Genomic DNA, 144,179 nt, shown 5'->3' with positions numbered 1-144,179 from the left:
ACAATGGCATTTGTGGAAAATTGTTGCTTATATGATTCCACTGACAGCAATATTGGAAAATGGATTTGATTCTTTCATTTGTGGTAGTGTCTAAATTTACCAAATCAGGAAAGTTCCTCATCACCCAAGTTTCAATTGGACCGAAACTTGGAATCATGCAAGTTGAATAGTATGATGAATGAGAACTTTCAAGCATTGGAAAATCAAGACTAATTACTTGTTCACATGGATGTGTGAGTCAAGTGAAGGACTAAAGGGATCGAGTACACATTCTTGTGCACTGGTCATGTCCACCACAAAGCTAGTTAAGACTATTTGATTTACTAAAGTTTAGTAAATATGGTTATACTTACAAGTTTAAGTATAATTCTGAAACATTGGAAAAGTCTCAATGTATGGCAGAACGAATGGGAAGAATCAAATTAGGCAGAAAGATAAAAGTTTCTCAAATATGAAAAGATGGGAGAGTACTTTAGTATCATGTTTGTGATCATCTTAATGATTTAGAAATCATATCACAATTAGTCCTCTAAAGGTCATCTTAGTGCATTCTTATGACTAAGAAGAGGAGTCATGAATTGTTGAAATGGTTAGATCAGGAAGATGAGTCATACTTCGTTCCAAAACAATTCTTAGAGTCATACTCCAAGATTGTAACTTGAGTGACATATCTTAAATAAAGGTTTAAAACACTTGTCAAATGTAAGAGTAAAAGTGTCTTACTCTTGTACATTTGAAATTGGTAAGTTGTGATGTTTTGGATAAAACAAAGACCAACTAAGGCCAATTGTGTGAAGTGTTTGTCTTGATAAAGAATCCGCACTATCTCTTGAATATTTGGCAAGATAGTCTTATATGTCAAGAGGATAGTGGGAGTCTTAAAGATCCTAAAAAGAATTTCAAGAACTAATCAAGAATAAAACTTGAGGTTCTTCACTAGCACACGACTTGAGGTTTATAACCTATCGTGTTGACATATTCTATGCCCATTCCAGTTAAAGTTGGCTTTGCATAGGAGTTTCGAAAGTTCTCAATTGGTTGCATAACAACTTGGAAGCAATGGCAGGCCCTGTACTGCCTGGTGGCAAGAAGTTAAGATTGCATAAGTTCAGTCCATATGAGTTTGGATTTGTCATTATCCTTGTCTTGTGACTATGGTTTTGACGATTCACATGGATAAGAACACATACACCATAAAATCTAAGGGTCATAAGGTTTCTCTCCGATTCATGAAAATGATGGTGAGGAAACACTTCCACCAAGTAGATTTGAAGCAGATGGCAAAAGGTCTAAACAATTGAGACTATGATTACGACATCCCTTTTCATAGTTCTGAAATTGTTTAGACACACATGCATGCTATCTAAGGAAAGGTGTATGATTTTGATAAAGTTTTATCAAAGCATCTCGTATCAGAAATCTGAACTTTGGTAAGAAAGTTAATAAAGTATTGATTTCTAGAAGTCCAGCTGATTTCTGAGTACATGCCAAAGCTAGTGGGAGCATAAGTGTTATGCTAATAATCATCATGTTAGTGGGAGCATGATAATTATTGTTAGTGTTGCAAGTTAGCAATGTTAATTATAGAAAACAAAAGTTTCAATTCGTGAGGCTGCAGGGATTGAAAAATTTGTTTTGCTATAATTAAGGGAGAGGATATACTTCATTTCAGTTCTAAAGGCTTAGATTGAGTCCTTAATCATCTTTAGTCAAGAATATATATATGAATTTCATGTTGGATTGGTTCAACTTAAGGAAATTCTATATATTGCGTTCTCAAAATTCGATTATGATTACGGCATCCCTCTTCATAGTCAAAATTTGAAAACATGGCAAATAAAAATATTGTAGCAAAAGACTGGTCTAGAATCATGTCTTTATGTGAGACATCATGAATCGTGTACCATTTGCTTTGGGTACAGGATCGATTGCATGTGCTATAATATTTGTCATTTCTAAATTTTTCCAAATGCCCAGAGGCATTAAGAAGGGAAATGGTCTAGAATTGGATATGACTAAAATGATTAAGCAATTATCAAGGACAATCTGAGGTTTACCAAAGATTGGTTGCTCAGGGACAGTTGGAAGTATAGTGCTAATTTTGGAAGGACCATATTGACATATTCTGAAAAGAGGCATCTCTTATTCAGAAGTGATAGTCAAAATGAGAATATGGAGTTGTCTCCATAGGTGGAAGTTATCTGTGTAAGATTAGAAAACTTAATGCAAGAAGCATGTCCAAAGCAATGTACTTTGAATATGAGACTTAGTTTCCGTGGAGTTGATCTCCATTGGAATAGCTTATAATGACTGTTGACAAGTCTTTGTGACTTTGTACATATTCATTACAGGAGGGTCAGTGCATATAAGTTTAAAATCTAAACAGATTTCGATAAATGATTGGAATTTGAATTTCTCACATTTTTTGATAAGGATTTGGGAGTGTGAAATTAGAATCATTGAAATTATGTTCAATTGGTTTATTTCACAAAGTAAGGATCATAGACAAACATAGAGTGAATACTTGGTGTATGGCAAAGCTATTGTTTAAGAAAAACATAGTGTACATGCTTGGAGCATGGGACAACTAGTGTTTTTAATTCAAGTATAAAGTTGATAAAACCGAAACAATGAATAATGAGTAATCAGTATGGTGATAAATAAAAGTGTTTATTTATATTCATAGGGTTTGATACCATATTTGATTCATTTATTCTTGTGTTTCACTTTGCATGTTTTGACTTCCAGAATAACTAAGTCGCTCTTCCTGAAGGATTAAGTTATTCAAACCATCCACAGTCGGTCATATGTTGGAAGTAGATATGAATCAAGGCTGTCATGGGTTGGTTTGTAGAGGTCCAAGTTGGTGGAAAAAGTGGTGCTACAATACTCATGAGTGCTCATAAGTTCTGAGTATTGGATTCAACCCGCGCTCATTTGAATCACTTCATGGATTTTCTCACGAGTGATCATGAGACGATAATATCTTATATTCTTCAAACCTAGAGATATGAGTTGTTACTATGAGTTGGTTATACATTGATTGCACGAAAACGTATTTGGTAACTCGATGTTATAAAACGTGCCTTTGTGTATGATTCAACAAGTAGTAGAACAAGCCATATGAGTCGAAGTTTATCCATTCCTTTTACCTTCGGGATAAAAGCGATATCTGTGGGCCCCTCGATGATTTAGCGATGACACATGTGAGTGCTTGGCCAAGACAGGACTGATTTGATTTGTTCAATCAGTCAGTCATCATAAATCAAAAATCAGGAAACAACAAATGGACAGAGAGAATGATTATAATCCATGTCTCAGTCCATATGATATCTAGAATGGAGGAATATATGATCCCTTATCTAATGGACAAGTCATTGACAAGGTCAGAGTTCGACAGCGGCTTTAAGAGCTACGATTGCCAGTTAGGTTTTGAAGTCATACTCAATAATAGTTTTAGACTTATCCAAGTGGGAGACTGTTGGATTAATGTCTAAGTCCATAACTATATTTGGCATGTACTTGACCCGACCCGGCATGGTCCATTTGGGTTGCACTTCACCGGCACAATTTATATGGATAGTCTTTCGAGAATAGTATATTTATGATTTATATTAATATATTATAAGTTCTAATATATTAATATGGAATCATATTATTTAATTAGTATTGATCAAGAATTAATTTAGAATTAATTAAGTGATCAAAAAGAACTAATTAAATATGGACTCTTATATATATGGAATGGGCCAAGTTCATTTAGGTTGGGCTAAGCTTTCATGGATGGTCCATAGAGCTTTTAACCCATGGATCCTATGTAAATGAAAGGTCATGGGTATTAGGGTTTACATGGATGTAACCCTAATCCTCCATAATATATAAAGGGGTCCTTGGCTCACAAAATTGGTACAAGTGTGTGAAAATAAGAGTGGGCTGATTTTAGTGTGCATACATATTTTCTCAAGTTCTTCCAAGGTGTTTTGGTGATTTGTGATTCCATTTGAGGCTTCCACACTATTGGGGCTAAGCTCTTAAAGCTTGAAGACATCAAGCTACATCAAAAGGTATGTCATCTAACTAGAACTTTGTAGTATAGGTGCTTCATAATATGCTAGTTAGGATGAAACCTTGGAATAGTTAATATTTGCATGTATAATAGAGAAAACATAGATCCAAGGTTTATAGGGTTGCATGTACACCATAGGAGTGTTAGAATTCTCAAAACCCAACAACACGATCCCCTTTTCTGCGCAAAAATGGTCAAGAACCGCATTCTTGAACTCAGTTCCATTGTCAGTACGAAGCGCCTTCACCTGGTTGTTGGTTTGTTTCTCAATCATCACAATGAACTTCTTTATCAGATCAGCAACTCCTGCTTTGTTGGATAAGAGAAGACCCACGTGAAACGAGAGAAATCATCGATCACAACTAGACAGTACGAGCTTCTGTTGATGCTCAGGACGTTGACCGGACCAAATAAGTCCATATGCAATAGTTGGAGCACCTGACTGATTGAGTTGACTTGCTTGGGAAGATGTGGTTTTCTATGATGCTTTCCTTGGGCACAGGACACACACTTCTCAAATGTAATAAAGTCTCTGACAGGTAAGCCTCGGACCATCTCATTCTTAGCAAGGCGATTCAGGTTTTTCGCGTTAGCATGACCAAGTCGTCGGTGCCACAGCATTGTGTTTTGTTCTGAAACTTTTGAAAATAGGCAAGTGACTTGTTCAGGGATGTTGCTGTTCATGTCAATAATGTAAGCATTCCCATCCCGCTTAGATTTAACGAGAATCCACTCTTCCGGGATGACAATGCCTGGCTTGAGAATCATGCATTCTTTATCGGTAAAATGGGTAGAATAGCCTTTGTCGCAAATTTGGGAAACACTCAACAAGCTGTGCTTTAGCTCGGGAGCAAAGTTGACATTCTCAAAGCTTAGCACTCCATTTGTAACAGTTCCTCTTTGAGTGATCTTGCCACCATCTCCGCCCGCGAAGGAAACATAACCCCCATTAAAAGATTGAATGTCGCTCAATTGGGAGATGTCTCCAGTCATATGCCGGGAGCAGCCGCTGTCGACGTACCAGGGACGGACGACATTCCTCCGCAACTGTCCCTGCAAAATGAGCAGGATCATTTAGATTTGGGAACCCAGGTCATCACTGTCCTGGGTTTCCTTTTCGCTTTCTCTGATTTATCTTTTAAAGATTTCAAATTAGGATCCTCGTTCCTAATTACTTCAGAGGATGGAGATGATGGATTGGAAATTGATTTGGGCATCCAATGATATTTAGGTTTTACAACATTCTCAGGTAGATTTGAAATAGGTTTCTTATGAGTTTGCACAGGGCCTCTGGATGTTCTACCCGAAGTGGTTGAAGATCCATAATTGCTTTTTGACGAAACCGATCTTGGCGGAGCCTTGTTCGGTTTTGGCAAACTATTTTGAGCTTTGTTAGTAAAAACCTTTTTATTCTTTTGAAAAACAGCCATTTTTCTGCTTCGATCATCTTTCCAATCATCATTTCGAGAACGAGTTCTTGAGGATTTTCTAATTAAAGACCTTCCTCGAGATTCATTCTCTCCTCTTGGTGACATATAGTTCACAAAGATCCTATTTTGACAATTCCTAGCTATATGACCACCAACACCACAATTAAAACAAATCTGTTTATTATTTGAACTTGTACTACATTTCTCAGATTTATTTTCTTGACAGACACTCTTACTCTTCTCAGAAGAACATGCATGAGAAATAGGTTGTGAGATAAGTGAGGGTGCCTCAGAAGGTGTGACTTGAGGAATTGATGGGTTTTCATGAGAATCACAAGCATCAGAATTACCAAAGAATTCATCAAACATATCAAAGAAATTAAGTTCAACAATAGTAGAAGTAGAAACATCACACGAAACATTATCAGTCTTAACATCAGAAACAAAGACTTTTTCATTTGAAACAGAAATATCAGAATTAGAAACAGAAACAGAATCTCCAGCTTCACGCTTTGCCTGATCTAATGGTTGATATGCAGGGGAAGTAGAAATGTTAGTACTTTCAACATTAATAAATCTGCCTGTAACGAAACCAGCTGGCTTGCCATAAACCATAAACGGTTCATTGGCAATCTCATCCTTGGATATGGGTTGATACTGATATGTATGATTATAAGGCGGAGGTACACTATCATATCCTAAACCCTTTGACTGATTTCGTTTGAACTGCAATTGAGTTTCAAATAAGGACTCGACTGTCTTACTTGACGCTGTATAATTTTTGAAACTAACATCTGTTTTTCCACATTTAATTTTCAAAGCGTCAAGTTCTTCAGTTACAGCATCAAGTTGTCTTTCAATATGATCATACAGTTCACATTTTTCACTATATTCTGTTTGAATTCTCTTAAAGTCCTTTATTTTTGTTTCTAGTTGGGCTTTAAGAGGTTTCTGTCCCTTCCTAAGCTGATAGCCCTCATATCTAAGGTCCTCTACTTATCTACGTAATAATTGAATTTCATCATGAAGAAGTTTGACATATTCATTACAAGCCTGAGAACAAGATGGTAGATTTACCTCACTTTTCCTGGGCTCGGAAGTAGAAGACACCATTAGAGCAAACTGCAGCTCCATCATTTCTGCTTCGGGATCAGCTGCATCATTCTTCAAGGAAGCATCATCAATCTGAGCTACGTGAGCATTTTCTGGCCCTGAGATATTCAAAGCCTGAATGTGGTCCTCCGAGTCAAAGGATTGAGCAACCATAGCAGTTTCACCATTTACCGCAGCACCTGCACGATTATTTCCCACTGCAACCATTGTCCTGTTGTTGTTTATCCTGCAATCTGGCTTTGGACACTCATGAGCAAAATGACCCGGCTCGTGGCAGTTGAAACATCGCAGCATGCCCTTGTTGAATCCCACCTTCTTGTCAGCATTCATGCCCCAGTTGCTCTTCCCTGTCTTCTTAGCAAACTGCTTGGCCCTGAAAACAGCCATAGCAATCTGCCATGTAATGTCCATCTCCTCCACATCTTCAGGATGAATCTGATCCAGGTCGGCAAATGACAGTTAAGGTGGAAGCTCTCCAGCTACAAAGGCATTGTAGCAGTTAACAAGCCTAGTGGCTAGAGCCAGATTTTCATCAGTGTCTTTAGTGTTTGAGGAAGAGGCTACAACATGCACATTTGGAGAGGGAACAACTTGTGGAGTGATAAATGGCTGACTTTGTGGAATGGATGATGCAGCAGCAAAGGTTTGAATCTGAGGTTGTTGAGCAGCAAACACTTGGCCTGAGGAAGTCATGATTGATGAGAGAGCATTGTTGGATGAGATTCCAAGATTCGCAGTAGAGTACGAGTTCACATGGTTTATTTCTCTCTGTTTGTCATCAATATCACAAGCTTTGATCATCGCCATGATTTCAGCAAGAGTGAGGCGATTTAGATCCTTGGTCTTCTTAATCACAACAACATTCATGTCCCATGATCTAGGAAGAGCATTTAGAAGCTTCTTGTTAATCTCTGACTTGTTCAAGAAAATCCCAGATATGTTCATGTCAGTGGTGAGAGTTGTGAACCGCTGCAGCTGAGCCTCAGGAGTCTCTCGTGGAATGTAGTTGAACATATTAAACTTTTGTCTCAACATGTCCTGGCGACTCTCCTTCATATCTTCATTGCCCTCATATACCTCCATTAGGGCTTCCCACAAATCTTTAGCTGAAGTGTACTCTCAGAACCCTTGAGCAATATCAGGAGATAATGCCATGGTTAGAGTGGCTAAAGCCCTTTCCTGCTCTTCAACTTTCTCAAACTCCTCATCAGTGTAGTTTTCAACAGCCTTGTCAATCACTTGGCCTCCGACTGTCATAGTGATTCTAACAGGGCCTCTGAGAATGCTTCTCCAAACTTTGAAATCCTTCATTTTAATGTATTTTTCAATTCTGTACTTCCACTCAGGAAAACCATCTGCAGACATTAATCTTGGAATACGTGTAGTAGTGCCCATGACAGTATCAAGTTCGTGAAAATGATTTTGACTTTGAGATTCCATTTAAAATTAAAGCAGATTGAAGTCACAAAAGAGTTTAAGGTTGATGATGATTACGACCGTAAACTGGGTTTACGGTTGAAGAGTTTACGACCGTAAACTTGGTTTACGGTTTAAGTGATTACGACCATAAATTGGGTTTACGGTTGAGCTGTTTACGACCGTAAACTATGTTTACGGTTGATGAGTTTACGGTTTGTACGTTTACGGTTAATGAAGCTTGGTTTACGGTTTTTGAAGATTCACAGTTTACGGTTGGTGAAGATCTTGAGTTTACAACCGTAAAAAGGGTTTACGGTTGGTAGTGAACTCCCAGAAAGCCTTCAAAAACACGTTTTTGCAGTAGATTCAGTTCCTTTAACCACTAAAACACTAAAACCAATCTTCGAACAACAAGAATATCAGTTTATGCACCCCAAATCTCGATTGAATGAAGCTTTGACACCGGTTTTTGCTCTGATACCAATTGTAAGGTCCTGAAAAAGATCTTTACCAATGATCAAGCAACAAACAATCACAGATAGAAGAATAAGAAGAAAAGAAATCGAGCTTGCACACGTTTATATTCAGAAAAATGTTAGGTACAACTCGATGGAACACTTTGTAAACGCAATGGCATCAAAAACCACACATATACCTATACCTCCGCTATTTATACTAGACAGGACCGCAAACAGGGTTTACGACCGTAAACTGGGTTTACGGCCGTAAACGTGTTTACGGCTGTAAACTCTGTTTACGGTCGTAAACACAATTTCCAACAGTAAACACCTAAACACCTCTCAAAATGAATTACAGACTCATACTGAACTGTTACATTGAAAGCCTAGACCAAACCACATTAACTGGACCTTTCAGAAACCTCATCATCGATTTTCGTTGTAGTTGCGGCTTATATGGTTTTTTCGATAGTTTTAGTTATGTTGCGGTTTTTCTCACCCCTAGAGTTGATAAATTGTACCATCTGATGCATGTGTATATGTATGTATGTGTATGTATTCTGATACATATACAAATATATGGGTTATGACTTAGAACTTAAAGCTTATGCCTTAAAACTTATGGTTTATTATTATGACTTATAACTTTAGGCTTATGTTGTATATTTTAGAGCTAATGAGATATGTTGTACGACTTATTACTTAGTGTTTAATGTTTCTTAGTGTTTAATATTTGTGGCTGAGGGTTTGTGTCTTAAGGCTTATGGCTTATGGAATATAACTTTAGGCTTATGGCTTATGGCTTAAGGATTTTGACATATGGCTTATGCTTAGGACTTTTGGTTTATGACTTATGGTGTGTACGACTAAGGTATTTAAGCTTATGACTTAGGACTTATGGCATAGTGTTTATTTCATATGGCTTTAGGGTTTATGGATTATGTATTATGGTTTATATAGGCTAAGGCTTATAGCTTAGGGCTCAAGGCTTGTGGCTTAAGGCTTAAGTGTCGAGGCTTATGGCTTATGGATTATGGATTAAGGCATAAGGCTTATGGCGTATGGATTTTGGCTTATGACTTATAGATTTTGGCTTATTATACATGGCTTAAGGCTCATAAATTATAGCCTATAACTTATGGATTAATGTTTAGAGTTTATGACTTATGGATTAGATATTAAGGCTTATGGCTTATGGATTATGACTTAATGATTAAATTATGAAGTTAAAAATTCAGTTTTATAACATTGATTGTCTTTAAGTCAATATTCATTATCCTTTATCTAATTATTCAAATGTACTTTATAAGAAAACAGTTATCAGAGTACAATCCCAAAATCATCATAATGCGGAAACATGGGTGGATGCGCTGCGATCAAGCTGGTCCCTTCCCTTTCAAACTGGAAGTACCTGAAAACAGAACCATAAAACTGTAAACATAAAGCTTAGTGAGTTCCCCAAAATATCACATACCATACATACATTTTCCATGGGCTACCCCATGGTCTTTTCCCTGAAATGCCATAGGCTACTCCCATGGTCTGACATCCAAGTTCCATGGGCTACCCCCATGGTCTTTCCTTGAAATGCCATGGGCTGTCCCTATGGTTTGACATCCAAGTGTCATGGGCTACCCCATACCCACAACCAAACCTACATCCCCAACCTACCCTTACACCTACCCAACCCCACTCATCAAGTCACCCTAACACTCACACCCACAACTGCATGCATGACTCTATAAAAACTAATCCTTGATATATAAGCTCTAATCATTAAGCATTATTCCATAAATCTTAATATGCAAGGCCTAAGTCCTTATCTTTATGTCATAAACCCTAAATCCTTATCCTTATGCCTTATTCCTTAAGCCATAAACCTCAATTCATTTGCCTTAAGTCTTAATCTAGTAGCCGTAAGCCCTAATCCATATGCCATTACTTATAAGTCTTAAAACCTAAAGCCTAAACCCTAAGCCATAAGTTATAAGTTGTATTCCCTAAGCCCTTGGCCATAAGCCATAAATCCACAAGCACTAAGCTACCCACTCCATACCCACCCACTCATATACCTAACTCTACCTCACCTGCATGAATACCACCCACATCGCCCTACATCCATGCCCACACTCCCCTGCCCATCCACCATCACCCAATATAACCTATCCCGCTCTTGATCTTACGATTATAATCTTGTAAACCCAAAATGATCGTACATAGGATTCCGATCTTGACAACCGATCCCGATCTTATGATCATGATCTTGCAAACCTAAATATGAGGTATATTTTTATGTGTGAAGTATTAAATATTAGCAAAACATATTTGAAATTGATTTTTAATCCGAACAATAATATATTCTCTACTTAAGTGCCTTGTATATTTAAAAACACATATATATATATATATATATATATATATATATATATATATATAGTTAGTTAGTTTATGGAAAATATATATAATAATATATCGCAAGCATAAACTTTTAGAGTTTGAAAGTTTTAGTTTTTATACAAACTTCCGAAAATTTCATGTTACCGCTCTTATTTTTATTTCCCCCTTCCCAATTTCAATTTCCCCCTTTCTACACCTAATTCAGTTTTGGACCATAGGCTGATACGCTCTTCCTTCTATTCTCGACCATTTATCTTCTCTTTAACCTAATATCCATCGTCGGCCACTCGGCCATACACAATGCCGGTCGAATCACAATTGTCGATCCACTTTCGACAACCTTGCATCTCACACATCTGAGAGTCACTAGCCACTCACCATCGACAACCTTCACAACATATCCCACAAGAATACATGATGGAATATGCTACACCTAACGCCTAATTCCTCCATCTCTCACATCGCCCACCCCTCTGCTACCGATCGCCACCACTTTCACAAACGATTACGATAAGGTCGAAGAGCTTCCAGCAAATCAAATCAGTTGTGTTCGGGAAACAAATCGTCTTCAAAACGAAATTTTCTGTCATCACGCCATTGCCAACAATAGTCTGAACCCTAATGGTTACACTACTTTGAGTTCCAATCTTCTATTAGGTATTATTTTTAAGATATCTTCATTTTTTGGTTTTTGTTATTTGAATTTGGTTTATTTGATTGTTTAGTGTTTGTAAAGTTATTCTCTCGTTCTCTACGTTTATCTCATTTTGTGTGGTCACGACTTCACGATCCTGGTGTTTATATTTATGTGACATTAAATTAAGAAAACAATTAGAGTACCTCAATTTCATGTACAAAGTCTTCATATTTTAGAAAAACATCAAACAATTCAAATTTTTGATTCTTATCTCTCCCATCTTTATCTTTAACTTTTATACTTTCTTTTTGTTATTCTGTGACTAAATCTTTGCCCTAAGCCCTATTTTTGTTATTATGTGAAGTTTTAAGTCTAATTTATGTGCTTTATATATGTTAATATGCAAGTAAATTGAAAGAGAACTTAATCTTATGCGGAAAATAAATAAGAAAACAAAGATCAATTGATGGTTATGAGTCTGATATGGTAATAGTTGTTATTTTAACATGGTTCTCAATTTTAGAAACAATCTGAAAAGCCTATCTTCTTTGAAAAAGCGAGGGATTACCATTTGTTAATGTACTTAACCGAGGGTTTCCAAAAATTAAGAAGAGAAAATTGATGTATATTGGACCTCAATATACGAAGGTCGATTATAGGGAAAGGAGTGGGATTGCATGGATAGAGATTTTGAGCTTATGTCACCATCAGGTGGCTTCAAAATGAACGGTTATGCAAACCCATTAGATATTGATCAACCAATTGATCCAAATGAAACCCAATACTGTGTCTCATCAGGTTATAGGTTCTATTCAACTTTTCCATTCTGTATTTTTCTATTTTCTTTATTATCAATTAAAAATAATTCTCGTAACAGGTTTTTTCCTTTTCCTTTTTCTTCAGGTGTCCTTTGGTGATATGATTGCTTTTGACAATAACAATGTAAGTTGCAGTTATTTTTTATTCTTAATTTGGTCAAACTTGCTTGATTGATTTATCATTACTTAGGTATTGGTCTATTTCCTTTTTTTTTTGTATGAGGTATACAATATAATTAAAACACTCACCTTTAGTTGTTTTTTTTTTGTCTCATTAGTGTTAATTGCAATAATTTTTTATTTTATTTAGCTTGTTTCCTAACTAGAGCTTTCATCTTCATTTCTTCCTAAACAAGAGTTTTTCCATGTATCATTGTCTAGGTTTTGTAGACCAGTTAGCAACCAGAGTTTCTTTTAACAATCAGGTAAGTTTCATTTGTATAATTCTCTCTATTGTCAGTCTTTGTGTCTGTGTCTCAACTTCAACTGATAGAGCTTCAATTACAAGAGTGGGTAACACTAACATGTATCTCTTTTCATGTTTACATTTAATATTCACTATCAATTTAATTATATACTAAAATAGAGGAAAATATGCTATCCCAAAGTTATACTTTTTTGAAGATATTGAAAACAGGGAAGAAAAAGATGGGGAGGATACTAAGAAGAAAAATAAAACTTATACAACGTTAGAGGGCATGAAGCAGACAAGGAGCAAGGTGAATAGAACAAAAATGTTAGAGATGTAATTCTTAGTTTATGTGTAAAGTCTTGTATATATATCTTTTGATTACAAGTTAATGTCTTTAGTATTTGAATTGAAAACTTATGTATTACTTTCTTTTATTAATGTTCATATCTTTTTTTGTTTTAAGTTTTATAATGTTTACTGTTATTTTTATTTTACAAAAAAATGGAAATAGAATGGATAATATGTTCATTTATAACTGTAACTTTACATAAACATTAGTTACACCATATCAAACAAAATTCATGTGACTTTCTATAAATATTAGTCACACCATAATTATAATATTTTATGTGACCTTATATAAATATTAATCACACCATTGTATCTGTAAATCAATTTTTTTAATTGATATTCTATGACGAAATGATATAAAATAGTCATAGTTATAACTTTTTATATGTCTGAATGAAAGCATTGGTCATGATAAGTAATATAAGTATGGTCGTAAGCTAATATTAAGTCCATAATTTCAATAAAATGTGTGTCCTTATAATACTTATGATAATGTTCACTTAATTGTGTCTCTATACAATATGTAATAGTCACAATAAAAGATTGTTTTTGTGACTAAATATTAGCAAATCGTCACTTATGAAATTAATTACATATGGTCATTTAGTGAACATGGTAATGTTCACCATAATTGTATGTCTGCAAAAGATACCCAATAGTTTTAATAAACTTTAAATTGTGTGACAATTTATTAGCAAAACGCCACATGGAAACAACATGTATGTTGCCAATTGGTGATATACAATCACTACAACTACTAAATAAATGTGTCCACCGACGGTTTAACACCACAATATTGGATAAAATGATTGATTCAAGGAACAAAATTCCCTACCCAATTGCCACACTTTTATAATACGGTCACATGTTTTCGTATCATACAGTCACTACATTTTAAAGTGACCATAGGACCCATACGATGACGTCACCTTCCGTCACACTTTCAGTGAAAAAATAAAATATCACTATACGCATATGGTAACACTTTTATGGTGTGTCCGTAGGTCATTTTTGTACTAGTGATAAATTTAAAGCAGAATGAATGAGATTCTTAATCAGGTGTTTGAAATGTTCAATTATAAAATTCATAAACTCGAGAGGTATAAGGTAAAGAAAACTTCTCATGAAATCAATATTAAGTTAATGAAATCTCATTGTAAAGAATGGACGTTTATAACTGTTATGTTAAATGGTCGTTAAAACATTCACTACTACAAAAACTCCCCTTTTACGACATGCAATGCGTGTCGTAAAACGCACAGATGACACGCAAATGCGTGTCAAAGAAGACCCTGTCATAACGAAAGACGACACGCATTTGCGCATCGTCTATTTACAACACACGTTTACGACGCGTAGTTATGATATGCATTTACGACGTTCCTTTATGACACGCAATGCGTATCAAGGAAACCACTGTCACAAAGGAAGACGACACGCCCTTGCGTGTCGTAACCTTACGTCACGCGTTTATGACATGCAATGCGTATCATTAAATCCCCTGTCATAAATGCAGATGACACACATTTGCGTGTCATAAACTTCAGCAACCATTTACGATATGCATATACGACGTGCCTTTACGATACTCACTTATGCATAATACAAAAACATAGAAACAAATATATAGCAAAACAATCAATTTCATCAAATAACATCATGTCAATAAACTGTAATACGTTGATATTAAGGGGGTCTGATTGTACATTGTTATTTAGAGGTTTTCCCTAACTTTATAACCCAATACTACATTGCTATTAAGGGGCACCTTCTTGTTTCATATATCATGTCAAAAAAATCCTCCATATCATTGGTTTTCCACCTGGTGTACTGGGCTGCTGTCCACCAGCCAAGTCCCCTTCTTCCTTGGTGGTGTTTGGTGACTCTGGTGCTTCAACTTGACACGTTTTCTCAAATTCATCTTCTATCCATTGCTCCTCATAGGATCACACCTAAGTAAAGTAATAACAACAATTATAGCATGGATTCAAACAAAAAAATGTACCAAAATATATAAGACGGAAAACAAACAAACCTCCCTTGCTCGCTTTCCTCTTCCATAATTATGTGTGTCCAAGTTCCCAAGCTCACTCTTCCTTTTACCTCCATAGCCAGGTATAACAACTGGTTTTGGGACTTCAAATTCCTTCATAGCTTCACAGAATGATTTTATTTCATCATCTGTTATAAGTCTAGAAGGAAGGGGAGGTGTGAGTTCACCACTTGGCCCCCCTTGTTCTAATACCACCTGTTTCCACAGAGCTTGCACAATTTTACTTATTATTATTAATCAAACTCAACAGACAAATGCAAGATGCCTTTTTTATAGGTTAAAGTAAAATAGATTGAAGAGCATTCAGTGTAAAAAGGGTATACCAGCTCTTATTCCTGCATTTTTTTATCGAGGTACTCAAATACATCAATTTCAGACTCACTGCCATCATCAAAATTACAAGTATGAATAAATACCACAACATATTTAAGATTGAAAATTATGAAAATCAAAGTTACTCAACTATTTAACTAACATCAGTTGGCCATACACAATAAATGGCATTTCCAAAAGTTGTCAATCATAATGGTTTAATAAGAACCGATTTTCATTTGGATGCCTATATTTTGTGAACAGATGAATGCATGCAAAAAGATTTTTACCATAGTTCTCAACAAAGTATAAATTTTACTGTTGGACCATTTAAAAGTAAAAAACTTCAAAGGGGCAACCAAGGGAACCCGCTATTTTAAGATCAGAGATACACGACTTCTTGCACATGCACCTTACTTCTTTTATAACATCTCTATTGCCTCCCACTTTGGCTTTTGGGCGATATGGGAACCGACATATAGCCATCAAAGTCTTTCTTTTCCTCACTCAATACAATCTAATAGTTTCAAAATCAGAACTTCTCTTTGATATCTCTAATAATTTCAAAATCAGAACTCTTTTTCATTGCATAACTTCATATGATAAATTAGTTATCAAGTCTCAGTAGCACATGTACAATCATAACTATTATAAAAAATAACACCTTATAAGTTGAGCGAGAGTATTTTTCTGCATGTTGGCGTTGACCAATAAGTTGAGCGAATCGCTCATCATGAGTAATTACTATCAGCTGAAAATTCTCTTGCCCTTTCATATCTTCCATTATTCTGGACAAAAAAAATATAATATAATCCAATTACATTAGTAAAAAAATTCAAATTTTTTTTTAAAAAATGTACCTTACGAGAGCAGCAACAAGACTTTCGGCATTTGGAACATCTAAATTGGTGGTTGGTTCATCAAGTGCAAGTATTCCACAGTTAAGACCTTGTAGCACCACATTCAACATCTGAATGGATACTAATGTAGTCAATATCCTGCCATTTGTATGTTTTCTTGCCATAGTTCTCTTATAATTTAATTTATTTCTCCATTTTCCTTAAAAGGAGCTGAACATGGAAGCTAACATCAACATGGGTCCTGGAAAAAGTCGTTTTCTTGGAGGTGTTGTAGCAACCTTAGCAAGTGATATCCTATTCATTGATGAAGGGCTTACTGGTAATTTTGGCTGCTGCAGGAGGGAGTGTAGGGTTAGGGGTAACCAAATTATGAATTTCTTTGGGATTTTTTAAGTTGACAACGTTTGAAGAAACATAAGTCATGCCTGCAGCTTGACATAAAACAACATATTATAGTAAGTAATCATCAACTGTCTAGTATTTATTGTTAATGAAAAAAGAAGACATAATTTTGTTCCTATGAAACCATACTATACTTCCAAAATCAAATGAAAAGATGCAAAAATTTGTTTCTTGCCAAAACTTTGTTGTCATAATTACCTATGTGCCCCCTGTCATCATTACAACCTACTAATTTTAAAAAACTTCTGTACACATGATTCCAAAATTTTCACATTGCAAAAGGGCATTCAAGTCATTTAACTAATCAATGGCGAATGGGGCCATGACAATGGTGGCAACAACATGCATGTAAACAACAAACCATTTAATTTGCCGTTGTACGGTGTCTAAAAATCGGGAAATCAAACACCCAAGATTTATTCTGCAGTACGCATGATTGGATTAAGAGTTACCCAACAATGCACACTTATTATTAAATTCATGATCAAAAGGATATAAAGTTAACTTTTCATCCGAAAATATACAATCACATGAAAGTTTTTGACTAAACATGTACACTAGCAATGGCTAGCTAGCTTATAAAATCTATAGTTTCCTGTTTTTATTATTAGTTCATTTAAAACTGGGAAACAAGTTATCAAAGTTTAAAGATCAATGGCGGTTTCGACACAAATTGCAACATGCGTGTCTGAACCATGGCTAGACCTTAGAGGCAAGATTGTGATGGTTACCGGTGCATCCTCAGGTATTGGCCGGGAGTTGTGTATCGACTTAGCCAAAGCTGGTTGCAAGATCATTGCTGCTGCACATCGAATCAACCAACTCAAGGCTCTATGCCATGAAATTAACAACATGGAAATCTCTAATGTACATGAAAACAAAGGTGAAGCCATGGGAAATGATGTCTTGGTGGTGCTGTTGAAATAACATCCATTCCCGCAATAAGTTAGTATTGCGTTCTGGTTTACCGTTTCCTGTAGAAACAATCCATCAGTTTATACTGGGGATTCAAGAAAAGAAAATACTAAAAAACAAACTTTGTGAATTTGTTTATCATTTGTTTTTTCTGACCTATGGGGAAGAATAAGATGGATGAAACACAGTAAAGTATATAAGGAAATATAATATGTTTCATTTATGTATTGAAAGCTATGAAGATTTTTGGGATCGTTTTTTACTATTATTGACTATGTACACATTTTCTTCTGATCGTATGCAAGTACGTAGAGAACAACAAAAGAAGTTGATGTCCAAACAAGCGAATCAAAAGTGAAAAATAAGTTCTTTACAAGAAAAATCTTGAAAGCCCACTAAATCCCAGAGAATAATGGGACAGAGAAATAGACTATGATGATTCCCTAACACCCTAAATCCCAGTTGAACAACTCCTAGATGAAGACAATGACAACCTGGTGGTCGGTGGAGGCGTTGCTTAAGGTGGCGACGGCTTAGGGTGTCCCCCTGAATGGTTTTTTACCGGAGGGAAGGGTTTTTGACCGACTTAAAATAGTCGATGGAAGAGAGCATGAAAACAACTGGAATAAGATGATTTCATGTTTCTTTAATAAATTCCAGCAACCAGAAGAGAAGAATTAGATATGGCCTTTAATCGCTGATGTGAGAGGAAGAAATAGAGACTCATAGTTTTGAGGGCTTGTAAAGATGAGAAGTTGATGTGAGCTCTAAGAATTATGTGAGGTCCGGTTCAAAGCCCTAGTATCTTTATTGATTATCTGAAGATGGGCCATATGCAAAGATAAAAGATGAAGATGGACCATCTCTGAAGAATTTTGGGCGAAGGTATGGTTAGATCTGATTCAAAGCGTATCTACAGATTTCAAAGCGGCCATGGAATTTGCAGAGCTTCATTCATTAGGTTATGGAAAAGAGAAGGGGCTTTTGTCTGGTAGAAGATGAGAATAAGGCGGGGGTTTTAATTTTTTGGGAGTTGATTTCCCCCCTTATCTATTAAAGATGGAGAACGCGTGTTTGATGAAAAATATATAAAACGACATGCTTAGACGACACGCCTTTTATGCTGAGTGCCCTCCATGTTTTTAGTTTTTTTGTTATGACACTAGTTTTAAGGGCACGCAAAAATGAGTGTCCTAAATCCTTCAAATTTTAGAAGAGATGACATTATTTTTAGGACACACACTTTTACGTATCGTAAATCATTGTGTGTCATGGTTCGGGTGTCATTAAAGGCCTATATTCTAGTGGTGATTGATACTTATTCTTTAAGTGAGTTATTTAGCTTGTTGAAATCTCATGAAGATGATGTGTTGGTGTTAATTAAAGAAACATCATTCAGAGTTATGATTGCTTTAGTTTCAAGATGAATCTAGGAAAATCGAAACAATTTGTTGTTTCGAAAGAAATGGATGAAGAAGAAGAAGACGTTGAAGAAAAAAATGAGTGAGATGTTGATGTTGGTGTCTATTCTGACAATCAGGATAAGAAGTTCTATAAAAATTAAAATTCCAGTTTTACAATTTCCAAAGCAACAACAACTATAAGAACTCATCTAGAATTCAAATCTTGAATACCATTTCTACTTCGAAGAATGATAAGGTTTCATGGTCAAAGCAAATTGTAATGTTGTGAAAGCTAATGAAAAGTTGCTTTGTGATTTTAGATACGATTGCAATTATGTTTGGCATATGATGGTATGGTAAAGAAGATGATAGAAAAAGGAAAAGAAAGTGAAGGATGTAGCATATTATCTTCAGAAAATCGAAATTATTGAATCCAAAATTAGAAATGTTTCCCTGGTTGTTACAAGTGATGATGACGAGGGATGTTATCAAGTTTGTTCACATCATTTAGATGATGAAGAAATAAGAAATCACACTCTTGGTACAATGCTTGTTGTACATATACCTGATGGGAACTTAAGGAACTATCTGAAGGGATATACTAGAAAGTGTATGACGACTTCAAGTGGAAAATCAACATCTAAGATAATAATTCTTGAATATGTATCATTCACTTCTTAATTATTTTAATATTAGGTAACATCCCAAAAATACGGATAAAATTTTTGTTTTAATTTCATTCAAATCATAAAACACTAATATCAAAATAATCAAAAGAGTATCATAGTAACATGTTATCAGAGTACAAATTCCCAAAATCACTAAGTGCGAAAAACATAGGGTGATGCGGTGCGATCAGGTCGGACCCTTCCCCTTCGAACTGGAACTACCTGAAACATAAACTGAAAACTATAACCACAAAGCTTAGTGAGTTCCCTCAAAATACCACATACTAAACAAACATACTGTCAAGCATAGTTGGGTGCTTGCCTACCCCTTCGGTCTATTTCAACCGGATACTATCAAACATATATGGTTGCTTGCCTACCCCTTCGATCTATTTCAACCGGATACTATCAAGCATATCTCGGTGCTTGCAATCCACTTCCGTTTATTTCAACCGAATAGCGGGTCTATTTTACCCCCTACTACTACCACATAATATCATAACAGGAATCACATAGTTATCAAGCAAATACAGGCATAACTGACAATTGTCACAAAGACAATCATCACACTACATCATAAACTAGTGGGCCGACATTGGTTCCTTTGACCTACAGATACTACGAAGGAAGACTCACCTCAGACTGAAGATATTAAATCGCACTCGGTGGATGACTCGTGAAATCATCTTCCTAACGTACAAGCATAAGACCCTAATTAGAAATTAGGCCACATTCTAACTCGAAGGTCCAAACCCTAATTCTTGACTTAAGAAAAAAAGGGCTTCTTTACCCTTGCCTCATTGCGCCTCCCTCCCTCTAAGGCCCAAATCCATACAAAGTCCAAAAAAGCATCCAAGCTCAACTATAAGGCCTATAAGGCCTTATATGGTCCAAGAACACCTAACATGCCCTTAGGCCCAAAAATGTCATGTTACAACAGGTGGGCCTGAGGCCCAACCTAAACACGTCCAAAAGCCCAACACTAATCAAGCCCAAAATTCATCTAAGCCCACAGATTGCATACGCGCAACGTACACAGCTCGTAAGCCCAGCATACGTTGATGACCATCCGGAATCGGGGCACTAATCGAGTACGCGCAATGTACTGGTCTGTCAACCAAAAATGCTCCCATGACTTAATCCCTAATGTCCAAAACTTAGATCCAAGCTCAAAATAACGTCTTACGCCATAAAGTTGCAAACTTTATGCTTTTGCATGCCTTGTTGGGGCTCAAACTATGAATTAAGCCCATAAACTCACTTAGTTGGTCACTAACACATGCATGGCTGAGTCTTAGCTTCCAAGATATGATTTTTATGAATCCACACACTTCCAAGAGTCCAAAAGGACAACTCGATTGGCCTGGAGTTTCTCATAATCCAGGAAACCAAGTTATGGGACCAAAAGATGCCATATTCTACCCTAAACCTAGATCTAAGCTTCTAATGATCAAGGTTCAAACTTTATACCTTCAATAGGATAGAAATGGTGCACAAACTCTGGATCTACAAGCTCTTTCTTCTCCTTGCTTTTTCCCAAACCTCCTTCTTCTTCAAAACCACCAAAGAACACCAAAACACTCAAGGTAAGCTCAAAGATGAGCTCAAGAAGGCTAGGGTTCAAGATTGACACTAAAAGGGCAGTGGAGGATGAGAGGGTAAAGGAATTGAGGGACTTAAGGTCTTTAAATAGGGTGTAAACCCAAAAAATTAGGGTTTGCCCCTGGATTGATTACGCACAGTGTACGCCGGGGATCACCCGATGAAGCGCATGCTAGGAGTACGCCGTGCATACAAAATGCATGCCTAACATACTGAAGAGTACCCCACCACCTTTTTACTTAAATTCAAAAAGAATGAATCATTAACTCATACCTGGCGACTCGGGTGCTACATCTCTCCCCCACTTGAATCAGACTTCGTCCCTGAAGTCCGTTATTGGAAATAACTCTGGGTAATACTCCATCATCTTGTCCTCCGGCTCCCATGTCCATTTTGAACCCTTGCGGTGCTTCCACTGCACCTTAACCAAGTCAACATCCTTGTTCCTCAAGGTTTTCGTATTCCAGTCGAGGATCGCTACTAGTGTCTCAATGTAGTTCAGGAGGTCGTCCACCTGAATATCCTCCAATGGAACTACTGCAGAATCATCAACTAAACATATCCACAGCTGTGAGAAATGAAAAGTACTGTGAATCTGACTGAGTTCCTCCTGAAGATGCAACTGAGATGTTACCCTGGCCACCCGCGTTATAACCCTGAAAGGATCGATATACTTGGGGCCCAGCTCACCCCGCTTCCTGAATAGAATGAGACCTTTACAATGTGACACATTCAGGAGAACCATATCCCCAACCTGAAACTCCAAGTCTAATCGGTGCTCGTCGGAGTAGCTCTTCTGCCGACTCTGAGTTGTGTGAAGTCTACTCCGAACCTGCTGAATCAACTCGACAGTCACATTGGCTCGCTGACCGACCTCACCCCAGCATATCAGGGTCCGATATTTCCTCCCATAGAGCATCTCAAAAGGAGGTTGGTCGATGCTGGGGTGATATCTATTTTTATATGAAAATTCTGCTAACAGGAGATACGTATCCCAGCTACCGCCGAAATCCAGAACACACGCCCGCAACATATCCTCCAATGTCTGGATGGTCCACTCGCTCTGACAATCCGGCTGCGGGTGAAAGGCCGCACTGAAATGCAGACGAGTACCCAACTCCTCATGAAACCTCTTCCAAAACTTGGAAGTAAACCTGTCATCCATGTCTGACACCATCGAAATCGGCACCCCATGTCGTGCCACAACCTCCCTGATATAAACGTCAGCCAGCTTCTCTGCAGAGATGCTCTCCTAAATCGGGATAAAGTGTGCAATCTTGGTAAATCGATCCACGATGACCCAAATCCATGTTAATCTCCTCCCATTTCCAAACGGGAATATCCAACGGCTGCATCTTTACGTGAGGTCGCGGATGCTCAGCCTTGACTTTCCTACAAGTCAAGCGCCTCTCCACATACCAAGCTATTGGATTAGGTGTCTAAGCCCATAACTATAATTGGTATATAATTAAATTGATTGTAGCACAGTCCTTTTGGGTTGCCCTCTAGACTAGCAACTAGAGTGGATGATTTTGGAGAAAGAGGTTGATTTATTATTTGATTAATAAATTAGAATAAAGGATTTATTAATATATTATGAAAATAATATATTAATTAGAAATAGTAATATTTAATTAATATTTAATCAGAAATTAATTGGAATTAAATTTGGGATTAAAGGAATTAATCAAAATTCACATTGATCATAACAACTTGATTAGCTTGATCATAACAACTCGAAATGTGGTTGCTCACAGACTCTCCATCCTTCATCTTGTCTGAAATGAGGGACTTTACCACCTCGTATTTTTCTTGACGAGCTCGCTTGTGGTATTTCTCCATAAGGTCCTTGTTCATCTCGTACGGCCAGTAATCCTCATAGCGCCTTTGCAATTCTGGAGTCATTGTCTCCACCATGATGCACACAACCTTTGTGGCATCATTATAGTGTTTTCTGTAGGTGACCATTTCTTCAGGAGTGGCCTTCGTTTCATCGATCTCATCCAAAGGTTTTTCAAGGACGTATTCATTATCTTCGAAGCGAAGGGCCATTTTGATGTTACCCATCCATTCATTGTAGCTGATGCCATCCAATTGCACCTTCGAGTAGATGTTCAGTAGAGAGAATTTGTTGTTGTTGTTGGAGGAGGAGGAACCAGAAGCATCAGTTGCAGTAGACATCTGATAGAGTAGAAAGGATAGTTTTAGTTATATAAGAATAATCCTCAATATAACACCCAAAATGAAATATCAAGGCTAGGATCCAACTAAATAATTTACAACTTAGAAAAGGGTTGCTGTAATCTAAATGTAAATTACATAAAGGTAGGTAAATGACTATTTACCTATTTCACCATCGAAAAAACTAAATTTTAACGAATTTGTTTATAAATGAAATTCCTAGATATTTTTGAGAAACATTGAACTTTTCAATGGCATGTTTAATCTCAATTATGCTCTTCCATTTGTGATAGGGATACCGAGGATCACATACAAGATGTGAATAACCATACAGATTAACTTGGTACTCTCGATGTCATTTATCATCGCATTTTAATGTGCCGGTTAGCCACATACGCTCCATTAATCAATAATAATTGTCGAGACACGCATTACCACTCTTTATTCGTCCCTATTAGTGTGTCGGTTAACCACACTCACTCCACTAACGACTCATAAAGTGCAATGTGTAATTTCATGGGTGAGCATACAAGTTCACATTTTTCCTAAAGTAACTAAGATTGAGAATTTTATAAAAAATCTGTTTAGTTAGTTTATAATTCATTATACTTATTAATGAGGATTAGGTTGTCCTATCAAAACCATTCTGCTAACGACCCTCCACCAATCAAGGAAGCGGTGACTGAGAGTGAATACCCATTCAATCTCCATTTTATAGACAATTTCCTTATACCCCCTTTATAGATCGGATTCGTGAATGAGACATACTAGTGTTCGACTGACTTGTCATATATATATATATATATATATATATATATATATATATATATATATATATATATATATATATATATTAGAATTTTAATGTTATATATAATATAAGGGTGTATTTTTAAAACTTTTCATGTGCCGGTTAGCCACATACGCTCCATTAATCAATGATAATTCTCGAGACATGTATTACCACTCTTTATTCATCCCTATTAGTGTGTCGCTTAACCACACTCACTCCACTAACGACTCATAAAGTGCAATGTGTAATTTCATGGGTGAGCATACAAGTTCACATTTTTCCTAAAGTAACTAAGATTGAGAATTTAATAAAAAATTTGTTTAGTTAGTTTATAATTCATTATACTTATTAATGAGGATTAGGTTGTCCTATCAAAACCATTCTGCTAACGACCCTCCACCAATCAAGGAAGCGGTGGCTGAGAATGGACACCCATTCAATCGCCATTTTATAGACAATTTCCTTATACCCCATTTATAGATCGGATTCGTGAATGAGGCGTACTAGCGGTTCGACTGACTTGTCATATATATATATATATATATATATATATATATATATATATATATATATATATATATATATATATATAGATATATATATTAGACTCTTAATGTTATATATAATATAAGGGTGTATTTTTAAAACTTTTCATGTGCCGGTTAGCCACATACGCTCCATTAATCAATGATAATTCTCGAGACACGCATTACCACTCTTTATTCGTCCCTATTAGTGTGTCGGTTAACCACACTCACTCCACTAACGACTCGTAAAGTGCAATGTGTAATTTCATGGGTGAGCATACAAGTTCACATTTTTCTAAAGTAACTAATATTGAGAATTTTATAAAAAATTTGTTTAGTTAGTTTATAATTCATTATACTTATTAATGAGGATTAGGTTGTCCTAACAAACCCGTTCGGATAACGACCCTCCACCAATCAAGGAAGCGGTGGCTGAGAGTGGACACCCATTCAATCGCCATTTTATAGACAATTTCTTTATACCCCATTTATAGATCGGATTCGTGAATGAAGCATACTAGCGGTTCGACTGACTTGTCATATATATATATATATATATATATATATATATATATATATATATATTAGACTTTTAATGTTATATATAATATAAGGGTGTATTTTTAAAACTTTTCATGTGCCGGTTAGTCAGATACGCTCCATTAATCAATGATATTTCTCGAGGCACGCATTACCACTCTTTATTCGTCCCTATTAGTGTGTCGGTTAACCATACTCACTCCACTAACGACTCATACACCCTGTTCCCGAGTTGAACTTAACGAGAGAAAGGAAAGGAAATGGGTGGAAATGAGAAGAAAATAAAAGAAATTGATGTTCCCGAGTTTCATTAAATGTGGGAAGTGGAGAGAAATGGGAGGATCACTTTCCCTCCTAAATTTCCTTCCGATTTGGGAGGATTTGGAAAGAAAGAACAAAATGATTCATTTTCCTTCCACTTCTCTCCAACTTGGGAACACAAAAGAAAATTTTGTTTTCCTTTCCTTTCTCTTCTTTTCTCTCGTAACATTCTTTTCTTTTCTCTTCTTTTCTTTTGTTAAACTCGGGAACGAGGCGATAAAGTGGAATGTGTAATTTCATGGGTGAGCATACAAGTTCACATTTTTCCTAAAGTAACTAAGATTGAGAATTTTATAAAAAATTTGTTTAGTTAGTTTATATCTCATTATACTTATTAATGAGGATTAGGTTGTCCTAACAAACCCGTTCGGATAACGACCCTCCACCAATCAAGGAAGCGGTGGCTGAGAGTGGACACCCATTTAATCGCCATTTTATAGACAATTTCTTTATACCGCCTTTATAGATCGGATTCGTGAATGAAGCATACTAGCGGTTCGACTGACTTGTCACATATATATATATATATATATATATATATATATATATATATATATATATATATATATATATATATATATATATATATATATATATATATATATATATATATATATATATATATATATTAGACTTTTAATGTTATATATAATATAAGGGTGTATTTTTAAAACTTTTCATGTGCCGGTTAGTCACATACGCTCCATTAATCAATGATATTTCTCGAGGCACACATTACCACTCTTTATTCGTCCCTATTAGTGTGTCGGTTAACCACACTCACTCCACTAACGACTCATACACCTTGTTCCCGAGTTGAAATTAACGAGAGAAAGGAAAGGAAATGGGTGGAAATGAGAAGAAAATAAAATAAATTGATGTTCCCGAGTTTCATTAAATGAGGGAAGTGGAGAGAAATGGGAGGATCACTTTCCCTCCTAACTTTCCTTCCGATTTGGGAGGATTTGGAAAGAAAGAACAAAATGATTCATTTTCCTTCCACTTCTCTCCAACTTGGGAACACAAAAGAAAATTTTGTTTTCCTATCCTTTCTCTTCTTTTCTCTCGTAACTTTCTTTTCTTTTCTCTTCTTTTCTTTTGTTAAACTCGGGAACGAGGCGATAAAGTGGAATGTGTAATTTCATGGGTGAGCATACAAGTTCACATTTTTCCTAAAGTAACTAAGATTGAGAATTTTATAAAAAATTTGTTTAGTTAGTTTATAATTCATTATACTTATTAATGAGGATTAGGTTGTCCTAACAAACCCGTTCGGATAACGACCCTCCACCAATCAAGGAAGCGGTGGCTGAGAGTGGACACCCATTCAATCGCCATTTTATAGACAATTTCCTTATACCCCCTTTATAGATCGTATTCGTGAATGAGGCGTACTAGCGGTTCGACTGACTTGTCATATATATATATATATATATATATATATATATATATATATATATATATATATATATATATATATATATATTAGACTTTTAATGTTATATATAATATAAGAGTGTATTTTTAAAACTTTTCATGTGCCGGTTAGCCACATACGCTCCATTAATCAACGATAATTCTCGAGACACGCATTACCACTCTTTATTCGTCCCTATTAGTGTGTCGGTTAACCACACTCACTCCACTAACGACTCGTAAAGTGCAATGTGTAATTTCATGGGTGAGCATACAAGTTCACATTTTTCCTAAAGTAACTAAGATTGAGAATTTTATAAAAAATTTGTTTAGTTAGTTTATAATTCATTATACTTATTAATGAGGATTAGGTTGTCCTATCAAAACCATTCTGCTAACGACCCTCCACCAATCAAGGAAGCGGTGGCTGAAAGTGGACACCCATTCAATCGCCATTTTATAGACAATTTCCTTATACCCCCTTTATAGATCAGATTCGTGAATGAGGCGTACTAGCGGTTCGACTGACTTGTCATATATATATATATATATATATATATATATATATATATATATATATTAGACTTTTAATGTTATATATAATATAAGGGTGTATTTTTAAAACTTTTCATGTGCCGGTTAGCCACATACGCTCCATTAATCAATGATAATTCTCGAGACACGCATTACCACTCTTTATTTGTCCCTATTAGTGTGTCGATTAACCACACTCACTCCACTAACGACTCGTAAAGTGCAATGTGTAATTTCATGGGTGAGCATACAAGTTCACATTTTTCCTAAAGTAACTAAGATTGAGAATTTTATAAAAAATTTGTTTAGTTAGTTTATAATTCATTATACTTATTAATGAGGATTAGGTTGTCCTATCAAAACCATTCGGCAAACGACCCTCCACCGATCAAGGAAGCGGTGGCTGAGAGTGGACACCCATTCAATCGCCATTTTATAGACAATTTCTTTATACCCGCTTTATAGATCGGATTCGTGAATGAGGCATACTAGCGGTTCGACTGACTTGTCATATATATATATATATATATACATATATATATATATATATATATATATATATATATATATATATATATTAGACTTTTAATGTTATATATAATATAAGGGTAAATTTTTAAAACTTTTCATGTGCCGGTTAGCCACATACGCTCCATTAATCAATGATAATTCTCGAGGCACGCATTACCACTCTTTATTCGTCCCTATTAGTGTGTCGGTTAACCACACTCACTCCACTAACGACTCATACACCCCGTTCCCGAGTTGAACTTAACGAGAGAAAGGAAAGGAAATGGGTGGAAATGAGAAGAAAATAAAAGAAATTGATGTTCCCGACTTTCATTAAATGAGAGAAGTGGAAGGAAGTGGAGAGAAATGGGAGGATCACTTTCCCTCCTAACTTTCCTTCCGATTTGGGAGGATTTGGAAAGAAAGAACAAAATGATTCATTTTCCTTCCACTTCTCTCCAACTTTGGAACACAAAAAATTTTTTTGTTTTCCTTTCCTTTCACTTCTTTTCTCTCGTAACTTTCTTTTCTTTTCTCTTCTTTTCTTTTGTTAAACTCGAAACTCGGGAACGAGGCGATAAAGTGGAATGTGTAATTTCATGGGTGAGCATACAAGTTCACATTTTTCCTAAAGTAACTAAGATTGAGAATTTTATAAAAAATTTGTTTAGTTAGTTTATAATTCATTATACTTATTAATGAGGATTAGGTTGTCCTAACAAACCCGTTCGGATAACGACCCTCACCAATCAAGGAAGCGGTGGCTGAAAGTGGACACCCATTCAATCGCCATTTTATAGACAATTTCTTTATACCCCCTTTATAGATCGGATTCGTGAATGAAGCATACTAGCGGTTCGACTGACTTGTCATATATATATATATATATATATATATATATATATATATATATATATATATATATATATATATATATATATATTAGACTTTTAATGTTATATATAATATAAGGGTGTATTTTTAAAACTTTTTATGTGCCGGTTAGTCACATACGCTCCATTAATCAATGATATTTCTCGAGGCACACATTACCACTCTTTATTCGTCCCTATTAGTGTGTCGGTTAACCACACTCACTCCACTAACGACTCATACACCTTGTTCCCAAGTTGAACTTAACGAGAGAAAGGAAAGGAAATGGGTGGAAATGAGAAGTAAATAAAAGAAATTGATGTTCACGAGTTTCATTAAATGAGGGAAGTGGAGAGAAATGGGAGGATCACTTTCCCTCCTAACTTTCCTTCCGATTTGGGAGGATTTGGAAAGAAAGAACAAAATGATTCATTTTCCTTCCACTTCTCTCCAAATTGGGAACACAAAAGAAAATTTTGTTTTCCTTTCCTTTCTCTTCTTTTCACTCGTAACTTTCTTTTCTTTTCTCTTCTTTTCTTTTGTTAAACTCGGGAACGAGGCGATAAAGTGGAATGTGTAATTTCATGGGTGAGCATACAAGTTCACATTTTTCCTAAAGTAACTAAGATTGAAAATTTTATAAAAAATTTGTTTAGTTAGTTTATAATTCATTATACTTATTAATGAGGATTAGGTTGTCCTAACAAACCCGTTCGGATAACGACCCTCCACCAATCAAGGAAGCGGTGGCTGAGAGTGGACACCCATTCAATCGCCATTTTATAGACAATTTCCTTATACCCCCTTTATAGATCGGATTCGTGAATGAGGCGTACTAGCGGTTCGACTGACTTGTCATATATATATATATATATATATATATATATATATATATATATATATATATATATATATATACATATATATATATATATATATATATATATATATATATATATATATATATTAGACTTTTAATGTTATATATAATATAAGGGTGTATTTTTAAAATTTTTCATGTGCCGGTTAGCCACATACGCTCCATTAATCAACGATAATTCTCGAGACACGCATTACCACTCTTTATTCGTCCCTATTAGTGTCGGTTAACCACACTCACTCCACTAACGACTCGTAAAGTGCAATGTGTAATTTCATGGGTGAGCATACAAGTTCACATTTTTCCTAAAGTAACTAAGATTGAGAATTTAATAAAAAAATTTGTTTAGTTAGTTTATAATTCATTATACTTATTAATGAGGATTAGGTTGTCCTATCAAAACCATTCTGTTAACGACCCTCCACCAATCAAGGAAGCGGTGGCTGAGAGTGCACACCCATTCAATCGCCATTTTATAGACAATTTCCTTATACCCCCTTTATAGATCAGATTCGTGAATGAGGCGTACTAGCGGTTCGACTGACTTGTCATATATATATATATATATATATATATATATATATATATATATATACATATATATATATATATATATATACATATATATATATTATATATATATATATATATATATATATATATATATATATATTAGACTTTTAATGTTATATATAATATAAGGGTGTATTTTTAAAACTTTTCAGGTGCCGGTTAGCCACATACGCTCCATTAATCAATGATAATTCTCGAGACACGCATTACCACTTTTTATTCGTCCCTATTAGTGTGTCGATTAACCACACTCACTCCACTAACGACTCGTAAAGTGCAATGTGTAATTTCATGGGTGAGCATACAAGTTCACATTTTTCCTAAAGTAACTAAGTTTGAGAATTTTATAAAAAATTTGTTTAGTTAGTTTATAATTCATTATACTTATTAATGAGGATTAGGTTGTCCTATCAAAACCATTCGGCAAACGACCCTCCACAAATCAAGGAAGCGGTGGCTGAGAGTGGACACCCATTCAATCGCCATTTTATAGACAATTTCTTTATACCCCCTTTATAGATCGGATTCGTGAATGAGGCATACTAGCGGTTCGACTGACTTGTCATATATATATATATATATATATATATATATATATATTATATATATATATATATATATTACACTTTTAATGTTATATATAATATAAGGGTGGATTTTTAAAACTTTTCATGTGCCGGTTAGCCACATACGCTCCATTAATCAATGATAATTCTCGAGGCACCCATTACCACTCTTTATTCGTCCCTATTAGTGTGTCGGTTAACACACTCACTCCACTGACGACTCATACACCCCGTTCCCGAGTTGAACTTAACGAGAGAAAGGAAAGGAAATGGGTGGAAATGAGAAGAAAATAAAAGAAATTGATGTTCCCGAGTTTCATTAAATGAGGGAAGTGGAGAGAAATGGGAGGATCACTTTCCCTCCTAACTTTCCTTCCGATTTGGGAGGATTTGGAAAGAAAGAACAAAATGATTCATTTTCCTTCCACTTCTCTCCAAATTGGGAACACAAAAGAAAATTTTGTTTTCCTTTCCTTTCTCTTCTTTTCACTCGTAACTTTCTTTTCTTTTCTCTTCTTTTCTTTTGTTAAACTCGGGAACGAGGCGATAAAGTGGAATGTGTAATTTCATGGGTGAGCATACAAGTTCACATTTTTCCTAAAGTAACTAAGATTGAGAATTTTATAAAAAATTTGTTTAGTTAGTTTATAATTCATTATACTTATTAATGAGGATTAGGTTGTCCTAACAAACCCGTTCGGATAACGACCCTCCACCAATCAAGGAAGCGGTGGCTGAGAGTGGACACCCATTCAATCGCCATTTTATAGACAATTTCCTTATACCCCCTTTATAGATCGTATTCGTGAATGAGGCGTACTAGCGGTTCGACTGACTTGTCATATATATATATATATATATATATATATATATATATATATATATATATATATATATTAGACTTTTAATGTTATATATAATATAAGAGTGTATTTTTAAAACTTTTCATGTGCCGGTTAGCCACATACGCTCCATTAATCAACGATAATTCTCGAGACACGCATTACCACTCTTTATTCGTCCCTATTAGTGTGTCGGTTAACCACACTCACTCCACTAACGACTCGTAAAGTGCAATGTGTAATTTCATGGGTGAGCATACAAGTTCACATTTTTCCTAAAGTAACTAAGATTGAGAATTTTATAAAAAATTTGTTTAGTTAGTTTATAATTCATTATACTTATTAATGAGGATTAGGTTGTCCTATCAAAACCATTCTGCTAACGACCCTCCACCAATCAAGGAAGCGGTGGCTGAAAGTGGACACCCATTCAATCGCCATTTTATAGACAATTTCCTTATACCCCCTTTATAGATCAGATTCGTGAATGAGGCGTACTAGCGGTTCGACTGACTTGTCATATATATATATATATATATATATATATATATATATATATATATATATATATATATATATATTAGACTTTTAATGTTATATATAATATAAGGGTGTATTTTTAAAACTTTTCATGTGCCGGTTAGCCACATACGCTCCATTAATCAATGATAATTCTCGAGACACGCATTACCACTCTTTATTTGTCCCTATTAGTGTGTCGATTAACCACACTCACTCCACTAACGACTCGTAAAGTGCAATGTGTAATTTCATGGGTGAGCATACAAGTTCACATTTTTCCTAAAGTAACTAAGATTGAGAATTTTATAAAAAATTTGTTTAGTTAGTTTATAATTCATTATACTTATTAATGAGGATTAGGTTGTCCTATCAAAACCATTCGGCAAACGACCCTCCACCGATCAAGGAAGCGGTGGCTGAGAGTGGACACCCATTCAATCGCCATTTTATAGACAATTTCTTTATACCCGCTTTATAGATCGGATTCGTGAATGAGGCATACTAGCGGTTCGACTGACTTGTCATATATATATATATATACATATATATATATATATATATATATATTAGACTTTTAATGTTATATATAATATAAGGGTAAATTTTTAAAACTTTTCATGTGCCGGTTAGCCACATACGCTCCATTAATCAATGATAATTCTCGAGGCACGCATTACCACTCTTTATTCGTCCCTATTAGTGTGTCGGTTAACCACACTCACTCCACTAACGACTCATACACCCCGTTCCCGAGTTGAACTTAACGAGAGAAAGGAAAGGAAATGGGTGGAAATGAGAAGAAAATAAAAGAAATTGATGTTCCCGAGTTTCATTAAATGAGAGAAGTGGAAGGAAGTGGAGAGAAATGGGAGGATCACTTTCCCTCCTAACTTTCCTTCCGATTTGGGAGGATTTGGAAAGAAAGAACAAAATGATTCATTTTCCTTCCACTTCTCTCCAACTTTGGAACACAAAATTTTTTTTTGTTTTCCTTTCCTTTCTCTTCTTTTCTCTCGTAACTTTCTTTTCTTTTCTCTTCTTTTCTTTTGTTAAACTCGGGAACGAGGCGATAAAGTGGAATGTGTAATTTCATGGGTGAGCATACAAGTTCACATTTTTCCTAAAGTAACTAAGATTGAGAATTTTATAAAAAATTTGTTTAGTTAGTTTATAATTCATTATACTTATTAATGAGGATTAGGTTGTCCTAACAAACCCGTTCGGATAACGACCCTCACCAATCAAGGAAGCGGTGGCTGAAAGTGGACACCCATTCAATCGCCATTTTATAGACAATTTCTTTATACCCCCTTTATAGATCGGATTCGTGAATGAAGCATACTAGCGGTTCGACTGACTTGTCATATATATATATATATATATATATATATATATATATATATTAGACTTTTAATGTTATATATAATATAAGGGTGTATTTTTAAAACTTTTCATGTGCCGGTTAGTCACATACGCTCCATTAATCAATGATATTTCTCGAGGCACACATTACCACTCTTTATTCGTCCCTATTAGTGTGTCGGTTAACCACACTCACTCCACTAACGACTCATACACCTTGTTCCCAAGTTGAACTTAACGAGAGAAAGGAAAGGAAATGGGTGGAAATGAGAAGTAAATAAAAGAAATTGATGTTCACGAGTTTCATTAAATGAGGGAAGTGGAGAGAAATGGGAGGATCACTTTCCCTCCTAACTTTCCTTCCGATTTGGGAGGATTTGGAAAGAAAGAACAAAATGATTCATTTTCCTTCCACTTCTCTCCAAATTGGGAACACAAAAGAAAATTTTGTTTTCCTTTCCTTTCTCTTCTTTTCACTCGTAACTTTCTTTTCTTTTCTCTTCTTTTCTTTTGTTAAACTCGGGAACGAGGCGATAAAGTGGAATGTGTAATTTCATGGGTGAGCATACAAGTTCACATTTTTCCTAAAGTAACTAAGATTGAAAATTTTATAAAAAATTTGTTTAGTTAGTTTATAATTCATTATACTTATTAATGAGGATTAGGTTGTCCTAACAAACCCGTTCGGATAACGACCCTCCACCAATCAAGGAAGCGGTGGCTGAGAGTGGACACCCATTCAATCGCCATTTTATAGACAATTTCCTTATACCCCCTTTATAGATCGGATTCGTGAATGAGGCGTACTAGCGGTTCGACTGACTTGTCATATATATATATATATATATATATATAATATATATATATATATATATATATATATATATATATATATATATATATATATATATATATTAGACTTTTAATGTTATATATAATATAAGGGTGTATTTTTAAAATTTTTCATGTGCCGGTTAGCCACATACGCTCCATTAATCAACGATAATTCTCGAGACACGCATTACCACTCTTTATTCGTCCCTATTAGTGTCGGTTAACCACACTCACTCCACTAACGACTCGTAAAGTGCAATGTGTAATTTCATGGGTGAGCATACAAGTTCACATTTTTCCTAAAGTAACTAAGATTGAGAATTTAATAAAAAAATTTGTTTAGTTAGTTTATAATTCATTATACTTATTAATGAGGATTAGGTTGTCCTATCAAAACCATTCTGTTAACGACCCTCCACCAATCAAGGAAGCGGTGGCTGAGAGTGCACACCCATTCAATCGCCATTTTATAGACAATTTCCTTATACCCCCTTTATAGATCAGATTCGTGAATGAGGCGTACTAGCGGTTCGACTGACTTGTCATATATATATATATATATATATATATATATATATATATATATATATATATATATATATATATATATATATATATATATATATATATATACATATATATATATATATATATATACATATATATATATATATATATATATATATATATTAGACTTTTAATGTTATATATAATATAAGGGTGTATTTTTAAAACTTTTCAGGTGCCGGTTAGCCACATACGCTCCATTAATCAATGATAATTCTCGAGACACGCATTACCACTTTTTATTCGTCCCTATTAGTGTGTCGATTAACCACACTCACTCCACTAACGACTCGTAAAGTGCAATGTGTAATTTCATGGGTGAGCATACAAGTTCACATTTTTCCTAAAGTAACTAAGTTTGAGAATTTTATAAAAAATTTGTTTAGTTAGTTTATAATTCATTATACTTATTAATGAGGATTAGGTTGTCCTATCAAAACCATTCGGCAAACGACCCTCCACAAATCAAGGAAGCGGTGGCTGAGAGTGGACACCCATTCAATCGCCATTTTATAGACAATTTCTTTATACCCCCTTTATAGATCGGATTCGTGAATGAGGCATACTAGCGGTTCGACTGACTTGTCATATATATATATATATATATATATATATATATATATATATATATTACACTTTTAATGTTATATATAATATAAGGGTGGATTTTTAAAACTTTTCATGTGCCGGTTAGCCACATACGCTCCATTAATCAATGATAATTCTCGAGGCACCCATTACCACTCTTTATTCGTCCCTATTAGTGTGTCGGTTAACACACTCACTCCACTGACGACTCATACACCCCGTTCCCGAGTTGAACTTAACGAGAGAAAGGAAAGGAAATGGGTGGAAATGAGAAGAAAATAAAAGAAATTGATGTTCCCGAGTTTCATTAAATGAGGGAAGTGGAGAGAAATGGGAGGATCACTTTCCCTCCTAACTTTCCTTCCGATTTGGGAGGATTTGGAAAGAAAGAACAAAATGATTCATTTTCCTTCCACTTCTCTCCAACTTGGGAACACAAAAGAAAATTTTGTTTTCCTTTCCTTTCTCTTCTTTTCTCTCGTAACTTTCTTTTCTTTTCTCTTCTTTTCTTTTGTTAAACTCGGGAACGAGGCGATAAAGTGGAATGTGTAATTTCATGGGTGAGCATACAAGTTCACATTTTTCCTAAAGTAACTAAGATTGAGAATTTTATAAAAAATTTGTTTAGTTAGTTTATAATTCATTATACTTATTAATGAGGATTAGGTTGTCCTAACAAACGCGTTCGGATAACGACCCTCCACCAATCAAGGAAGCGGGGGCTGAGAGTGGACACCCATTCAATCGCCATTTTATAGACAATTTCCTTATACGCCCTTTATAGATCGGATTCGTGAATGAGGCGAACTAGCGGTTCGACTGACTTGTCATATATATATATATATATATATATATATATATATATATATATATATATATATATATATATATATATTAGACTTTTAATGTTATATATAATATAAGGGTGTATTTTTAAAACTTTTCATGTGTCGGTTAGCCACATACGCTCCATTCATCAATGATAATTCTCGAGACACGCAATACCACTCTTTATTCGTCCCTATTAGTGTGTCGGTTAACCACACTCACTCCACTAACGACTCGTAAAGTGCAATGTGTAATTTCATGGGTGAGCATACAAGTTCACATTTTTCCTAAAGTAATTAAGATTGAGAATTTTATAAAAAATTTGTTTAGTTAGTTTATAATTCATTATACTTATTAATGAGGATTAGGTTGTCCTATCAAAACCATTCGGCTAACGACCCTCCACCAATAAAGGAAGCGGTGGCTGAGAGGGGACACCCATTCAATCGCCATTTTATAGAAAATTTCCTTATACCCCCTTTATAGATCAGATTCGTGAATGAGGCGTACTAGCGGTTCCACTGACTTGTCATATATATATATATATATATATATATATTAGACTTTTAATGTTATATATAATATAAGGGTGTATTTTTAAAACTTTTCATGTGCCGGTTACCCACATACGCTCCATTAATCAATGATAATTTTCGAGACACGCATTACCACTCTTTATTCGTCCCTATTAGTGTGTCGGTTAACCACACTCACTCCACTAACGACTCGTAAAGTGTAATGTGTAATTTCATGGGTGAGCATACAAGTTCACATTTTTCCTAAAGTAACTAAGATTGAGAATTTAATAAAAAATTTGTTTAGTTAGTTTATAATTCATTATACTTATTAATGAGGATTAGGTTGTCCTATCAAAACCATTCTGCTAACGACCCTCCACCAATCAAGGAAGCGGTGGCTGAGAGTGGACACCCATTCAATCACCATTTTATAGACAATTTCCTTATACCCCCTTTATAGATCGGATTCGTGAATGAGTCGTACTAGCGGTTCGACTGACTTGTCGTATTTATATATATATATATATATATATATATATATATATATATATATATATATATATATATATATATTAGACTTTTAATGTTATATATAATATAAGGGTGTATTTTTAAAACTTTTCATGTGCCGGTTAGCCACATACGCTCCATTAATCAATGATAATTCTCGAGACACGCATTACCACTCTTTATTCATCCCTATTAGTGTGTCGGTTAACCACACTCACTCCACTAACGACTCGTAAAGTGCAATGTGTAATTTCATGGGTGAGCATACAAGTTCACATTTTTCCTAAAGTAACTAAGATTGAGAATTTTATAAAAAATTTGTTTAGTTAGTTTATAATTCATTATACTTATTAATGAGGATTAGGTTGTCCTATCAAAACCATTCGGCTAACGACCCTCCACCAATCAAGGACGCGGTGGCTGAGAGTGGATACCCATTCAATCGCCATTTTATAGACAATTTCTTTATACCCCCTTTATAGATCGGATTCGTGAATGAGGCATACTAGCGGTTCGACTGACTTGTCATATATATATATATATATATATATATATATATATATATATATATATATATATATATATATATATTAGACTTTTAATGTTATATATAATATAAGGGTGTATTTTTAAAACTTTTCATGTGTCAGTTAGCCACATACGCTCCATTAATCAATGATAATTCTCGAGGCACGCATTACCACTCTTTATTCGTCCCTATTAGTGTGTCGGTTAACCACACTCACTCCACTAACGACTCATACACCCCGTTCCCGAGTTGAACTTAACGAGAGAAATGAAAGGAAATGGGTGGAAATGAGAAGAAAATAAAAGAAATTGATGTTCTCGAGTTTCATTAAATGAGGGAAGTGGAAGGAAGTGGAGAGAAATGGGAGGATCACTTTCCCTCCTAACTTTCCTTCCGATTTGGGAGGATTTGGAAAGAAAGAACAAAATGATTCATTTTCCTTCCACTTCTCTCCAACTTGGGAACACAAAAGAAAATTTTGTTTTCCTTTCCTTTCTCTTCTTTTCTCTCGTAACTTTCTTTTCTTTTCTCTTATTTTCTTTTGTTAAACTCGGGAACGAGGCGATAAAGTGGAATGTGTAATTTCATGGGTGAGCATACAAGTTCACATTTTTTCTAAAGTAACTAAGATTGAGAATTTTATAAAAAATTTGTTTAGTTAGTTTATAATTCATTATGCTTATTAATGAGGATTAGGTTGTCCTAACAAACCCGTTCGGATAATGACCCTCCACCAATCAAGGAAGCGGTGGCTGAGAGTGGACACCCATTCAATCGCCATTTTACACACAATTTCCTTATACCCCCTTTATAGATCGGATTCGTGAATGAGGCGTAGTAGCGGTTCGACTGACTTGTCATATATATATATATATATATATATATATATATATATATATATATTAAACTTTTAATGTTATATATAATATAAGGGTGTATTTTTAAAACTTTTCATGTGCCGGTTAGCCACATACACTCCATTAATCAATGATAATTCTCGAGACACGCATTACCACTCTTTATTCGTCCCTATTAGTGTGTCGGTTAACCACACTCACTCAACTTACAACTCGTAAAATGCAATGTGTAATTTCATGGGTGAGCATACACGTTCACATTTTTCCTAAAGTAGCTAATATTGAGAATTTTATAAAAAGTTTTTTTAGTTAGTTTATAATTCATTATACTTATTAATGAGGATTAGGTTGTCCTATCAAAGCCATTCGGCTAACGACCCTCCACCAATCAAGGAAGCGGTGGCTGAGAGTGGACACCCATTCAATCGCCATTTTATAGATAATTTCCTTATACCCCCTTTATAGATCGGATTCGTGAATGAGGCATACTAGCTGTTCGACTGACTTGTCATATATATATATATATATATATATATATATATATTAGACTTTTAATGTTATATATAATATAAGGGTGTATTTTTAAAACTTTTCATGTGCCGGTTAGCCACATACGCTCCATTAATCAATGATAATTCTCGAGACACGCATTACCACTCTTTATTTGTCCCTATTAGTGTGTCGATTAACCACACTCACTCCACTAACGACTCGTAAAGTGCAATGTGTAATTTCATGGGTGAGCATACAAGTTCACATTTTTCCTAAAGTAACTAAGATTGAGAATTTTATAAAAAATTTGTTTAGTTAGTTTATAATTCATTATACTTATTAATGAGGATTAGGTTGTCCTATCAAACCCGTTCGGATAACGACCCTCCACAAATCAAGGAAGCGGTGGCTGAGAGTGGACACCCATTCAGTCTCCATTTTATAGACAATTTCCTTATACCCCCTTTATAGATCAAATTCGTGAATCAGGTGTACTAGCGGTTCAACTGACTTTTCATATATATATATATATATATATATATATATATATATATATATATATATATATATATATATATATATATATATATATATTAGACTTTTAATGTTATATATAATAGGGTGTATTTTTAAAACTTTTCAAAAATAGTAGGTTATATTTTAAAATTTCAAAATTAACATTTAATTAATTAAGTTAAAAAATTAAACCAATCATGAATTCCAGATAAGGAAATCCAATTACATTTTAAAAATATAAAGTTTTATACAATTAAAAACATTATTAAAGGTAATTATCTTAATCAATTCATGAGATATCTTTAAAACCGAATTTTGAGGATCTGACTGTCCAACACGCCGTGCTAAACAATCACCACATCGTGTTTGGTCGATTTCACAGGTTAAGACGCCATGGTGGAAGAACACCACGCCATGTTTGCGGAACAGAATGATGATTTCTGTTTTCTGCTTCTTGTTCAAGTTTAACCATTGTATCAATTCAATAGAAAACAAAACCTACGCTCTGATACCAATGATGATTTTTAAGCATAACAAACAAATCCTATATGTGCATGCAACCCTAATGTTTGATCTATGTTTTCTCTAATTGAATATACAACTTGAACAACAAAATAGAAAACCCTCATCTCCTAGCATATTTTTGAAATACACAAAATAAGGATTAGAAGATTCATACAGTGATTGTTATATAGTAATCAAAATCCAAATCCTTATGTTGATGAAGCTTTGAGAGCAAGCTTCATAAATGTCACGCCTCTAGTGGTTCACACCCAACACTAGCAAAGGTTGGATGATTAAGAAGGAGGAGAGAGGCTCAAATTTTCCACTAGGTCTTCCAAAGAAAAAATGTCCGAAAATTGTAGGCTTTAGGTTGTTTATATAGTGCAGTCAGGAAACCCCAGATAAACCCTAATCCAAGATTATCTTAAACCGGCTAATTATCCACTTTTCTGTTTATCCACCAAAGACTATTCTAGAAATCCTAAGGCTTATGAAAACCGTTCATAGCCTATGGATGGTTCTAGATTGTCTTTTGCTCAATTGTTGAACAATTACATTTCAGTCCATGTACTTTTAATTAATTCCTTTAATCCCAAAATTAATTCCAATTAATTTCTGATTAAATATTAATTAAATATTACTATTTCTAAGTAATATATTATTTTCATAATATATTTATAAATCATTTATTCCAATTTATTAATCAAATAATAAATCAACCTCTTTCTCCAAAATCATCCAATCTAGTTGCTAGTCTTGAGGGCAACCCAAAAGGACTGTGCTACTATCAATTTAAGTATATACCAATTACAGTTATGGGCTCAGACACCTAATCCAACAGCTTGGTATGTGGAGAGGTGCTTGACTTGCAGGAAAGTCAAGGCCGAGCATCAATGACCTCACAGCAAGATGCAGTCGTTGGATATTCCCGTTTGGAAATGGGAGGAGATTACCAAGGATTTGGGTCATCGTGGATCGATTGACCAAGAGCACACACTTTATCCCGATTCAGTTTAGCATCACTGCAGAGAAGTTGGCTAACGTTTATATCAGGGAGGTCGTGACATGACATGGAGTGTCGGTTTCGGTGGTGTCAGACAGGGATGTCAGGTTTACTTCCAGGTTTTGGAAGAGGTAAAGTACAAGGTGGTAAAGTCCCTTATTTCTAGTAAGATGAAGGATGGAGAGTATGTGAGAAACCACGTTTCAAGTTGTTATGATCAAGATAATCAAGTTGTTATGAAAGGTGGATAGGCTAATCAAGCTCAATGTGAATTTTGACGAAGAACTGGCAATCGACATAGTGTTGAATTATCTGCCAAGTTGTTATGATCAGTTCATATTGACCTATCATTTTAACAACAAAAATGAAACCACTTTGTCACAATTGTACAACCTCCTTCAAACAGCTGAAGCGGGAATGAAGGGAAAAGGTATTTCCTCATCTCCTACAAGTGCACCTGTTCTGGCCATAGTGCAAGGGAAAGGGAAGAAGAGGAAAGGTCCTCACAAAAAAAACTGGAAGGGAAAGTCCCAAGATAGGTCATCGAGTACAGGCCTAAAGGAAACTCCAGTTCTGATGCTCCCCTTGTCTCTGACCCAAAAGCGGCCACTTGCTTCAATTTCAATGACATAGTTTCCCGAAGTACTTGCAGGATATCAAGGATGGCAAGGTGAAGCCAACGTCAGCAGGTATTTACACTATTTTATCTAACAACTCATTATATTCTCGTTCTTGGGTCCTTGATACAGTATGTGGGTTTCACATTTGTTTTGATTTTCAAGGGCTAAGAAGAAGTGATGATGTGGAGCATGGAAGAATAAACATGATCATGGGGAATAGGCGATATTCACCTTTTACCAAGACTGGAGTTTATATCTTAGTGCTTAGTAGTAGGTTAGGTTTAGATTTAATAAATTGTTGCTACTCGTCAGAGATGACACGAAACATCATTTCAGTTCATGCTTTATTTGAATAAGGTTTCATATATTCTTTTGATAATAATAATGGTTCTATTTCTGTTTATAAAAATGGTGTGTTTTATTTTGAAGATTTACCTTTTTGATGGTGTGTATAAAATTGTGATGATTGTAGACAATTTAGGACATAGTGTTTTTCATATTGATTCGTCTAATGGTATAGACAAAGCATTCTTGTGGCATTATCGTCTTGGACATGTCAACAAGAAATGTATGACCCAACTCCAAAAGGATGGAGTGTTGGAATCATTTGACTTAAGGTCAGATGACACATGCGAGTCTTGTTTATTGGGAAAGATGACAAAATCACGTTTCAATGGTTCTTATGAAATAGGTGAAGGATTGATGGATCTCATACACACAGATGTGTGTGGGCTCTTCAGATCCATCACAAGGGATGCAAATCAATTATATATGACTAATATTTATGATTATAGCAGGTATGGCTATATCTACTTAATCAAGCATAAGTCAGAAACCTTTGAAAAGTTCAACGAGTTTAAGAAAGAAGTCGAGAATCAATTGGGTAGGAAGATAAAGATGCTTAGATCTGATAGAGGCACCACAACTTAATGGTGTGGCAGAGAGGCGCAATCGAACCTTGTTGGACATGGTTCGTAACATGATGAGTCGAGCTTCACTTCCAATCTCATTCTGGGGGTATGCCTTAGAGATTGCCGCCCACATTCTTAATCTTATCCCAACAAAGAAGGTTGCCAAAAAACCTCACGAGATGTGGACAGGGAAGGTTCCCTCGTTAGCACATATCAAGGTTTGGGGTTGTGAAGCTTTCGTTAGACGAGATACTCACGACAAGCTTAAACCTCGAAGTGAGAGATGTATTTTCATCGGATACCCACAAAAGTCGTTTGGATATTTGTTCTAAAGACCTAGTGATAACGTGGTCTTCGTAGCACCAATGGGATTCTTTTGAGATAGATTGATAGATACATAGATAGAGAGAGAGAGAGAGCTCATATGCAAAGAGGACAATGGGAGTACTATTGATCTGGAAGAAATTCAAGAATCAAAAGTTGAAGGAACTTCTGATAATACTAGGGCTCAACCTAAGGAAGAAATTCCAGTTGAACCAATTAACGAGTCATTACCTCTTAGATGTTCCAGTAGAGTTAGAATGGCACCTGAGTTTTATGGTTTCCATATTACTACAGATGGTGATACGTTTATCAGTGATAGTATGCTGGTAAATTTGGATGAACCAGCTAACTACAAGGAAGCCATGGCAGTCCCTGAGTCAGCTAAATGGAAAGAGGCAATGGACAGCGAGATCAAGTCCATGTATGACAACCAAGTTTGGAATTTGGTTGAAAATGTACCAGGTCGCAATATAGTTAGGTGCAAGTGGATCTTCAAGAAGAAGACTGTCATGGATGGAAAGGTACACACTTTCAAGGCTCGAATGGTTGCAAAAGGCTTTACTTAAACCCCAGGGGTTGACTATGACGAGACTTTCTCACTAGTATCTAAGATAAAATCTATTAGGGTATTGCAAGCCATAGCTGCGTTTCATGACTATGAAATTTGGCAGATGGATGTCAAAACTGCTTTCCTCAATGGGAAGTTGGCTGAGGATGTTTACACGAGTCAACCAGAGGGTTTTATGGATGCAAAGTATTCGAATAGTGTGTAAGCTTGAGAAATCAATCTATGGATTGAAACAAGCTTCTCGCAGATGGAATCTTTGCTTTGACGAGAAGGTCAAAGAGTTTGGCTTCTCTACAAGTGAAAATGGATCTTGTGTATATGTCAAATCTAGTGGGAGTATAGTAACCTCCCTGATTTTGTATGTTGATGACATACATCTTATAGGAAACGACATTCCAACTTTGCAAGAGGTTAAGTCTTGGCTTGGAAAGTGTTTCGCTATGAAGGATCTGGGAGAGGCTGCATATATTCTAGGGATAAGGATTTTGAGAGACAGGAGTAAAAGACTAATTGGACTTAGTCAAAGTACATACTTGGAAAAGGTACTAAAGCGTTTTCTTATGGAGAATTCCATGAAAGAGAACTGCCTATACAAAGTAATACCAAATTGAGTAAGACTCAGAGCCCAAGTATTGATGCAGAGATAGTAGAAATGAGTAGAGTTCTATATGCTTCCGTCGTTGGATCTATCATGTATGATATGACATGTACTTGCCCTGATGTGGCTTTTGCTTTGAGCATGGTCAGTCGTTATCAGGGAAATCCAGGTAGAGCTCACTGGATAGCAGTTAAGAATATTCTTAAGTATTTGCGAAGAACTAAGTACTGGGTCCTTGTGCTTGGCGTCAGTGATGACTTGAGAGTAACTAGGTATAGTGACACCAACTTTCAAACAGACAGAGACAGCTTCCATTCTCAATCTGGCTGGGTGTTTACCCTAAATGGAGGAGCGGTAACTTGGAAAAGTTCCAAACAGGAGACAGTGGCTGATTCTACCTGTGAATCAGAGTACATATAAGCAAGCGAAGAATCAAAGGAGGCTATTTGGTTGAAGAACTTCATCGGAGACCTTGGAGTTGTTCCATCCATCAAGGATCCATTGGAGATTTTCTGTGAAATGAAGGGGAGGTTGCCTTAACAAAGGAACCAAGAGATCATGGTAGATCAAGGCATAGCGACAGAAAATATCATTTCATTAGACATAGAGTAGAAGAAGGTCACCTCGTCGTGAAGAGGGTATCGTCAAAAGAGAATCCTGCAAATCCCCTCACAAAGGGTCTGAGTAGGGTCAAGGACGTTCAACATGCTAGGAGCATTGGTCTGAAGGATGATGTTAGTTTTAGTAGTTAGATAATTAGTTTCGACACTTGTAACGAAATAAATTTATTCACTTTTGGTGATTAAGTAATGGAGATTTATTTATGAGTTGGATTACTACCTTTTGTCTATTATTTATTTTGTGTTTCATTTTGCATGTTTTACTTCCCGAATAATTACATTATTCAAACATCCACATTCGATCTTAATTTTGGAAGTAAGTAGTGAATCAAGACTATCATGAATTGAATTGTAGATTGTCTAAAGGGTTTTAGACATAGCAAAAGTATTGCTACAATGCTCGTGAGTAATTTGAAATAGAAAATTTAAGTATTGTATTAACCCACGCTCAGAGAATTACTTCATGGAGTTTATCACGAGTAATTGTGAGATGATAATATATTATAATCTTTAAATGGAGATATATGAATTGTTGTTTACAAGTTGGTTGTGCATTGATGATATGTAAATGCACCAGTAACATGATGTTATAAAATGTATTATTGTGCATAACTTGATGAGTAAATAGTAGAAGAATATAAGTCAAAGTTTATTCATTCCTTTTTATCATGGGGGAGAAAAAGCGATATCATTGGGCCCCTCGATGATTTGCTGTTGACTAGCTTATAGTGTCGGGCCCAGCCAGGACTAAATTGATGTGTTCGATTACTAGTTCTTCATCATTAAAAATCAAAAATCGGGAAACAAAGTATTAGGCATGAGATTGATTATGTTCCATGTTTCATATCCGCATGATATCTTGCAGAACGGAGGATTATATGATCATTTATCTTAGGACACGTGACTCACTAGGTCAGAGTTCGACATCAAATTTGAGAGCTAAAATTTGCTAATTTTTTTTGAAGGATATACTGCAAATTATAGTTATTAGACTTATCCAAGTGGGGGACTGTTGGATTAGGTGTCTAAGCCCATAAATATAATTGGTATATACTTAAATTGATAGTAGCACAGTCCTTTTGGGTCGCCTCAAGACTAACAACTAGACTGGATAATTTTGGAGAAAAATGTTGATTTATTATTTGATTAATAAATTGGAATAAATGATTTATTAATATATTATGAAAATAATATAATAATTAGAAATAGTAATATTTAATTAATATTTAATCAGAAATTAATTGAAATTAATTTTAGGATTAAAGAAATTAATTAAAAGTGGAGGGACTGAAATGTAATTGTTTAATAGTTAAGCAACATGCAATCTAGAACCCTCCATAGGCTATGAACGGTTTTCATAAGCCTTAGGATTTCTAGAATAGTCTTTGGTGGGTAAACAGAAAAGTGGATAATTACCCGGTTTAACATAATCTTGGATTAGGGTTTATCTCGGGTTAATTCCTGACTGCACTATATAAACAACCTAAACCCTATAATTCGGCCACTTGTTTTTTGGAAGACCTAGCTGAAAATTTGAGCCTCTCTCCTCCTTCTCAATCATCCTCCTTTGCTAGTGTTGTGTGTGAACCACTAGAGGCATGACATTTGTGATGCTTGCTCTCAAGGCTTCATCAACACAAGGATTTATATTGTTATTACTATATAACAATCAAGATATGAATCTTATAACCATTATCTTGTGTATTTCGAAAACATGCTAGGATATTAGGGTTTTATGTTTTGTTGTTCAAGTTGTATGTTCAATTAGAGAAAACATAGATCAAACATTAAGGTTGCATGAACACATAGGATTTGTTAGTTATGCTTAAAACCCATCACAAGCTACATCCCACTTCATACACGGCCACCAATAACGAGGATGAATATCTCTATACATCTTTGTTGCCCCGGGATCAATGGAAAATCTTGATTTGTGTGCCTCCTCCATCAAAATCTAATGCACACCACCCAAATACGGAACCTATACTCTCTGATGAAGAGTCAGAAACCATCGAATATCATAATCAAAGGAAGCCACCTGACCTACTATGCGCTCACTCTTCCGGTGCTCTTCCTTCATAGCCTCAATCTATGCCTCTCGTATCTGCTCCAAAAGTGGAGTAATCATTTTCGTCCTAAGACAAATATCCCAGATCGGAGCCGCGGCCTCCTTGTGGCTTAGAGACTCGGCCACCACATTGGCCTTCCTCGGTTGGTAAGGAATCTCACAATCATAATCCTTCACTACATCCAACCACCAACGTCGCCTAATATTCAGATTCAGCTGATCCATCAAGTACCACAGGCTCTTGTGATCCATGTAAATAGTAGAGCGGACCCCATAGAGGTAATGTCGACAAATCTTGAGGGTGAAAACCATAACCCCCAGCTCCAAATCATGCGTCGGATTGTTCGCCTCATAAGGCTTCAGTTGCTTCGAAACATAAGCAATAACATGACCCCTCTGCATCAACACTGCGCCCAATCCCGTGATAGAAGCGTCACAATAAACAACAAAATCCTCAACACCCTATGGCAGGTTCAGAATCGGTGCCTCACACCATCTCCGTCTCAGGGTCTCAAACGCTGCCTGTTGCTCAGGCCCCCAGCGAAAAGTGGCAGTATTCTTCGTCAATCGGGTCAGGGGAACTACTATCTTGGAGAAATCTAGAATGAACCGGTACTATCTTGCCAACCCAAGGAATCTCCAAATCTCATATGGAGACCTCGGAACCTCCCACTTCATCATGGCCTCCACCATGGCCGGATCGGCCAGGATACTATTCTGATTGACAAGGTGCCCCAGAAACTGCACCTCGCGCAACCAGAACTACTACTTGGAAAACTTCACATACAACCTCTCCTTCCTCAGGGTCTCCAACACCTCTCTCAAGTGCTCCTTATGCATATCTTGGGTCTTGAAATAGACCAGGATGTCATCGATGAATACAGTTACAGACCGATCCAATATCGGTCAGCACATGCAGTTCATGAGGTCCATAAATGTGGAGGGAGCATTGGCGAGCCCGAAGGGCATTAGCACGAAGTCGTAATGACCATAACGAGTCCGGAAGGCCGTCTTCTGCACATCGTCCTCTCTGACCCTCATCTGATGATAACCTGAATGATGATCAATCTTGGAAAACTAAGATACACCCTGAAGCTGGTCAAACATATCATCAATCATCGGGAGTGGATAACGGTTCTTTACCGTTAGCTTATTTAGCTCCCGATAGTCAACACACATCCAATGTGACCTATCCTTCTTCTTCATAAACAGGATCGGCGCACCCCAAGGCGTACTACTCGGTTGGATGAACCCCTTGTCTAACAGCTCCTGCAGTTGTGTAGACAACTCCTGCATCTTTGGTGGAGCTAACCGATATGTTGCTTTGTCTATTGGAGCCACAACAGGAACCAAGTCAATCTGGAACTCCACCTACATCTCTAGAGGCACCCCAGGAAAATCCTCTGGAAACACATCCGGGTACTCCCGCAAAATCGGCACAACATCAACCGACGTCTTACCCTTCTCCCGGGTATCCATAACATAGGCGATGAAACCGGAACAACCCTGATGCAGATAGCGTCTCGCCCTAGCGCCTGAGCATAAGACCAGACCGCGCTGAGTGCCATCCTTATGGACCACAAAATCTCCCCTACTTGGGTTCTGAACACGAACCACATGCCCCTCACAATCAATCACTGCCCCATATTGAGGCTCAGCCAATCCATCCCTACTATGACCTTGTTCCCGCGCAAAGGAATGGGAACTAGGTAGGTCAGATACTGCTCGCTAAACATCTCTAGAACACAATCCCGATGAATCCTCGATACCCGGACATATCGATCATCTACAATCTCAACCTCTAACGGATGTTCCAGCTCACCCGGAGCTCCAACAAACCAAACCTCTTGTTGAGCATAAGAGACACGAAAGATCGGGTAGCCCCCGAATCAAATAACAACAAAGTAGAGATGTCATTCACAAGGAATGATCCTAAAACAAAACACACAAATATAAGTAGAGAAACTAGCATAAATAAAGAGTGAAGGAGAAAATACATACCCGTCATCACATGTGAAGCAGCACGCGCCTCCTCGACAGTCAGCTGAAAGGCCCTGCTCCTTACAACAGGCGCATCCGCCTTGCGCTGGTGGCCATTTCTAATCCGTAGGGTCGCTGGAGCAGGTGCTACTACTGGTCCTCCTGATGCTAAACTCGGGCAATTGGCCTTCTTGTGGCCTCTTTAATTGCAATGAAAGCAAATCAGATCTGATGTATGTGTGGTGGTGATAGCAGCAGTACACTCCTTGCTAAAGTGACCTATCTTTCCGCACTTGTTGCAACCCAAACCACCCGCTCTATAAACCCCACCATGCGAACTTCCTCATTTTCCACAACGACTACGACCCTACTGACCCTTTAACATAGAGTCGAAACCCTTGGGTTTTTTCGCCGAAAACCCAACTGTCTGCCCATGCTCCGCCTTCATCTTCCCTATATGCTCCAGATCAATCTCTCGCTCCCACGCCCTGGATATCATATCATCTAGAGTCGGGTAGGAAGAAAAAATAACAAACTCCCTGATGTCAGATCTCAACATATCATTGTATCGGGTCTTCCTCATCTCCTCATCAACTGCATACTGGGGTACCAACAATTCCCTCTCTCTAAACTTAGCGGTGATCTCCGCCACAGTCTCAGTCATCTGCCTCATGTCAAGAAATTCCCTAGCTAACTGGTGCACCTCAACAGCCGGTGCAAACTCTGCTCGAAACCGGGTCACAAAATCTGGCTAGATCATGGCCTTAATGGTAGGGGCTCCTAAATCATAACCGACCTCCTCCCGCCAATTTCGGGCTCTCTCTTTCAAACATTCTGTAGTGAACCTGACCTTGGACCCCTCGGGGCAGAAGCTCGTCATCTGATAACACTCAATGTCGGCTATCCAATGCCTGGCTACGATGGGGTCCTTCACCCCAAAGAAATCTGGTGCCCACATCCCCTGAAATCCTTGAAGGAGAGTGTACAGACCCCCGACTGGCTAGCAGCCAAATCAACCCTGAAGATCCAAAGGCGATCATCCATCAGCTCCATGATACCCTCCTTGATCGACCCGAATATCACCGGGGTCGCATCAAGGATGCCTCTAGTAATCTATGACGCAGTGAACTCGCATAATCCCTCATCAATCGGTTTGTTAGCCGTGCCCGAACCTAATCCAGATCCTTAACCCCCTGCTCCATGACGTGTCACCATCATACTGAAACATAACCATATAAATGATTAGCAAACACACGAGAAGGTTCACACTCTTGAGTTCCCTAGATTCATCGTGGTCTTCCTTGTATTGGGTATAAATCTTTTGCTTTTAGTAGTACGTGCCTAATACTACCTTCCACACCTATTTATACCCTTCAGAGTCACTCTTCCCAACAGATACATTCCTCAAACTATAAGGCGTCCTACGCACCAAAGCATCTCAGAGGGATTCCCTAAGACTCCCTTCCTCACCCCTCTTTGCTATCAGCTATAGAAGGAAGTTCTACAAATACTACCTAACTACTGCATGAGCACAGATATATACTATTAGTACTAGATATTTCTTCGAATGACATGTCCCACTACAACGGTTGGACTCAAACAAGAGCTGCGCACTAGAACTAAACATTTCCTTCTAAAATTATCCAATCATAATAATATGTAACCCAACCCATTCATCCACTAGTTAGCTAGTACCAACATAATTTCCTAAAGCACAAAGCATGCAACATTCGAGCATCAAGCAATTCATCTCAAAACATACCCTATACATGCCATCCTAACAAGTAACTGATCTGATACTAGCATGCAAATCTAAAAGCTCATACAGATAGGCACATAAAGGCGTCTCTCCTAGCATTCTATCATGTATTTCTGAGCAGATCCTAAGCCCCTAATCTAGCATGCAATTCTCATATCATAGCCTAAACTATATAACTTGTTAGAGCTCGGATGATTTAACGCATCACACCCCTTTTCTTTTATTAGAAATCCTTAGATTAAAATGTTTCTTTTTTATGGAAAACCTACCAAACCCTCGATTTGAGTCCAGGCACACTCGAGAGTATGCCCGAATCCATCAAACCAAGGCTCTGATACCAACTTGTAACATCCCAAAAATACGGATAAATTTTTTGTTTTAATTTCTTTTAAATCACAAAATACTAATATCAAATTAGTCAAAAGAGTATCATAGTAACATGTTATCAGAGTACAAATTCCCAAAATCACTAAGTATGGAAAACATAAGGTGATGCGGTGTGATTAGGTCGGGCCCTTCCCTTCAAACTGGAAGTACCTGAAACATAAACAGAAAACTGCAAGCACAAATATTAGTGAGTTCCCCCAAAATACCACATACTAAAAAACAACATACTGCCAAGCATATCTGGGTGCTTTCCTACCCCTTCGGTCTATTTCAACCGGATACTATCAAGCATATATAGGTGCTTGCAATCCCCTTCGGTATATTTCAATCGGATACCGGGTCTATTTCACCCCCTACTACTACAACATAATATCATAACATGAATCACAGAGTCATCAATAAAATACAGACATAACTGACAATTGTCACAAAGACAATCATCACACTATATCATAAACTTGTGAGCCGACATTGGTGCCTTTAATCCACGGATACTGCGAAGGAAGACTCACCTCAGACTGAAGATATCAAATCACACTTGGCGGATGACTCATGAAATCCTTTTCCTAACGAACAAGTGTAAGACCCTAATTAGAAATTAGGCCACATTCTAACTCAAAGGTCCAAACCCTAATTCTTGACTTAACGCAAAAAGGGCTTTTTTACCCTTGCCTCATTAGGCCTCCCTCCCTCCAAGGTCCAAATCCATACAAAGTCCAAAAAAAGCATACAAGCCCAACAATAAGGCCTCTAAGGCCTAACATGGCCCAAGAATACCTAACATGTCTTTAGGCACAAAAAAGTCTTGTTGAAACAGGTGGGCCTGAGGCCCAACCCAAACAAGAAAAAAATCCTAACACTAATCAAGCCCAAAAATGATCTTAGCCCACAGACTGCGTACGTGCGACATACACGACTCGTACGCCAGCATACGCTGATGACCATCCGGAATCGGGGCACTGACCGAGTACGTGTAGCGTACTCTAGAGTACGCCTAGGATACTGGTCAGTCAGCCAAAAATTCTCCCATGACTTAATCCCTTAAGCCCTAACGTCCAAAACTTAGATCCAAGCTCAAAATAACTTCTTAAGTCATAAAGTTTCAAAATCTATTCTTTTGCATGCCTTGTTGGGGCTCAAACTATGAATTAAGCCCATAAACTCACTTAGTTGGTCAATAAAACATGCATGGCTGAGTCTTAACTTCCAAGATACAATTTTTATGACTCCACACACTTCCAAGAGTCCAAAATGATAGCTCAAATGGCCTGGAGTTGCTCATACTCCAAGAAACCAAGCTGTGGGACCAAAAGTTGCCATATTCTACCCTAAACCTAGATCTATGCTTGTAATGATCAAGGTTCAAACTTTATACCTTCAGTAGGCTAGAAATGGTGCACAAAATCATGATTTACAAGCCCCTTCTTCTCTTTTGCTTCTTCCCAAACCTCCTTATTCTTCAAAACCACCAAAGAAAACTAAAACGCTCAAGGTAAGCTCAAAGATGCACTAAAGAAGGCTAGGGTTCAAGATTGACACTAAAAGGGCAGTGGAGGCTGAAAGGCTAAAGGAGTAGAGGGACTTAAGGTCTTTAAATAGGGTGTAAACCCTAAAAATTAAGGTTTTCTCCTGGCTTGATTACGCCTAGTGTGCGCATGGGTACACCCAGTCATTGGCGGGGCATTATTAGGGCCATGAGGGGCTGTGCCCCCCCCTGATTTGTTGGTTCTAAATAGCCCTTCTAGTTTCATTTTATACATTTTATACCCAAAAATATAAAATTTTGACATTGGCACCCCTGCTTACCAATTTTTATACATATTATATATTTGCCCCCCCCCCCCCCCCGAATCAAATGTTGAAGCTCCGCCCCTGCACCCAGTGTATGTCGGGGATCACCTGATGAAGCGCATGCAAGGAGTACGCCGTGCATACCAAATGTACGGCTAGCGTACTCACGAGTCGCCCACTACCTTTTTAATTGAATTTAAATAGAATGAATCATTAACTCATACCTGGCAACTCGGGTGCTACATATTCTTACTTCGACTTATCAATCTAATCTTTTTAAAATGGATAATGATTATCTTGCTATGATTAAATTATGTGTTTTGATCAATAGTGAAGTAGGAAAAGCAAGTGAAGAAAGTTTAAGGTTAAATTGTGTGAAAGAGGACGAGAGAATGAGGATATAGAAGTTAAAGAATGAAGTATATAGGTTGAATAATGATAGGATTCTTCTTAGAAATGATAATAATATTTGATGAAATAAAGGAACATTTTTTGTAATACTCCTAAATGAGTATATGCTTAAATGACAACTTTTTCACAGCTATGAAATCTCAAAAGAACAACATAGGAATATTCTTCTCTTTATTGAATTTAAGCATGAGAACGTAGATGAATTATATTTGGAGTGAGAAAGTATTATTTATTCTGATTCTGCTTTAAATTTGTCTAACTTATACGACATGGCTTCTGTTCAAAAATATATTAATTCAAATGATTTGCTGAAAATTATAAATTATACATTGAAAATTTCAAAACAAAACAAGATTTGTAAAAAATCAAATTCCGATGTTGATTTGGCTATCCTACAGTGGTTAATTTTCCGAATTATGTTTTTATTAAACATTGAAGATCAAATTAAGGTGGTTCTGAATAGGTTTATATATATTTCTATAACATCCACCTGACACGCATTACAAAATTGTTTGCTTTGGGCGCCTGGCATGAAAACTTTTCATAGGTCGTCCATCCTGGAATTGTCCTTCCACAAGCACGCTTAACTGTAGAGTTTTTATGGATATGTTGTCGTCATGAATTTAAAATGACTTGTAGTCGGTAAGGTATATGTACCCCTTATAAGGAATGCTTAGTTCTCCTTCCCAGCCGATGTGGGATCTAGTTCAGGTAGCTACCCAACTTCACCCCCTTTATAGAATTTGACGTCCATGTCGAACACATCAGCCCACACCCTAGTTCTAAGACCATTTGTAACATCCCCTCTAGAATCTATTATAGTATTTTCCATTATAGGTTCCCGACACGAAAACTTACCAGAGGTCACCATCTTGGAATTTCTCTTACTCGGGTATGCTTAACTGCAAAGTTCTTATGGGATCTGTTTCCATCACGACAATAAAATGCGTTGTGAAAGCTATGGTATCCACACCCCATATATGTAATTCTTAGTTATCATTCACAACCTATATAGGATTAGGTACACCCGTGCAGGTAGCCATGCACATTCACCTTCTTTATAGAGTTTGACATCCTTATCATGTCGGGAAGGCTAATATAGTAGCAGATTCCTTAAGTAGAAAAGAGACATAAAAGAAAGAGAGAAAGAGCTTTGAGTATTTAAGTGGTATATTCTGTTTTAGAAATTCTGGAATAAGCTCAAATTCAAGCAATTAAAAGTGAGAACAGGAAGGAAGAAAATTTTGGGAAGTCGGTAGTATTTAAAAAAGAAGGATTAGGGTTTGAGCAAATACATTAGGAGAATTTGGGTTCCAAAGTTGTATAAGGCATGATAAATATTACTAGATGAAGCTCATAAGTCCAACTATTTAGTGCATCTATGAATTACCAAGATGTATTTGAATTTGAAGACCATGTATTGGTGGTCCACAATGAAGGTGGATATTGTAAAATTCATCAGCAGGTGTTTGACTTGTTCTTTGGTTAAAAATGAACATCATAGAACTTATGGAGACTTAGAACCATTAGATGTGTCAGAATGGAAGTGGGAGAAATTCATCATGGAATTTGTGACAAAGCTACTAAGGACCAATATATGATATGGGTGATTATGGATTGGTTAACCAATAATGTACTATTCCTTGTAGCAAAGGAAACATGTCCAATTAAGAAAATCGCTAAGCTTTATGTGGAAGAAGTTGTGCAAAGACATGGTGTTCCTCTCTCGATTGTTCCAGCTAGAGATAGTCATTTCTCATCCCAGTTTTAGAAGAACTTTCAACAAAAATTAGGGATAAAGTTGTGTTTGAGTACTGCCTACCACCCATAAACATATCACCAAAGTGAAAGAACCAATAAAACTTTGGAAGATATGTTGAGAGCGTGTGTCTTAGAATTTACGGGTAGTTGGGATAAGCACCTTCCCTTGATTGAGTTCTCATACAATATTAGTTATCATTCAAATATTAAAATGGCTCCATATGACGCTTTATATGGAAGGAGGTGTAGATCTTCTTCATGTTGGTTGCATATAGGAGAAAAAGTGTTTGTGGGACCAAGTATAATATAAGAGACGAAAGAGAAAGTAGGGATCATTCGTGATAGGATGATGGAGTCACAAAATCGACAAAAAAGTTACGCAAATATTAAGAATCGACCGATGAACTTTCAATTTGGAGATCGAGTTCTTCCTAAAGTTCACCTTGGAGAGGTGTAATTCTTTTAGGGAAAAGAGGAATAATGAATCTTCGGTACATTGAGCCTTTTAAAGTATCAGAGCGAGTGGGGGAAGAAAGCTTTTTGGCCTTTGTTACCAAAGGGGTTGGAGGGCATTGATAATATGTTCCATGTTTTCTATTTGAGGAAGTGGCTTGGTGACAAGGTAGGGTTATTTCCCCTTGAAGAAGTTTATATAGATGAAAATAAGAGGTTTATTAAGGAACCGAAAGCTGTCATGGCAGAGAGACCAATAAGTTGAGGAAAAAAATGATTGAGTTGGTACTTGTGAAATGGAAGCACACTTCAGGATCAATTCGTATTTAGGAGATGGAAGCGAAGATAAAGACGCGTTATCCATACCTATTTACGTACGTCACGATTTCAGGTGCCAAGACTTTGACCAACTTAAATGATTTAGGACTAGATTGTTAATTGTAACATCGGCGAATTCGAGCTAGGCGTTTTAAAGATTATAAGTTATAAATGTTCGTTTTATCGAACAATTAAATCTTTGAATGAGATAATCGTAAATAAATAACAAACCTTTGTACGCGATATAGGTTGTATAAATAATATTTATATATTACGTACATGTTTTATGGACAAATATTTTGGGCTTATAATATTTGTTCAAAACGTTATTATAAATTTAATGAATTATGATAAATAAAAATTTAAAAATAAAAGATTATTTAGGATAAATCATCTTGAGAAAAGTTGTAGTAGTCGTGATCACTAGCTCATGGATATAAAGAACGCCAAAATCTGACTTTGTATGGAAAGGTTATGATTTTTCAAAGTTTTGCGTTCTACCCGACATAGTAATGTGTGTCATAAAATTTGAAATGTAGATCGGTTGTTTTTTAGCCAAAACAATCTAAACGAAAGTTGATGTCCTCGTAAATAAAAATTTGTCGATATAAAGAACATCAAAAAGGGAGTTCGTATGAAGGAGTTATGATTTTCATAAAGTCTTTTACAATGTAATCTTTATAGATTGTAAAATAAAATTAGAATGCGAATTAGCCAATAAAGTCTAAAGGAAAGTTGTAGTACTCGTCAATGCGAAACCGAGGATATAAAGAACGTTAAAAATGGAGCTCGTGTGCAAGAGTTATGAATTTTTGAAAATTTGTAAAAAAAATGGCCATTAGAGTTGACGTTGCCCAACGAGATGGTGCCTTCTAACTAACTCGGCGACATGCACAAACGATACGACGACATGTAGCATAAGTTGGGATGAACACTGAACCGCGACACGGCGCACCTAAGGATTGACTCCTATAAAGGAATGTCGATGTTACGGAAGGACGATGAAGTGAAGAGATGGAATTATATACATGTTGACTCGCATGAGTAAAAAGGTGGTACAAATAGTTGGAGAGTGTTTGTCTCAATACCACTAAAGTAATTTCAAGATATAATGTGCCATGTTGACTGGACACTATACGTGAAAGAACTTATACAAAGATTTGGAAATGAAATTTCGTGTGACCTAGAAAAGATGTTAGGATATGCTAGATCATGCATATGCATAAGAAGAATCCTGGAAGAGGAGTATAGGAAATTTATAATGTTCTTAGTAAAGCATATAGTTGTCTTTAGAATGCCAAGTAGATACGCGAATATCCTAGTGGAGTGTAGGAAAATTTGTTGTATGTACTCGTTTAGACACATAATTATATGTTAAACTGCTTTGTGGTTATCATGTGTAGTGAGTTGGGAACTATGGGGAAAATCTTAGAACGATTATGAATAGATGTGAAAAATCGTATAGGCATGTACTAACGGAAGCGTACGATTCTTACTTGGATCAGGAAGAGTCACAAAGTTACTAAGGTGCTGGTAGTTGAGTTTGTTTTACTTGTTTCTGTTATTACCTACGGTATGGTAATGTGTAGAAAAGTGATTCTCGTTTAGGCCAAAGTGGCCATGAAGAATCAAGTCTGAATAATGTACATCCGTGTAAAAAATTTGAATGATGTGATGTATTAACCGACTTTAGTCGACAGATATAATAAGGAAGTGCTCGAGGTGTTCAACAAGATGATTGCAGCCTTCGTTGGCGCCGAGAAGCCAGTAGATAAAGATGCTACCTGCTATGATGTGGTTGTAATTCAACCTCCCATGTTCAAAGGAGGAAGGATCTGGTTGTTATCACAATTAGAATAAGTGAGATGGAAGGCGCTTTTCATGTTAATATTCATCTCGGGGAGACAAGGGTTTAGTTCGTTATGTACCTGTTACGTCGTGCAATGGAAGGTCAATAGAGTATGAACATTTGATCTGTTACTGTAGCCAAAGTAAAGACCTTATCTTAGGTTTAGTCTACGATCCAATTTAGAAAGTAGTGGGAGTCTGCAATAAAGTCGAATTTGTGACTCGAAATTTTGGATTGAAGGTCCATCTGAGGACGAAAGAACGGGTGCAAGTTTAAGCACCACCATCGGCAGATAAGTTAAAACTTATTGATTCTAGCTTAGAAGGCTAGGGGAGCTTCAGTCATGGTAGCTATGATATAAAGCTGCAGACAAGTGTCTTTCATGCGTTTGCACACAAGTGTTGTTCATATGGTTAGGAGGATCATTAAAAGATAATCAATCAGAACGTGTCGATGTTAATTAGAGAAGAGGAAGGGATGATATTTAGTTCAACAAATGTCATTTAACATCTTGATTTCCAGGTTTTTTCAATTTGACCCTTGGTTTTTCAATGATTTGCAAAAATAGTCCCTAGTGGCAATTTAGTAATTATTTGGGAAGTCATGCATACCCTAGGCGTACATAGCCAGGGTGCAAACACTAACTTTTAGGATTTGGACCCTATTTACACATCTTTATGGCCTCATGCACTCTCTTAACTGCAGCCTCCTTCCTCATTTCGAAACCCTAAAGTGTATGAGTAATTTTGAAGCTTGGAAAGTCTTTTTGTGCCATCTTGGAGCTTTTGGAGGTGAAGGAAGAGCTTTGAAGTTGTAGAGTTTCCGTCAAGACCTTGGATCTAATATTTACACCCCTTGTGCGCCTTTTGGAGGTATAAAGCTCCAATCTTGATGAGTATTTCATTTATATCTAGTTTTAGCTTAAAGTTGGCACCTTTTTGTCCCAATCTTGATCTTTTCGAGTATGGAATACTCCAAGACATTTGAGTTATCCTTTCAGATGTTTTAGGGTGTGTTAATTCATAAAAATGTGATCTTGGACATTAGTTTCTTTCCATGCATGACCTAGGTTGTCTTAATGGGTAAAGAAGCTAGGGTTTTTGATATGAAAGTCTTAATAGCCATGCAAAACCATAAAGTTGGAAACTTTATGGTTAAGGACACCTTTTAAGGTCTAGATATGGATTTTAAACATAAGTGCTTAAGAATTAAGCACGTAATGGATGGAGTTGATGGAAGCCGCATACATTGGGTGTACCAAAGGGTATGTTGCGCGTACGTGGTCAGCTCCCCGACTTTGGTCAAACATGTAGTACGCCCCGCATATGTGTTGAGTACGCCCAACGTACTCACTGAGTTGACTCGGTTGACTTTGACCTAGATGTTGACCATGTTTGACCTAAGGGTATTTTGGGTATTTTGATATGTATGTTGAGATTGTGTCACTGAATTCATAAAGGTGACTGATAGTGTTGATTTCAAAGTGGCCTGATATTCAGTTTTCTCATTTGTCTTTGAGGTGAGTTTTCTCACTGTATCCATGGGTCGAAAGCACCAATGTCGACACATTATTGTGTTATTTAGGTTGATAGTTGTTGTATGTCTTACATGATTTTATATGATGGGTTAAAATAAACCCCAGAGCGGGGCCACTATTCTATGTTTGGGTTGAAATAGAACCCATACCAGGGACCATATATGTATATCAGCTTGGTTATACCCTAGGGTTAAGCCCAATTGTATGTTTTGGTATGTGATACTTTGGGGAACTCACTAATCTTTGTACTTACAGTTTATGTTTATGGTTTCAGGTAGTTCTGGTTCGAAAGGGAAGGGCTCGGCATGATGGCACAACATCCTCCCCTCATGATTTTTTTCATTTTGAATAATTTTACTCTGATGTTTTGAATATTATGACCCGGTGTTTGATTTTCAACAGTTGTTGAACGATTTGTTAGACTTCCAAATGAGTAAATGATAATCTTTTTTGTTTTAAATGAAATTGAACTTCTAAAAAGACTTTTACTAAGAAGAAGGGGTGTGATGTGTGCAATCAGTCGAGCTCAAGTAAGTGGTTCCCAAGGTTACCCATAACTATGTATTGTGAGTAGTATGCTTGATATGAGAATTGCATGCTAGATTAGGGCTAAGGATACATTCAGGAATCATATGATAGAATTATCTGATTTGCGTGATGCCTTATAGCTAGTGGAACTTGATGCTATGTATTAATTGGAATTGATATCGTCTCAGTTAAATGCTAAGTTTATGCTTTTAAAGTTGTATAGGATTATGTAACATCTCAAAAATCACAACAAATTTAAACTTTTCAAAACAACCCATTTACTAAAAATAAGTGTTTACAAAACCATTGTTTTCAAAACATTTTTTAAAATCAGAGTCTCCCAAGATCCAATGTCATAAAAATAGGAAGATGTGCACAATCATGCCTTCGCTTTCCCACGATCCTTTGGAGTACCTGAAACAATCAACCAAAAACATAAGCGTGAAGCCTAGTGATTTCCCCCAAAGTACAACCACACAACATAACATATACAAACAAGCATGCTGGTTCCAATCAGTCATCGGACTGGAATACCCACGGGTCCACAACCATCGGGTTGGATTACCCTGACTCAATCAGTCATCGGACTGGAATGCCAATATACAACGGGTCCATTCAGCCATCAAACTAGAATACCCTCGGCCCAATCAGTCATCAGACTGGAATTCCAATATACAACGGGTCCACTCAGTCATCGAACTAGAATACCCTCGGGCCCTCTCAGTCATCAAACTAGAATACCCCCAGTCGGTTGACTCACGCACAAAGCAGTAAAACCAAAAAACCATAATATGTCGAGATATACATAACATATAAACATATAATCAGTCAACAGACAAACAGGAAGATCTATAGATCACTACCGTATAGAAACATCCTATAAACTAGGATACATATCTAACAGATCACTACATCATAGCAACATACGATAAACTAGGATTTCAATCCAATGGGCCGGTCTTGGTGCCTTCGACCCGAAAGTACAATGAGGAAAAATCACCTCTCAGCCTGAAAAAAATCTGAATCAATCTCTACTCTAACAGCCGTCTCTAGAGGTCACCTATTGAACAGATAGAGACCAAGGCTTAACTATTGCTCGAAATACCCAAAATACCTTAAGTATAACTTGGTCAACCCTGGTCAAAGTCAACGGTCAAGGTCCCAAAAGTCAATATCCCTTCCCAGCGGAGTACGTCCTGCGTACCAAGAAAGTACACCTAGCGAACTCTGATGTTGACCAAAAAGTGGGGTGCTGACAACGTATGTGCAACGTACCTCCAGGTACGCCCAATGTAGGCAACCCAGTCCCAAAAGTCCATTAAGAGCTTATTCCATTTAGCCCTTCCGTCCAAAACTCAAATTCATTTCCAAAATGATGTCCTAAGTCATAAAGTTTCCAACCTTATGACTTTGCATGGCTATTAAGTGCTTAATATCCAAAACCCTATGTTCATAACCCAATATGATAGTCTAACACATGCATGGGTTACATACAACACTCACGATCATATTTTTATGGTTCATAATAGCTCCATAATGGATAAAGTTTCCAACTTTATCCATTAGAATGGTCCCAACAAACAAGATCTAGTATTTAAGTCTCAAAGGAAACAAAAAGTGCATCTTTTCAACTTAATCCATTAAGTCCAAGTCTCTAACCTTCATATCTGAATCAAAATGATGTTTAGATGGATAAAGCATCGAACTTTATCCATAACAAGGTCGCAGGCTTTCAAGATCTAAACCTTATGCACTTAAAGTGAGCAAAAGCTCATAACACCCAAAACTAGCTAGATCTAGCAATTTCATCATCAATATTCAAACTTTATACCTCTAGACGAAAGATCAAGGTGAACAAAGTCTGGATCTACAAGCTCGAATGCAACCAACACTTCTTAAATGAGTTCCTTCTTCTCCAAGGTGCACCAAGAACACTCCATAGCACTTAAAAACACCTTCTTTTTGCTCACAAGGCTCAACCTAGGGTTAGGGTTTCAAGAGAAAAGTTGGGAACTGAAGGAGCTTAAATAGGGCTCAAACCACGAAAATAGGGCTCAAACCACGAAAATATGATTTGGGGAGGTGGAGGTTGAGAATGGAATGGGTTTGGGGGACTTAAGGAGCTTAAATAGGGCTCAAACCACGAAAATATGATTTGGGAACTGATTGCGTACACCCAACATACTCAATTTACACCCAACATACTCTATTTACGCCCAACATAATAGGGATGCCCTAGTACGCCCAGCGTACTCGTTGAGTACGCCCAGTGTACGCAACTCAACCCAAAACCGCCCTAACTTCAAACGGCCATAAATTCTTCGTTCCAACTATGTTTTCGAGTTCTTTATATCCACAGAAATGTGTTTAAGAGCTCTACAATATGATCTAAATATCTTGGACTAAAAACTTCTCGAAAAAAACCATATTTCACGCAAGAACCCGACCTATGACTTTTCCCTTTCTACCCTTCGGCCCAGAACACAATTCAAGGGTAAATTTTTTTAACTATCATTACCTCCTTCCACAAGGACAAAACTTTTCCTCTTTAAGGTCCAAAACCTCACAAAATTAAATTTGGGTCCATGGCTCAAAAATAGCAGGAAATAGGATGTTACATATTTGGATTGTATATCCCTAGAATGATCGATTTGGCTTCATTTCCTGTTCATTGTTTGGTTGTGGAATTAGTATAGAATCATCATTTGACAGTCTATATGATCCTATTTTGTGCATAACTTTCATGAATAAGGCAACCAACGATGTTGATTGAGGTTCTTGGTATTACGAGCGGTGAGAGTTGAGACTTCTTAGGAGAGCCTAGGATATGTATGTTGTTTAGTGAAGGATTATTATATGGTTAGTATGGTGACTTAGAGGAATCAAGGTTGCTCTTAAGGAAGGTACATGTATGTGTTAAGGTAGTTTTGGCCAGTTGATAACGTCTATTTTATGCATATATTTATGACATTTTGTTATTATTTTATACTATGTTTTTATGCTATTTAGAACTAAAAGATACTTAATATGCTTTGATATGTTAAATTACAGTTAAAATGTGAGCTGGAATGCAAAAGGAGGAGAAAGGAGCTAAAAAGACGCAAAAAGGGTGTTGCTGGACAGCTTGACCCATTGTTATGAAAAGTAGAAAGAATTTCGGACAACTTTATTGTTCTGAGAAAATGTTGATTCCAAACTAACTCGTCGAGTTTAACACAAATTCTCCATGTGGTGTAGAAGCTTCGCGATTATTGACTATGACTTGGGGAATACGTGATTTTAATGAAGAACACGCCGAGTTGGTGTCCAAAATCCTCGAGTTGACACTGAAAACTATACATAGAGCCAAAAATTAGCCCTAAAGAGAGAGCTTACACCCTAGATTGATTCCTGTGATTATAAATCCCCAAGAAGCCGTTTTGAGGGTCTAGGAGGCGGCCGGAAGACCGTTAAGCTGAAAGGAGCTAAGATCTGAAGGATTTGAGAGCAGATTCATGCCGGTAATCATGTGGTTACTTTTTATGAAAAATATTAGCATTTAAACATGATTATATATGCAATTACTTTCTGATTTGGTGTTAAAACCCTTTGCTTTGTGTTTATGATTTGATGAACCCTTGATTTTGTGGATTAATTGCTATTTGGATTGTTTTATTTGTGTTTAATTTATCTTGTTAAGCTTGTTAAAAGATCCTTATGTGTTAATGACAATTATTTGATGTTGATGACTAAGCATATTGAGTTGTATGAACATCTGCTTGATACTTGAATCTTATTGTTTTGTGAAAACAAGATTGTAAGCCTAGTGTTGTGAACATAACCTAGGGTTAACTAGAAAGTAAGTGAATTAATATGTGAGCATGTGTAATGACCAACCACAAATGAGTTAATTGAACCAACTAATTTGATTAACTATTATTACAAGTCTTGCTTGATTCGAACTGAACACTAGGAAACCTGTTAGTTTAATCAACTGATCAATGCTTGAATTAACTTGTTTACTAAAGGATTAGTAATAGTGAACATGAACCTAATCATTTTAGGAATCAGTGAACATGAATAAATAAATTTGTGTGTGCAATTATCTACAATTTTAAGATGTAATTTGTCTAAACCAAAGTCCCTAAAGAGATTTGTCTTCGGTCAGTTTATCGTGATTTATTGTTTAATCGATTGTTTGAGATGTAATTCCATAAAACTTTTCTTTATTGCTTTCGTGGTTTTTGTGTAACCAATAGTCAAAAATTGTAATTTAATTCACTACCGTTCCCCTTGTGTTGGACATCCTTGCTTATCAAAACTATACTATACACGATCAGGTTCACTGCCTGTAAGGTGTGGTTTAGGTGCGATAAACAAGGAATTACAAATAATAAACTAGTTCATTAACTATACACATCAAGTTTTTGGTGCCGTTGCCGGGGAACGGTTTTCAATTAATTTTGTTTATTTGATTATTCGTTATTTGTTTTTAATTTGTTTTTAGTTTTATTTTATTTTCATTGATATAATGCCACTTGTCGGGAAGGTTTTTGTTGTTATTTGCAGGAATTTATGATCATACGCATTGCTTGGTTTTTACTTTTTGCATGGGTTTCGAGATTGCAAGCGATTAGGGAATTCTTGACTTTTTTAGTCTACTACTTTGGTGATTTGTCCAACTCAATCCACATGGTGTAGTATAGCAAGGCATATCGTGGTGGTTAAGTGGAAGACCGAATTCTTTCTACTTTTGACTAGTTGGGTCAACTCTTGTTCTACTTATTAGTCAACGGTGCAAAGAAAACAAAGGAAATAGTCTGACAGGTCCCGAAAGCTTTTGTTTTCACAAACCACCTCTTGCATGCAAGGGATTTAATCAACAATTGTAGTTTGATTTCGACGAAGATGAGTGATCGTGATATCCCTTTTAGTTATTTTGGTTTGCTATTTTTTAGTTATTTTAGTGAGTTTTTATTTTATTTTTAGTCTGTTTAAATTATGTTTTCCATGTTGATGCTCTTGATGTTTCAGATCTTTGCAAAAATTTTAGCCTTCGGATGCTTTCAGAAATTTCAAACAATTGGGGTCGAATGCTGATTTGTCACAAGAGAAAAAGTCGTGTGAGAGTTTGAAGCTGACAGTCGAGAGACACGACTTTCAATAAGTATGGGGTGCGCGTCGATTTCGTGAGAGATTATTATTTTCAAAGAGTGGCGTTTCTAACTATATATTGATTCCTATTACATGGATGAGTTGTTCCCATGCCATGGATTTTTATTTCGACGCGAAGTAGAAGTATCATCTTGGCTGCCACGACATGGTTGACACTTTCCTATGTCGTGGGGGAGTTTTTCATCGCAAGAAGGAAGCTGCCATTCTAGGCGACACGACATGGTCGACACTTTCCCACGTCCTGGTCACTTTACATTGCATTAGTTTGCAATATTTGACACCACATTTTAGAAGTCGGCGTCCTTGATTTTATTTTTCGGAACATTCAGAAGCAACAATTCCAGTTTCCAGTCTTCCAATAATTTAGGGAGCAACTTTTAGCAGCCCCATTCGATCTCGCCACCACTACCCCAGGCGAGTCTATTCCAATTCTCTCTCTTTAATTTATGTTATTTAATTGTTTTAGCATGCAATAAGGACATTGCATCAAATAAGTGTGGGGTAGGGGGTCGAATATAGGAATATAAGCTTACTGATAAATTAAATTTGAAAAATGACTAGGATTTAAAAATTATTAGAAAGATTTGAAACAATAATCTAAAACTGAATCTAGTGAAAAAATTGTTGTGCTGATATCTAGGTTGCTAGCGTTGTGTGGGACGATCCGATGCGAGTTTCAATGTTTATTTGAGCCAATATATGTTATAGTGTATTTGTGGCTTCACTATCCTAGTGAAATCATGGAACAAAAACACGAACTTGCTTCGTTTAAGGGCCACAATATGTTTAGCATCGTTTACCAAAAATGTATCCAGGAGAGCTTATGTAGTCATTGCACATTAGACTAATATCTCTAACCAATAAGGTTTGAAGATTAAGTTCCCTTGCTTAAGCATATATTAGTTCTTAGGTTTTTAGTTTTGAGTGAAAAAAGTGAGTTATGTTAAAAAAAAAAGATAAAGAGAGAAAAAAAAGTGAAAAAAAAGTTATGAAAAAAAAAGTTGTTGTTGAGTGAATAAGAGCTATCAAAGGATGAAGATCTTGAAGAAAGTGAAGAAAAAAGGTAATTTTCCAAGTAATTATTTATTGTAATTTTTTTTCTAGGTTATTTTTCTATATGTATGCTTGGGAGCTTAATCAAAAATTACCTTGAGGTTAAGAAAGATTTCTGGGGATGGATTCGAAGGGATGCATAAAATGAGTGTTGTTCAAAAGAAGTAGGCAAGTGTTTATGAAAATTGTGAGTATTTAGGATTGGAGAGGTTCTTAGGAAAATTTAGACACAAATACATGCATTGCGGTCTTAGAGTAATGGACATGCTCAAAATGGATTTTCTTGTGCGATGTTGGTAGCTAAAGTCTTCATATGATAAAAATAAAATCAGTTTTGCTTGGAGGCAAGCAAAAGGCTAGTGTGGGGTAGTTTAATAACGTCTATTTTATGCATATATTTATGACTTTTTATTATTATTTTATACTATGTTTTTATGTTATTTACAACTAAAAGATACTTAGTACGCTTTGGAATGTTAAATTACAGTTAAAATGGGAGCTGGAATGCAAAAGGAGGAGAAAGGAACTAAAAAGACGCAAAAAGGGTGTTTCTACATAGCTTGACCCCTCGTCAGTGTTTTGGCCATATCTCATGACTCATAACTCCGATTGACGTTATTGAAAATGTTATGAAAAGTAGAAAGAATTTAGGACCACTTTCGTGTTTTGAGAAAATGTTGATTCCAAACGAACTCGTCAAGTTTAACACAAACTCGCCATGTTGTGTAGAAGCATCGAGATTCTTCACGTTGACTTGGGGAATACGGGATTTTAATGAAGAACTCGCCGAGTTGGTGTCCAAACTCCTCACGTTGACGCTGAAAACGATAAATAGAGCCGAAAATTAGCCCTAAAGAGAGATATTAAACCCTAGATTGATTCATGTGATTATAAACCCCCAAGAAGCCGTTCTGAGGGTCTAGGAGGCGGCCGGAAGGTCGTTAAGCTGACAGGAGCGAAGATCTGAAGGATTGGAGAGCAGATTCAAGCCGGTAATCATGTGGTTCATTGTTATGACCAATATTAGCATTTCAACATGATTCTATATGCAATTACTTTCTCATTTGGGTGTTAAAACCCTTTGCTTTGTGTTTATGATTAGAAAAACCCTTGATTTAGTGGATTAATTGCTATTTGGATTGTTTTATTCGTGTTTAATTTATCTTTTTAAGCTTGTTAAAAGATCATTATGTGTTAATGACAATTATTTTTTGTTGATGACTAAGTATATTGAGTTGTATGAACATCTTCTTGATTACTTGAATCTTATGGTTTTTTGAAAACAAGATTGTAAGCCTAGTGTTGTGAACATAACCTAGGGTTAACTAGAAAATAAGTAAATTAATGTGTGAGCATGTGTGATGACCAACCACATATTAGTTAATTGAACCAACCAATTTGATTAACTATTATTACAAGTCTTGCTTGATTCGAACTGAACACTAGGAAACCTGTTAGTTTAATCAACTGATCACTGCTTGAATTGAGTTGTTTGCTAAAGGATTCGTAATAGTGAACATGAACCTGATCATTTTAGAAATCGATGAACATGAATAAACAAATCTGTGTGTGCAATTATCTACGATTTTAAGATGTAATTTTTCTCAACCAAAGTACCTAAAGAGATTTGTCTTCGGTCAGTTTATCGAGATTTATTGTTTAATCGATTGTTTAAGATGTAATTCCATAAAACATTTTTTTATTGCTTTCGTATGTTTTATGTAACCTATAATCAAACATTTTAATTTAATTCACTACCGTTCCCCTTGTGTTCGACACCCTTACTTTTCAAAACTATATTATACTCGATCGGGTTCACTGCATGTAAGGTGTGGTTTAGATGCGATAAACTATGAATTAGAAATAAAAAACTAGTGCATTAAACATACACATCACCAGTACTACTAGAAGCACAGGATCTGTACCTGAGACGAAAACATGCCTGGGAACTTTAAGGAGGCCTAGGTAGTGAAAATCCCCTCCAGTTATATGTTGATTGTTTATATCTTGTGTTTCAGATTGAGGATTGTGATGATTACTCGAGGAGGTTCTGGATCTGGTTTCTGTTCAGGTTTCGGCTCAGGCACATAAGATGAGAGACTGTGTGAGTTCATTCAGGCTGAGGTTAGTCGTGGTATCTTGGATACTATTCTTGTGATGTTCGGTACCATCAATGAGGGGATTATGGAGATGATGGATGATAGGCTCAAGTCTTTTCAAGATGAGATTGTTGCGGGTTAGATAGGAGCTCAAACTCCCTCATTCCGGGAGTTCAAGGCCTGTGGATCTCCTAAGTTCTTTGGGGCTAAGGACCTCATCGCTAGTCGACGTTGGATCATTGACATGGAGAATTCTCAACGGACGAGTTTTTTCCCTGAGAGAGAAAATGTGGGATTTTCTACCTTCCTACTGAGAGACAGAGCACGAGACTGGTGGGAGGAGGTTAGCCGAGCTGTAGGGTCAGCGGTAGTGGCAGTGATGACCTGGGAGGATTTTGTTTTAAGTTTCAAAAGGGAGTTTGCACTAGCCATTGAGGTGCAACAGCCGGTGAGGGAATTCCAGTACCTTCGCCAGACTACTCAGACTATGACAAAGATTACCGCCAAATTTAGGGAAAAGGATTTGTTGGTTCCGCAGTACACTACAGATGAGGAGATGAGGAAGACGAGACACCATGAAATGTTAAGATAGGATATCAAGGAGTTCTTGAGCATTTTAGGGTGCAACACCATGAATAATATGATTGAGAAGGCCCGTATATGGGAGATTGAGTTGGAGCTTCAGACGAAGCGGAAGCTGGAGCAGGTACAAACAACGATGGACTAGGCTAAGAGGTGAAGACTTCTAATTCGCGTTTCAGAGGCCTGCAGGGCCATAGCCTCTCTGGTAAGTACGGCAAGCCGCACGGTAGGGCGTGTCGAGTTTCGGGTTCAGTATGTTTCGGTTGTGGTCAGTCGAGCCACATGAGTAGGGACTGCCCCAGGAGTGCTCTGATTTGCTTTCATTGTAATCACATCGTCCATAAAAAGGTTGATTGTCCGTGATTATCAGGGGGAGTAGTGGATGCGCCTATGACGTCCACCTTGAGGATTACTGATGGCCGCCAGAGCAAGGCGGAGGCTCCTGCGGTGAAGAGCATGGCATTTTAGCTGACCACCGATGAGGCTCGTGCAACGTCGTATGTGGTTATTGGTATGTGAGTTATCCTTATCTTTTATTTCTTTCCCTATTTATGTTTATGATCATATTTGATCTTATATAGGGACCTTTCTGGTCAATGGTATGTCCGCTCATGTTCTGTTTGATTCGGGAGCTACCCGATCTTTTGTATCTCTTGCGCTTAGCAAGAAGTTTTGTGATACTCTGGGAACTTTGGATTTTCCACTGGAGGTTGAGATTACGGATAACCGTACCATGACTGGTTTGAGGGTTCATCACGGGTGTGTCCTTAATCTGTTTAGTGAGAGATACTCTATTGATTTGGTGTTGATTCCTTTGAGAGGATCGAAGGTTATCATCGGGATGGCTTGGTTAGGCCTTAATGGCGACATGATTGACTATGAGCATTAGCTGGTGAGAGTTCGAACCCCAAGTGGGGGAGAACTGGTTATTCCTGGCGACGGAGCTTCATATGGGCCGACTCTCTGTTCAGTTGCGAGGGCCTAAAGATATCTGCTAGGGTTGTGCACAAAACCACACAAACCGCATAAACCGCCCACACCGCACCGCATAATGCGGTTTTCAATGTTCGCGGTGCGGTTCGTGGTTTGTAGTTTTTGTAAACTGCAATATGTGGTGCGGGTTTCTAGTTTATGCTTACGCTAAAGCGGTTCAAACCGCACCGCACCGCATTATATATATATATATATATATATATATATATATATATATAAGGTAAGATACATGTCTATTATTATTAATTATAAAAAACATTATTAATTTATTATGTACAACAAATTCTAACAAGTGCAAAATAGCAAATTGGTCACTAAACAATAGGATAGTATACAACCATTGTTTCAGTTATAACTGTTGAGAGAAAACTTTGAGACACACTTGAACAAACGTTAGAACAAGTATAGTTGCGGAATAGTTAATCTCGAAGGATCTAAAAGCTCCTCAATAATATTAATAAGTTAGAGTTAGAGAGTTAGAGAGTTAGTTGCGGAATAGAAAAGAAATGGAAATGACAACAATTGTTATATCAAGTATACACATAAGTTGATTCGTAACGAGGAATGCATTCAAGCCAAGTTAGTAAGTGAGATCAAACTTTGTGATTAAGTCACAAAAGACTTGCTCCGAAGAGAGATTGTAATCGGTTATGTGAGAGTAAGAAGTGTGAGTAAGAGAGATAGAAAAGATAACTTCAGAGATGTGTATTCAGAATGATAGATTCATGTATTGTGAACACAAGAGAATGAGCTCTATTTATAAAGACTCCAGGAGTTACATTACATTCACTCTCTAAGAGTAGCCATGCAATGCATACTGGACAATAGAGAGAATTACAGTAAGACAAAATAAACTAAGTAACTAAGAGTGATTGTGGTTGGCTTTGATGACTTCGGATGATGAAGAGGGAGCTTGACTGCGGTAGCTCGTTGACTGCGGTAGCTGAAGTTTAAGAGGGTCACTTTTCATGATTCAACAATTTCCCCCTAAGTGACCTCTTTAACTTTTTGTTCAGCTATCAAGTTTAAGAAACTTGATCAGGATCCACCAAAACTTCTTGATGTTTTCCAACCAAGTGATCCTCCTTAAAATCTCGAACTTGACTTCGGCAGTTGTATGCTTTGATCTTTCGACTGCGGTTCGGCAGATTTCAAGTTGTTTCCTGGTGAGGCGATTCATGGCAGTCATAGGAATAAAGTATTTGACTTTATCGGTCTTCCTTTTGAAAATGACTCGGAGTTCAGGGAAGTTGGTTGCACCTAAGGATCTTTCTTCATAGCCTTCGGTAGGCATCGGTGCAGGATCGAGTGGTGGTAGATCAAACTTCTTGGCAATGGTGGGGTAGATGTCTGCGTCGATTTTAGCAAAATCACAGACAGTCTCTTTCAAAAACGTACTAGCTCTTTCAAGAGCTATATTCATCTTTGGGTGTTTCTCCGACTTGTTCTTGAACACCTTAGCTATGAGAAAGACTTCTTCAGGATTCATGCAGGGGAAGTCAGCTTGGGTGCGGACATAGTCGTGTTCCCTTCTAGTGAGAGTGTATTGGATGAAGTCAACCTTCATAAACTTCCAAGGCTTGTACTTTTTGACTGCAGATGGTCTGTCGTTAGACCAGATTTTCTCAATGGGAGAGGAATGTTTAGCATAAAAATGGTTAAGTCTCTCGAATTCCATTGGCAGTCTTTTGTGGTCTGGAAGGCTGCGGTCAAATGGCTCAAACACTATGAAGTATTTAGCATTTGGGGAGATTGGAACATCCCAGTAGCCATCCGAGGGGGGTTCAGCATATGTGAGGTATGGCTTGTAGTCATCATCCAGCAGTCTGCGGTGAGGATTGATCCAGGAGTTTATCAAGGATTCATCCATGATAGTGTCAAAACCGCATTCTCTCCATATAAGCTCAGCAAGTTTAGCTGCTTTCCAATATTTTTTCCTTTGGGTAGTGGCAGGGGAGTCGTTTGAGCTTGGAGAGGACATGTGATCCACCAAAATTTTGAAGCGAGGAGGGGTCTCTAGTTTCTCAGGAGTGATCTCCTTTTGTGGTGGAGTATGATGAGATGGTTTCGGTGAGGGTTGCGGTGTAGGAATTTTTTTCTGTAATGATGGGGGGGCTTTGATGTTGGGAAAGGCTTTTGGAGTGATGTGAGTGATGGTCTTCTTCTTCTTCACTTCCCCCTCTTGAGGAATGCAACGGAGGAGCTTCCTCAAGCCATTGTCGAAGGCCATCAACTTTGGCAAACACTTCCTGAAATTGGGCTTTAAGGGCATCTGCCAACTGTTGATTGTTGGGGATGGTGGAGTTGAAGAGCAGCCTGTAAATTTCTTTGGTGAGTTTAAGGATTTCTGGGCTATGGAAGTTGGTTGACAGAGACCGCTGCAGGCGGTTGATTGTAGCTTGAAGGACTGAGATAGTGGACTCATAGGCAGTGTGAGTCTCAGCTATCAGCTTTTGAGATTGAGAGGCTTGATCCGCAATGGCTGCTTGGAGATCTTTCTTGATTGCGGTTACCTCAGAGATGAGGCGTTCCGCAGCAGCCATGAAGTCCTTGTGATCTGCTTGTCGATTGTTGTCAAGGAACCGAATTCCCATTTCCACTTTGAGGGAGATACGCTCAGCAGCCAATCTCTCACGAGTTTCTAAGCGTTCGATTCTTTCGATCAATAACTGCGGTCCGGGTGTGTCTTCTGGTTGCGGTTGAGTTGGTTTGACCGCAGCAAGGATTTGATCGACCTTTGCTTGTAGGCTCAAAAATTCCTTTCTTGTGACAGCATTCTTCTTCTTTTTCTTCTTCTCTTTGGGCTTTGAAGTTGAATGGTGAGAGCCACTGGATTCTTCTTCTTCATCAAACATCATAAGATCATCATCAGAGGGAGAGGGTTTGTTTACCTCTTGCAGATCAACATCATCAAAACCGAAGGTGGGAGCAGAGCTAACTTCTATTACGGTTCCTTCGTCTTGTGATTCTTGGACAGTGGGAGTGGGAGGAACTTTGGAAGCATTTTGATCAGCAGTTGCTTCTTGAGCCTTGCGGAGAGTTTCTGCCATCTCAGTCATCCAGTCTTGAACTTTCATTATGGTGGCTACGGTATTGGCATTGTTAATTGCATCTGCCTAATACTTAGCCACGGCTTGGATTTCTTGTTCCTTCTGCTGCTGTTGCTTGATTTGTTGATCTTTGTGTGCTTGGAATGCCCTACGGAAAGCGGAATATTTCTGAATGTCGGCTTCAGATACCGGAGCGTAGTTCAACCATGAGTCATTCGAGTCTTCACCGTCAAATCCTTTGTATCGCACCGAAGTGTCCTTCGGGTCCACGGATCCTTGCACATTTGTGCTCACCGTGCCTAAACCACCAGTTACAGATGTAAGCAGAGTAGGATTTCCTGAGCTTCCTCGGTCTCCTTGACCCGTAGTCAAGTTTGGCCTCGGCTCAGTTCTGGCATGGGCGGAAGAAGTGCCCTGCGGTTGGGAAGGTGTTTGAAGTGTATGGGTTACGTTCAAGAGGATGGAGTTCAACTCCTCAGGTGAAAAGAAATGCAGTCGGGAAGCCCTGGAGACCTTAGGGCGAGAACCAGTGTTATCCTCTTGGGATTGAACTGGGGGGGAGTCTCCACGAGGTGATGAAACAGACTCACTTTCTGAGCTTGAGTGGTATTCGATGGTGGTGTTGAATAGGTCTGCGGCCACCCCAAGGACTATCGGAGCCTTTTGAGAGGCTGAGGTATCAGTCCGGTCATGCATATGGCCAGTGGGATTGGTTTTTCTTTTCTTAAGGATGGCAATTGTTTGCGCATCCTCATCAGAGTCACTATTATGTGTGGGTGCGGTTGATTTGATTTTGCGTTTCTTGGAGGGTGCGGATGGTTTGGGAACATCTTTCTTTGGGGTTCTTTGCTTCTTGGAGACATTGTGGGGGCCTTGACGTGTTGAGGCTAGTTTCTTTCTTCTTTGAGAAAGATTGGAGAGAGTAGTGGAGGAAGGGACTGCGGTACTTCAAGAGGTAATGATTGCGGATGGGGTTGGAAGAGGCGGGGTAGGAGGGCATAGGGCAATACCTTCCGTAGCCTCAATATGATCTAAGACATCAGCAGTCTCGAGACCAAGAGTGGAGAGAATATGGGTTGGAAGTCTTCTAATAGGTCCAAAAACAGATTGATCAGATGAGGGATTGTACCTTTTAAGATCCTTGGTGACAAAGAAGTCAATGTCGTTGCCCATGCTTATTCCTGCGTCCGCATGGAGGTCTGAAATGCAGAGGGACCAGAACCTTGCAAAAGTGAGTTCGGTAGGGTTCTCCCTGGGGCTCTCCTTGGGAATGTATTGAAGAAAATCGTCCCATAGAATCTGACCGTAGTTTACGTCATGGCCAGTGAAGATACTCCATACCAACTCTAGGAGTTTGAGTCCCATATTATCCGTGCCTCCGGTTCTGCCGGATAGACTGCGGATGACAAAATGGCAAACGAATTGCCAGACCGCAGGCAGTTGGTTCTTCTTGAATTCTCCAATGCCTTTGATTTTCTTCTGATAACCCATTTGGTAAAGTGCAGAAGTGATGTCCGCCATTGATGGAGTAAAAATCTTGATGGAAGGATGAACAAGAAGGTTAATGGCAGAAAGAAACTTTTCTTTAGACAGGATAACTAAAGAATCGTTAACTAGGTTTAGATGCACTTCTTGTGGGTTCTCGACTGGTCGATAGGTTGAAAAGGCACATTTGAAAAGGGTTGAAAGGGGGACAACGTCTGTAAACTAATCGAAAGGGCCAAATAGGGGGTGATTGTTCAAGAACTTGATCATTAGCTTGATCGGGGCATTGTAAGATGAATGATCTTCGAATATAGCTCTGAAATTGCTTGATGCAATCGTAGGAGTAGGATATCTTGAAGCAGAGTCTGAGCCATTAGGGTTCACTGATCCAGAAGCTTTGGATTGTTTCTTGGATACACCGGATTTCACCATTGTAGCAGTTTGAGAGAAAGTGTAGAAAAAAGAGTACGATAATGGAGAGAGGATTCAATGTTCAGAGAGCATAAACTGTTCTTGGGGAGGCAGAAGGGTTTTTATAGGGGCTTAAGGGAGCGGGAAACGTTTTTACCCTAGGTGAAAAGGATAAGGTAAAAAAATGGGGGTTCTTTTGATTTTGGGAGGTGAAATCTCAGCCACATATTTTGAAACGGTTTAAACTTTTGAGATTTTACCAAAAAGGGGTTTGCATTTAATGAAAAGTCAGACGTACATCATCACGTCTGGTGATCGTGTGGTGAAGGGAAAAGAATTTGTAACGGATGGGACGTGTTGGGTAAGAGGAAAAGACAAATTAAGGATTTGTTTATGGAAAAATGTTCTTTTTGTCATCATTCCTAAAATAGGTCTGACACAAGGTTTATTCAAAAAGAGAATGAGATAGTTTCTCAAGGAATGTTTTTATTTAATGTTTTATTTAATGAAGGATCATTAAATAGCACACCATGAATCAAAGATTAATGGAACAGTTGAGAAATTATTAATGTGATTGCGGATGGAAACTTCATTGCGGATGGATCCTTTGCTATGGCGGATGGATCATTTGCTATTGCAGATGGATCATTTGTCATTGCGGATGGGTAGATGTATGACTGCAGTAGAAGAAACTGAGGAGAGCACTTGTACAAGAAGTTAGTAACAACAAACAATAAGGACCAGTGAAAGATAAATATGATATATGGTTGCGATACATAGACTGTGGTACACAGGATATACCAACACCATCTATCATAAGTAACTTCAGTTAGGACCGCAACAGAGACCAAGGATGGTCTGTGGTACCTATCAATTCAGAAAGAATTGCGGGTCCGGATTCATCATTCCTAACATTTGTAAGAAAGTGTTGAGCTTTGTAGAGTCAAGTGCCTTTGAGAACACATCAGCAATCTCTTCATGAGTATGGACAAAGATGAGTTCAATATTACCTTTCAGGATGTGGTCTTTGATGAAGTGATACCTTAGTTCAATATGCTTGGTCTTGGAGTGCTGAATAGGATTGTGAGTAATCGCTATAGCACTTTCAGAGTCACAGTAAATTGGTATCCGCAACATTCTGTATCCGTAGTCCATAAGTTGTGTTTTCATCCATAGAACTTGTGAACAACAGCTGGCTGCGGCCACATATTCAGCTTCTGCAGTAAACAGAGATACACAACTTTGTTTCCTTGATGACCAGCTGACGAGTCTTCCACCCAGAAATTGACATCCACCTGAAGTGCTTTTTCGATCTAGTCTGCATTCGGCGTGATCCGCATCTGTGAATGCTTGAAGGCTGAAATCATTGCTTGCGGGGTACCATAATCCAAGAGACTTGCTTCCTTTCAGGTACCGTAGTATTTGTTTGGCGACGGTCATGTGTGACACTTTTGGGTCAGCCTGATACCCTGTGCATACACCAGTTGCAAAGACAATGTCTGGCCTGCTTGCGGTGAGGTACATCAAAGAGACTATGATACCTCTATAAGTCTTGTGATCCACAGATTCGCCTGAGGGATCAGCAGAGATCTTATATTTGAAGGCCATGCGGACCTTAGCCGAAGAACAGTTGTCCATAGAATATTTCTTTAACAATTCAGTGGTGTATTTCTCCTGATGAATGAATATCCCTTGCGGAACTTGTTTCACTTGAAGTCCTAGAAAGAAGTTAATCTCTCTATTCATGCTCATTTTGAACTTGTTGGTCATGAGCTTAGCAAATTCATCCACCATTCCTTGATCAGTCGATACGAAGATGATATCATCCACATATATTTGTACAAGCATGAGGTGATCACCATTTGCTTTTCTAAATAAAGTGGGATCAATCACTCCTCTTTTGTATCCGGATAAGACAAGAAATTCAGAGAGAGTCCCGTACCACGCTCTTGGAGCTTGCTTCAGACCGTAGACTGCTTTTTCAAGTTTGTAGCAGTGGTCTGGGAATTCAATACTTTCAAAGCCTGGAGGTTGCTGAAGATAAACCTCTTCTTAATTCCCCATTGAGAAATGCACTCTTTACGTCCATTTGGTGTACCTTGACATTTTTGTGGGCTGCGTATGCTAAGAAGATTTGGATGGCTTCCATTCGTGCCACCGGAGCATACGTTTCATCATAGTCAACACCTTCAAGTTGACTGTAGCCCTTTGCAACTAACCTTGCCTTGTTTCTGACTACCGCACCAGATTCATCCAGCTTGTTTTTGAATACCCATCTAGTACCAACAATGGTGTGACCATGTGGCTTCAGGATGAGCTGCCACACTTTGTTTCTTTTGAATTCTTCAAGCTCTTCTTGCATTGCGGATATCCAATCAGGTTCTAGTAATGCTTCTCTGATCGTTCGGGGCTCGATTGAGGACATAAATGCTGCGTAGTGACAATGTTCAGATAAGTCCTTGGAAGAGCGAGTCTGGATACCTGCGGATGGGTTGCCAATGATTTGACCTGGTGGGTGGTCCTTCGTCCATACGTGTAGACGGGGTTGTAGATGATCAGCAGCTGCGGTAGAGGGAATATCTTCAATATCAGAAGATTCTGCGGTTGGAGATGGCAGTTCCCCCTGGATTTGAGAGAATCCTGCGGAATCATCTTGGTTTGTTGGAACGAGAATGAAATTTTCTTGAGCAGTTGGAAGAGGTTCCCCTTGCATTGCTGATGGGAGTTCCTCTGGAACCTGAGAAGGTTCCCCCTGGACTGCGGATGGAAGAATGATAATCCTAGAGTCTGTTCTTGTGTCAATGTTCTCTATGTTTTCATCATCCGAGTCCGAAGAGACGTTTGATGGTAATGATTCTCTGCGAATGGGAACTTGAGCTATATCAAGTACTGGAACCTCGATGGTTGTTGCTTGATCCGGAGTAGAGCTTTCCCCCTCAACCGGTGAGGTGGAAGTATTGAGAGATGCGACTTTGGATATTGAAGGACCAGATACATCAGCGTGCTGCTGTTGAGCTTCTTGAGATACACGGACTTCGGATAATTTGGCTGTTTCGACAGGGTCGAAGAGATCATCATAGTTGACTTCAACAAGATTTAATGGACCCGAAGAGGCAGGAATATCACTTTCCAGGATTGCTGTGGTTTCAGTGGATGGAGGGGTGTTGCGGATGTGATAGTCATCAAATTTCACATCAAAGCTTTCAATGATCAACCTTGTGCGTCTAAAGAGAACTCGATAAGCAACCTTGTTAGTGGAGTAGCCAAGGAAGATGCCTTCATCAGACTTCGGTGCAAATTTGTTAAGCTGATCTCTGTTGTTGATCACAAAACATCTACACCCAAAGATATGAAAGAAGCGAACATTTGGCTTGCGGTTGTTAAGGCCCTCATATGGTGTTTTGTTGAGCCGTTTGCACACAATGCTTCGGTTCTGTACAAAGCATGCGGTTGCTACTGCTTCATCCCAGAAGTAGAGAGGAAGGTGTGCGAAGTTGAGCATGGATCTGGCTGCTTCTACTAGAGTGCGGTTCCTTCTCTCTACTACTCCATTTTGTTGAGGTGTATAGGGAGCTGAAAAGTTGTGAGTGATGCCTTTGGACACCAAGAAACTATTGAGAGGATGATTAGTAAACTCGGTTCCATTATCACTGCGGATACGTCTTACTGGCAGCTTGATCTGAAGTTCTATTTCCTTGATGAAGTTGATGAGAATCTGCGGTGTTTCTGACTTGAGTCGGAGGAAGAAAACCCATGTGAAGCGTGTGAAGTCATCTACTATAACCAATATGTATTTCTTGTGATGGAGACTGGCTACGGTTGACGGACCGTAGAGATCAATGTGAAGGAGCTCTAGTGGTTCAGAAATTAAAGAGTCAATCACCATGGGGTGACTTGCTTTGGATTGCTTTCCACATTCACATGCAGGGCAGAGAGTATCATTGCTGAACTTGAGAATAGGGAGTCCTCTGACTAGTTCTCCAGTGACCAAATTGTTGATGTATCTGAAGTTGAGATGAGCTAGCTTGCGGTGCCATAGCCAGCTGACTTCGGACACAGCTTTGGATAGGAAACATAACTGCGGTTTGCCTATGATCAGAGAGACATCCAGAGGATACATAGCACCTTCGGATCGAGACTTGATCAAACATGTGCTCCTATCACTTGTCATTACATAACAAAATTGATCATCAAATTCAACTCGATGGCCTGCCTTACATAGTTGGCCAACACTGATGAGATTGTGTTTAAGGCTTTCTACATAAGCAACCTTTTGAATAGAGAAGTTCCCCGTAGTGAGAACACCGTAACCTCGGATGATTCCATTCGCATTGTTGTCGAATGTAACATTTCCACCTTTGCAAATTGGCCTGAAATCCCGAAGGTATTCTAACCTTCCGGTCATGTGCAAGGAGCAAGCACTGTCGATTAACCATTCTTCTTCTTGTTCCTCCTTGCACAAAGCCTGAGAATTACACAGTTAGTTTAGGCATCTAAACTACTTTGGAGCCTGGGACAACAGATGAGTTTCTGAATGATGCATGGACCGAGGTTGCAGCGACTGGTTTCTTGTCAACTTTTAATCCTAGTCCTAGGTGTTTGTGTAGTTTTGGAGTGTTGTGTGTTTTTGAAAAGTTACGAGGTTTCTGACTCCAACTAGATTTGACATAGGGTGAATCTTTTTGGCAACTACACTGACATTCACAGGTTGAGATTTTGTCTTTTGTTCTGACACCACGTTTGGTCAGCGGTCTAAAGGATGAGTTGTTGGGCTTGTGACCTGTCCGAGGTTGAAAATATCTGACATGAGTGTTGTTTGTTTTCTGAAAAGTTTGTTTTGAAAAAGGTTTAGCACGTGTAGATCTTTGTGTCCTTTTTGTTGGATTTGGTAGAATACCCTTCCACTTGTTAAAATTTTGATGTGACTTTAAAAGTGTTGGAGTGGGTAAGATACCCTTCCATTTCGGATCATCTGAGGAATAGACTTGAAAACCATTGTTTCGAAAAGACTTTACACTCTTTTGCGTTGTGTCAGATGAATTAGGAATGACTGTTGAAATTGTACATTCCTTTTTGTATGTTTTCTTGATGGGAGAGTTTTTCGAAAAATAGTGAGAGAAAACAAATTTTTCTGGATTTTGGACTTTTGAAATCTGACATGCTTCTTGTTTTTCGAAAAAAATTGTGTATTTGTGCCTCGGGAGCGAATTTCCTCTTTGAAAGCCTTTTTTGCTAAAGTTTTTGGAGAACCGCAGTCCTTGATGTTCAACTGCGGTTTCCTGGAATTCTTAGAAAATTTTTGAAAACGTGGGCTTGAGTCATCCGAACTTGAAGATTCAGGGGTCTGAGAGCATTGACCCACTTCAAAGTTCTCTATGGGTAATTCATGATGAATAGGCTGAAGAGTAACGGTTCCTTTTACTGAGGACTGCGGTAGGGATGATTTGACTACCGCAGAGTAAGTCTGAGTTGGGACTTCAGTGGGACTTTTGTGGGACTTCTAAGTACAGTGTGAGACACTGCGGTCTGAGGACAGAGATGGGAAATCTTTCAAGACTTCGGGGCCCTCAATGACAATTTCTTCATCAACTACGGATGAGGTTTGAGAATTTGGGTAAATGGTGCCACAGATAGGAATTTGATCACATGTGTGACCCGAAACCTCAGGCACAATTTCCTCAATGACACAATTATTTCTTAGATTATGAAGTCTACCGAAGTGAGTTTTGATGTCTTCGGGAAAGGTCTTGTCATTGACTGGGAAATGGAATTCTCGGTCTGGAGGGACATACAGTCTGTCTTTGTTGAACCGGGGTGAGGAATCCATTGCGGTAGGATATCCATTTGACCAACCCCAATTGTATGTATTGTCCACGGTTCCATTATTTACCAAATTTTCAATAGCTTCACTTTCATTGAACAATTTTTCGATTAAGAGATTTAAACGTAAAATTTCACTCTGAGCTAAATCTCTTTGGTTTAAAGCTATTTCTAATTGTGTTTCACTCAACATTCTTGCATCTTTTTCTAACTCTAGGTCCTTTTCTAACATAGCCATTTTGAGTCGTTTGTTATCCAGTCGTCCTCTCACATGGAACATCTCTTGGGACGCAATGTTCTTCTCATCTAAGGCTTTGTTAGAGTCTGTAAGGACGGCAACACAAGTGTCATTAAGATCATCTATGTAGGGTTGACAGTCATGCATGTTATAGTTTAGAGTTTGGATCCTGAGTTTTACCTGTTCGACGATGCTTAGAGTTCCATCCTTTGCCTTGTAGCAGTAGTTCTTGTCCAGCTTTGTAGACCCATCATCATCCGCAGTTGCCAGCATGCATATTTTCCCTTTTTCTTTGACACTGCTGATGGTTTCATCTTCGTCTCCGGATGACCAAACTTGATGATCTCTTTTGACATGGGCTACGTATGCCCTTGCCTTTTCCTTATCTTCCAACTCTTGAGCCATTCTAAGGTAGAATGCTCTGTCTTTTACTACATTGGCCTTACAATCTCTAGCAAAATGATTCTCTTTGTTGCATTTGTGGCAAATTACAACATCAATCTTTTCTTCTGAGGGAGTACCGGAGTCAGTGGTTTGAGTAGACTGCGGTGTCTCCTTTGGTTGAGTATTTTGAGATTGCGGTGGTGGATGAGAACTTTTGGGATATCGAGGATGGTTATTCTAGGGACTGAAGTTACGGTTGAATGGAGGTTTGTTGAACTGTTGATTCTTACGGAAGGAAGGAGGTGGTAGACGGTTGAACTGCTGGCTAACCAGAGCAATAGCCTTCTGAAATTCTTCTTCATCGTCATACTCTGAATCAACTTCGTATGACTGCGGTGGAGTGTCATACGAGGGAGAGTAAGATTGATTATGTGGACCTTGTGCTATGAGAGCAAGTGGTCCTCCGAAGTCAACACAGTCTTTGAGTACGGTGGATTCTTGTGCTTGCAGTTCTCCATAGAGCTTGTAGAGTGACAAAGAATGAATCTTTCTATCGCCTTGGACTATCATCTTAGCCGTAGTCCAGTGTCTTCCCAAACCATTAAGAAACTGAAGATTTGTTTCATGGTTACTGCGGATGGTGCCCGCATTGGATAACTTGGTGACTATCTGTGACATCCCCAAAATCTCGGCCAGAAAAGACCGGTTTTATTTATGCTTTTAAAAATATTTTCAGAGTAAATCTTTTTCTTTTATTCAAAAGAGTTGCGGAATTTGTCCCAAAACAAAATATGATAAAATAAAGTTTATCAAAGCATTTTATCAAAGATGCATAATCATTGTATAACAATATTTGGGATGTCATGTTCCGATAAACAGACCAAAAGCATAAACAAATATTACAAGCAATACAACAGTTGAATTCATATAAAGGCTCATAAACAAAACAACTTGATGATTCATCCATCTTATGCCCTTGCTCCACTTCCTGTAATACAAATAAACTGAGTGGGTCAGGCTTGGGAGCCTGGTGAGCATATAGGGTTTTCAACCCGCAATAAATAATTATATTTAATTTTTACCGACCAACAATAACCCGATTACCCATTCCCGTTATCCTCACTTTACGTCCCTAAAATAACATCTATCTAAAGGGACCTAATCTAGGAAAGTTCATCGGGACGGACATTACTGCTAAGGGGTTTCCTCAACAATAGATGTCCTAAAGGCAACCATGTGGGGGAGTAGAGTACACCGGTGAACACGTCGTTCACAACACCTACAGGTTATGAGCCTGCTAGTGTTCCACTGGACTGCCTAGAAGAGTCCGTGGTCGTCATCCATACTCCGCTAGATGACTAGATCAACAACAACATCGAGGCCTCTCATCTGTTTATCACACATCAACTATCTACCCATGTTCTACCCAACATATTAGTAGATAAAAATATATATTTTTATGCATAGTTTTAAAACCTGTAAAGCATGTTCATTTAATATATATTCCACATAACAGATAAGGCACACACATATAACACATATTTCATAGATAATATATTATATATATGAGATAGAAGAAAGTGAATATACATTCACACATATAACAACCAAATATACACATCACACATATTTTATAATAAATACTTCATAATATGCGTTAGAAGAAATTAACTACACACTCACTTGTTCAGAAGATAACCGGACAGCACTACGACTTGTAGAAGTAGTATTCCTCGGTAGTCCTGGAAGATCTTCACAAAAAACCGAGCTTCTCGCGAGTAGAGCTTCGGCTCGAGAGTTGCACTTCTCGGGATCTTCGGGGCTTCAAAACTTGCTTCGGGGCTCGGGAATAATATCGGGGCTTCGGGATATTATTGGAACGCAAACCAAGACAAAATTTAGAGAGAAGGAATGAATATTGGTAAGGAAAATGGCTGAACTACGGTTTCTATTTATAGTCGCTGGAACCTCGGTTTACGCGGGGCGTACTCCATGACTACGCTGGGCGTAGTCCGTACGCGGGGCGTACTCGCGAATTACGCTGGGCGTAAGCGTGCAGTACTCGAATAGTTGCCGGCTCCTTTTCCTTTTCTCCGGTGTAAAGTAGATTCTTCCGGTCGGTTGTAAAGAACGAATAATAAATAAATAGATAATTAAAAATAAATATTAATTATTTTAAAAAATTTGGAAATTCATATCTTCTTCATATGAACTCCGTTTTCGACGTTCTTTATATCCACGCGTAGGCGGGAACGTAATCTACAACTTTCGTTTAGACTCCGTCGGCTAATTTTGAATTTATTTTAACAGTTATATTTTTAACAGGCCGGGACAAGATTAGTCCGTTAAAAATTCATAACTTCTTCATCCGACGTCCGTTTTCGTCTGTCTTTTTACCGATGCATTACTATTAACGAGATCTTCAATTCTCGTTTAGGTTGTGTCGGCTAAAAACCGCTCGATCTCAAATCGAGTATTTGGGCTGTATACCGCTAAGCTGAAACTTAGAAAAATCATAACTTCCTCATATGAAGTCAGATTTGGGCATTCTTTTTATGCACGCTTTCGGTTTAACGAACTCTACGACTTTCATTTAGATCGCTAAGGCTAAAACTCGCTTTATCGTAAATTCACTATTTACGCTTCCCGGTATCGTGTCCGTTCCGTCGTGAAACTTCGTCGGGTCATAACTTCTTCGTTATAACTCGGATTTTGGCATTCTTTATATATTCGGAAACCTCGTCACGACCACTACCACATCCTTCATAGATATCGGGTTTATCTAACATTTCATTTTGACGCTTATTTTTATTCTTTATTAATTATACATTTATAATTAAATAATAAGCACATAAATTCACATAATTCACAAAATACTCAAATATTTCATTTTTGTTACATCAAAAGAGTTACAATAGTTGATCTAGACTATTACATCGTCTAAAAATGCTTAGCCCCGAAACCCGGGCGTTACAATTCTCTCCCCCTTAGGATGATTCCGTCCCGGAATCATGCGTCAGCAAACAGATGCGGATAGCGACTCATCATGTCATCCTCTGTTTCCCAAGTGAGATTCGGGCCATTCGAATGTTTCCATCGGACTAGCACTAAGTCGACCATCTTGCGTCGTAACTTCTTAATCTTACGGTCAACAAGTGCCTCGGGCTCTTCGATTAGCCTCTTATTCTCATCCATTCTTAACTCCGAGATCGGAATTATGTCGGGAACTTCTCCCGTGAATTTCCTCAGATAACATACATGGAAGGTGTTATGAATACCATCGAGTTCTTCGGGCAATTCCAGCTTGTAAGCTTGGTTCCCAATCTTCTGAAGAACTTTGAACGGTCCAATAAACCTTGGACTCAGCTTTCCTCGTTTCCCGAATCGTATAAGTCCTTTCCACGGTGAGACTTTAAGCAAAACGGAATCCCCAACTTCGAAGGTCATCGGTCGTCTTTTCTTGTCATCATAGCTCTTCTGACGATCCTGAGCTGCTAACATCCTTTCCCTGATCACCTTCAGCTTCTCAGCAGTCTCATGGACTATCTCGGGGACCATAAACTGCTTTTCGCCAGCCTCAAGCCAACAAGAAGGCGTACGACACTTTTGTCCATACAAAGCTTGATAAGGTGCCATCTTGATGCTCGAGTGGAAACTGTTGTTGTAGGAAAATTCTACCAAAGGTAAGTGCTCATCCCAGTTACCTTGGAACTCGAGGGTACATGCTCTCAACATATCTTTAAGCGTTTGAATCGGTCTTTCACTCTGACCATCAGTCTGCGGATGGTAAGTTGTACTCAGACATAACTTCGTACCCAATTCCTCTTGTAGACTTCTCCAAAACCTTGACGTGAAACGACTATCACGATCCGATACAATTGTTAGAGGAACACCGTGAAGTCTCACAATTTCCTTCACGTAAGCATTTGCAAGCTTATCCATAGACCACCTTTCATTGGCAGCTATGAAGTGTGCACTCTTTGTGAAACGATCCACGACCACCCAAATCATGTCGTGACCGTTCTTCGTCCTGGGTAGTTTAGTCACAAAATCCATGGTGATGTCTTCCCATTTACCCATGGGTACAGGTAAGGGTTCTAAACTCCCATATGGTTTCTGATGTTGTGCCTTAACTCTTGCACAAGTTACACACTCGGCCACATATTTCGCAACGTCGAGCTTCATCGTCGGCCACCAGTAGTAGGTTTTTAGGTCCCTATACATTTTAGTGCTACCGGGATGAATCGAGTACATGGTCTTGTGAGCTTCTTCCATCAGAAGATCTCTTATTCCTCCAGTCTTAGGTACCCAAATCCGATCTTGGAATACCTTTAGTCCTTGACTGTTTGTACCAAACAGTAATGTTTTTCCCAAACGTTCTTCTTTTCGGTCACTCTTCTCTGAGGCTTCTTCTTGAGCTTCCCTGATACTTTCCACAATGGTCGAGACAACTTCTATTCTCAACGCTCTTGGCCTTTTTCTTTCAAGGTTGACTTTTCGACTGAGAGCATCAGCGACAACGTTTGCTTTACCGGGGTGGTAAAGTATCTCACAGTCATAGTCCTTGAGTAATTCTAGCCAGCGTCGTTGCCTCATGTTCAATTCTTTCTGAGTAAAGAGATATTGGAGACTCTTATGATCGGTGAAAAGTTTGCACTTTGTGCCATAGAGGTAATGCCTCCATATTTTTATAGCGAAAACTACCGCCACCAACTCCAAGTCATGAGTCGGGTAGTTCTTTTCATGTTCCTTCAACTGGCGAGACACATATGCGATCACCTTTTCTCTTTGGGTCAAAACACAACCCAACCCAACACCAGACGCATCACTATAAACAGCGAAGTCTTCAACTCCATTGGGTAGAGAAAGTATCGGTGCCTCGCATAGTTTCTTCTTTAGCTTCTCGAATGCTTCTTTATGCTTATCACTCCAAGCATAGGTAGCTCCTTTGTGGGTTAACGCTGTTAATGGACTAGCGATTGAAGAAAATCCTTGGATAAACCTTCGGTAATATCCGGCTAATCCCAAAAAGCTTCGGATCTCCGTGGGACTTTTTGGTTGTTCCCACTTCATTACCGCTTCAATCTTTGCTGGATCGACCATTATCCCTTCTTGGTTGACCACGTGACCCAAGAATTGGACTTCTTGAATCCAAAAATCACATTTGGAGAATTTAGCATACAACTTCTCCTTCTTCAAGACTTCTAACACTTCCCGCAAGTGTCTACCATGCTCTTCTTGGCTTTTCGAGTAGATGAGAATGTCATCTATGAACACTATCACGGATTTATCGAGGAATGGTTTACAAACCCTGTTCATCAGATCCATGAATGCTGCTGGAGCATTAGTTAGTCCAAACGACATAACCAAGAACTCGTAGTGTCCATATCTCGTTCTGAACGCAGTCTTCTCAATATCCTGATCTCTCACCTTCAGTTGATGATATCCTGACCTAAGATCGATCTTTGAGAAATAACTTGAACCTTGCAGTTGATCGAACAGGTCATCAATCCTTGGCAACGGATATTTATTCTTTATTGTTGCCTTGTTCAGCTCTCTGTAATCAATACACATTCTCATACTTCCATCTTTCTTTTTCACGAATAACACCGGAGCTCCCCAGGGTGATGAACTAGGTCTAATGAAACCTTTGTCCAATAACTCTTGAAGTTGCATCATCAGTTCCTTCATCTCCGTCGGTGCTAATCGGTAAGGTGCTTTTGCTATTGGTGTCGTTCCTGGTAACAAGTCAATACGGAATTCTACTTGTCGATCAGGCGGTAATCCGGGAAGATCTTCGGGAAATACTTCCGGATAATCACACACGACAGGAATGCTCTGTATCACCTTCTTTTCCTTCTTAGCATCGATCACGAATGCTAAATATGATGTACATCCCTTGGTCAAACATTTTCTGGCTTTCATTAGAGAAATGATTCCAGAATTTACCCTGCGTTTGTCCCCATACACCATAAACGACTCTTTCCCAGGCGGGTTTACTTTTACAATCTTCTTTTTGCACAGTATTTCCGCATCATTGGTGCTAAGCCAATCCATTCCCAACACGATGTCGAAACCGTTAAGTTCGATAGGCAATAATTCCTCGTGAAACTTATTCCCGTTCAAATCAATTAAGATGTTTTTCATATGATGGTTAACAGGTACAAACTTGCCACTAGCAACTTCGACTAATAAGGCATTATCTAGTCTATCGACAGGCAAAGCTAGCTTTCTACCAAATTCATGTGAAATAAAGGAGTAGTTGGCTCCAGAATCAAATAAAATTTGGGCAGGCAATTTGTTTACGAGAAAGGTACCTGAAGCGACATCAGCTTCTTCCTTAGCAGCTTCCAGTGTCATCTGGAAGGCTCTAGCCTTCGGCTTTGGTGGAATGTTGGGTCTTCCTGCTTCCTTCTTCTTTGGGCAGTCCCTCGAAATGTGCCCCTCCTCGTTGCACTCATAACAGACCTTCTTAGTGAATGTGCATTCATTGGCATAGTGCCCAGGCTTCCCACATTTGAAACAAGTGACCCCTCCGTCGCACTTCCCAGAGTGCTTCTTCTTGCACTTGTCACACCACTTCACTTCGCCTCCTCCACCTCCTTTCGAACTAGACTTAGAGAATTTACCCTTTTTGCTGGACCCCGAGGGTCCGTCAAACTTCCTCTTCTCACCAACCTCTGACCTTTCCAAACCTTTCTCCCTGATCTGGGTCTCAACATTTCTGGCAGCCCAGATGGCGGCTTTCAACGTGGTTGCTTGCTTAACCATTGGACCATAGTCCGCTGGTAGTCCAAAGGCAAACTTATTGACCTTTGAGAGTTCTGTTGGAACTAGGTATGGGATAAGCTTCATTTTCTCCGTGAAACTTGCAGCGTATTCAGCAACGCTCATCTTTCCCTTCTTCAAATTCTGAAACTCGTTATTGATTTCCAGTAGGTCCTGCTCTGAGCAGTATTGCAGTTTCAGTTGTTCCACAAAATCTTCCCAAGACATTTTACTCGCTTCTCCCTTGGGCATAGAGTCAGCTAACAGCTTCCATCAACTCAACACGCCAGATTTCAACAACGGGATAGCAAGAGCGGTCTTCTGCCTGTTGCTGCATTCGCAACTTTCAAACATTGTCTCCATTTCGGAGATCCAATCCATAATTTGCACCGGCGTCGGGCTTCCGGATAGACACGGTGGCTTAGACGCCATAAAATCCTTGTATTTACATCCTCTTCCATCATTTCCTCCATTACGATTGCCTTGTCTAACAATTTGTGGGTTGTCTTGACCAACGGTACCACTGAAGTTTCCACCTTCCGATGGCCCTCCATTCACTTCGGGCTCTTCAACTTGGATTGAAAGTTCTTCATGATTTTGTCGAAGCAGACGTCTAGTTTCTTCCATCTGATTATCCAACATCGCCTGAATCATCAATTGTACACCAGCCATCGTTACTGGTTCAGGTGCTGCAGCTACAACAGGTATTTGCTCAATTACAGGTGGTCGATTCCTGTTTTCGTTTGCGTTTCCAGCTCCACTGCGGGTTCTTGCCATTTTGATCTATACCCCGAATAAGGTGAATTTAGATCTTTATTCAGGATAGACGTTTAAATCATCCTTATCTCTCCGAAACGTTTACATGTTAGTTCTAATATCGTAGTCGTACGTTTAGAATCCTAAACACATAAGGTTTCCAAATCCGGTCGGCAACAGACCATAGATCCGAACAAATAACAGCATATAAGGCATAAATCATTTAGCACATAAAAGCATTTTAGGCACAATTCCTAAAATAAGCTAGTGCTCACACCTCACAATCATCGCTTAGCATTCTACGTTTAAGTCTAGAAATCCTACAAATTCCTAGTTCGCTTAAACTAATGCTCTGATACCAACTGTGACATCCCCAAAATCTCGGCCAGAAAAGACCGGTTTTATTTATGCTTTTAAAAATATTTTCAGAGTAAATCTTTTTCTTTTATTATAAAGAGTTGCGGAATTTGTCCCAAAACAAAATATGATAAAATAAAGTTTATCAAAGCATTTTATCAAAGATGCATAATCATTTTATAACAATATTCGGGATGTCATGTTCCGATAAACAGACCAAAAGCATAAACAAATATTACAAGCAATACAACAGTTGAATTCATATAAAGGCTCATAAACAAAACAACTTGATGATTCATCCATCTTATGCCCTTGCGCCACTTCCTGTAATACAAATAAACTGAGTGGGTCAGGCTTGGGAGCCTGGTGAGCATATAGGGTTTTCAACCCGCAATAAATAATTATATTTAATTTTTACCGACCAACAATAACCCGATTACCCATTCCCGTTATCCTCACTTTACGTCCCTAAAATAACATCTATCTAAAGGGACCTAATCTAGGAAAGTTCATCGGGACGGACATTACTGCTAAGGGGTTTCCTCAACAATAGATGTCCTAAAGGCAACCATGTGGGGGAGTAGAGTACACCGGTGAACACGTCGTTCACAACACCTACAGGTTATGAGCCTGCTAGTGTTCCACTGGACTGCCTAGAAGAGTCCGTGGTTGTCATCCATACTCCGCTAGATGACTAGATCAACAACAACATTGAGGCCTCTCATCTGTTTATCACACATCAACTATCTACCCATGTTCTACCCAACATATTAGTAGATAAAAATATATATTTTTATGCATAGTTTTAAAACCTGTAAAGCATGTTCATTTAATATATATTCCACATAACAGATAAGGCACACACATATAACACATATTTCATAGATAATATATTATATATATGAGATAGAAGAAAGTGAATATACATTCACACATATAACAACCAAATATACACATCACACATATTTTATAATAAATATTTCATAATATGCGTTAGAAGAAAGTAACTACACACTCACTTGTTCAGAAGATAACCGGACAGCACTACGACTTGTAGAAGTAGTATTCCTCGGTAGTCCTGGAAGATCTTCACAAAAAAACGAGCTTCTCGCGAGCAGAGCTTCGGCTCGAGAGTTGCACTTCTCGGGATCTTCGGGGCTTCAAAACTTGCTTCGGGGCTCGGGAATAATATCGGGGCTTCGGGATATTATTGGCACGCAAACCAAGGCAAAATTTAGAGAGAAGGAATGAATATTGGTAAGGAAAATGGCTGAACTTCGGTTTCTATTTATAGTCGCTGGAACCTCGGTTTACGCGGGGCGTACTCCATGACTACGTTGGGCGTAGTCCGTACGCGGGGCGTACTCGCGAATTACGCTGGGCGTAAGCGCGCAGTACTCGAATAGTTGCCGGCTCCTTTTCCTTTTCTCCGGTGTAAAGTAGATTCCTCCGGTCGGTTGTAAAGAACGAATAATAAATAAATAGATCATTAAAAATAAATATTAATTATTTTAAAAACTTTGGAAATTCATATCTTCTTCATATGAACTCCAATTTCGACGTTCTTTATATCCACGCGTAGCCGGGAACGTAATCTACAACTTTCGTTTAGACTCCGTCGGCTAATTTTGAATTTATTTTAACAGTTATATTTTTAACAGGCCGGGACAGGATTAGTCTGTTAAAAATTTATAACTTCTTCATCCGACGTCCGTTTTCGTCTGTCTTTTTACCGTTGCATTACTATTAACAAGATCTTCAATTCTCGTTTAGGTTGTGTCGGCTAAAAACCGCTCGATCTCAAATCGAGTATTTGGGCTGTATACCGCTAAGCTAAAACTTAGAAAAATCATAACTTCCTCATATGAAGTCAGATTTGGGCATTCTTTTTATGCACGCTTTCGGTTTAACGAACTCTACGACTTTCGTTTAGATCGCTAAGGCTAAAACTCGCTTTATCGTAAATTCACTATTTACGCTTCCCGGTATCGTGTCGGTTCCGTCGTGAAACTTCGTCGGGTCATAACTTCTTCGTTATAACTCGGATTTTGGCATTCTTTATATATTCGGAAACCTCGTCACGACCACTACCACATCCTTCATAGATATCGGGTTTATCTAACATTTCATTTTGACGCTTATTTTTATTCTCTATTAATTATACATTTATAATTAAATAATAAGCACATAAATTCACATAATTCACAAAATACTCAAATATTTCATTTTTATTACATCAAAAGAGTTACAATAGTTGACCTAGACTATTACATCGTCTAAAAATGCTTAGCCCCGAAACCCGGGCGTTACACTATCAGGTTGAACCTTTTAAAGGAGTCTTCCAAACTTTCGCCAGTATGAGCTTTGAAGTTGTTGAACTCATTGACTGCGGTTGTAAGCTTCTTGTCTTGTGCTTGTTCTGAGCCTTCGTACAGATTCTTGAGAACTTCCCAGATCTCTTTTGCTGATTTGCAATTTATGATAATATCAAAGTTGTCAGGAGCAACTCCACAAGAGATTTCATAAAAAGCAACAGCATCATTTTCCATTTTATCGAGATCATCCTTGGTGGGACGGTTCATGACTGGTTGACCTCCTCCTAGTCTGGTTGTAGCGCCGTCAGTTTGGACTGGTGTAAGGACTGGGACATGTGGTCCTTCTTCTACGGATCGCCATACATCTCTACCAAGTCTTCTTAAGTATCTTTCCATTCTCTGGGACCAATGATGATATTCATTTACAATCAATATTGGGGCTCGATTAGAACCACCAACACTGTTGGAAACATTCAGAGATAACGATTGAGCCATATTTCCTTGTTTTTTTTTAAGTTTGTTTTTTTTATAAGAAATGAGCTTTAGTGGTATAGAAGACCCTTTGAAAATCATAGTTCCGTTTTTCAAAAAGCAACCACTATGGCTCTGATACCAATTGTTGAGAGAAAAACTTTGAGACACACTTGAACAAACGTTAGAACAAGTATAGTTGCGGAATAGTTAATCTCGAAGGATCTAAAAGCTCAACAATAATATTAATAAGTTAGAGTTAGAGAGTTAGAGAGTTAGTTGCGGAATAGAAAAGAAATGGAAATGACAACAATTGTTATATCAAGTATACACATAAGTTGATTCGTAACGAGGAATGCATTCAAGCCAAGTTAGTAAGTGAGATCAAACTTAGTGATTAAGTCACAAAAGACTTGCTCCGAAGAGAGATTGTAATCGGTTATGTGAGAGTAAGAAGTATGAGTAAGAGAGATAGAAAAGATAACTTCAGAGATGTGTATTCAGAATGATAGATCCATGTATTGTGAACACAAGAGAATGAGCTCTATTTATAGAGACTCCAGGAGTTACATTAGATTCACTCTCTAAGAGTAGCCATGCAAGGCATACTGGACAATAGAGAGAATTACAGTAAGACAAAATAAACTAAGTAACTAAGAGTGACTGCGGTTGGCTTTGATGACTCCGGATGCTGAAGAGGGAGCTTGACTGCGGTAGCTCGTTGACTGCGGTGGCTGAAGTTTAAGAGGGTCACTTTTCATGATTCAACAATAACAAATTCTAACCCATTTTTCTCTATTTATAAAGATACTTGACAAATTAGGTATCAAACTATATTGATTATATTAAATCAATATCTTTAAAAGAATAAAATTAAATTTATCATGGAAAAATATATCTATCTGAGTGCAAACTCTATTTTGGATTTAGCCGACATATAACTTTCATTTTCACAATAGGATATTAAAATTGGTGGGAAAAGTAGCACGAATATATATCAAATTAATAACGATGTTAGGGATATTAAAACAATCGTTTAGCACAGTTATATACAACTCGTTATTTGTTATATGATAAAAAATCATTTAATCGCAGTTACATACTAATGCGTATAAAACTTGAATACACAATAGCTTATTTGTTATTTGTTTTCACTAAACCGCACCAAAAGCGCCCACACCAAATCAAACCGCACCGCACCACATAATGCGGTTTAGAACCTTAACGGTGCGGTTTGCGGTTTCCAAAAATCCCAAACCGCACATGCGGTGCGGTTTGCGGTTTGAACTCTAAACCGCACCAAAGCGTACCGTGCACACCCCTAATATATGCAGCAGGGTTGTTTTGGGTTCCCAGCTTATGTTGGAGACACTTGAGTTGATGGCACGATAGATTTGACTGGGGTGCCCATTGTTCGGGATTTCCCTGATTTATTTCCTGAGGATTTACCAGGAGTGCCTCCCGAGAGGCAGGTTGAGTTTCAGATTGATCTGGTTTCTGGTGCATCTCCGATAGCCAAGGCACCATATCGCCTGGCGCCAACTTAGATGCATGAGCTGCTAGATAAGGGATTTATTCGACGGGGCAGTTCTCCGTGGGGAGCACCGATCCTGTTCATGAAAAAGAAGGATAGTTCACACAGGATGTGTATTGACTACCGGGAGTTGAATAATTTAACGGTGAAGAACCGTTACCCACTCCCGAGGATTGATGATTTATTTGATCAGGTTTAGGGTGCATCTTGGTTCTCCAAGATTGATTTGCAATCAGGTTACCACCAGATGAGGGCCAAAAATGATGATGTGCAGAAGACAACCTTCAGGACTCTATATGTTCATTATGAGTTTGTGGTGATGCTCGTCGGGCTCACCAATGCACCAGCAACGTTCATACATCTCATGAACTGGGTTTGGGCCGATGTCGGATCGGTCGGTGATAGTATTTATAGATGATATTCTGGTCTACTCCAAGACCAAGTAGCAACATGAGGAGCATTTGTGCAAGGTGTTGGATACCTTTAGGAGGGATAGGCTTTATGACAAATTTTCCAAATGTGAGTTCTGGTTGTGAGAGGTACAGTTCTTTAGGAACATCGTCAACCAGTGGGGTATATTTATCGAGCCTACCAAGATTGAGGTCGTGATGTGATAGGAGGTTCCAAGGGCCGCATGTGAGATTCGGAGTTTCCTAGGTCTAACAGGGTATTATCGGAGATTTATCTTGGACTTGTCCAAGATTTTAGTGCCTTTGACCCGCTTGACGAAGAAGAATGTGGTTTTTCGATGGGGGCCCGATCAACAATTGGCTTTTGAGACTCTGATGCAGAGATTGTGCGAGGCTCCAGTCCTCATGCTTCCTGAGAGTTTGGATGATTTTGTGGTTTATTGTGATGCCTCTATTTCGGGTTTGGGAGTTGTCTTTATGCAGAGGGGTCATGTGATTGCTTACGCTTCGAGGCAGCAGAAGCCTCCTGAGGCGAATTATCCTACGCATGATTTGGAGTTGGGGGCGGTGGTTTTTGCCCTCAAGATTTGGAGGCAATATTTGTATGGGGTTAGGTGTACTATTTACACTCACCACAAGAATTTGATATGATTGATGGATATGCCTAATTCGAATATGTGGTAGCGGAGATGGCTGGATGTGGTAAAGGATTATGATTGTAAGATCCAGTACCACCGTGGAAAGGCCAATGTGGTGGCCAATGCTTTGAGCCATAAGGACGTGAGTTCTGTTGGATTAATGTCTAAGTCCATAACTACATTTGGTATGTACTTGACCCTACCCGACATGGTCCATTTGGGTTGCACTTCACCTGCACAATTTATATGGATAGTCTTTTGAGAATAGTATATTTACGATTTATATTAATATATTATAAGTTCTAATATATTAATATGGAATCATATTATTTAATTAGTATTGATCAAGAATTAATTTAGAATTAATTAAGTGATCAAAAGGAACTAATTAAATATGGACTCTTATATATATATATATATATATATATATATATATATATATATATATATATATATATATATATATATATATATATATATATATATATATATGGAATGGGCCAAGTTCATTGAGGTTGGGCTAAGCTTTCATGGGTAGTCCATGGAGCTTTTAACCCATGGATCCTATGTAAATGAAAGGTCATGGGTATTAGGGTTTACATGGATGTAACCCTAATCCTCCATAATATATAAAGGGGTCCTTGGCTCACAAAATTGGACCAGTATGTGAAAATAAGAGTGGGCCGATTTTAGTGTGCATACATATTCTCGCAAGTTCTTCCAAGGTGCTTTGGTGATTTGTGATTCCACTTGAGGCTTCCACACTATTGGGGCTAAGCTCTTAAAGCTTGAAGAAATCAAGGTACATCAAAAGGTATGTCATCTAACTAGAACTTTGTAGTATAGATGGTTCATAATATGCTAGTTAGGATGAAACCTTGGAATATTTAATATTTGCATGTATAATAAAGAAAACATAGATCCAAGGTTTATAGGGTTGCATGTACACCATAGGAGTGTTAGAATGCTCAAAACCAATCAGTGGTATCAGAGCCTAGGCTTGTTTTCCTATATACTTGATGCAATTGCTGAAAAATCGAAGTTTTTGTGCTGTCTGGGCAGTGGACTCGCCGAGTTCACTCATGGACTCGACGAGTTGCTTCATGCACTCGACGAGTTGGACCCCCTGACAGCATATCTTCGAGTTTTGGTGCTGGAATTGGTCTAGAATCATTACCTTAAACTGTTTTGGACTTATAAAACCTGTTTTTGATGTGGTAATGATTATGGTAAACCAATTTCATAGTTGTTATCAAAATTTCAAGTTTATGTGTGTTCATGTAACTCTTGAAATTGTGGATATGATTGTTCATAGACTTATGAGTTTTGATAGATCATAGGAATTATTTAAAAAATTGTTTGTTAGTTAATTCTAGATCTAAATGTATTTTAATGGAATCCATAATTTGTCCTCAAGTTATGGATTACCAAAAGTCATTTCTTTTAAAGTTTCATTAAAAATGCATAGATAACAAAAGTGAAGAGTCTTTTTGGTTTATGAACTCCATAACTTGTCCTCAACCCTTATACTTTATAATATTATAAGTTAATAGTATATATATATATATATATATATATATATATATATATATATATATATATATATATATATATATATATATATGTATAAGAGCAAGTCGTCTTACCATTAGTAGGCCTCATTCACGAAGCCGGTCTATAAGGGGGGTATAAGGTTACTGCCTATAAAATGGCAGTTTAATGGGTGTCCACTCTCACCCACCGCTTCCTTGACCGGTGGAGGGTTGTTAGCCGAACAGGTAGGACAAGGACTATAATTCTCCCTTCATTAAAAGTATTAATGATAAATACTAAGTAACTAAACACTTATAAATTCCCAATCTTAGTTACTTAGGAAAATGTGAACAAGGTGCTAATCCATGAAATTACACTTTGCACTTTGTTTAAGCCGTTAGTGGAGCGTCTGTGGTTAACCGGCACACTAACCTGGACTTAACAAGGTAGGCAAAGGGTAACTTAATGTTTATCATAGTATCGGTGGAGCGTGTGTGGTTAACCGACACATCGATTGAGGGGTAAATATTAAGGGTACCAAGTACATTTGCTTGGTTACTTCACACCTTGTTTTGTGATCCTCGGCATCCCAGTCACAAAACCTAAAGGGCACACTCGAGATTGAAACATGCCATTGAAAAGTTCAATGAATCTCAAAACAATCTAGGAGTTTCAAAACCAATTAAAACCTAATTATACATTTCGTTTATCTTGGCGGAAATTGGTGAATCGTCATTCACCTACCTTCAAATATTTTATAGCTTGGATTACGGTATCCCTCTTCCAGGTTATAAAATAGTTTGTTGGGTTCTAGCCTTAATATTTCATATTGGGTGTTATATTAAGGACTTAAATCAACTAACTTGAATTTCTCCCATTGTGATGTCTGGTTTAGACAACAATGATCTTCCCAAATCTCATGGAACAGGCTTTCCTAACGAAGATGATTTCCCGAGTTTGGCTCATGGAAATCATACTTCTCTTCCTCTACTTCCTTCATTTATTCTCCCTGACCCACAAGCTCAAAGACTTGAAAAGTTCAAGATCACTCAATCCCTACTCTCAATGAAACATAAAGATGGAAGTCCTGTGTGCACTCATGTCTTAGGAATGAAGTCACAGATTAACAGGTTGAGAATGTTGGGTGCCATTGTCCCAAGGAAGTTGGCTATTGACTGGGTTCTTCGGTCACTTCCTGAGTCATATAGTAAGTTTTTAAAGACTACTATGTGACAGATCACGACATGACCCTAATGGATCTTTCTTATTTGCTTTTTGCTGCTGAATCAAAAATGATTTGGTGCAATAGTCAAGCAAATATGGATGAAAGGTCTATTTCTCAAACTTCCATGGACATGGGCAATGGTAACATTGGAAGTCCAGAAAAGCTTTCTCTACTCTATGGAAAGGGATCGGCCTGGGTCAACCCGGTTGACCGGAAGGTAAAGAGAAAGTCTAACCTTTTGTACCATTCTCAAAGAGTCTATATGTTTTCATTGTGAAGAAAAGGGGTATTGGAAGCGAAGCTGCCAGATTTACCTGAAAGATATGGTAAAGTCAAAAGTTTGGCTCTACTTCAGGTAAAGTCCATTATCTAACTCTATTAAGTATCTTTTGGAGATTCCTAATACATAATGTAATCTAATTACACCTTGATGTTTTAGAGAATCAAAGGAAAATTAAAAGAGTATGCTGAATCTGATCGCGAAGATGGATTTCTATCGCATGGTTGAAAATCGGATTCTTGAGCTGCTCCTTAGGAGTTATGATAGTTTGCTAGGAAACATGTAAGAGCATAGTTTTCATTTCAAATTACATTGTAAGGAAATTTTTTTCCGCATTTTGATAAATAAATAAAAGTTGTTTTACTTTATTTTATATCTCCTTACAATGGCATTTATGAAAACTTGATGTTTGTATGTTTCTAGTAATATTGGAAATATGAATTTGATTCTTTCATTTGTGGTAGTGTTTAAATTTACCAAATAAGGAAAGATTCTCATCACCCAAGTTTCAATTGGACCGAAACTTGGAATCATACAAGGTGTATAGTATGATGAATGAGAATTTTCAACTTTGGAAAAATTAAGACTAGTTCCTTGTTCACATGTATATGTGACTCAAGAGAAGGGATAAGGGATCAAGTACACATTCATGTGCACTAGCCAAAGTTCACCACAAAAGATGGATCAGACTATTCGTCATGATTTACTAAGTTTTAGTAAATATGATTATACTTACAAGCTTAAGTATAATTCTGAGACATTGGAAAAGTTCCAAATGTATGGCAGAGCGAATAAGAAGAATCAAATTAGGCAGAAGGATAAGATTTTCTCAAATCTGAAAAGATGAGAGAGTACTTTAGTATCATATTTATGATCATCTTAATGATTAACAGATCTTATCACAATCCATCCTCTAAGTGCATTCTAATAGCTAAGAAGAGGAGTTATGAATCGTTGAAGTGGTCAAAGCAAGAAGATGAGTCATACTTCGTTCCAAAAACAAATCTTAGAGTCATACTCCAAGATTGTAACTTGAGTGACACGTCTTAAAGAAGGTTTAAAACACTTGTCAAATGTAAGAGTAAAAGTTTTTGACTCTTGTACATTTGAAATTGGTAAGTTGTGATGATTTGGATAAAACAAAGACCAACTAAGGCCAATTGTGTGAAGTGTTTGTCTTGATTAAGAATCCACACTACTTCTTGAATATTTGGCAAGAAAGTCTTATTGGTCAAGAAGACAGTGGGAGTCTCAAAGATCCTAAAATGGTTTCAAGAACTAATCAAGAATAAAACCTGTATTACATCACTAGCATACAAGTAGAGGTTTATAACCTATCGTGTTGACATTTCTGTGCCCATTCCAGTTAAGTTGGCTATAACATTTGAGTTCTACAAGTTCTAAATTGTTTGCATAACTACTTGGAAGCAAGGGCAGGCCCTTGTGCTGCTAGGTGACAAGAGGTTAAGATTGCACAAGTTCAATCCATATGAGTTAGGATTTGTCACTAACCTAGTCTTGTGATTATGGTTTTGACAAATTCATGTGGATAAGAACACATACATCATAAAATCTAAGGGTCATAAGGTTTCTCTCCAATTCATGAAAATGAGGGTGAGGAAACACTTCCACCAAGTAGATTTTAATTAAGATAATCTTTGCATTCTCAAAATCGTTAGTGGAGCGTGCGTGGTTAACCGGCACACTAACAGAGACTTATGAGAAATAGCAAAGATCTAAACAATTGAGACTATGATTACGGCATCCCTTTTCATAGTTCTAAAATTGTTTAGACACACCTGTAAGCTATCTAAGAGAAGGTGTATGATTTTGATAAAGTCTTATCAAAGCAATCTAGTATCAGAAATCTGAACTTTGGTAAGGGAGTCAATACAGTGTTGATTTCTAGAAGTCCAGCTGTTTTTTGGATACATTTCAAAGCTAGTGGGAGCATAAGTGTTATGCTGATAATCATCATGTTAGTGGGAGCATGATAATTATGACAAGTATTGCAAGATTAGCAATGTTAATTATAGAAAACAAAAGACTTTCAAATCGTGAAGTTGCAAGGGTTGGAAAAGTTGTTTTTCTATAATTAATGGAGAGGAAATTATACTTCATTTCAATTCTAAAAGGCTTAGATTGAGTTTTTTAATCATTCTAAAAGGTTTAGATTGAGATTTTAATCATTTTAGTCAAGAATATATATATGAATTTCAAGTTGGGTTGGTTTAACTTAAGGAAATTCTATATATTGCGTTCTCAAAATTCGATTATGATTACGACATCCCTCTTCATAGTCAAATTTTGAGAAACATGGCAAATAAAATATTGTAGCAAAAGACTGGTCTAGAATCATGTCTTTATGTGAGACATCATGTATCGTGTCCCATTTGCTTTCGGTACAAGATCGATTACATGTGCTATAATATTTATCCTTTCTAAGTTTTCCAAATGCCTTGGGGCATTAAGGAGGGAAAAGGTCTAGAATTGGATATGACTAAAGTGATTAAGCAATTGTCGAGGATAATCTAAGGTTCTACCAAAGATTGGTTGCTCGGGGACAGTTGGAAGTATAGTGTTAACTCTGGGAGGAGTATATTGACATAGTCTGAAAAGAGGCAACTCTTGTTCAGAAGTAGTAGTCAAAATGGGAATATGGAGTTGTCTCCATAGGTAGAAGCAATCTGTGTAAGATTAGAAAAAAAAAACTTAATGCAAGAAGCATGTTCAAAGCAATGGAATTTGAATATGAGACTTAGTTTCCATGGAGTACAACTTCATTGGAATACCCTTAATGATTGTTGACAAGTCTTTGTGACTTTGTACATATTCATTACAAGAGGGTCAGTGTATATAAGTTTAAAATCTAACAGATTTTGATAAATGATAGGAATTTGGAATTCTTACATTTAAGACAAGGATTTGGGAGTGTGAAAAGAGAATCATTGAAAGTATGTTCAATCGATCTAGTTCACAGAGTAAAGATCATAGACAAACATAGAGTGCTTACTTGGTGTATGGCAAAGCTATTGTTTAGAAACACATAGTGTACATGCTTGGAGCATGGGACAACTAGTGTTTTTAATTCAAGTATAAAGTTGATAAAACCGAAACAATGAATAATGAGTAATCAGTATGGTGATAAATAAAAGTGGTCTATTTATATTCATAGGGCTTGATACCATATTTGATTCATTTATTCTTGTGTTTCATTTTGCATGTTTTGACTTCCAGAATAAACTAGGTCATTCTTTCCGAATGACTAAGTTATTCAAACCATCCACAGTCGGTCATATGTTGGAAGTAGATATGAATCAAGACTGTCATGAGTTGGCTTGTAGAGGTCCAAGCTGGTGGACAAAGTGGTGCTACAACACTCATGAGTGCTCATAAGTTCAGAGTATTGGATTCAATCCGCGCTCATTTGAATCACTTCATGGATTTTATCACGAGTGATCATGAGACGATAATATCGTATATTCTTCAAACCTAGCGATATGAGTTGTTACTATGAGTTGGTTATACATTGATTGCACGAAACCGCATTCGGTAACTCGATGTTATAAAACGTGCCTTTGTGTATGATTCAACAAGTAGTAGGACAAGCCATATGAGTCAAAGTTTATCCATTCCTTTTACCTTCGGGATAAAAGCAATATATGTGGGCCCCTCGATGATTTAGTGATGACACATGTCAGTGCTTGGCCAAGCCAGGACTGATTTGATTTGTTCAATTAGTCAGTCGTCATAAATCGGAAATCGGGAAAAAACAAATGGACTGAGAGAATGATTATAATGCATGTCTCAGTCATCTAGAATGGAGGAATATATGATCCCTTATCTAATGGACAAGTCGTTGACAAGGTCAGAGTTCGACAGCGGCTTTAAGAGCTACGATTGCCAGTTAGGTTTTGAAGTCATACTCAATAATAGTTTTAGACTTATCGAAGTGGGAGACTGTTGGATTAATGTCTAAGTCCATAACTATATTTGGTATGTACTTGACCCAACCCGGCATGGTCCATTTGGGTTGCACTTCACCGACACAATTTATATGGATAGTCTTTTGAGAATAGTATATTTATGATTTATATTAATATATTATAAGTTCTAATATATTAATATGGAATCATATCATTTAATTAGTATTGATCAAGAATTAATTTAGAATTAATTAAGTAATCAAAAGGAACTAATTAAATATGGACTCTTATATATATATATATATATATATATATATATATATATATATATATATATATATATATATATATATATATATGGAATGGGCCAAGTTCATTGAGGTTGGGCTAAGCTTTCATGGGTAGTCCATGGAACTCTTAACCCATGGATCCTATGTAAATGAAAGGTCATGGGTATTAGGGTTTACATGGATGTAACCCTAATCCTCCATAATATATAAAGGGGTCCTTGGCTCACAAAATTGGACTAGTGTGTGAAAATAAGAGTGGGCCGATTTTAGTGTGCATACATATTCTCGCAAGTTCTTCCAAGGTGCTTTGGTATTTTTGATTCCACTTGAGGCTTCCACACTATTGGGGCTAAGCTCTTAAAGCTTGAAGACATCAAGCTACATCAAAAGGTATGTCATCTAACTAGAACTTTGTAGTATAGATGGTTCATAATATGCTAGTTAGGATGAAACCTTGGAATATTTAATATTTACATGTATAATAAAGAAAACATAGATCCAAGGTTTATAGGGTTGCATGTACACCATAGGAGTGTTAGAATGCTCAAAACCCATCAAGTTCTTCTATTAGGGATATTTTCTTGAGGATGGTTGTCACTTCGCCTTTTTTAGATTTGATCAAAAAGGCTCAGCTGGAGGGACTGAAAAAATGAGAACTAGAAGGCTGAGCGGATCAGGGAGTTGATTCCCTTATTTATCAGAGACAGTCGGGGGTTGTTGACTCAGTGTTGTAGATTCTAGGTTCCGACAACTGGTGGGGTGAGGCAGACAGTTCTGGAGGAGGCGCATAAGTTAAAGTTTTCTATCCATCCGGGGCCATGAAGATGTATAGGGATCTGATGTTGAGCTAGTGGTGGCCCTGTATGAAAAGGCAAATAGCTTGGTTTGTTGAGCGGTGCCTAACTTGCAGGAAAGTAAAGGCCGAACATCAGACACCCCATGACAAGATGCAGCCCATACCCATTCCCATGTGGAAGTGGGAATATTACCATGGATTTTATCACAAATCTTCCAAGGATGACACGTGGAGTTTATTCTATCAGGGTCATTGTTGATAGATTGACCAAGAGTGTGCATTTCATACCGATTTCCGAGAGTATATCTGCTGAGAAGTTATCTAACATCTACATTCGGGAGGTGGTAGTTCGGTACGGGGTGGCAGTTTTGGTGGTTTTGGATCGGGATGTTAGTTTCACCTCCAGGTTTTGGAGGAAGTTTCATGAGGAGTTGGGTACTCAGTTGCATTTTAGTACAACATACCTGTTGGATTAGTGTCTAAGTCCATAACTATAATTGGTATGTACTTGACCCGACTTGGCATGGTCCATTTGGGTTACATGGCATCGGAACATTTGGATAGACCGTTTATGAGGAAAAGACATTTTGTGACATATTAATATATTATAAGTTCTAATATATTAATATGAAATCATGTTATTTAATTAGTATTGATCAAGAATTAATTTGGACTTAATTTAGTGATCAAAAAGAGACTAATTAAATATATGGGGATTGATTGTGTAAATCATTCATTCTTATATATGTGGGCTTATGATCCAAGATTCCTTTATGTTGGGTTTAACCCATGTGGTGATCCATGGATACTCCATGGAGGTTAAAACCCATGGAGCATAAGGAATGGGTAAAGTCATGAGTTACATGGTGTAACCCTAATAGCCACACTATATAAGAACCCCTTTAGTTCAAGAAATTGGCACGAGTGATACATATTTTGAGGGCTAGCCGATTTGAACATGTATGTTTTCTTCTCATGGTTATTCCAAGAGTTCATGATGTTGTGTGAACCATTTGAGGTGTCACACTTGGGGCACTAGGCTCTCAAGCTTCATGGAGTCAAGCAACAACAACAAGGTATGTATTCTATCTATTTTATTATCCTAGTATCAAGGTTTTGGTATGCTAGTTAGGATAATACCTTGGAATCATATTTGCATGTATAATAGAGAAAACATACATCCAAGGTATTTAGGGTTGCATGTACACTTAGGAGTGTTAGAATGCTCAAAACCCAACAGTGGTATCAGAGCCTAGGCTTGTTTTCAATTATACTTGATGCAATGCTGGAAAATGCTGAAAAAGTCGAATTTCGGCCATTCTGGGCACTGGACTCGCCGAGTCCACTGATGAACTCGCCGAGTCCATGAAGAAAATCATCCTACTCGGCGAGTAGGTTGATACACTCGACGAGTAGGAGCCCCAGACAGCATATTTTCGAGTTTTTTGGCTAGAAATGGACTAGAAACATTACCCTAAGATGTTTTTTAACTTATAAACTTGTTTTTGATGTGGTAATGTTCATACTAATCCAATTTCAAAGATAATTGTCAATATATTCATGTTTTGTATTAGTTTAGTGATTAGGCTAATTACATGAAAAAGTTTGATTTGAATTATCTTGTTCTTATGAGTTGCTTAGATTAATAGAAAAGTTAATTGATTATGTGTTTTCAAAGATAATTGTCAATAGATTCATGTTTTGTATTAGTTTAGTGATTAGGCTAATTACATGAAAAAGTTTGATTTGAATTATCTTGTTCTTATGAGTTGCTTAGATTAATAGAAAAGTTAATTGATTATGTGTTTTCAATCCATTTTAATCTAAGATTTGATTCTAAAATGTGTTTTTGTAACTTGTCCTCAAGTTATATAAAAAGTCACATTTAAGTTTCATAAAACTCATAAAAGTTGGCAATGATTACAAAAATGAAGAGTCTTGTCCTCAAGTTATGGAGGTTCAAGAGTCACTTCATTAAGTAATAAAATGTGTAACCTTAATTAATTCCATAAATTTCAAAATAAAGAAAAGTTACATTCTTTTATTAGTTTAAAGTCTTCCATAACTTGTCCTCAAGTTATGGAACTTGAAGAGTTTTTTAATTAAAACTAATTTAAACACATAAGTTATGGAATTAATTAGTTTTGAATAGTTTCAAAACTTGCCCTCAAGTTTTGGAATTTGAAAAGTTTCACTTATGAATACTTTAATTCCAAGTTAGCCCTTAGAATTTTAAAAGTTAAAATTCAAACCCTTATACTATTATTATAATTTTAATTATATAGATATGTATAAGATAAAGTCAATCTTACCGTTAGTAGGCCTCATTCACGAAGCCGGTCTATAAGGGGGGTATAAGGTTACTGCCTATAAAATGGCAGTTTAATGGGTGTCCACTCTCACCCACCGCTTCCTTGACTGGTGGAGGGTCGTTAGCCGAACGGGTAGGAAAGGACTATAATTCTCCCTTCATTAAAAGTATTAATGATAAATACTAAGTAACTAAACACTTATACATTCCCAATCTTAGTTACTTAGGAAAATGAGAAAAGGTGCTAACCCATGAAATTACACTTTGTACCTTACCAAGTCATTAGTGGAGCGTGTGTGGTTAACCGGCACACTAATAAGTACTAGTAAGAGTGGCAAAGGGTAACTTGACTCTATTATAGATCGGTGGAGCGTGTGTGGTTAACCGGCACATCGATTAGGTGATAAAGTTAAGGGTACCAAGTCAATTTGCATGGTTATTCACACCTTGTTTGTGATCCTCGGCATCCCAGTCACAAACTTGAGAGGGCACAATCGAGATTCAAACATGCCATTGAAAGTTCAATGTATCTCAAAAGATCTAGGAGTTTCAAATCCAATTAAAACTTAATTATATTTCCTTTTTTATGGTGGAAATTGGTAAATCGTCATTTACCTACCTTCAACTATTTTATAACTTGGATTACGGCATCCCTCTTCCAGTTATAAATAGGTTTGAAAGAACCCCTTTCTATACTTTCATATTTCTGAAAGACCCAAACTTTCATACTTGACAATATAGTTACTCCAAAACATGCTACATGCATATTCATAAAACAATATTTTTACATTGATAAAGTCATTACAAAAGATTGGATACAAACCGACTATGTTTTGAGATTTTACATGACTACCCAGGATATTGTAATTTTATACATACATGAACTGAAGTACAAAAGTATTATTACAAACTATTCTAAGTCTTCCAACTATACTGGGTGCTTATTGCCTGCATTATGTTAAAACATTGGGAGGGGTAAGCGATAACGCTTAGTGAGTTCAATAATAGATACAATATAACGTTATGCCATATATATACCAATATGGCAGAAGCAAATAGGAGCAAGGAACAACAAAGGCATAATGTGATAAGCTTTCCCTAACAATCATTGATTTGATTTAAATATATACCATCATTTAGACATAACAATTTCCATACTTGATAAACATCAATAACGCTTCGTTCCAAACGGCACTGAAGACAAACAATTTCTGATTAACATTAATGTAGATTTCAGGTTTTCACGCCCTGTCTAACCATATGCCAATGCCATAGAATAGAGTCATTCACTTACTGGGGGACATGCTCTACCTGGCCAGAGGCTACATACCAGTGCCACTGTGAATCTGAGTTCGTAAACTGATCACATGGTCAAAGGTATAGCTTTGCTATCATAAATAGCAGAAATAAAAATAACATGGGAAAATACTCAGGAATAACATTCTACCGAAGCCAAAGTGATGCCTATGTCATACACTTCATGGTCAACGGTTCATACCAATACCCAAGTGATGCCTATGTCATACACTTCAAGTCAGAGGTACAGCCTTGCCATAAAAATAGCGGATACAACAACTCGAGATGATAACATGGGAATGCACATAGCACATATAACACATAACATACAATTGTTTCTACATATTAAACTCACCTTGAATTAACCGGGGGTCAAAATAATAATTTGGGCAGCATTTCGGCTCTAAATATGACTTTCGTCGTTGAAAACCGGGAGTTTTCTTGAAAACCGGGCCTTGCGAAGGTAGAGCTTCGAAACCGAAAAGATAAATTTTTCGGGCTTCTCGGGAATCTCAGGGTGCGTTTCAGGCTTTGTAATAAGTACCGGGGCTTCGGGGGATGTCGGGATAGTAAAAATATTGAAAAAGGGTGAAAAAGTGTGAAATTTCCAAAATTAGCCGGGAAGTCTCGCAAGGTTGGTATTTATAGAGGAGGAGATCCGGAGCTTCGGATCCGAGGCTGGGAAGCGAGAGGCTCGCATGCGAGGCTCGGACCAGCTGTCAGCAGGGTGAGGTTCGGTTCGGACACCTGCTCGCTTCGGATTGGGCCTCCTCTTCGGTCGAATCAGAAGCCTACACGCGGGTCGGATCACATGGGTTTCATGCGCGGATCACGTGGCTTTCTTCGGACACCTGTGCGACACGCGTCGATCCTCGGGCATGCCACGCAGCAGCTTCAGACACGTGGCCAGCTCCGAGCGAGGGTGACGTGGCAATTACTATTCAAGCGAAATTTCTCGAAGAATGTGCCCAATCTTGTAAAATCCATAACTTTCTCATACGGACTCCGTTTTTGACGTTCTTTATATGCACGCGTAGAGAAAATTATGCTCTACAACTTTCGTTTAGACTTCGTCGGAAAATTTTGACTTTATTTTTATGTTATTATTTTTAACAGACCGGGACTGGTAAATCCGTTAAAAATTCATAACTTCTTCATCCGACGTCCGTTTTCATCAGACTTTTTACCATTGTACTGCTAATGACGAGACCTTCGATTCTCGTTTAGATTGTGTCGGCTAAAAATCACTCGATCTAAAATTCGAGTTTTTAGCTGTCTACTGCTACGCTGAAACTTGTAAAAATCATAACTTCCTCATACGAAGTCAGATTTTAGCGTTCTTTTTATCGAACTTCTCGGTTTAACGAATACTACGAGTTTCATTTAGATCACTAAGGCTAAAAAGTAGTTTATCAAAAACTCACTTTTTACGTCATTCGGCACCGTGCCGGTTTTATCGCAGATCTTCGATTGGTCATAACTTCTTCGTTATAACTCGGATTTTGACGAGGTTTTCGCCTACGTGTTTCTAACGAGATTATCTACAACTTTCTTTAATAAAATTTTACTTATTTCAAAGTTTATATTTTCGCTAAATTTCACTATTTGGCTTTTAATTGGAATCTCATAAGACTTCCAACATTTAATGAGTGATTCTAAACATAGTTTTACTTCATTTCTAGTAAAAACTATCTGTTAGAACTTAACACTCAATATCTCATAATATTTCATAATATTATTAACTTTTTAATTTACATAACACGATTTCAAACCGTGTATGTTACAAGGTTGTTGGGTCCTAGCCTTAATATTTCATATTGGGTGTTATATTAAGGACTTTAAATCAACTCTCTTGAATATCTCCCAAAATATGATCTTCCCAAATCTCTTGAAACAAGCTTTCCTAAATGAAGATGATGTCCCATGGAAATCATACTTCTTTCACCTCCTCCAATTATTCTCCCTAACCCACAAGTTCCTGAAAAGTTTAAGGTCACTCAAGCCCTATTGGCAAGCAAAGGTCTATGTGTGATCACATCTTGGAGATGTAGTCACATATTAACAAGTCGGGAGAGTTGGGTGTCAAAGTCTAGAGGAAGCTGATGATCAATCACTTTCTAAGTCACATAGTGAGTTCCTTTGGGACTCCTATGAAACAGACTATGACAAGACCCTTAATGATCTTATCTATTTGCTAAGATCAACTTCCTAAAACTTTATGGGCATTGACAATGATGACATTGGATATCCAGTAAAGCTCTCTCTTCCTAATGGAAAGGGATCGGCCATAGTCAACTCGGTTGACCAAATGGTAAAGAGAACGGCTAAGTCTGAGATAGTCCCATTATCAAGGGTCTATTGCCAAAGAAAGGGGCATTGGTTGCGAAGCTGCCAAATTTACCTAAGGATATTAAAGTCAATAAGTTTGACTCTACTTCGGGTAAAGTCCACTATCTAACTCTGCTAAGTTTCTATTCTGAGATTCTTGATACATGATGTGACTGGGTCACATGTTGATGTTTTAAGAATCAAAGAAAAAGTGAAGAAACTTAAAGAAAGAATATGTTGAATCTGATGGCATAGATGGATTTCTATCGCATAGTTTGAAGATCGGATTCTTGAGCTACTTCTTAAGAGTTAAGATATATTGCTTAGGAATAAATAACAACAAAGTTTTCATGTGCTTTTGCATTGTAAGGATAGTCTTTCCGCAAAGTTTTAAAATAAAAGAAATTTTTTTTTGATTTTATTTATTTTAAAATATCCTTACAATGGCATTTGTGAAAACTTTTGTTGCTTATAAGATTCCATTAAGAGCAAGAGTGGAAATATGAATTTGATTCTTTCATTTGTGGTAGTGTCTAAATTTACCAAATAAGGAAAGATTCTCATCACCTAAGTTTCAGTTGGATAGAAACTTGGAATCATGCAAGTTGTATAGCATGATGAATAAGAACTTTCAAGCATTGGAAAAATTAAGACTAACTACTTGTTCACATGGATGTGTGAGTCAAGTAAAGGATCGAGTACACATTCTTGTGCACTGATCAAGCCCACCACAAATAATCGTTAAGACTATTCGTCATTATTTACTAAAATTCAGTAAATATGGTTATACTTAAAAGCTTAAGTGTAATTCTGAGACATTGGAAAAGGTTTCAATGTATGGCAGAACGAATAAGAAGAATCAACTTAGGCAGAAAGATAAAAGTTTCTCAAATCTGAAAAGATGGGAGAGTACTTTAGTATCATGTTATATAATCATCTTAATGATTAAGAGACCTTATCACAATTCATCCTCTAAGTGCATTCTGGTAGCTAAGAAGAGGAGCTATGAATTGTTGAAGTGGTTAAATCAAGAAGATGATTTATACTTCGTTCCAAAAACAATTCTTAGAGTTATACTCTAAGATTGTAACTTGAGTGACATGTCTTAAAGAAGGTTTAAAACACTTGTCAAATGTAAGAATAAAAGTCTTCTACTCTTGTACATTTGAAATTGGTAAGTTGTGATGTTTTGGATAAAACAAAGACCAACTAAGGCTAATTGTGTGAAGTGTTTGTCTTGATTAGAATCCACACTATCTCTTGAATATCTGACAAGAAAGTCTTATATGTCAAGAGGACAGTGGGAGTCTTAAAGGTCTTGAAAGTCTCAAGAACTAATCAAGAATAAAACCTGAAGTTCTTCACTAGCACACGACTTGAGGTTTATAACCTATCGTGTCGACATGTCTGTGCCTATTCAAGTTGGCTTTGCATAGGAGTTCTGAGAGTTCTCAGTTGGTTGCACAGCTACTTGGAAGCAATGGCAGGCCCTTGAGCTGCCAAATGGCAAGAATTTAAGATTGCACAAGTTTAATCCATATAAGTGTGGATTTGTCAGTAACCTTGTCTTGTGATTATGGTTTTGACAAAATTCATATGGATAGGAACTCATACACCATAAAATCTAAGTGTCATAAGGTTTCTCTCCGATTCATGAAAATGATGGTGAGGAAACACTTTCACTAAGTAGAATTTAGCTAGATAGCAATTGTGATATTTGCATTCTCAAAGTCGTTAGTGGAGCGTGTGTGGTTAACCAGCACACTAACATGGACTTGTGAGAAGTGGTAAAGGTCTAAACAATCGAGACTATGATTACGGCATCCCTTTTCATAGTTCTTAAAATTGTTTAGACACAACTGTGAGCTATCTAAGATAACGTGTATGATATTGATAAAGTTTTATCAAAGCAATCTAGTATCAGAAATCTGAACTTTGGTAAGAAAGTCAATAAATTATTGATTTCTAGAAGTCCAGCTGATTTCTGATTACATGTCAAAGCTAGTGGGAGCATAAGTGTTATGCTAATAATCATCATGTTAGTGGGAGCATGATAATTATGATAAAGGTTGCAAGTTAGCAATGTTAATTATAGAAAACAAAAGTTTCAATTCGTGAGGTTGCAGGGGTTGAAAAAGTTGTTTTGCTATAATTAAGGGAGAGGAAATTATACTTCATTTCAATTCTAAAAGCTTAGATTGAGGTTTTAAGTCGTATTTAGTCAAGGATATATATATGAATTTCATGTTGGAATGACTCAACATAAGGAAATTCTATATATGGGTCCATTATTTGCGTTCTAAAATTCGATTATGATTACGGCATCCCTTTTCATAATCTGAATTATGAGAACTTGGCAAATAGAAATGGAAATGTTATAGCAAAAGACTGGTTTAGTCTTTATGTGAGACATCATGATTCGTGTCCCATATGTTTCGGATATAGGATCGATTACATGTGCTATATTTATCCTTTCTAAAATTTTCCAAATGCCTGGGGCATTAAGAAGGGAAAAGGTCTAGAACTGGATATGACTAAAAGGATTAAGCAATTGTCGAGGACAATCTAAGGTTTACCAAAGATTGGTTGCTCAAGGACAGTTGGAAGTATAGTGTTAATTCTGGAAGGACCATATTGACATAATCTGTAAGGAGGCAACTCTTGTTCAGAAGTGATAGTCAAAATGGAATATGGAAATGTTTCAAAGTTGGAAATTATTCAATCTGTGTAAGATTAGGAAACTTAATGCAAGAAGGATGTTTCCAAGGAGTTGATCTCCTTGGAATGCTCTGTAATGGTTGTTGTCAAGTCTTTCTGACTCTGTGTATAATCATTACAGGAGGATCAATGCATATAAGTTTAGAATCTAACAGATTTCAATAAATGACATGAATTTGGAATTCTTGCATTTGCAGTAAGGATTTGGGACTGTGAAAGAGGATCATTGGAGTTATGTTCAATTGATCTAATTCACAAAGTGAAGATCATAGACAAACATAGTATGCATACTTGGTGTATGGCATGACTAGTGTTTAGAAAACATAGTGTACATGCTTGGAGCATGGGACAACTATTGTTTTAAATTCAAGAATAAAGTTGATAGCTGAAACAGTATACAATAAATAATGTGTAATCATATGGTGATAAATAAAAGGTGTTTTATTTATGTTCATAGGTTTTGATACCATATTAGATTCTATTATTGTTGTGTTTCATTTTGCATGTTTTGACTTCCAGAATAACTAGGTCGTTCTTCCTGATTGACTAAGTTATTCAAACTATCCACAGTCGGTCATATGTTGGAAGTAGATATGAATCAAGACTGTCATGGGTTGGCTTGTAGAGGTCTAAGATGTTGGACAAGGGGCTCCAACACTCATGAGTGCTCATAAGTTCTGAGTATTGGATTCAACCCGCGCTCATTTGAATCACTTCATGGATTTTATCACGAGTGATCATGAGACGATAATATCTTATATTCTTCAAACCTAGAGATATGAGTTGTTACTATGAGTTGGTTGTACATTGATTGCACGAAAACGCATTCGGTAACTCGATGTTATAAAACGTGCCTTTGTGTATGATTCAACAAGTAGTAGAACAAGCCATATGAGTCGAAGTTTAGCCATTCCTTTTACCTTCGGGATAAAAGCGATATCTGTGGGCCCCTCGATGATTTGGTGATGACAAATGTAAGTGCTCGGCCGGGCCTGGACTGATTTGATTTGTTCAATTAGTCAGTCGTCATAAATCGGAAATCGGGAAACAACAAATGGACAGAGAGAATGATTATAATCCATGTCTCAGTCCATATGATATCTAGAATGGAGGAATATATGATCCCTTATCTAATGGACAAGTCATTGACAAAGGTCAGAGTTCATCTACAAGGTCAGAGTTCGACAACGGCTTTTGAGAGCTACGATTGCCAGTTGGTTCCTGAAGTCATACGCAATAATAGTTTTAGACTTATCCAAGTGGGAGACTGTTGGATTAGTGTCTAAGTCCATAACTATAATTGGTATGTACTTGACCCGACTTGGCATGGTCCATTTGGGTTGCATGGCATCGGAACATTTGGATAGACCGTTTATGAGGAAAAGACATTTTGTGACATATTAATATATTATAAGTTCTAATATATTAATATGAAATCATGTTATTTAATTAGTATTGATCAAGAATTAATTTGGAATTAATTTAGTGATCAAAAAGAGACTAATTAAATATATGGGGATTGATTGTGTAAATCATTCATTCTTATATATGTGGGCTTATGATCCAAGATTCCTTTATGTTGGGTTTAACCCATGTGGTGATCCATGGATACTCCATGGAGGTTAAAACCCATGGAGCATAAGGAATGGGTAAAGTCATGAGTTACATGGTGTAACCCTAATAGCCACACTATATAAGAACCCCTTTAGTTCAAGAAATTGGCACGAGTGATACATATTTTGAGGGCTAGCCGATTTGAACATGTTTGTCTTCTTCTCATGGTTATTCCAAGAGTTCATGATGTTGTGTGAACCATTTGAGGTGTCACACTTGGGGCACTAGGCTCTCAAGCTTCATGGAGTCAAGCAACAACAACAAGGTATGTATTCTATCTATTTTATTATCCTAGTATCAAGGTTTTGGTATGCTAGTTAGGATAATACCTTGGATAATCATATTTGCATGTATAATAGAGAAAACATAGATCCAAGGTATTTAGGGTTGCATGTACACTTAGGAGTGTTAGAATGCTCAAAACCCAACAATACCACCCCCAGACTGACGGCCAGAGCAAGCAGACGATTTAGACGCTGGACGATATGCTCCGGGCTTGTGTACTGAATTTTGGAGGGAGTTGGGATACTGACCTTCCACTGGTCGAGTTCTCCTACAACAACAGATATCATGCCAGTATTGATCGATCGCCTTTTGAGATGTTATATGGGAGGGGGTGCAGGACACCAGTTTGTTGGGCGGAGGTCGGGCATTGGGTCATGGGGGGTACTAAGCTTGTACTCAAGACCACTGATTTGATTTAGTAGGTGCACAACAGGTTATGAGTCGCGTAGAGACGACAGAAGAGTTATACAGATCAACGACGTTTGGACCTTGAGTTTCAGGTGGGAGATTTGGTGCTCCTGAAGGTGTCACATTCGAAAGGTGTCATCCGATTTCGGAAGCAGGGAAATTTGGGCCCCAGATTCATTGGACCTTTTAGGATATCCGCCCAAGTGGGGAAGGTTGCGTACCAGTTTGATTTTCCTGATGAGCTCATCCAGATCCACAACACTTTCCATGTTTCTCAGCTTCGAAAATGTGTGGCCTATGATTCCGTGGTTGTTTCCTTGGATGACAATCAGGTTGACGGTCGCCTGAATTATGTGGAGAGACCAGTTCTGATATTGGATTGGAAAATGAAGGCCCTGCACAACAAAGAAGTGTCTTTGGTCAAGGTCCAGTGATTGCATCAGAAGAGTTCTAAATGGATGTGGGAGCCTGAGGCAGAGATGCGATAGCAGTACCCCGATTTATTCGTGGTAGCAGACTTCGAGGACGAAGTCTAGTTCAAGTGAGGGAGAGTTGTAACATCTTGATTTCCAAGTATTTTCAATTTTACCCTTGGTTTCTGAATGATTTGCAAAAATAGTCCCTAGTGGCAATTTAGTAATTATTTGGGCAGGCTTGCATAGGCTGTGCGTACATTTCGTACATTGGGTGTACGTATCTATGGTTCAAACCCTAACTTATAGGGTTTAGACCCTATTTAAACATCTTGATGGCCTCATGCATTCTCGTAACTCCAGCCTCCTTCCTCATCTACACCCGATTGTGCACCTTTTGGAGGTATAAAGCTCCAACATTGATGAATATTTCATTTAGATCTAGTTGATGAACATCTTGAGGGGCCCACATATATCGCTTTTATCCCGAAGGTAAAAGGAATGGCTAAACTTCGACTCATATGGCTTGTTCTACTACTTGTTGAATCATACACAAAGGCACGTTTTATAACATCGAGTTACCGAATGCGTTTTCGTGCAATCAATGTACAACCAACTCATAGTAACAACTCATATCTCTAGGTTTGAAGAATATAAGATATTATCGTCTCATGATCACTCGTGAGTGTTGTAGCACCACTTTGTCCACCAACTTGGACCTCTACAAACCAACCCATGACAGTCTTGATTCATATCTACTTCCAACATATGACCGACTGTGGATGGTTTGAATAACTTAATCATTCAGGAAGAGCGACTTAGTTATTCTCGAAGTCAAAACATGCAAAGTGAAACACAAGAATAAATGAATCAAATATGGTATCAAACCCTATGAATATAAATAAACACTTTTATTTATCACCATACTGATTACTCATTATTCATTGTTTCGGTTTTATCAACTTTATACTTGAATTAAAAACACTAGTTGTCCCATGCTCCAAGCATGTACACTATGTTTTTCTTAAACAATAGCTTTGCCATACACCAAGTATGCACTCTATGTTTGTCTATGATCCTTACTTTGTGAAATAAACCAATTGAACATAATTTCAATGATTCTAATTTCACACTCCCAAATCCTTATAAAAAAATGTGAGAATTTCAAATTCCTATCATTTATCGAAATCTGTTTAGATTTTAAACTTATATGCACTGACCCTCCTATAATGAATATGTACAAAGTCACAAAGACTTGTCAACAGTCATTATAAGGTATTCTAATGGAGATCAACTCGATGGAAACTAAGTCTCATATTTAAAGTACATTGCTTTGGACATGCTTCTTGCATTAAGTTTTCTAATCTTACAGAGATAACTTCCACCTATGGAGACAACTCCATATTCTCATTTTGACTATCACTTCTGAATAAGAGATGCCTCTTTTCAGAATATGTCAATATGGTCCTTCCAAAATTAGCACTATACTTCTAACTGTCCCTGAGCAACCAATCTTTGGTAAACCTCATATTGTCCTCGACAATTGCTTAATCATTTTAGTCATATCCAATTCTAGACCTTTTCCCTTCTTAATGCCTCTGGGCATTTGGAAAAATTTAGAAATGACAAATATTATAGCACATGCAATCGATCCTGTACCCAAAGCAAATGGTACACGATTCATGATGTCTCATATAAAGACATGATTCTAGACCAGTCTTTTGCTACAATATTTTTATTTGCCATGTTTTCAAAATTTGACTATGAAGAGGGATGCCGTAATCATAATCGAATTTTGAGAACGCAATATATAGAATTTCCTTAAGTTGAACCAATCCAACATGAAATTCATATATATATTCTTGACTAAAGATGATTAAGGTCTCAATCTAAGCCTTTAGAACTGAAATGAAGTATATCCTCTCCCTTAATTATAGCAAAACAACTTTTTCAATCCCTGCAGCCTCACGAATTGAAACTTTTGTTTTCTATAATTAACATTGCTAACTTGCAACACTAACAATAATTATCATGCTCCCACTAACATGATGATTATTAGCATAACACTTATGCTCCCACTAGCTTTGACATGTACTCAGAAATCAGCTGGACTTCTAGAAATCAATACTTTATTGACTTCCTTACCAAAGTTCAGATTTCTGATACGAGATGCTTTGATAAAACTTTATCAAAATCATACACCTTTCCTTAGATAGCTTGCATGTGTGTCTAAACAATTCCAGAACTATGAAAAGGGATGCCGTAATCATAGTCTCAATTGTTTAGACCTTTTGCCATCTGCTTCAAATCTACTTGGTGGAAGTGTTTCCTCACCATCATTTTCATGAATCGGAGAGAAACCTTATGACCCTTAGATTTTATGGTGTATGTGTTCTTATCCATGTGAATCGTCAAAACCATAGTCACAAGACAAGGATAATGACAAATCCAAACTCATATGGACTGAACTAATGCAATCTTAACTTCTTGCCACCTGGCAGTACAGGGCCTGCCATTGCTTCCAAGTTGTTATGCAACCAATTGAGAACTTTCAGAACTCCTATGCAAAGCCAACTTTAACTGGAATGGGCACAGAATATGTCAACATGATAGGTTATAAACCTCAAGTCGTGTGCTAGTGAAGAACCTCAGGTTTTATTCTTGATTAGTTCTTGAAATTCTTTTTAGGATCTTTAAGACTCCCACTGTCCTCTTGACATATAAGACTATATTGCCAAATATTCAAGAGATAGTGCGGATTCTTTATCAAGACAAACACTTCACACAATTGGCCTTAGTTGGTCTTTGTTTAATCCAAAACATCACAACTTACCAACTTCAAATGTACAAGAGTAGGACACTTTTACTCTTACATTTGACAAGTGTTATAAACCTTTCTTTAAGATATGTCACTCAACTTATAGTCTTGGAGTATGACTCTAAGACTTGTTTTGAAACGAAGTATGACTCATCTTCTTGATTTAACCATTTCAACAATTCATGACTCCTCTTCTTAGTCATAAGAATGCACTAAGATGTCCTTAGAAGACCAATTGTGATGTGGTTCTTTAATCATTAAGATGATCACAAAACATGATACTAAAGTACTCTCCCATCTTTTCAGATTTGAGAAACTTTTATCTGTCTGCCTAATTTGATTCTTCCCATTCGTTCTGCCATACATTGAGACTTTTCCAATGTTTCAGAATTATACTTAAACTTGTAAGTATAACCATATTTACTAAAATTTAGTAAATCATGACGAATAGTCTTAACGAGCTTTGTGGTGGACTTGACCAGTGCACAAGAATGTGTACTCGATCCCTTTAGTCCTTCACTTGACTCACACATCCATGTGAACAAGTCTTAATTTTCCAATGCTTGAAAGTTCTCATTCATCATACTATTCAATTTGCATGATTCCAAGTTTCTATCCAACTGAAGCCTTGGGAATGAGAATCTTTCCTTATTTGGTAAATTATGACACTACCACAAACGAAAGAATCAAGTCCATTTTTTTTCAAATATTGCTATCAATGGAATCATATAAACAACCATTTTTCACAAATGCCACTTGTAAGGATATTTAAAATAAATATAAAATTAAAAACTTTTATTTTATTTCAAAACTTTGCGGAAAAAACTTATCCTTATAGTGCAAATGCATACGGAAAAACTTGTTGTTATCTATTCCTAAGCAATATATCATAACTCCTAAGTAACAGCTTTAAAATTCTGATGCGATCGAAATCCACCTACGCGATCAGAATCAGCATATACTTCCTTTAAGCTTTCTCTCTATTCTTTGATTCTTAAAACATCAACATGTGACCCAGTCACATCATGTAATGAGGATCTTAGAATAGAAACTTAACAGAGTTAGATAATGGACTCTACCTGAAGTAGAGTCAGACTTATTGACTTTAACATCCTTAGGTAAACTTGGCAGCTTTGCAATCAACGCCCCTTCCTTTGGCAAAATAAACATATGGACCCTTTGGTAATGGGACTATCTCAGACTTAGCCTTTCTCCTTACCATTTGGTCAACCGGGTTGACTATGGCCAATCCCTTTCCATTGGGAAGAGAATGCTTTTTCTGGATTTCCAGTGTCACCATTGTCACTGTCCATAAAGTTTTTGGGAAGTTGATCTTCTAATCAAATTTGCTTTACTATCGTTCCAAATCATTGTTGATTCAGCAGCACCAAGCAAATAGATATGATCATTAAGGTTCATGTCATAGTCTGTTTCATATTAGTCCCAAAGGAACTCACTATGTGACTTAGAAAGTGATTGAACATCTAACTTTCTCAAGACTTTGACACCCAACTCTCCCAACTTGTCAATATGTGACTTCATCTCTAAGATGTGATCACACATAGACCTTGCTTTCCATTAGGGCTTGAGTGACCTTGAACTTGTGGGTTAGGGAGAATAATTGGAGGAGGTGGAGGAAGTAAAGTTCCAAGAGATTTGGGAAGATCATAGATGTCTGAACTAGACATCTTTTGGGAGATATTCAAGATAGTTGATCTAAAGTCCTTAATATAACACCCAATATGAAATATTAAGGCTAGGATCCAACAACCTATTTATAACTGGAAGAGGGATGCCGTAATCCGAGTTATAAAATAGTTGAAGGTAGGTAAATGACGATTTACCAATTTCCACCATGAAAAACGAAATAATGTAATTAGGTTTTTAATTGGATTTGAAACTCCTAGATCTTTTGAGATTCATTGAACTTTTCAATGGCATGTTTCGATCTCGAGTGTGCCCTTCAGGTTTTGTGACTGGGATGCCGAGGATCACCAAACAAGGTGTGAAGTAACCATGCAAATATACTTGGTACCCTTAATATTTACCCCTCAATCGATGTGTCGGTTAACCACACGAGCTCCACCGATACTATGATAAATATTAAGTTACCCTTTGCCTACTTTGTTAAATCCAGGTTAGTGTGCCGGTTAACCACACACGCTCCACTAACGGTTTAAACAAAGTGCAAAGTGTAATTTCATGGATTAGCACCTTATTCACATTTTCCTAAGTAACTAAGATTGGGAATTTATAAAAAGTTTAGTTACTTAGTATTTATCATTAATACTTTTAATGAAGGGAGAATTATAGTCCTTGTCCTACCCGTTCGGCTAACGACCCTCCACCAGTCAAGGAAGCGGTGGGTGAGAGTGGACACCCATTAAACTGACATTTTATAGGCAGTAACCTTATACCCCCCTTATAGACCGGCTTCGTGAATGAGGCCTACTAACGGTAAGACTGACTTGCTCTTATACATATATTTATTATTAACTTATAATACTATAAAGTATAAGGGTTGAATTTTAACTTTTAAAATTCTAAGGGCTAACTTGGAATTAAAGTATTCATGGGGAAAACTTTACAAATTCCAAAACTTGAGGGCAAGTTTTGAAAATATTCAAAACTAATTAATTCCATAACTTATGTGTTTAAAGTAGTTTTAATTAAAAAAAAAAACTCTTCAAGTTCCATAACTTGAGGACAAGTTATGGAAGACTTTAAACTAATAAAAGAATGTAACTTTTCTTTATTTTTGTAACTTATGGAACTAATTAAGGTTACACATTTTATCATTTAATGAAGTGACTCTTGAACCTCCATAACTTGAGGACAAGTTATGGAGTCATAAAACCATTTAATGAGGACAAGACTCTTCATTTTTGTAACCATTGCCAACTTTTTATGAGTTTTATGAAACTTAAATGTGACTTTTCATATAACTTGAGGACAAGTTACAAAAACACATTTTAGAATCAACTCTTAGATTAAAATGGATTGAAAACACATAATCAATTAACTTTTCTATTAATCTAATAAACTCATATGAACAAAGATAATTCACATCAAATTTTTTTCAAGTAATTAGCATAACTTTTAAACTAATACAATTCGATTTTTCAGCTAATTTTGCAAGTATAACAAGAAAACAAGTCTTGTCTCTGATACCACTGATGGGTTTTGAGCATTCTAACACTCCTAAGTGTACATGCAACCCTAAATACCTTGGATCTATGTTTTCTCTATTATACATGCAATTATGAACTTTCCAAGGTATTACCCTATCTAGCATACAATACTTGATACTTGGGTAATCAAATGGATAGAATACATACCTTTGTTTGATGTAGCTTGTCTCCATGAAGCTTGAGTGCCTAGTGCCCCAAGTGTGACACCTCAAATGGTTCACACAACACCAAATGCACATGGAATGACTTGAGAGAAATGGAACACTCCTTGAAATCGTCTAGCCCTCATATTCACACATTAGTGCACGATTTCTTGAGCCATGGGATTCTTTTATATGGTGGCTATTAGGGTTACACCATGTAACTCATAACTTTACCCATTCCTTATGCTCCATGGATTTTAACTTCCATGGAGTATCCATGGGTCACCCCATGGACTTAGTCCAACATAAGAAATCTTGGATCACAAGCCTACATATATAAGAATGAATGATTTACACAATCAACCCATATATTTAATTAGTCTCCTTTTGATCACTTAATTAATTCCAAATTAATTCTTGATCAATACTAATTAAATAACCTTATTAATATATTAGAACTTATAATATATTAACCAACCTTAAGTGTTATTTCTCTCATTATAGTCTATCCAAATGCATGATGCCATGCAACCCAAATGGACCATGCCGGGTCGGGTCAAGTCTTACCAATTATAGTTATGGACTTAGACATTAATCCAACAATTATATGATTGGGTTGAAAGATACCCTATGGCGAGGCCCCAGGGCAGGCCCATATGTGCTTATCGGGTTGAAATACACCTCAGAGCAAGACCCCAGGGCGGTGCACATATACGTATATCGAGTTGGTTATACCCCAGGGTTAAGCCCAATTGTATGTTTTGGTATGTGGTTCTTTGGTGAACTCACCAAGCTTTGTGCTTACAGTTTATATTTATGGTTTCAGGTACTTCTGGTTCGAAAGGGAAGGGCTCGGCGGGATGGCACAACATACGGCCCTCATGATTTTCGCATTCTGAATAATTACACTCTGATGTTTTGAATATTATGACCTGCCGTCTGATTTTGAACAATTGACGAATGATTTGATAGACTTCCAAATGAAAACTTTTATTACTGTTTTTGGGACGTTACATGTCATTTTTGCTAATATTTTCCATTACATTAGACATAGCCTCTTATACCATTTTGTAGACATATACATTGGTGGACGAATTTATGCTTGTCGTAATCCTGATCAGTCTGTGGTCACATTGTGCGAGCTGATCACACGTTGTCGGCACAAATAGTGATATTATATTGGAAATGTTAAAGGCATTAATATGACAATCAAGAGATTCTTCCAAGAAGAAAGAGAGGTACAAATTACAAAGGCAGAGCCAGCTTGAGGTTTGAACGGTTGTGAGTAGTAGTAGGTCAGGGTTCAGACCCAAGTGGGGGAGCACCAACCATTAAGACAAGAGTGCAAAAAGCAACTGGACTTTTGTTTCGATGTCAAGATCCAGAAGAGTTTCATGATAATAACCTAGGAGTTATTAGCTTCAGTTTTTTATGTAAATAAAAGCATAGATGTTTTGGTTTCCAAGTGAGAAAATGACATCAAATATCAAAAGGGAACTAGAAATATTTAACTGTACCTATGGGTAAATGGGACGATCTTATCTTAGATCTTATCATCAAGTTTCCCAGGATTTTATAGAACCACGATGTGTTATGGGTTACCAATTGATGAAAGTATACTTTTCTAGGCATTACGTATGTGGAGAATTGGTCTATAGAGAATGTTTTCCTAGACTCATTATCATGAATAAGTAAAGGATTCAATTTAAGAGTGTTCTTTGGTTTTCTTGAGAATACTTATGTTAGTGATAATATGAAAACTATTGTAACCTTACGAAGTGGAGACCCGAAAGGGGCATGAAACTGTAAATTTTATGAACTTTCTCAACTAATCCTTACTGATAATGGGAATGGTTGTGTGGGGAAGTTTAGTGGAAAAGGTTTGTTTGGTTATAGTAAATTTTAAGTCAACAGAGTTGATGTTTCGATGATGAAGCTACACCGACAGGCTATTAAGCTATCGTAAAGTAACCAAGAAAATATTATTTTAAGTATAAAACTCGGGAGTCGACTGATTTAGTACTGTGAGTGATGTGTATTTTTAATGCACTAGTTTTTTATTTATAATTCCTAGTTTATCGCATCTAAAACACACCTTACAGGCAGTGAACCCGATCGAGTATAGTATAGCTTTGATAAGCAAGGGTGTCGAACACAAGGGAACGGTAGTGAATTAATTTATAATGTTTGATTATATGTTACACAAAACACACAAACACAATAAAGAAAGTTTTTATGGAATTAAATATCAAACAATCGATTAAACATCAAATCTCCATAAAGTGACCGAAGACAATTCTCTTTAGGTACTTTGATTTAGACAAATTACATCTTAAAGTCATAGATAATTGCACACACAGATTTGTTTATTCATGTTCACCGATTTCTAAAATGATTAGGTTCATGTTCACTATTACTAATCCTTTAGAAAATAAGTCAATTCAAACAGTGATCAATTGATTAACCTAACATGTTTCCTAGTGTTCAGTTCGTATCGAGTAAGACTTGTAATAATAGTTAATCAAATTGGTTGATCCAATTAACTCATATGTGGTTGGTCATCACACATGCTCACACATTAATTTACTTATTTTCTAATTAAACCTAGTTTATGTTAAAAAACACTAGGCTTACAATCTTGATGGCATCAAAATCATAAAAGGCAAGCAATCAAGCAAATGTTCATACAACTCAATATACTTAGTAATTAACAGAAAATAATTGTCATTAACACATAAGGATCTTTTAACAAGCTTAACAATATAAATTAAACAAAAATAAAACAATCCAAATAGCAATTAATCCACAAAATCAAGGGTTCATCTAATCATAAGCACAAAGTAAAGGGTTTTAACACCCAAATCAGAAAGTAATTGCATATAGAACCATGTTTGAATGTTAATCTTGGTCAGAACCACGAACGACATGATTATTGGCATGAATACGCTCTCCAATACTTCAGATCTTGGCTCCTGTCAGCTTAACGGCCTTCCGGCCGCCTCCTAGACCCTCAAAACGGCTTCTTGGGAAATTATAATCGCAGGAATCAATCTAGGGTGAAAGATATCTCATTAGGGCTAACTTTCGGCTCTATTTATAGTTTTCAGCATCAATCCGATGATTTTGGACACCAACTCGGCGAGTTCTTCATTAAAATCCCGTATTCCCCAAGTCAGCGTCAAGAATCGCGATGCTTCTACACAACATGGCGAGTTTGTGTTAAACTCGACGAGTTCGTTTGGAGTCAACATTTTCTCAAAACACGAAAGTGGTTCTAAATTATTTCTACTTTTCAGAAGATTTTGAATCTTGTCAATCGGAGTTACGAGTCATGAGATATTGCCAAAACACTGACGATGGGTCAAGCTATCCAGCAACATCCTTTTTGCGTCTTTTTAGCTCATTTCTCCTCCTTTTGCATTCTAGTTCCCATTTTAACTGTAATTTAACATTTCAAAGCGTATTAAGTATCTTTTAGTTCTAAATAACATAAAAAACATAGCATAAAATAATAAGAAAACGTCATAAATATATGCATAAAATAGACGTTATCAGTGAGGGCACAGTACAGAGACAAATCTTACTCGGAAAAAACTGAATGCGAGTGGAGGGGATCACTTGTATTCACTGATTTTGTGAAATCATCCTAAGTGGGTGAGAATTGTAATGCCTACAAAATTGTGTTAGGCGTTTTAAAGATTATAAGTTATAAATATTTGTATTATCGAACAATTAAATCCTCAAATAGGATAATCGTAAATAAATTAGAATCCTTTTTATGTGATACGCATTATATAAATGATATTGATATACTGCGTACATGTTTTATTGACAAATATTATGCTCTTATAATATTTGTATAAAATCTTATTATAAATGTAACGAATTATGTTAAATAAATGTTTAAAAAAAGATTATTTAGGATAAATAGGCTTGAAAAAGGTTGTAGTAGTCGTGATCACGAGCCAGTGAACATAAAGAACGCTAAAATCTGATTTCGTATGAATAAGTTGTGATTTTTCGAAGTTTCGCGTTCAACCCGACATAGTAATGTGTGTCATAAAAACTGAAACGGAGATTGGCTGCATTTTAGCCAAAACAATCTAAACTAAAGTTGATGTCCCCGTAAATACGAATTCGTCAATATAAATAACGTCGAGAACGGAGTTTACTCATTTTCTTCACAACTTTTACTCCATTCTCTTTAGAGACCTTCCCCCACTCCAAGCTTGTTCCTCCTAAGTTTCCAACTACTTTATCGAGTCGATGAAGCATCAGAGAGCCCAACGAAAAGAAGTATTCGGAGTCGAAGTTCTTCCGTGACTTTCTGAACTTTTGCCAAAAAATTATGTAAGTTAAGTTGCACTTACTATGCTTTTAAGTATAACTTGTATTTATGTCCATAGTCATTCTTATGAACCTATGAAAAATATTTATCAGTCATCCTAGTCATAATAATGATCGATCTACTTACATGAGTGATGTCTAGGCTAGATCTAGTGAGGTGTTTAAAGTGGATTTTTTTAAACAGTATATTTTGTATACCAAACGGATCCTATTTCCAAGATGATCTTACATGGTTATTTCGATTGTTAAATAATCTGGAAATATATGATATAACCTTATAAATATGAACGAATACCAAGACATAGTAATAGTCATATTTAGGTTTTTTTTAAGAGAAAAATTGAAGTGTTAGGCAACGAGTTGGCCTAACCATGAATTTTCCACCTCAATCAGCTGAGTGCATAGTTACTTTCAAGAACATGATTTAATACATGTATTTATTAAAAGTATTCAATATTAGTTGAAAGTTTATATGGAAATTAAATGCCTATTATCTTGAATACATGTTAACTGTATATTTGATAATACAACATAACACTCTGTGTGATCCCGATATGATTATATAATTGCTAAAAGTAATTTTAGTTATACCACGTGACAATCTTATTACAAGTATTATTACATAAAAATATTGAAGGTATAACGAATAATTACCTGTTGAATTTTGTGCTAAATATAAATACATGTAGGATGGAAAATATTTCATAAATCGGGAAAAAGGTTTTGGAAAGTTATTTGCATGCATTATAGTATTGTCTAGTGATAAATAAAGACTTATAAAGGATGTCTAGTTCCAAAGTAAGTTGAATAATGGGTAGTAATCATACAATGGATGGATGTGAGAATGGAACAGAGTGTAGCGCTCCGTTATATGGCATTACCATATGTCGGGGTATGGTTACATACTAGAGTTACCTGATAAATTGGATATTGGGTAGTCACATTCTGGGGGGGGGGTGTGTGAGATTGGAACGAAGGTGAGAGTTTTTTTCCGTGCCACTATTATGAGCCCGATAGTGGGTTTCGTACAAGCCATTTGTCGGAGTAAGATGACGACCATTGACCATTATAGACCATTTGGTGGAGTTCTGGAAGGCTCGTTACCTATAGGTGTTAATGAATAATACTATCTAGGAGTATGGATTGTGTGTTAATTTAGGTAATCCATCCCCCTCAGGGTTGCCCTTTATAATTCGCCAATTAAGGTGATTCTTCCAGATGATCGTTGATTAGGATATGTGAGAATCAAATGGGCTGGGTATGGAAGGGTATATTGTTTTATAGATATCTTCATAGGAGTATATATCTATAGAGTTTGGTAATAATTGTTTTTCAGGATTATTGATTATGGAAGGGTATATGCACTTATTGATAATTATTATAGCATGTCTTAGGTTGTTTACCTAGATCACTATCACTTGAAGAGATTTAACATCTATTGCATACCTTAATTTGGAAAGAGGAAATTATATATGTACAAGATTATAAACATATAAACATTGTATTAGAACTAGAATATAACTTTTTGAGGTGATAAGAAGACTTATGATAGTTAACATCAAAAACTTCTTAAATAGTGTACTAGTACTTTCAAAATGGGATAGTGTATTTGGTAAGATAAACGTACCTTTAAGGAGATATTGTAAATTTGAGGTATATTTACCTTTGGAGCAATATTGTGCATTTGGATATATATTGTATGTTTAAAGTACATTTACAATTGGGGGGATGATGGACTTTTGGTGTAATCTATGAAGTCGTCCCACCGTCTAGTGTTTCCAACGCCGACCAGATTGATACAGTGAATGCTTACGAATTTTGAAGTACTAAATAAGTGATAAATACTTCAATGATATCGAAGTTGAAGTTATATAAGATACTATGCATAATTCAGAATAATTTGAGAAAGATGAAGAGAATAAGCTGACAGAGTTTCCATACTCAACAGGTCGAGACTTTGTTTATCTACACGAGGTAGTATGTAGTTCGAGTGATGTGTTAGTATGTACTATATATAGGATGCTCCGACTTAGTATTAAATAAATTTGAGTGATAATTGGCTTCTATCACATCCTTACAAGAATTCTATAGTATGTTAAGCGGACTTTAACATACAAGAGTAGGATAGTGAAAATAGCCATTGGTTAATGAGATGTTGAGTAACTTAATTGTTTATTAAAATACAATACTTATCTGAAATGGTGATACATCTATAGTATTTCACGAAGAGGGATGCTAGTGTCATGGATTACAAAGGACCAAGTTGAAGCTAGTGGAACATGACGAGATATAGTTGAGATGCAGACCTCCTAGGATTGAATCATATGAAGAGAATGTGAAAAGATATATGACCGAGAAGAAGACTTCCTAATACTTACTCCAAGGAGATGAATATAAAAAGATATGTGCCTGAGAAGCGAATTCCCTAAGATTGACAGTTATAAAGGAATGGTGATGTTACGGAAGGATGACGAAGTGAAAACATGGAACGATATACATGTTGACACGCATAAGTAAAAAGCTTGTACAAATAGTTGGAGAGCATTTTTCTCAATATCACTAAAGTAAATGAAGATGTAGTGTGTCATGCTGACTGGACACTATACGGGAAAGAATCTATACGAAGAGTTTGAAACTAAATTCCTAGTGAACTAGGAAATATGTTAGAATATGTTAGATCATGCATATACACGAGAAGAATCCTAGAAGAGAATTCTAGGAAATTTAGAATTATATTAGTAAAACACATAGTTGTTGTTAGAACGCCTGGTAGAAACGCGAAAATCCTACTTGAGTCTAGGAAAATTTGGTGTAAGTACTCGTTTAGACACATATGTATATGTTAAATTTCTTTTACGTTATCATGTGTAGTGACTACGAGGAAATTCTTTGGACGAGTATGAATAGCTGTGAAAGGAAGTATAGGCTTGTACTGCTGGAAGCACGGGATTCGTACTTGGATCAGGTAGAGTCATAACGTTACTAAGGCACACGTATTTGAGTTTGTTTTGCTTGTTTTTGTTATTACCTACAATTTGCCTGTTTGAAGTTAAGCTGGAAGAAGAGAGTCTGGCAGTATGTTGGGCGTACACCAGGAGTACGTTGGGCGTACTCACTGATGACATTGCATTTTTAGGGTGTTACGCTGGACGTAACATTAGGTACGATGGGCGTACTACCATAGTGCAAAAAACCCTATTTTAGTGGTTTTGAGCCCTATTTAAGGACTCTAACCCCTTTAGGTCCTTCCTAACATCAACCTCCACCCTCTTGAGCCTCCAACTCGAAACCCTATCCCCTAGATCAAATATTGAGCCTTTCTATGTGTTTTGAGTGCATTTTGGATGAAAGAGAAGTTCAAGCTTGTTGATTGTTGATGCTCAAGGTAGTGGATTCGGAGCCTACATTGATTTTATCAACTCCAGAAGGTATAAAGCTTGAATCTTGATGATGCATTTATTAGATCTAGCTAGTTTTGGGTTCTATGAGCACTTTGGTCACTTTTGTTCATAAGTTTTAGATCCTAAAAGTTTGTGACCTTGTTATGGAAAAAGTTGGAAACTTTATCCATCTAAACATCATATTTATTCAGATCTGAAGGTTGGAGACTTAGACTTAATGGATTAAGTTGAGAAATATATCTTTTTAGTCCCTTCGAGACTTAAAGACTAGATCTTGGTTGTTTGAACCATCCTAATGGATAAAGATGGAAATTTTATCCATTATGGAGCTATTGGGGGTCATACAAATGTGATCTTTTTCCCTTTATTCCCTCCATGCAAGAGTCATGATGCTTTGGTTTGTGTATTAGGTTAAGATTTTCGTATATGGACTCCTTTTAGCCATGGAAAGTCAAAAAGTTGGAAAATTTATGACTTAGAATATTATTTGGGACTATATTTGAGCTTTGGACGTGAGATCTTAATGAAATAAGCATTTAATAAAGGAAAATGGAATAGGTCGAGTACCATGGGCGTACCTGGTAGTACGTTGAGCGTACTAGGTTGGTGCCTCGTAATCAGGAAGGGATCTACTACGCTGAGCGTAGTGACTGAGTACACTGGGCGTACTCAGTCTGTGTTGACATCCTTTGACTTTTTAACTTTGACCAGGAATTTGACCAAGTTTGACCGAAGGGCATTTTGGATAATTTAAATAGTAGTTTGACATTTGGGTCCCTATTAATTGTATATGTGATCGGTAGAGATAGCTTTTGGAGCAGTGATCAGTGCAGCTATTATTTCACATTGTAAGGTGAGTCTCCTCAATGTACTTCTGGGTCTAAGGCACCACTGCCGACCCACTTGATTATATTGTAGGATAGTAGTGGTCTTTGTGACACTTACTAATATGCTTGTATGTTCTTTTTGTCTTTGTGACTATTACTAGTATGATTATATGTTATATGCATCTACCCAATCTGGGCTCATAGTCATTATGGACTCGGCGCTAATATAGGCCCGGGTTGATACTGACCCAACACAGCTACATGTTGTTACATGGAGTCATTATGGACTCGGGGTTGATACGGACCAGGAGGTTGATATAGACCCGACAAGGCCACGTGCTGTTATATTTATATATGTGTGTGTTGTATGTGGTACTTTGGGTAACTTACTAAGCTTTGTGCTTACAATTTATGTTTATGGTTTCAGGTACTTCCGTTTTCAAAAGGAAGGGCCCGAATTGATCGCACTGCATCCCCTGGAAGTTTTATTTCGCATTGAATGTTTACAAATTATTCTGATGTTTTGAGAATACTTTGACTCTGATCGTCTTTTGGAACAATGAATGAATGGATTTAACTTAATTAAGATGAAATGTTTACTCGGTATTTTTGGGACGGTACAAGTTGGTATTAGAGCCTTGGTTTGAAGGATTAGGGAAAACTCTCGGGTGTGACTGAACTCAAGTTGAGGAATTAGTAATCTTACTGAAAGGAAATAAGTTTCTAAAAAGATTTTTTATAAAGAAAAAGGGGGTGTGATGCGTGCAAGCAGCCGAACACCAGTAAATATTTCCCAAAATACCCATACATGATGATATGTTATATTATATGGAATGTTTGCATGCTAGGATAAGGCTAAGGATACCTTCAGGAATTGCATGATAGATTAGCCTGATTTGTGATGCCTTATAGCATAGCCTAGGAGGACTTGGATGCTAGGATAGATTTAAATATATGTTGATGGAAGTGATTCCTAAGTGTATGCTTTAAAAATTCTATACGATTAGGATCATAGAGCCTTTGAATGATGGATTTAAGCTTATTTCCTGCTCCACGTCTGGTTGTTGTCCTAGGGTAGAATCATTTATTTGATAGTCTATTTGATCTTGGTTTGTATATAATTTGCATGCGTAAGGCAACCAGCAATGTTAGTGGAAGTTCCTAGCATTGTAGTAGCAAATGAGTTGGAAGATGCCTTTATGTTTTAGGGTGTTACTGCCCGAATGCTGCTTGCTTTGTGCTTTGTGGGACTCATATTGATGTGAGCTAACTATTAAGTGAATAAGTTATATTCAGTAAAGGTTAAATAATTTTAGAGTGATTTACTTGACCCTATTGTGTAGCTCTTGTCTGAGTCCAGCCGTTGTAGGGTTAGATCCTTTATTCGAAAGATTATTTAAGGTTTGTTGCATGTAATTGTATTCATGAAGTAGTTAGTTCATATTAGTAGGGGTTCTTCAGCAGCTGATGGCAGGGTGAGGTAAGGATCCTAGGTGAGCCTAGGAAGTGCCTTAGAGGAATTAATATGCTTCTTAGCGGTGGGTATTCATTTGAGAACGGGTATATGTGGTTGGATTGGGAGGTAATGGACATGAGTAGTTACCTAGAGGATTCGGAACGATCCTTGAGGAAAGTACGGATAGGTGTGGAAGGCATTATTGGTCACGTACTACTAAAATAACTGGATCCATACTCGAATCGAGGAAAATTTTGGGGATTCTAGGGAGATGGTTGGAGGTAGATTGTATGGTTTGGCACCATGACTCACTACATTGTGTTTCCATCCTTATCGGGTTATCGGTTATGGTTGTTCAGGCGGAGGATGAGTTTGGTGAATTGTTGGGGCCTTAGTGGCCACGTAATTTTGGGCTTGAATGGTGTAGAATCAAATGAGTTAGTTGATTATGAGGTGTTGAGGGCCTTTATCGAGGTAGTTGCAGATGAGTTGCAGGACTCAATAATGAAGTGATTGTGATGATCAGCTTGATGATTGCAGCTGGAGGCTGAGTAATGGGCAGAAGGATTGAGATGTCACAATCTACGACAAATTTTACGTTCTTCCAGCTTTATGTGTCCGAAGGAAAGAGAGAGCATACATAAGATTTTTAGTGTTGGGATGTAGACCCAGCATGGGGCTAAATAGTTGCGATTTGTTAGCAGCAAGTATGGCAGTGTAGGAATGCACAAGAGAATTTGTGTGGTATGGTCGCCTTAAGATGAGATCAAGGGTCTGGTTTCTTTGAATTTAGTTAAATATGGTGCTAGTTGAATGTTCTAGGTGATCGAGGAAGGTGAATTGGGGGCGACAACTTTTGTTGTCTCTAATGTGTCCCGACTATGAGAATGTTTCCCTTGGTATTTATGAATGATCATCGCAATGAATTGATGGTTGGGGATTTGTAGGCGAGGAGTGTGGTAGTCCATTTGTTTCTAGATAAGAAGTTGGTTTTATGAATGGATTGTCATAATTATTGTTTGTGCATCTACATGGGATTCTTGATGTTAGAGGCGGTTATGATTATGGGGTTTCTGAGGTCTCCATCTGAGATTCAGAATCTATTTGAGTTTGCTTGGTCTTTATCTAGAAGATTATCTTGCATTGTATTATACATTCCAAGGGTCAAGAATGTTATGTATCTGGTTGAGTCGATTTGCGTTTTGGTCAGTTTGCAATGTCAGTTGGTTGTAGTGTGAACCCTAAGTGGGGGAGAACTGGGTATTGTGCTTGAAAGATCCTTGATTTGTTCGGATAGTTGGTTTCAGAATAATGGTCACAAGAATCTACGGTTTGGGAATGTAAGACTTTGGTTTAAGATTTGGTTAATTCGGGGGTGCAGAGTAAGTTTCCATCAGATGTATGTGCTCAGGAATGCATGAATTGTCTTCACGACAGGAAGCTTTTGGTCAAGGAGATTGTTGTAGCCAGTGGTTCCTTTTGGGAATGTCGATGTACAGATCGAGAGATGTTTGGGTTGATCAGGTTGAGAATCGGTTGTTGAGGCATTTCTGAGCTCGTTGTATAGATTGATATTTATAGTCTAGGTTGGGCATTTGTCGATCGGTAAATCGGCTTCATAGTTTGGTATGTTTATTTCCACATGGTTTTGTTCAGCAGTGAATTGAATCATTGGATTAGTCGTCAATGCATTCTTGATCAGTGGTCATTTCGTTCATCATCAATCGTTGAGGTTCTTCCAAAGTTTCGAGCTTTATTAGTTGAAGTTTAATGGTCGCGTCAATCTATCGTCAAAATCTGTACATTGTACATTTTGATTTCTGGGTTTGGGTACCCCTAATTGTTGGTTATGGAAGTATTGTTCATAGAGGGCTCGGGTTTGGAAGATGTCCTTGGTTATTGGAAGTTCGGATGTTAATGTTGGGTTGTTTAGTTTTTTTAGGTGTGGCTTTAGATCTACATAGAATCCAATTTTGGCATGTCGCAACGGAAGGGTTGGTATTTTGGATTAATCCGAACAGGGTTTTAACAGCATTTTTAGATAACCTTAGGAGCTTTATCGGGCTAGTTACGTGTTAGTAGGATCTGTTCAGTTTCAATCAAGATGTGGGATCTTGTTTCGATCGTTCATGTGGATGTTTCTGTTAACGATTGAGATTCTTCATTTCATTAGACCTTCTGGTACTTCATTCTTTGGGTAAGGTCATGAGGAAAAAGAATGCAGCAAATCCATGGTTGGTTTTGGGTTCTCTTGAGGGTATGTATTTTAATAAGTTCATTAGATATTGTCGGGAAGAGTGTATCTGGACTGAGCATGATAGCATACGGACACTTGGCTCGGTTTACTGGCGTGGTTCTTATTTGTGTTAAAACTTTTAATTTGGAACAAGAGTACGACCGCCTATCTCATCCTCTGGTTGTGTACGACCATGTTTTCGTCTAATTTTACATAGGTAACAGACTGTAATGTGAAAGGAATTGTGTGTAATAGAAGGGTATGACCTGTGCTGTGTTTGGTTAGCATTGAGAGGGATTTTTTTGGGTCCCCACAAGTCAGTGGATTGCTGGTTGAGTATCTTTAGGCCCCAGTGTTACTGGTCATAAATCTTCAAGCCCGTGATGGAATGACGGCAAGATCGGCATAGTACCTTGGGCTTATCATTTTAGTGGTTAGAAAGTGTCATGATGTATCGTGAAACAGTGGCTATATAATTCCTATGGGTAGGACCCAGTAGTCATTTGATTGAGACTCTTAGGTCTCGGATCGTTAGTATTTGGCATGGTGGAAGTGTTGTAAGACTGCGAGGTGGCCCGTAGCATTCACAAGGCTGGTAGGCAGTTGTGTAAGTATTGTAAGACTGTGGGGTGGCCCGTAGCATTCACTAAATAGATGGGTAATTTTGGGAGTGTTGGGAGTCTACGATTTGTCTCGTAGCCTTCACCATATTGAGTTTTACTATTGCAGGAAGGGTGGTAAGACTGTCAGAAGGTCATACCATTCATGGGGTTGAGGAAGGCTTTTGGCCGATTTTGGGTTGGGTGCGATGTAAGACTACAGTCGGGTGGGTAAAATTCACCTAGAACACAGTGGACTAGCTTTCGTTCGTATGTAGGTCCGTCACGTCGTCCCTTGAGGACTTTTGGAGCCATATTGGCAAATAGGCTAAGGTAACTTTTGTTTTTTAGACTCTCGGGTGGAGTCTTGATGCACGACCATGCATGAGGTTGTCAATCTCAGTGAACTGTTATGTATTATGCATCCCAGTTTAGTAAAAGGTCAGCATGGAATCAAGAGATCTTGGTTAGATCAAATTTGCAAATCCTTGGTTATCAGAATATGTGTTATGTTTTGGCCTGGCACCTTGGGGTGAAACTTGCATTAGTAGTCACCTTGTTTTCAGATGAAATGTTTCAGCCGCGAACAAAAGATAGGGATTCTGTCTTTCCAATGGTTAGCAAAATAATTTAGGTTCGGACGAATTCTGTTGGGTTCGGATTGTGAATTATATTTTTTATGGATGTATGATGTGATAATTTTTTATGTTGAGAAGACAGACATTGTTTAGGGTTCCCAGTTTTTAGGTAGAGAAGTTGGGTTTTCTTTCGATTGCTGAAGACAGAGTGATAAGTTTCATTTCTTCGACAAGAGGTGTGATTTCTACTAAGAATGGGCTCTGATATAGGCATGAAGAGGTTTGACTATTATGACTGTGGAAGTAGTGAGCAATGATTTCGAGGAAGAAGAGAGTTTGGCAGTACGCTGGGCATAAACCAGGAGTACGTTGGAAGTACTGACTGAGGAAGTCGCATTTTTAGGGTGTTATGTTGGGCATAACTTTAGGTACGCTGGGCGTACCGCCGTAGTGCAAAAACCCTATTTTCGTGGTTTTGAGCCCTATTTAAGGACTCTTGCCCCTTAGGGTCCTTCCTAACATCAACCTCCAACTTGAAACCCTAGCCCCTAGATCAAATCTTGAGCCTTTCTATGTGTTTTGAGTGAATTTTGGATGAAAGAGAAGTTCAAGCTTGTTGATTGTTGAAGCTCAAGCTAGTGGATCTAGAGCCTACATTTCTTTTCTCAACTCCATAATGTATAAAGCTTGAATCTTGATGATGCATTTGTTAAATTTAGCTAGTTTTGGGTTTTATGAGCTTTTTGGTCACTTTAGTTCATAAATTTTAGATCCTGAAAGTTTGTGACCTTGTTATGGATAAAGTTGGAAACTTTATCCATCTAAGCATCATATTTATTCAGATCTGAAGGTTAGAGACTTGGACTTAATGGATTAAGTTGAGAAAGATGCATTTGGTGCCTTTGACACTTAAGGACGAGATCTTGATTGTTTGTACCATCCTAATGGATAAATTTGGAAACTTCATCCATTATGGAGCTATTAAGAGTCATAAAAAGGTGATCTTGGTCCTTTTCTTGCCTCTATGCAAGAGTTGATGCTTTGGTTTGTGTATTGAGTTTGGATTTTGGTGTAACATCTGGTTTTGAAGAACTTCCATTGTTGACCCTTATATTGAGATTTATTGCATTTTTGGTCCCTAAGTTAAGAAAGAGTGAAAAGGGGGCCCATAGTGGCATTTTGGAAAAAGATGGGATTGGATGAGTACGCCATGCGTACGTGTGCGTACGATGGGCGTACACTTCGTACGTAGGGTGTACGTGGAATAAATGCAAAACCTAATTTTAGGGTTTTGGCTCATATTTAGGCAACCTTATGGACTCATATCCTCTTCTTATCCAGCCTCCTTCTGTGATTTCGACCCTCAAACAACCCTAGAGCAAGAGAGAGCAAATTTTGAGCCTTGAAGAGAGTTTTGGAGTGGTTTTGATGAGAGAAGAAGGCGGTGAGAAGGTCTTGGAGTTGAGAGCACTTTGGATCTGGGATTTCTTCTTGGTTTGCAACATCTTGAAGGTATAATTCTTGCATCTGTACCACCCCATTTTGTAGATCTAGGTTTTTGCTCTTTAAGTCACTTTTTGGTCCCAAATTGATGATTCATAAATATAGCATGTTCTTGACCCATTAAGCTGTCCTTTCAGAACCTTGGAAGGGTCTTGAGTCATAAAAATGGATTCCAAGTGGTTGGTTTTGCTCCATGCATCATTTAGAAGGTCTTATTGGATTAAGAAGTTGAGTTAAGCACTTAATGGACATGCAAATTCATAAAGTCAGACACTTTATCACTCTTGAGGGTATTTTAGCCATGGATCTGAAAGATGGACGTGATTGCTTAAGGCATTAAGCACTTAATGATAGTTTTGGGCTTCTGGGAGTACGCCATGCGTACGAGGTCAACCACCCAAATGGTACTCAACATGTGAGTACGCCCAGCGTGCACAGGGAGTACGCCCCGCATACTCACTCTTAAGGGTATTTTGGGTATTTTGGTATTTTGATTGAGATTGGTCATTTGGTTGGATAGGTGGCGATTATAGCTGAGATTCGGAGTCGGGACCTCATCAACTATTGTTCAGTCTTCGAAGTGAGTTTTCCTCACCGTACTTACGGGTCGAAGGCACCAAGGTCGGCCCATTGGTTTGATATCCTGCTATTCACTGATATGCTGAGTACGGAATATATATGAATGATTATGCTAGTTTCAAATATGCTAGTCCGGTAGATCTGTAGACCTACCTGTGATTTTGTCTGCATGATTATCTGTTATATTTGTTATCTGTTATATGTCGACATATTGTGTTGGGTTGAGGATGTACTGGTTTGTGTTGTAGCCAACAAACCCTAGAGCATTCCAGATATGAGTTGAGGGTCGGGTAGGGCATGCTAGACTCATACTGAGGGCTTAGTAGCATTCCAGATACTAGCTGAGGACCGGTTGGTATGCCAGACTCGTACTGAGGGTTGAACATTGGTATTCCAGTCCAATGACTGACTGGGTCAGGGAGCAACCCATACATATCTTGTGGGCCCTGAGGGAAACCCATACTTATGTTTTGGGATCAAGAGAAAGCCAGATATGAGTTGTGGGCCTAATAGGCAAGTCAGACTCAAACTATGGGCTCAGGGGTAATCCAGTCTTTTAGCTGTGGACCCAGTACATGCTGTTATTGGTATATATTATTTGTTTGTGTGCTGGTATTTGAAGGAACTCACTAAGCTTCGTGCTTATAGTTTTGGTTTATGGTTTCAGATACTTCAGTGGATCGTAGCAAGGCGAAGGCGTGACCGTACACATCATTGGTTTTACAACGGATTGGATCTTGAGAGACTCTGATTTTAAATAATGTTTTGGAAATAATAGTTTATAAACACTTTTATTAATAAATGGGTCGTTTTGAAAGGTTTAAATTTGTTGAAATTTTTAGGATGTTACATTTGGTGTACGGACTCCTTCTAGCCATGTAAAGTCATAAAGTTGGAAACTTTATCACTTAGAATGTTATTTGGGACTAGATTTTAGCTTTGGACGTGAGATCTTAATGAAATAAATAATGAATGAAGGAAAATGGAATTGGTCGAGTACAATGGGCGTACCTGGTAGTACATTGAGCGTACCAGGATGGAGCCCCGTAATCAGGAAGGGATCTACTACGTTGAGCATAGTGACTGAGTATGTTGGGCGTACTCAACCTATGTTGACCTCCTTTAACTTTTTGACTTTGACCAGGAATTTGACCAAGTTTGACCTAAGGGCATTTTGAGTAATTTGAATAGTAGTTTGAGATTTGGGTCCCTGTTAATGGTATAGGTGACTGGTAGAGATAGCTTTTGGAGCAATGATCAGTGCAGCTATTCTTTCAGAATGTGAGATGAGTCACTTCACTATACTTGTGGGTCGAAGGCACAAATGTCAGCCCACTGGATTATGTTGTAGGACATTAGTGGTCTTTGTGACACTTACTGATATGCTTGTATGTGCTTGTTTTCTTTGTGACTATTACTAATATGATTTTATTTTATATGCATAGAGCTAATCTGGGCTCGGAGTCATTATAGACTTGGGGCTGATACGGACACGACACAACTACATGTTGTTAGATGGAGTGGCACTTTGGGGAACTCACTAAGCTTTGTGCTTACAGTTTATGTTTATGGTTTTAAGTACTTCTGTTTTCAAAAGGAAGGGCCTGGCTTGATTGCACTGCATCCCTTGGAAGTTTTATTCTGTATTAAATGTTTACAAATTACTCCAATGTTTTGAGAATACTTTAACTCGGATCGTCTTTTGGGACAATGAATGAATGACTTTAACTTAATTGAGATGAAATCTTTACTCAGTATTTTTGGGACGTTACATTATGATTTTTTGAAGATTCAGCGCAGAAGTATACAGCTTAGAAACCGAAGTAGAGATCTATTGATCGTTAGGAAAAACAATCTAAACAAGAGTTGAAGATCTCGTCCCTATCATTCTTTCGATATAAAGTGTGACAACCCGAAATTTTTTAAATTTTTGCCTTGCAAAGCCCAGCCAGTCAACTCCGCTGAGTGTCAGACTTATTTCTGCTCTAAACCATTTCAAGTGTTCTTCTCCCAATTTGTTGTTAATCTTCATAAACTAGTAACACCCTTTGATTTCATCCATTTGAAATCATGTTTTGGCTAGATCTTCAAATCTCCAACCATTTCACCAAGAACACCAAGAACACACACTTGTTCTTGGTGATTTTGAGCCTTCTCGAGCTTCCGGATGGTAAGTACTCTTCCCTTAAGCTTAGAACTTGTTAAGAACACGAGATTAAGGCCTTGAAACTGCCCAAAACTCAAGAACATATGGTGTGTGCGGCCACACACATAGGTGTGGCCGTACACCCCTCAAACAACCCTCAAACATCCTCAAAACACCCCTAAAGGCTTCCATATCGTGAGTACCATTCCCTAAGCTTGTTACTTACTAGATATGAGCCTTAGAAAACATCCAAACCATGTTCATCAAGGAGTGTGCGGCCGCACACACTCTATGTGGCCGTACACCCCTTTGTTTAGTGCTTAAGGGCCTCCAAAGTGCCTTTCTAGCTTCAACACTGGTTGAGCAATTGTCCTACAAGTATCCCTATCATTATAATAGACTTTTGTGCACTCATTACCATGAGTGTACGGCCACACACTCCCTGGCCACACACCATGGCTGCACACTCCCTCAAGTGGCCGTACACTCCCTTAAATTGAATCACATGTGATTCCAACACTTGGACAAAGTGTTTCCTAGTCCCGTAAGGTGTTTCCTGGCATTTGGTTGCTTCTAAACACTATATTTATGTCAATATATGTCATTATATGTCATTTAGGACTCGTTAAGTCTCGGGACTTCAGTCGGGGAACTTCTCATCCTTACATGCGTATTCGTTGAATCACCCACATCAGGTGAGTTCATACCCCGTAATGAATATTTTAACTGTTTTAAATGTTTTAAGAGGGGAATACAAGTTGAACACAATGTTAATTGTGTAATTGTTTGTTATAAACATTTTCAAAAGGATTACTTATGTCATTTATAAGTTGTCAAAACATCTCAAAGACTCTTTTCAAGTTATCTTACTTTATAGTTTAACAAAACTCCATTTTTAAAGTACCAGCATAACTTAGTAATAAAATGAGTCTTTTCCACAACAGTTCAAGTACACTACTAGTAAATTATAATAGGTATAGTTTAGAGATTCAGTTCATACTAGATACAGTACACGACAACATAAAGGGAACACACAATAAAGAGAAACAGAGAGGAACATACTATAACAAGTACAGAGGGGAACATACTATACTAAGTACCGGGAAAAACACGTTAATATATCTTTCCGGCTTTGCATTGACACTGGTACGATTTCACGTACTAGGACTAGTAGGCACGAGGTGATAAACTCAATAATATATCTTTCCGGCTTTGCATTGACACTGGTACGATTTCACGTACTAGGACTAGCGGGAACGAGGTGATAAACTTAATAACATATCTCTCCGGTTTGCGTTAACTTTAGTACGATTACACGTATCTGGGTTAGCAGACACGAGGTGATAAAATATAATAATATATCTTCCCAGCTACATTCGGGTTCACATTAAAACCTTTAATTAACCGACTAAGGATTAAAGGCAAAAGAGACTCCCCGAGGTGTATTGTACATTTAATACTACCTGGAGTCTGTATTTTATTACTTTATTGCCAGCAGTGTCACTGTTGAGGTAAAACATTATTTTCCCTATTACAATTACTTTGTGATCTTCTCACATATTCATTAATGTATAAACTATATTTTGTTAATGATAGTTTCACTCCGGAAAATACACAATCATACAAGAAACACACATACATAACATTTGATGCCTTGGTAGAAGGCTACGTTTAGTAGAAAGGACCATAATGCTAACCTTATGATTGCTTAATGTATACATTAAAGGATACATATATATCAATAGAATTCGACAGGTAATAGGATGTGTGCTTTCCGTTTCATTTCCTGTTCCTTGTTTGGTTGTGCGCTTGGAACAGATTCACCCAGTCTAATATCTATTCGATTCTAGATATATAGTTTCGGTATAAATTAAGTCATCATAGGGGTACCAGGTATGGGTCAAGTCATAGGACACAGAGTCAATGCACAGTTTTCTAGTACGAAACATACTATACGAATCATAACGTTTGGTTTACAAAGCTAGATACTCACCAACTAAGGGTTTAATCCATTTTATTAAACCAGTACAACTTAAAGGACCTTAGGTGATTAACTCTATAATACCTTAGTGTATACATCATGGTTATATATCATTAATACCCAATATGTAGTTGGATGTGTGCTTTCCGCCTCATTCCCTGTTCCTTGTTTGGTTGTGGGCTTAGGGCAGATTCACCCAATTAACTATCTGTTCAATATGAGATTATATATAGCTAGTATAAACTAAGTGATCATAGAAGGAATCATTGTGGTTGCTATTTTATTATAAGAAATAAGGGTTTTCCAAAAGAATCTTTTCTTCAAACATAAAGGAACTATTACAGTTAACTCCGTGAGTACCAAGGGAATACACCAGGGTTATATACAATAAGGATCTAACAACCAATGGGATGTGTGTCATCTGCCTCATCTCCTGTTCCTTGTTTGGTTGTGGACTTAGGGCGGATACACACAATCGATTGTCTGTTTACTCTAAGTTTTATATAACTTGTATCCATTTAGTACACATAGAAAGGATTGTAGAGTCATTTTTACTTATCTTTCATCAAGGCAGGAAATATAGGATTTCCTGGAGGAACAGGCAAACTTTTCTAAACAAAACTTACAACTTACTACATCTTACTAAGCTTTCTACAACTTACTTACATCACTAAAATTTTATGAACTCACCAGCTTAATTGCTGATCAACTCTTTCAAATAACTTGTATTCTCAGGAGACTAGTAGACAGGTACTCGTGCTGGGAATTCAGAAGATGGAGCAGTATAGCTTCAAGTCTTGTTTGTTATTTGCTTATGTATTCTATGCTTCGTGAACACACACTTTGTAAACACTTTCTTTCTAATGAAATGGTTGTTCATTACTTTTCTTACTATAATGCATGTCTTGTGATACTAAACATGACGTCATCCACCCCAGAACGTTTCCGCCGTTCCGGTTTTGGGGTGTGACAGATTGGTATCAGAGCATTGTTTATAGTGAACTAAGTATATCAACCGATAAAAGATATACAACTATAAATACAATGGGGCTTAAGTGCTCTGGATAATGGTATAGTTCAAGAGTATAACGATAAGTTATAAAAATATACCTACTTGCTTATACATGTACATACTAGAACAAGTATCACGAGAAGAAAAGAACTAAAGTATTTAAAGGTTGAACACTGTCGTCAAACCTGAACCGTTATGTAATCATAGTTAGGATCAATATAGCCTGATCAACTATATTCATTCGAGATGTGACCGACATGTGTTTGAGAGTGATGTGGTGTTGCAACGGTCTTAAAACTTACCGAATACTAAGTCAAGAGAATACTAGAACAAGTACATTTGAGTTAGAATACTATAGGAGTATTCTATGATACTATAACGCGATAACAAGTTTGAAACATACCAAGAAGATTACATTAAAATACTATAGGAGTATTTTAGGCACTATATAAACAACTTATGTGATAACTTAAAAGACCCTTACGGATAGGTCTATAATCTTACAATGTATACTCCCAAGGTTATATATAATTGGGAATCTATAGACTTAGAATTTGTGATCTACGCTCCACTACCTGTTCCTTGTTTGGTTGTGGATTTGGAGTAGGATCACTTATTCGAAGGTCTATTTAATCCTGAATTATATGCAACTTGTATACATTGTGCAATTATAGGAGGACTCTGTAAGGATCACCCCATAATATTTCATTTAATCTCATAGATTCTTTAGTCACTTCCATTCTCGCACAACAAACCCATATACATGTAACCACTTCCTCATTAGTAGACAACAGAAGAGTCAAGGAGGAACAAGAGCAAGTTCATGAGGAGTTTTCAAAGAAGGATCAACCGAAGTAACCAAAATGTCTTACACGTCACACTAATAAATAATGATCTTGGTTAACTTATTGAGCGAATGGAAACATTGCTCACATTATGTGGTAGGATTATTTCCTTACATGCAGTTGGTAACAGTTATTCAGGTAACAGATATTCATTCGAGGATAGCCATTTCAAATTCATAGAGTTTATTGAGTATAGACTCTTTTATGAATTGTTCCTAGAACCCTGTGGAAGTCAGGACCCAATACACTCAGAACTGGGATAACCTTGTCTTTTCAGCTTTCGGCTTATGTCCATTGCTTTAGACTTATTCCGTCTCATCTTTGTATTCTTCTAGCGAAGATGCCTCCTCGCAAATCGAACAGACGCACTACTCCGATAACTCTAACTCAACCGCCACCCCCGCCGCAGTTCGACCTAACTGCTTTTCAGGCAGCGGTAACGGCAGCAACGACAGCCGCCCTAACCCAAATTCGCGCAAGTGGTATCTTTGGATCTAGTAGCAGTGCTCACCTAAACAACCACGGAGATACCCACGATTACCCGCGGGAATTTACGTATAAAGACTTAATGAGATGCAAACCCAATTCCTTCGACGGAAATGGTGGAGTCATCACTCTGATGCAATGGTTCGAGAGAACAGAGTCGATTTTCGAGATCTGTTCGTGCCCCGAAGGGAGCAAAATGAAGTTTGTTGCCTGCACTTTCTTTGGCAGGGCCTTAACATGGTGGAATGGCCATGTTAAGTCACTGACTTTATCAGTGGCAAACTCTATGGGCTCGGAAAACTTGAAGAAAATGATGATGAGAGAGTACTACTCAAGGGGCGAAGTACAAAAGCTGGAACAAGAGCTGTGGGAGCTCAGGATGGTTGGCTCTGACATAGTGGCCTACACTGACAGGTTTAGCGACTTGGAAGCACTATGCCCCGGGATGGTTACCCCGGAGAGCAAGAAGATAGAGAGGTACATCTGGGGTCTGACTACCCCGACCCAAGGAAATGTGTTGTCTTCTAACCCAGCCACATTCGATAGTGCCAAACGCCTGGCCCAACGACTCATCGACCATGAATTCCACCATGGCGTAGAAGTCCCGGTTCTCGAACCATCGAGGGAAGAGGACTATGGACAGAAGTTGGGGAACAAGGGTAAGAAGAAGCGAACAACACAGAACACCCCGCAGGAGGAACGACCGAGTACTATGTACTCCGCCACAAAACCTGCTACTCCAGCACCTGCCAGTCGATATGTTGGAACCCTTCCGAAGTGTGGGAAGTGGAACTATCACCACACCGGAGTATACCGGAAAATGCAGTGTCTGAACTATCACAAAAAAGGACACACAGTCCGTTTCTGCAGGGCATCGGCTCAACCGATCTCCCAAGTCCCCGGAGTTGAAGAAAACCAAGCCTGCTATGGCTGTGGTGAGACTGGAAACTACCAGGAGGACTACCCGATAACGAAGAACTCAGGAGCGGATGGACGAATTCTGATGATCACCGCAGGGGAATCGACCTCGGAGTCGCCTTCGAGCAGCGGTACGTTTTCGACCTAATAATTGCTTTGAAAATTAATTTATATTTATATAAGATTAAAACTTGGGGATAACACCTAAAAGTAATTATAATAACTCACTCATAGGAACAAGTCACAGTATTCAAAAGAACTAAAGGATCCGTTTTAGAGAAGTTATGATGGATGAACATATACATCAGGGTTGTGCATAACTAAGATGTTGCAGACTTAGAGTAAGTAATTCCGCCTTAATTCCTGTTCCTTGTTTGGTTGTGGATTTGAGGCAGAGTTACTCAGTCGACCGTCTTAGTCATCTTAATTATTCATAACTTGTATATGACAGGCGATCGTAGTGGTACCGAGGAGGATCATGATATAAAGTATCATCACCAGTTATCAAAAACACTTTCATTTGTATGTATGCGCACATCGCGGTACGATACGTAGAAGTGTTAACATCAAGGGGAACACAGAAAGCACTAGAACATTTACAAAAAGTACATTTTCGAACACACTAAGAGTACACTATCGAACGCACTAAGAGTACACAGTCGAACGCACAAAGGGTACATTTTCGAGCACGCTGGGGATACATCATTGTATAACATAAGTTTCTTTCAAATTGGCCAAACTCTATTCAGCAAAGAGTCCGTTACTATCATTCGTCATGAATTGACGTGGTCGTCACCATACTAAGTTCATATGTTTCTATCGCCTCGATCGTTAAGTTCTCGAAACTTTCGTCATTCGTATTGACAGTCCGACCTAAACCTCAGTTTTATATTTCGTATTCTAAACCCCCGAAGTACTCATGCGAAGAGTACTTTGTCCTCTGAAACCTTATCGTCAGATGTCCGCAGACCGTCACGAGATACCACTCGTCCAACAGACCAAGTTCGAGCAGAGAGGCTATGGACGAATACAGCCCACCTATCACTATTTCAGTGTATACGCAAGGGTGGTATATGATTATGATTACGCAGATTTAGTATGTGTGTCTCCGCCCTATCTCCTGTTCCTTGTTTGGTTGTGGACCTGGGGCAGAGTCGCACATCCGACAGTCTTACTAATCCTAGTTA

This window comes from Lactuca virosa, chromosome 4 (genome assembly GCF_052849685.1).
Source record: "Lactuca virosa cultivar CGN04683 chromosome 4, Lactuca_virosa_CGN04683_v6, whole genome shotgun sequence".
NCBI classification, from domain to species: domain Eukaryota; kingdom Viridiplantae; phylum Streptophyta; class Magnoliopsida; order Asterales; family Asteraceae; genus Lactuca; species Lactuca virosa.
The sequence above is the reverse complement of the archived record's forward strand: the minus strand, read 5'-3'. Positions refer to the sequence as shown.